This window comes from Haliotis rubra, unplaced genomic scaffold (genome assembly GCF_003918875.1).
Source record: "Haliotis rubra isolate DU_JTF1 unplaced genomic scaffold, ASM391887v1 Scf296, whole genome shotgun sequence".
Lineage (NCBI taxonomy): Eukaryota > Metazoa > Mollusca > Gastropoda > Lepetellida > Haliotidae > Haliotis > Haliotis rubra.
In genome coordinates this window covers 905906-1050084 of record NW_025766964.1, presented here as the reverse complement: position 1 = coordinate 1050084, position 144179 = coordinate 905906, and the positions used below count along the sequence as shown (strand labels likewise).

Genomic DNA, 144179 nt, shown 5'->3' with positions numbered 1-144179 from the left:
GTGACGTTGGGCCCACAGCAGACGTTGACGTTGATGAAACGGCGTCAATATTGGCCCACGATATGGACGTCGAGAATGGACATAGGTGACGTAGGACGATTTGACGGTCTTCTGCTCGGGAGGTCACACGTGGACGACCCGACCTTGGACGATCAGAAGTGGTGCCAGTTTGTTGTAGACGACCTCGCAAGTCATACACAGTACGACGGCTGCATCCCATTGCTCTTGCGAAGTCAATAACTGATCTTCCCGCTTGCAAAATGCCAACGGCACGTTCACGTTGCACATTTGACAATCGTGGCATTTCAAGTACCGTTAGAACTGTGGTTTAAAAGTGTTTTTTCAATTCTTGAGGCCAATGTAAACACGTGCATATGAAGAAAACTTCGATGCGAAGATCACGTGATCGACTGCACGTGCAAAACCTGATTTGGCACTAACGTCATTTGCACGACGAATGGATGGGTTTGAGTGGGTTTTGCTAACGTTTTTCTAGAGTCGAAAGATAGGGATCCCATTTCGGATACATAGATGTATCATCAGAGAAAAATTATTCATTATTTTTCAAATTACATTAACTCACTCACTCACTCTCTGAAATTTCAGGTTTGGATACGAGGTGATGCGAGTCGGTACGTTCTGAGACGATTTGATGCGCTCGGACGCGATATTGTCACGATTGGTTATTTAAGGTAACACGACCTGTCCCGATCTGGTCTCCCGTTCTGATACGATCACATACGTCGTGATAGGATTGTTCCGATCGAGTCCACGATTGGGTCGCGATCTGACACGATCATCACGATCGGGGTCACCGATTTGGGACGATCTGGTACGTGCAGATACCATCCGATACGTTCATCACAAACCGATGCCCTCTGTTGCGATAGGACACGATTGTGGTCGCGATGTCTTTCCCGATCGCGAACGAGGATGGTCACGATTTGAGCTACGGTTGGACCCCGACGGGGCGGGGGTTATATATATACTAAGCAGCTCCGAGACACTAAGTCGGCGTTACATGCGGGATATAACAATGATGCTCACGCAAAATTCACCACCGATATGTGCTTTCATATTTCGTGTCAGCTCGCCATGGCCAGTTCCATGATTTATGTGTACAATTTCATGACAATAGCGAGATGACACGAAATATCACACCCAATATGTTTCGTTTGATTTCATCTAGATACTTGGTTTTGGTGAAAAGGGCCATTTGTTATTTGCTTCCAAAATGTATGAGGAATTCAGTGATGTCTTTTTCGCAGGTGAGTGTGAAGTCTACGTGATGTAATAGGCGTGTCATGACTGACCTTTGCAAAAGGAGATTTTGTAAATACTATCCAATATGGCGGAAACCTCCCTTCGGCGTTCGTGTTCGTGTATTTTCCAAAACACCCCAACTAGGTTTATCGACGACGTTTCCGAATTGTCATCCGTGATTTGATGAAAAACAGATATCAGTGATCAATAATATGCCATTTTTTAAATTCGTTCCTTCGATTAGTTATCTGATTTTTACTTTTGAAAACAAAATACCAAATAACGCTGTGAATCGCGATTTCGTAAAGTGTACAAAATGGCGAGATGTAAGATGTACCTATTTTTCACAGGTCATTTTCAGCAGGTTTACGTTGTTTAAGATGATGGTGGATCAAGAAACAGGAAATTTCCCGCAGTATTCAAAACTGTGAAGTGTGTTTGTGTATGCGATATATTTCTATATTTTTTTCGACTTTAAAGTGCGGGTTGAAGGGGAAGGACATATATGTCCCTCTGGCATCCATGGGGTTAAGGGATACCGATGTTCCTTGGTTGTTGTTTTTTCCAACAAAGAACCAAGGATGTTAATCTCGATGTTCATGTTATTATATTGGTCCTGTACTGCTGGTACGGATATAGGTGTTTATCATACAATGGATAGTGTTCTCGGCAGGATAAAGCCAACGGATATTTTCGGTATCCGTTGGGGTCATATATGGATATTGATGCAAATTAGAGAGGTCATATGCAAATTTCAGGGACTACTTTCATAGTGTAAACAAACATGGCGTCAAGGGTAGGCGGTCGTGTCCGGATTAACGGCCGTGGTTACGGTATTGTCAGTGCTTTGATCCCAGAAAATTCATGCCTGGTTATGATAGATGGAGTAGATTACAAAGCGAAGATAGAAATTCATAGGCTTACGAAGATACCAACATCAGTTCCCCGACCGACTGTCAGTGTTAGCGAGAGAACGGTGCACAGTGTCACGCTAACGTTAAAGCGTATTTGGTTGTTCAAAAGGTTAATTGAAGGTTTCTGAAGTTCCACGTGAGTTTGTTGTTATTTTTCAAACGTAAGCTAAGATTTGTTGAAAACAATACGTGCTTTAGCATAAAAGCTTACTGGGAACTAGATGACCACTGAGTGATCAGGAGAAAATTATGTCACCGGGCTTGTGACGTAACGTATTACTCCGCACATATTTGTAACGTCATAAACATTCCACGAAGTTTAGTTTCATGATTTGTGGCATTTGAAATCGCATTTTTTAAAATTATAAAGCAAAAATGACATTTATGATAAATAGGTTATATATTACATTGTATGTGTTATATACTTGTCAGTCAGATAAATGATTATTCCTAATGCAGGATATTGACCATCACAAAACACACTCGCGTGATAACCTATATTTATCATACAGTGGATAGTGTTCTCGGCAGGATAAAGCCAACGGATATTTTCGGTATCCGTAGGGGTCATATACGGATATCGATGCATATTAGAGAGGTCATATGCAAATTTCAGGGACTACTTTCACAGTGTTAACAAACATGGCGTCAAGGGTAGGCGATCGTGTCCGGATTAACGGCCGTGGTTACGGTACTGTCAGTGCTTTGATCCCAGAAAATTCATGCCTGGTTATGATAGATGGAGTAGATTACAAAGCGAAGATAGAAATTCATAGGCTTACGAAGATACCAACATCAGTTCCCCGACCGAATGTCAGTGTTAGCGAGAGAACGGTGCACAGTGTCACGCTAACATTAAAGCGTATTTGGTTGTTCAAAAGGTTAATTGAAGGTTTCTGAAGTTCCACGTTAGTTTGTTGTTATTTTTCAAACGTAAGCTAAGATTTGTTGACAACAATACGTGCTTTAGCATAAAAGCTTACTGGGAACTAGATGACCACTGAGTGATCAGGAGAAAATTATGTCACCGGGCTTGTGACGTAACGTATTACTCCGCACATATTTGTAACGTCACAGACATTCCACGAAGTTTAGTTTCATGATTTGTAGCATTTGAAATCGCATTTTTTAAAATTATAGAGCAAAAATGACATTGTATGATAAATAGGTTATCACACTCGTGTGTTTTGGGATGGTTAATATCCTGCATTAGGAATAATCATTGTATGTAGCGAGCCTTGGCGAGCTAAATACAATGATTATTCCTAATGCAGGATATTAACCATCCCAAAACACACGAGTGTGATAACCTATATGTACAAAGCTTGTGACATGTCAAATCAGCACAGACCCATTTCTTCAAATTAATTCATTTACCCACACCCATGTCTGCGATGTGGAACATTGTTAAGAACTATCCTACACCTTAATCCTGAAAGAAGGTGACAGCTTATTAACTGTCAAAACGGACTTTGTAAACAGAAGAACCTCCAGCCAAAACCCTTCATCGTCAAATTAATGGCCCTGAACGTCAGACTGACTGACTGAGTTTGGTTTTACGCCGCTTTTAGCAATATTCCAGCAACATCACGGCGGGGGACATCAGAAATGGGTTTTACACATTGTACCCATGTGGGGATTCGAACCCGGGTCTATGGCGTGACGAGCCAACGCTTTAACCACTAGGCTACCCCACCGCCCCCTTGAACGTCAGAACTATCGGAAACAAGAGTCAAACAAAACACGTAACAACACTTAATAACCCAACTAAATACAAATAGAAATGACAAAACCCTTTCCACATTCATAAGAAATCTCTGCCAAAAGCGGAGTCGATTCTACAATTGTGACTCTGTCATGAGCAGGTATTTGTTTCAGCAGTATTACAGCCTATGATGTCGTTTGTAAACAATTCGCGTCTGAACCAGACCATTCAGTGAATATGACGATGACAGAGCATGTACTTATGAATCACTATGACATAGTGATGGTACCAGGTATTCGCGAACAATACATTATATATAATCTTTCCAGACTCTTTCATCTCTTTCAAAGGGAATATGTCATGTAAACACCCCGTTTTAATCGATTTAAAAAAAATTGTATAATGATTTTGCTGCAGTCCAACTTCACATATCCTTTTGTTGGTTACCCAGCCACGATGGAATCAATACAATGGCAATACAATGGTTCATGCTGAGCAAAGGCAAAACTCAACCAATCTGTAACATCCCTTCTGATCCCTAAGAGTGATTTTAACCTGTAATAAAGTTACTTCAGAGATCTGAAGAAAAAGAACTGGGACATGAAGGTATTAATAAATTACTTGAAATATAACAAACTTTAGGTTACACCTACTACGACCACAGCAGACACACTCATGAACAAATTTGGAACGTGGGGACCAGACCCTCAGTTATGCTTTCATCTTGTGCTGACAGAATTACATTCAAACATGTCTCACTTGGCTGTGTTCATTTTTCCATCACAAATGATAGACATTTCAGTGTGTAAACATTTAAGGACCTTTTTTTTTACCAAAGCACGTTTTTATTTAATTTTGCATTTTTTACAAGAAATAGAATTAAATCATTAATTGTGTTATATAATGTGATAAGACATGATTTTAACTGAATTGGGAGTATCTGTGGCTCAGACGGTTTTTGTTAATGGCAGTATATTTGATATTAATCAGAGCTCCAGATAAGATTTAGCTCATGTGGGTACTGTACCCACTGTATTTTTATGGAGTGGGTATTATGAATTTTGAGTGGGTATTTTGTTTTCTGTTACCCACCGCTTTCAAATATGTGCGTATTTCACATATTTCACGTATTTCAGTCATTTTACTCATCTAAGTATTATGTCATTGAGTAAGTTTACTAAGCAGGTATGTTCTGCCTTATGTCATACCTGATCAAAACCAACTTAAATATAATGGAAATGATTTCATAAATAATCACTCAACAACACTAGTCCTATACTAACAGTACAACTTGATAGCAATCGATGTCTTTTTCATTACGCAAGCGATTTTTATAAATATATTCCGTACGCATTTGTTTTAAACTTTTTGCGTATCTAACATTTTAAATGCGTAATTGGTACGCAACAATTATTTCTCAATGCGTAATTGGAAATTTTCTATGCGTATTTTACCCGGATACGCAGCTAATCTGGGCCTCTGATTGATATATTTTTATTGATGGCTGAAGCTGCATACCCTCGCCAGCAGCTGATTGGATGGTCAATTTCTGCTGGGGAGTCGTTCAAGGAAGCAGATGTACTGTAGTCCCGTACAATGGCTTAACCGCGGTTGCTTTCAATCTATGGCTCCTTTTCATGTTGTGTTGCTAACTGTCGTTTGTTCTGTTATATCTGTGAATATGTATTTTTTAAAATTGACTTCGGCTTCAGGACATTAACAGTGGAAATATGTTTGTCATTAATGTAAATTTTGTCACGTCACGACATGGCTGAAATACTACCGATATGTGTTACGTTTCAACTCACTCACTTATCATTCATTGACATCTATTTATGGTCAAATACTAGTTTGAAACAAAACATTGAGAGTCTTGTTTTGACAGGATTTTATCTGTCAAAGTTGTCAAACACAAAATAGAGCTGCTGGAATAGTACCCAGACAAATGGGGGAAATTGAAAGATGAAGTCATTAAATATAAACAGATGAATCAGTTTCACTGGTCACAAATATTTGACTGACTGACGCCGCTTTTAGCAATATTCCAGCAACATTACGGTGGGGGACACCAGAAATGGGCTTCACACATGTGGGGATTCGAACCCGGGCCTTCGGCGTGACGAGCCAACGCTTTAACCCCTAGGCTACCCCACCGCCCCACAAATATTTGAAGCTAAGGTGGGCAAGTCGGTGGAAGGGAATTGGCCATGTTAAAGTTTTGATTGATTGTTGTTTTACGCCGCACAAGCCAATATTCCAGCTATATGGCCGTACAAGTTTTAAACGATATCAGATGCGCGATGTACATGAAGCTTAATAACTGACACTTATTGGCCAAAGCAACAAGACAATACCAATATTTGTGATTTGTTTACAGGTTGACACTGTATGTTGAAATGCCTGTTTGTGCTTGCATGCATTAGGGTTCACATGTTCAGTGTAATATTTTTTAAATTAGTCATATTCCTGTCGGCGTTGAGGGGATAAAATAAATAGTGGTCGATGCGAAGCTTGTTGTTTGTTTATTTGTATTCCACTTATATGGCGGTGGTCTGTAAATAATCGAGTCTGGACCAGACAATTCAGTGATCAACATCATAACCACACAATTGGGATACGATGACACGTGTCAACCAAGTCAACGACCCTGACCACCCGATCGCGTTAGTCGCCTCTTACGACAATCATGGGTTACTGAAGACCGATTATAACCCGGATCTTCACGGGTTCGATCCGAAGTCAACACATTGAGAAGAGTATCCATGTTACATCGTATGTCAGTGCGCTGGCGTTACAATACAAAAGGCCTGACCGGTACAAGCACCCGTAAGTAGGCCACGGCCACTTCGCGAGACCTTACTACTTCCGGCAACAAACATCGTTTCATACCTTTTCGAGTGGTCTTATGGTTGTCAGTTGACAGTAAGGAACTGATAATCCTTCAGGAATAACAAATTTCCGATCTAACCATCCTAAAATTAGCCAACTGTTACGATTGTCAGCAGCTGTGACGGCCGAGCATGGCTGTACACTTGGTCCGGTCCGGTCTAGTAAAGTCATATTTGGCGGTCGCGCAATCTGGAACAAGAACATGTTCTTGAATACTAGTATACGCTTATCACCTGAAATCTGGTACCGGAACTAAGCTGGGCCCCTTCTCGCATATCGCAAGTTGGCGCGCGCAAAGGAAGCCGGGAACCAGCTTAGTACCGGAAGTACCGCCTCGCGAGAGTAACAGGCCCTGTATCATCAAAATGATCTTGGACTTGAAGTTAAAGCCTATTTTATCTCACCAGTACGCATATTACGACTTCGATGTGACTATAAATCTGACTTCACTCACTCACTCATATTATGACTTTGTTGTACCCAACATTCGTGCTTGCGTCAGCATGAGAAGGTTACCTGTATCTTAACGTACTGAACTTAACTGTGATTTTCTTTGGAAACCATTTGTATAAATACATAATGTGCTTACCATTATTCAGGATTTATTGACGTAGCTATCAACGCAAGGAATCTAGTCAATTTATTGGAGTAAAATAATATTCAGATTTTATGAGTCATTGAATATATAATCAGTGAAGATGCCAGCCTGCGAGACGTTCCAGATGCATGTTTTGTACTGATCGGATTTGATACAGATTCCCAGGATGTTATCATGGCTATCATGACTACAGTTTTTTTTCAGTTCGTTGTTTAACGCCGGACTCATAATAACTCAAATGGCGGTATCATAACTATGCTAGCCACATAAAGAAACTGTGCACACAGAAAATTCCTCCAGAATTGGAATACAACACAGAAAAGACGAAATGATTTAGACACCTTATAAGCTGAAGTATCGGACCACAACAAAATGTCAGAAGAATCTGAACAATATCCGTAACGATGACGTCAGAAGTTCAAAGTCGAGTAGGGGGTCACATGACGAAGTCACAAGGTCAATAACGGCTATGACCACCATGTGCGTGAAGCACAGGGATGCATCGACGACGCATAGGGGCTACCAAATGAGCATTGAAGGCCTGAGGAATGGTCTGGGACGTGGTCACTGCCGTCTGGAACCTGTGTCTGAGATGAGTCACCCGAATCCATCTGTCCTGTCTTGGCGTCGTTACTCGGGGACGCCCAGAACGTGGGTGGTCGGCGACGTCATTACTGTTTCGATAACGCCTGACCAATGCAGACATCGTGTTACGATGGCACTGGAAATGTGCTGCCACCTCCTGTTGGCTCATTCCTGCTCGAACCATTCCAATGGCTTCATGACGTTGAACAGATGTTAATCTTGGCATGATGTGCATGTGACTTTTCATGTGAATTTGTGACCGTTTGAATGACCAAAGATCAAGCTTTCGACAGTGAGAGCCATTTCAGAGTTTCACATGTTGTGTGCAACTGCACGGACTGCACGTACAGTAACACATTGCAAGTCCATAGGCCACCATCAATGACGTGACGTCGCCTGGCACGTGCATGAGCGTTTGATTGTCTCTATTACGTGCTATGTTCACACCCCTATTTATGTATAAAGACGCTGTCTGCCTATATTTATATTTTCTCTGTGCACAGTTTCTTTATGTGACCAGTATACAACGTAATGCTGAAATTGAAGCAATTTTTTACAGACTTTTACTACTTTTTACAGACCCTCAAAGCGCGGGATATAATTACCCCTTTGGCCTACACAATTTAAATAATTCTTTATGTGCGCACTGGTGCAGTTGGGGCGGTGGGGTAGCCTAGTGGTTAAAGTGTTTGCTCGTCAAGCCGAACACCCGGGTTCGATTCCCCACATGGGCACAATGTGTGACGCCCATTTCTGGTGTCCCCCGCCGTGATATTGCTGGAATATTGCTGAGTGCGGCGTAAAACTAAACTCACTCAGTCACTCACTCACTCACTGATGCAGCATACCGTTAAGCATACAACGTCCAACTAAACAACAGATTGTACATGCAAAAGCAAGATGAGTCCAATGGTTTGTTGAAGACAATGTGCTAAAAGGTAATGAAAACTTTATCGTTATCCAGCTACAATTTTGTACTGCATCGCTGACTACTTATGATGCGGCGATCCCGTACATGAACATTTTCACTCACTGAGCGTAATATACATACGTCCCACCTGACAATCACAATGGTCAAATACTTGTTTGAAACAAAACCTTGATAGTCTTGTTTTGACAGGATTTTATCTGTCAAAGTTGTCAAACACAAAATAGAGCTGCTGGAATAGTACCCAGAAAAAGGGGGAAATTGAAAGATGAAGTCATTAAATATAAACAGATGAATTAGTTTCACTGGTCACAAATATTTGAAGCTAAGGTGGGCAAGTCGGTGAAAGGAATTGGCCATGTTAAAGTTTTGATTGATTGTTGTTTTACGCCGCTCAAGCCAATATTCCAGCTATATGGCCGTACAAGTTTTAAACGATATCAGATGCGCGATGTACATGAAGCATAATAACTGACACTTATTGGCCAAAGCAACAAGACAATACCAATATTTGTGATTTGTTTGCAGGTTGACACTGTATGTTGAAATGCCTGTTTGTGCTTGCATGCTTTAGGGTTAAAATATTAACTAAATAAGGCTGATTGCAATTAAGTATTTGACCAATATTTTATGTTACACGCGGTGTTATTAATACATCCGGCGGTAGAAATACCCAGCATGTCAAAGTGAGATCAGCTACACTTGACACTTGTCAATCACAATGGCAAGTCCCGCCCCTAAGCTTAAAAGATTTGAAAGTACTGCCGCACTAAAGAGACATTTGGCGTAATAAAGAAAATGGTTAATCATTGCTGAACATTCTGCATCCTTAACTAGGGCAAGAAATGCAAAACATCAAAAACTAGAGGAGGCACTTTATATTTGGACTAATGAAATCACCTGTAAAAACGCCTCGGTCAGTGATGTCAAAGGGAAGTAACTCTACTTTAGTGGCGTAAATTCGACTAGAATCACCGGCTGAAGGAGTGATATAAATCCAGATTGGGTCCATGCAGATAGCAAAAGTACTGTAAGTTTTTTTAGAATGTTATTTATAAAAAATTTATGTTGTGTTGTCCATAACAGAGGTTTAATTTTACAGTTGCATGCTAGTTTTAATTATCTATCTGTGATTATCTAATCATTTTATTGTCCATTTTCGACAGATTTTATAATATAACTTTATCTATTATCAATAAATGAATTGTTTTAGTCACGATATTGCCGATGAGACTATAATTTTAACTCACTCACTCACTCACTCACTCACTCACTCACTCACTCACTCACTCACTCACTCACTCACTCACTCACTCACTCACTCACTCACTCACTCACTCACTCACTCACTCACTCACTCACTCAAGGGATGGTGTAAATCGAGCTAGGGTCCTTGCAGGTAGCAACAGTAATGTAAGTCCACATGGTGATCTACCTTCATTTGTTGGCGATCTATAGCCCGTGTTTTATACTGTATTGTCTTCTTTAATTACAATGTTTTAGCTTTGCTCGCTAGTTTTATATACGTATCTGTGATTCTCTAGTGATTTTACTGTCCATCGTCGACAGGTATTAATCTTCTAAATGTTTTCACTTTTTATTGTATAAATTGTTTTCGTCACGATATGGCTGAGATATTGCCGATGTGACGTTATATAGTCACTCACTCACTCACACTGAGTACCCGATACGCGGAAGTGCTAGTAAGGAGTAGATTATAGCACCGTGCAGCCTGTTATCTTTAGTAATTTCCTCTGAATCTTTACCATAAAAAGTCCGAAATGACTCAACCCTTTACAGAGCATAAAAACAGAGACACGTGCTGGTGCTGTTTGATAATCAGGAATTTTCTGTTATTCCGTGGCAGACATTCAAATAGACGGTTGGGGGTTGGTGCCCCATGACCAACCTTTCGGGATTGCTCTAAAGTAATGTAAAACTAATTAGTATACCTCTACAATATCAGAAGTGTGCCTACGTTTAAACGTCCGTTACCTAAAAGTCGAATAGAAACAACTCTCAGATGAATGTGGTGGCTGATTCGGGCTGTGTCGCCATATCGCAGTATCGTGTCGTACTATCGCTTTATCGCGATATCGTGTCGCCATATCGCAGTATCGTGTCGTACTATCGCTTTATCGCGATATCGTGTCGCCATATCGCAGTATCGTGTCGTACTATCGCTTTATCGCGATATCGTGTCACCATATCGCAGTATCGTGTCGTACTATCGCTTTGTCGCTATACCGTGTCACCATATCGCAGTATCGTCTCGTACTATCGCTTTATCGCGATAAATGTTTCACGGCGATGAAGCGATGGCCACTATCTATGAAAAAACTCAGTAAAGCTGAGATGGTACCAACTTGATAACGTCATAGCATTTACTATTGGTTGGTTGGTTTCTGATCAGCAACAAAAAAACTTAGAAATGCGCAAATGACGAGGTGTAACAAAGAGACTTTATTGCCAGTTGCATTTGCATAATTTAGTAAATGTGCAAAATGTTTTTGAAATAGTTATAAATGTTATCAGATGTTTCATATGAATATGATTTAGACTTTGTTTGAATCTGAATATGATCGCCCTGATCAGCGAAATGATTCATAAGTCATGATGGTAGTACTTTGTATTTTTACAAATCCAAATCTCAACAAACGTCTCAGAATGACGTTGGAACTTATCAGCGTTTGGAACTTTCGCGAAAAACTTTTCTGGCAATATTTCCAAAGTTTCAAAGCATCCACTGTGACAAAAAGTACTTATATCACATTTCAGCTTACTCGATAGCATCGTTGGCACTCCCTCCGTGGAGTATTGCAGTGCCGGATGACGTGGTAAGGTATGAAATTACTGAAATCCTGTTACTTATTAATCATCTCATGTTATATATAAGTAATGTATGTGGGAATTTTCACAGGTTTGATATGTTGATGGTTTCTAGCGAGATAATTCTTAAGCTTAAACTTTACATGCATTGTGTCCTCATTGTAAGTAAAACTCCGATATATCTGCTATTGTGATAAGAAATTTAGTGTTATTTGTAGATCATATTCTGATGGAATTCTGAATTCTGTAGATGAGATTTCTTGAACATCACCAGTAAGTGAGATAGTGAGTGAGTGAGTGAGTGAGTTAGAGTAGATAAAATTTCTTGAAAATCACGAGTAGGTGAGATGGTGAGTGAGTGAGATGGTGGGTGGGTTAGTGAGCGAGTTAAGTTTTATGCTGCTTTTGGTAATGTTCCACCAATATCAACTGGGTGTCCGGCGTGACGTGCGAACGCGTTCACCACTGGGGTCACCCACCGCCCCGGCTTGATGTGGGGGGGGAGAGCCTGAAGTAACGCAGTTTTCGGACATGTACTTTCGACAAACCATGGGTATGACGCTCACAAACCTAGAAACGTAATCATGGCAAACCGGAATTCAAACCAGTACGTCATCTGCACAGCGAACTGTCGCGCCGTAGACTTGGTTGACACATATCATTGTATCCCAATTGCGTAGATCGATGCTCATGTTTTTGATCACTGGATTGTCTGGTCCAGACTCGATCTTATCTCCTGTCATCAGGTAAACAGTGATTAATGAAAACACCACAAATCACGTTATTATCTTTTTGCATTAAAATAGGGCTTAACATAAAAAAATGCACAGTTACTTTATTCCGCTAGTATATAATATGGTGTCAACCGGCTACATTAGAATCTGACTAATACATTAGCTACTGGACTGAAAAACACAACCCCCTAAAAGACCCGTGGAGATCCGGGGTAGAATAGGTCTTCAGCAACCCATGCTTGCCACAAAAGGCGACTATGCTTGTCGTAAGAGGCGACTAACGGGATCGGGTGGTCAGGCTCGCTGACTTGATTGACCCATGTCATCTGTAACCAACTGCGCAGATTGATGCTCATGCTGTTGATCACTGGATTGTCTGGTCCAGACTCGATTATTTACAGACCGCCGCCATATAGCTGGAATATTGCTGAGTGCGGCGTAAAACTAAACTCACTCACTCACTCACTCACTCACTCCCAAGTCATGCTGCGTCTGCTGTAATGTTTGAGATTTGAGACGCGCCCCCAAGATCGTAACGATTTCTACTTAATGCTGGAATTATTGATCATTCTTTGAATTAGATAAAAGATAAGGATTCTTTTGTCACAAACGGGCTACATAATTTAGGAACCAATCAAAATATTCAAGTCGTTATGAGATGTGTTTTCTTTTAAATACGTTTATCTTTGGACCTGCCAGGTGAGGGTAAGGCTGAAGGGTGCAGAAACGCGCGAGGTTGTCGTGAAATACATGCCTTCCTAGCAGTTGCTACCTTTCGGTCTCATTTATACCAACTTTAGTGGAGATGTCGTGTTAGGATTGGTCCCGGCAGCCTATGCTTGTGGAAAGAGCAGGCTCCATGACGGGCGGGGCGGTGGGACAGCGGTAAAGCGTTCGCTCGTCACGCTGAAGACCCGGGTTCGGGTCACATGGGTACAATGTATGAAGTCCATCTCCTGTGTCCCCCTGCCGTCATACTGCTGGCAAAAAGTTTAAAGTAGCGCAAAACTAAACTCACTCACACAATGTGCAGATGGCCATTCACTCACCTCACTCACCTCACCTACCTCACCATACTCAATGTGTAGATGGTCATTCACTCTCAGTGTGCAGATGGCCACTCACTAACTCACTCACTCACTCACTCACCTCACCTCACCTCACCTCACCTCACCTCACCTCACCTCACCTCACCTCACCTTCCTCACCACATCTCGACTCACCTCGCCCAATGTGCAGATGGCCACTCACTCACTCACTTACTCACTCACTCAACTGAACTCAACTCACCTCACCTTCCTCAATTCAACTCACCTACCTCACCTCACACCTCACCTACCTCACCTCACACACCTCACCTAGCTCACATCACACCTCACCTTCCTCACCTACCTCACCTCACCTCACCTACCTCACCTCACCTAGCTCACATCACACCTCACCTACCTCACCTCACCTCACCTACCTCACCTCACACACCTCACCTAGCTCACATCACACTTCATCTTCCTCACCTACCTCACCTCACCTCACCTACTTCACCTCACCTACCTCACCTCACCTCACCTACTTCACCTCACAGCTCATTCAACTCACCTACCTCACCCACTCACCTCACCTACCTTACAAACCTCACCTACCTCACCTCACTCAATGTGCAGACACCACTCACTCACTCATAGGTCGGGTAGTCATTGTGCAGATGGCCTGTTAGGTCAGGAGGTACTAGAAACCCGTGGTTGTTGGCTCGGGTCATGTTCACCAAAGTTTCTGCATCTGTCAGCACCATACTCGTACGTGTTGGTTCCATCGAAATGGTAAATGTCTGAGACCTGCATCACTTCCGGCTTTCCTCCTGACACGCTGGAACACTTTCAGAACCACTGATCACTCGTTCAAACTGGAAACCTTTATAATAAGCCCACATTTAATTCCTAATAATAAACCCACAGAGGGCAGTTTTACAATACCGGTAGTGAATGAGTAAGTAAAGATTTAACGTCACCTCGGCAATATTTCAGCCATATAGTGAGTGAGTGAGTGAGTTTAGTTTAACGTCGCTTTTAGCAATATTCCAGCAATATGACGGCATGGGACACCAGAAATGGGCTTCGCATGTTGTATCCATGTGGGGAATCGAACCCGGTTCTTCGGCGTGATGAGCGAACGCTTTAACCACAAGACTACCCCACCTCCCATTATACCTAAGACCAGGGCCTAGATATTCGAAGCTCTCTTAGCGCTAAGAGTGAGTGAGCTCAGCAATATTCCAGCTATATGGCGGTATTCTGTACATACTCGAGTCTGGACCAGACACTCCAGTGATCAACAGCATGAACATCGATCTGCGCAATTGGGAACCGATGACATGTGTCAACCAAGTCAGCGAGCCTGACCACCCGATCCCGTTAGTCGCCTCTTACGACAAGCATGGGTTACTGAAGGTTCATTCTAACCCGGACCTTCACGGGTCTTAGCGCTAAGAGAGTCAGTCGTAAGTTAACGTTAATGTATGGCACTTTCGACTATCTTAGCGTTAAGAGAGCTTCGAAACTGTAGGCCCAGGGTTCGATTCCTCGCATGGTGTTGAATGTGAAAATTTCATTTTGGTGACTCCTCGGGGGTAATTGTGTCACGAGTTTGATTTTCGATTGAAAAGGCTTAAATTAGCAATATTATACGAGCAACAAATTAATTGGATTTATTCTTGTTCTGTATTCTGATTCAAAGAATAAGTCCACGTGTGTTTTTCATAAAACTTTCGAAACTTAAAATGCAAAAGGGCGCAGTTTTTACACATCTCCCAATGAGTATCATCTTAGCTTTGAAAATCAATAAATTTGATATTATTTTGTGACAAAATGCACACTGTTTCAAAAATAAACGGGTCAAGTGGTTGCGAATTGTGTATTTACCCACTTCCAAAATGAAACCAAATGTTTGCACACAAAAAAAGGGCGGTGGGGTAGCCTAGTGGTTAAAGTGTTCGCTCATCACGCCGAAGACCCGGGTTCGATTCTGCACACGGGTACAGCGTGTGAAGCCCATTTCCAGTGTCCCCCGCCATGATATTGCTGGAATATTGAAAAGCGGCGTAAAGCTAAATTACTCACTCACTCACAAAGTCCCAACCACGGATTACATTTCACAGACTGTTTCAGTTATGAGCGGTGGTAACATCGATGTAATCAAATTTAACAAGATTTTGTTTAATTTTCATACACATACAATCTCAGTGCACTCTCTTTTGTCCGTCAGGATATGTTGAGAACTGCCGCGCTGAGGATTCCCGAGCAAATTCAACCCACTGTAATTCAGTACGGATTCAGTTTATCAAACCTAATAGTGATAGCCATTTACCTATGCTCTATGATGGGACCGATAAGGGTTATATCTGCTGTAGTGTTCATATGTTTGTATGTCTATTTGTTGTTAACATGTCACGTAATATTATTACTCTCTGATGGCTACCTGTAAGTTTGTTTGTTGTTTAACGCCGTACTCAGCAATGTTCAAGCTTTATGGCGGCGGTCTGTAAATAATTGAGCCGGGACAAAATGATCCAGTGATCAACAGTGTGAGCATCAATCTATGATCTTGACAGTGGAGTCTTGACATAACATTACACAGAATGATATTATTGTTACCCGGCGGAGATGCGATGCCAGCTGACAGCGACGTCACCAAACCGGACCACATAGTCCACCTCGTCAACAAACCTGACCACCTGATCCACCTTGTCACCAAACCTGACTACCTCATCCACCTCGTCACCAAACCTGACCACCTCATCCACCTCGTCACCAAACCTGACTACATAGTCCACCTCGTCACAAACCTGACTACCTGATCCACCTCGTCACCAAACCTGACCACCTGAACCACCTCGTCACCAAACCTGACTACCTAATCCACCTTGTCACCTATTACAGCCAGAACAGTTTGAGTTCGAATCCCCACATGGGTGCAATGTGTGAAGCCCATTTATGGTGTCCCCCGCCGTGAAATTCCGGGAATATTGCTATAAAGCGGCATAAAATTTTAACCATACTCACTCACTACTAGTGAGTCAGTAGTGTAATAACAATCCCAGATTTGCACAGTATTTAAGTCCAGTTCGATGAGAATATCGATTTGTCAATACACGGGCAGTCAACAGAACCACAAAGATTCATTGCAACATAACGAAACGTATTCATACATACCAGGGCTGACATGATTACACTGACACACAGGCCATTGTTATTGCTTATGTGACCGTGGAAGGGCTGTTGCTAAGGACGCTATAATATGGATTACAAGTACCCGGAAGTATGGACGGCCCAATCTGTGACAGCCATACCAGAGCCAGGGATCACACACTGGACATAACTTTGTGATTTAGTGTCATTCCTGAATGCCATGGGTTGTGGCAGCAGCCAAAGCGGCCAAACACAGCCGGACCATGCCTTGCCACATCCGAGGCAGCCATTTTCAAGCAGGTATGCTATAATATCATATTAATGTAAGTTATCCATTGTTTCATGCACTTCAAAGAGCTTATAGCAGCCTTGATGCATACATATTGTACCGTATTGGTTAAGAATAATGGATGCCAGCAAATAAAACCATGTTGTTATTAATAATATTGCTTCGGAAATGGAGTGTGTTGTGTAACGAAGGGAGACAACTCACCATAATGTTAGTGTTGTTCCCACTACAAAGAAACGGCTGTAAAATGGCAACCTATCAGGATCGCGAAATGGCCGTATTATATATACTGCTTCACCTTTCGCTTCTGAGCTTTGTTTTGGGTTCAATTCCCAACTTCTTAACAATCAATGACTAATTTTAAATCCTTCGTGGTTATACCGAGGTAATATTTGAGTGGTGTGTTTTTCGCAGTATCTGACCCAAGATCACTGGTACCAGTACTGTTTAAGGGTGACAAAATATGTAAGACTTATTTTTGTTGAATAAGCTGCTAGGATTTTTATGTTGGTAAAACAAGTATCTGAAGATTTTAAATTCCATCTTGTAGTTTCCTTCCTAAATGTCGTGCATAAATTGTCACACAGAAATTATGATATTTGGGACGAGGTGTGAAGAGGGACATTTTGGTCCAAAGAAAATATGAAATGTTTGAGACACGGATTTTGTTATGATATCAGTATGAAAAATATCAAACTTATTTAAATTATATAAATATGTTATCTATGTTGTAGCGACATAATATCATCAATATAAAGTAACGAAAAAGACAACTCCAAAAATAGTTACGCAAAAAAACGTCCTTCGTTTTGGGATAAAGTTTCGCTTGTTATAAGCGCTCGATGGATAGATAAAAGATGTGAAGAAAGCTGGAGTCAGTGTGTGTGGTATCATGCCGCTATTCGACCAATATCATTGCGGGGACACCGGAAATGGGCTTCATACTATACACATATGGGGATTCGAACCCGGACTTTCAGCTTGACCAGCGATCGTACCCTATCACCCATTGGATGCATGAAGTGATGTAGATTTTAGGAGTTTTCCACTTTGTCGAAACCCACTTGCAGGAATGGTGTTCTGCAAATTAAGGATCGTAGTCGAAATGAATAATTTATTAACATATAATCCCAGTACCCAACAACTGCTTCTCGAATAATGAATACTGTCTCATGTGTCACTTGTTGTGTTTTTCAACAGCGAGGATAACCGTGATAAACTGTGTACACCCATACACATACAGGAAACACTTCATGTCTCACGTGGCAATACAACTGACGAGGCCACAGTGGGTCGAACGGCAGATCCGAAAGAGAGAAACCCGGAAATAAATTCATCGGCAGGTGAGGATTCGAAGCTCCGCGAGGAGATTCCGAATGAAGAAACGAATCACCGCGAAGAAATTCCGAATGAAGAAACGAAGCACTGCGAAGACATTCCGAATGAAGAAACGAAGCACCGCGAGGACATTCCGAATGAAGTTGAACCGACAACCGCGACAACACCTACTACAGACGCAGGTCCAACTGGCAGTAGTGGTAGTCTGGTAACTGAGTCAGATATGCCCAGACAGGAGGAGATTAGGGGGAACGATTCTTTGGATAAGAATCAAGAACCACGTGTCATACCGGAGCTACAATACGGAGACTCTTCCAAACAGGCAATGGTCGATGTCGCGGAACATTCGGAAAACCCTCGGTCTGAAATCCAAGAGCGAGGTCAAAATGATCAAGAGGTTCTGGGAAGTTCTGGGAATACAGCCACAATTGTAGCGAGTAGTCCAACCATTGGTGAACCAGGATCATCAAAAGAACATGACAACGACACCCCTGTTTCCATAGACACTAAAGACAACGACAACGACGACGGGGACTGGACTGATGAACGAGGTTCGGAACACCAGGAGATGTCTGTGTCTATTGACGATATCAAGCAGGGTCTACTCTATGGGGATGCAAGCGTCCAGTGCCCAAAGACAGCAAAGATAGTAAGGATCTTCATTAGCAGTACATTCACAGGTGAGTATCAAAAAGCTGAGTGCGAGTGCGTGTGCGTGCGTGCGTGCGTGTGTGTTTTGAAGTTAGTGGTTGTGGGTGAGTATGGTGGTCCAGTAGATAAAGCGTCCCGCTAAAGGGTGGCAGATCCCCGGATCGATGCCCGAGTGGCATCATACAGAGTTATCTTAACGGATGGTATTTGACGTAATCGTCAGATCTGGGTTATAAAGAACGTCCCAACCAAGGCCAAAACCCTAATGTGAGAATTATGGATGTATGAGTTTGGTTTAGAGTAACTTTGAACCGTATTTCAGTTATCTCAGAGCATGTCAATTTACAGTGGGGACAAGATGACAACATGCATGCCCTAGACATTTTAGCATTTTGACATCATGCTTGCCCTAGACATTTTAGCATTTGGACATCATGCTTGCCCTAGACATTTTAGCATTTGGACATCATGCTTGCCCTAGACATTTTAGCATTTGGACATCATGCTTGCCCTAGACATTTTAGCATTTCATGATACGCATGAGCGAGATGTTGATAAGCCCAAAAGCACACGTACTAAGCAGCATTCAAATCCATAGTTTTCTAGTTCTTTAAATGCATTTATAAGTTGGACGAACATGACACGTTTTAAGTTCTTTTATATTCTCTTAACGACGTTTCAGAGCTAATTCTTTCTCTTTCATTATTCACCTGATGAAGGAGTAAGAATGGATAACAAAGTTCTTTCGTATTCATTACACGACGTTTCAGAGCTAATTCTTGCTCCTTCATCTTTCACCTGATAAAGGAGCAAGAAGTTGTTATCCATAAAACGTGTCATGTATTCATAGTTTGCTCATAAACCTAAGGGACATATCTCTGTACGAATGTCGATGCCTTAAAGCATAAAACAGACAATAGACCAACCGAGAGGTGTTGTTGTACCAGACACGACGCAGGAGAGGAACTGCTTACTGGAGAGGAGCTACCCCCGACTCAAGGCCGTGTGTAAGAAGAAAGGGTACGAGTTTCAGCTGGTGGACATGAGGTGGGGGGTGGGGCAAGGAATAGCTAATGATCACATGACCAGTGACATGTGCTTCCGGGAAATCAAACTCTGTCAGCAGCTCTCAACAGGGCCCAACTTTGTGGTGAGTAGACCGTCTCACAGTAATAAAACCACAGTATATTCCGTTCCGCCCAGCCCTTACTGTTATGCAAAAGCCCTAAATGTAGCCACTTCAGTGTGGCTTCTTTTGCCATTTAAGTAGATTTCTTTGTTCTAAATCAAAAATATATTTTTTGGAGACTAAACATTACTCTATGTGATTGTGATCGGCTTCATTGCGGCTGTACAGCGCGAAAACATTCCTTCAGCCAAGCCAAAAACATCCTCGATAATCTCCAGGGTATAAGTTACGATCACTCTCCACTACACTCTGGATGCATCCACGGCTTGGCCCGATAATTATATTACCTCCCTTTGCTGGCCCCGCATTCTCACAGTATCCAATCAGCTTAGCCGCCGTTACTTGCCAGTATCAACAAAGATAGCGGTTGCAGTCGCGAAGGTTTGTTCGCAGTGCCACTCAGATTTTTGGGGAAATGATACTGACAAATTGACAGATCTGAAACAAAAAGTATATGAAAGAACTCCTTCTACCTCTTTCAGAGTACCTCTGCATCAGTTGAGTTGCTAAGTTCAAACGGTTAGATAATTTAAGGAGCGTAAGTGAGTTGTGATTGGTTCGCGCAACTTCCCAGCGTAGGCACCTGATTGGATAAAAAGCCAGCCAAGGGAGGTAATAAATTTAAAATCATCGGGCCAAGCCGTGGGTGCATCCAGGGTTTAGTGGAGAGTGATCGTAACGTATACCCTGGAGATTATCGAATATGAGCCAAAAAGGGACTTATAAGAACATTATTTTGGTCATACAAGAATGTTTAATTATATTTTTTGGAGTATTTTTCTTAGAAGCTGATTCTACGAAAGGAAGGAGTTTGCTTTAAAGGCTACATAAATCAACGTTTCACACATTTCGTCTTTTTCGTGGTTTCGCACATTAAATTTCGGGGTATGAATGTTATTATGTAATAAGAAGACTGAAGATCGTTTGATATTATGTTTTATGTCAAACATATAATTGGAGATTCCAAAGACATTGTCGTTTATATCTTTAAACTTGATACAAATATACATTATTGAGTTTTTCCTCTTTTCCTTCTATCGCTAGCTACTTTCGTGAAGTTGGGCAATGGGTGACCGCAGAATACCGATGTGGCACGGGGCGGCGGGGTAGCCTAGTGGTTTAAGCGTTCGCTCGTCACGCTTAACACCCGGGTTCGATTCCCCACATGGGTACAACTTGTGAAGCCCATTTCTGGTGTCCCCTGTCGTGATATTGCTTGAATATTGCTAAAAGCGGCGTAAACCCATACTCACTCACTCACTCAATCACTCACCGATGCGATATTGCAGACGCTGTTATCTCACAAGTATGGCTACTATGCATATCCACGTCAGATCGAGGCTCAACTCTACAGACAGCTCATAGCGACTGTGACGTCAGAGGAGAATAAGGCGCTCATGGAGAAGCAAGTATACTGAAAACCGTCATAATTCCATAATAAAGGTCCGTTAGAATTGGCCTTCAGCAACCCATGCTTGTCGTAAGATCCAATAAACGGGATCGGGGGGTCAGGCTCGCTGAGTTGGTCAACATCGTATCCAACCAGTCTAAGTAAACTTAGGCTCAGTAGTATTCGTTACACTGCTTATACTGAGTCTAATAAACCCTAGTAGAAAGTCGCGTCAGCAAACCTTTTCAATTGACCAATCAGAACACAGCTTACCAAATCGCGAAAGTTGACATTCGCACATACCTTTTGAACTTTTACCTCGGAAAAGTTTGTACCTGAACGATTCCGAATGCTTTTTTTCCGTACGATCGCTTCCAAGTGATGCAGATTGCCACAACAACGAGTAAACAGTCGTTAAAATGGCGTTTTTGTCAATATTTAAGGATCTCAGCTTGCGGAAATATAAGCTCATAGTAACCATGTCATCAGAAAGCCCTAAGCGTATATACTGCAGGTCAAATAAATGTGTTTTATGCGGATTTTCGTTTGTTGAGAGATAAGTGTCAACGACCGGGGAAGTGAAAATTCAAAAACCATTTTGTAAGTCCCGCCAAACCCTAAATAGTAGCCATTGTCTGATTGGTTAAATCCGTTCGGCCGTCTCGCATTTGATTGGACGGTCATAGGTCTCTCAAAGGTTAGCTGAAGCAACCTTCTACTAGGTTTTTTTTAGATTCAGTATAGCAGTGTATCGAATAATACTGAGCCTAAGTTTACTTAGACTGCGTATCCAAATTGCGTAGGTCGGTGCTCACTGATCACTGAATTGTCTTGTCCAGAATCGACTATTTACAGAGTGGAGCCATACAACTGGAATATTGCAGAGTGCAATGTTAAACAACAACCAAACAAAGCCAAACAAATTCGCTGCATAGAGTGGCGCCAGACGGTTATGATCATTGGCTCGGAATTCTAATTTGCAAATTTTTTATTATCACTCATTCACTGTTTCAGGTGGTTCATTGAAGACACCAACGCCGACCCACCCCAATACATACTACTCCCCGTCAGCACACACTACCCTCAGTTCATGTCCCCTGACTTTGACGTTTACAACAAGAACCGGAAACTGTGGAGCAATGATTGTAACGGCATCATAAACATTCTCATAGCGGCTGCCAAGGAGGTCTTTGATGAGGAAAAGGCTTCAAGCTTCATTCTCGGGGGTAAATGGTTTATTATGTGGGTTTGTCGGCATGCCGGGAACATAAACACTCTCATAGCGGCTGCCAAGGAGGTCCTTGATGAGGAAAAGGCTTCAAGCTTCATTGTCGGGGGTAAATGGTTTATTATGTGGGTTTGTCGGCATGCCGGGAACATAAACACTCTCATAGCGGCTGCCAAGGAGGTCCTTGATGAGGAAAAGGCTTCAAGCTTCATTGTCGGGGGTAAATGGTTTATTATGTGGGTTTGTCGGTATGGTGGGATCATAAACACTATCATAGTGGTTGCCAAGGGGGTCCTTGATGAGGAAAAGGCTTCAAGCTTCATTCTCGGGGGGTAAATGGTTTATTATGTGGGTTTGTCGGTATGGTGGGAACATAAACACTCTCACAGCTGCTGCCAAGGAGGTCCTTGATGAGGACAAGGCTTCAAGCTTCATTCTTGAGGTAAAAGGATACCGCAGTATATAAGCAATCCATGATGTTTGTTTCAGTTGGCGCGGTGGGGTAGCCAAGTAGTGAAAGCGTTCGCTCGTGACGCCGAAGACATGGGTACAATGTGTGAAGCTTTTATATCTTGTCCCCCGCCGATATATCGCTGGAATATTGCTAAACGTGGCGTAAAACCATATTTACTTGGTTTCAGTGACAGAAAGAGAGATTGAAGAGGGCATACTGAAGAACTTCAGGAGTGATGAATGTTTTTGGCTGAAACGGGAGATTCGGGATCTCGATCTAGGACATAAAAGTATATCCAGATATAAAGGTGATTCACACGGTTCTCCTTTGCCTCTAATACCTTGGGTAAATTGATGACAATAATATCATTCCAAGTGTTATTTATCAGCTACTTTAGCTGATTATTGGGTGGTCTACCTCAGTGACTTGATGGTGGGGGCGGTGGGGTAGCCTAGTGGTTAAAGTGTTCACTTGTCACGCTGAAGACCATGGTTCGATTCCCCACATGGGTACAATGTGTGAAGCCCATTTCTGGTGTCCCCTGACGTGATATTGCGGGAATGTTGCTTAAAGCGGCGTAAAACCATATTCATTCAGTGACTTGATCGGCATCAAGCACGGGATGGTCTGGACCAGGCGTCGTAGTAGAAAGTCGTAGAACTTTGCTGAATACGGCGTAAACATATTTCACAGTATTATATATTATGATGTCCGACAGTAGTATACCTTGAGGCCAATTTGTTTAATGGTAGCGAGGAAAGGGTGTTTACGTTAAAAGACGCTGCTGCTATTGTATTTTGATTCAGACACTGTGGGCGAGGACGACTGGGCTTTACGGAACGCTCGGCTCTTTGACAACCTTGAGATGCAGCTGAAGGCAACACTCCCTGCGTCCAGTATAGAGACGATTTCAGTGGACTGGTCAGATAATGGTAAGTGCTACTAGGGACACAACAACCTGCGTCCAGTATAGAGGGGATGCGGGTGGACAGGTCATATATAGGTGTAGGTGTCACAATTAGTGATGGTCCGACTAGCTGGAATAATCGAAGATTGGTTGCAGTGACTAAACGACCAAGCAATCGATCATGTTTTCTCACAATCAAACACAAACAATTTTCGGTCAGTTGTTTGCATTAACACTAGTTTTCACACGGTTAGCTTTGTCTGTTAAGCTCGTTCCAAGTCATGATTGAATTTATCTTAAAGACTCCAGGAAATTTATCTCCCTAACATACTAGTCTTCCTTTAAATATGTGAAATTTGCAAATGCATTTTGTGCAATTTGCACACAAAAAAACCCCGAAAGAATTACTTGTTTTTCCTTTATTTTTTGTGCATTAACAAACATAACCAGGAAAATTTGATAAACAACATTAACTGATTCTTTTCAATGATTGATCGGTCGTAATGAACCAATCATCAGTTATGAGAATTTAACCAATTCCTAACACTAGTTACAATACTTTTTCTTTCAGCAATGGTATATGTGTAGAATATATATGTTCACAATATGAATACGTAATTGACAGGTATCTTCACACATGTCCCTCACACGTTGGTAAAGTATATGAGTCACTACCAAAATTGGTAGGATTTTCAATTCTTTATTACAGTAAAATCAAACTCCTCAAATCTGATTTAATTTTTATTCAAATAAAATCTCAAACACTTTATTATTCAAAACTACAAACATGCAGACTCAAATCAGAATAAAGATTTTGAAATATAATTCATAAACATCTTTTAAAGATGGCAAACACAGCTTTTACACCAACTTAATCAAACTTGAAGGTAAAACCTGTTATCATGAATCTTGAAAGTGTTATTTTGTCTCTTTCGTTAATTTACCACAAAATAATAGCATTTTTCTAAACCATTATTATGTACATTGCTTTCAACTGGTGAAATTGACAAAAATAAACATGTGCTACTCAACTCAGAGCATCTTTTGATGACACCAACATAAAGAGGAGTGTTTCATGTATTATCATCAATTGACTAGAGCAGTCAATTAACACCAGTAACGGTTAGGACAATAGTGGTAACGGTTAAAGATTAAATTCTGAAAGGTACATCAACAACTATGATACTGTACACATGGTCATGCTACACAGGCAACTGCATGTATATATATAATTTTGCTGTTGGTATTTTGGTGCAATATAAATTTTCATGAAATATCTTTCTTTCGTTCAATTGGATAACCTTTAGTTTTTGTTAATATTGAGATGGTAATACATGTTTATCAAATTCAAAGATTTGGCCAACATATTAGCACCTAGCAATATCCTAAGTAAATGGTAGTCTTACATATCTCACAGTTAAACATTACACCAAAAAAATCTTTAAAGGTTGGAATACAATTAAGCCGATTACCGTTACTACATTTTGTCCAAACTGTTACCATAGATTTCCTAACTGTTACCTTTAATTCATAAAGACTATCGATCTTATAGAAAATAACAACTGAACATGATAAATTAGTTTTGGTATTTATCATTTAAAACAGAAAGATAAGAAAATAGAAAATATTCTTCAAAACTGAATGTCCAGACTGCTACTATTATTTGTCCAAACCGTTACTAGAGAATGTGTTTTCATCTCACCTCTCAGATGTTAATAGTTTTTGCTATTACCCTTACAACATACCGCCAACATGTTCTGTTGGCTGTCATATTACGCCTAGGCCTTAGGACCGTCACCTCCGGACGGAGTAAATCTGCCAATTTTTGACCCCAAAATGTGGTTAAGTACAAATTTCAAAATGACAATACTAATGATATACAACATTTACTGACTAGTAAACATCTAAATATGTTTTCTAGTGCAAAAAATCCTTTTAAACTAACAGAGTTTTTGTTTATTTGGAATGGACAGAAAATACTACCAATATTGAAAATGACCAATATAACTATCACATCCTCATGGCAAATGGTTTGAAGATTAAGTGTCTCAATGCCTCAACACTTGTCAATTTGCGATGTTTGTTTATTAAATTCATGCGATCTAAAATTGATTCCAGCCATTGACCCATATTCAAACCCTAAGCACAGAAAGTACACTGACGAACTGTGTGAGGCGTTTGAAACCCGAGTGGAGGACACGTTCAACAGGGCAGCAGAAGCCCTGAGTTCCGAGGGTCTGCATGACAGACTACTAGCGGAGCTGGCCCAGCATACAGCCTTAGCGCAGGCCAAGTGCAAGGACTTTTATGGAAGAGAAGACTTAATGAAGGTGGGTTTTCACAATCGTATACTCGATTTCATTGCCCATCTCCTCTTGCAGGAAAAGAAGTAGTCTTAAAACAGTAATTAACTGTCTGAATAAATCTAAAATAATTCACGGATGTTTGTGAGTATGGTTTTACGCCGCTTTTAGGGACCATTCAAAATGTATGGCTGGGGGTTGTGATGATGATTTGTATAGAGTAGCAATCACAATGAATCCCCCCCCCCCTAATATTTTATGTAGAAAGTAAGGGATCCCCCTTCATGTCATGTACAAAATCAGACACACACACACACACACACACACACACACACACACACACACACACACACACACACACACACACACACACACACCTTCCCATAATTTTTAAGCATGATTTTTTTGTATTTTATGTACAATATTGCTGCTCCCCACCCCAGTAAATGTGTACAAATTGATTGGTGACACACACACCCCTACCTTCCCAGAACAAAATGGGTGACCCCCTTAAAATCATATCTCACACACACACACACACACACACACACACACACACACACACACACACACACACACACACACACACACACACACCAACCTCCCAACCCACCCCACCCTCCAACCCCCAAGCCGGCCAACCAAAATTATACTACCCATCAAAAGTTTAGACTTACTTAAAGCACTCACTATATGTTATGTATATATACACGGTTACATCGAAGATGAATTTCTCCACTAACTTAGGGGAACCATCTGCAAACCTTATGCAGTTGAACTGCACGAGGATCATGCATCATTTTTCTGAAAAGCATGTGTATTTATTGTGCAAGTGAACAGCTGCGTTTTGGTGAAAAGTTTTGTTAAGAATTCGCCAATTTTCACTGAGTTTCATGATTTACTGAACTAATGAATTAAATATTTTTTCAACGTTACAAATTTGTTTATACGTCAGTTCATGTGTAAACAGTACCTTTAAACATTATGGAATATTTAGCAAAATCTGGTTTAAAACAGTTAACTGAAGTAAGTGGCTACATTTACACTAGTGAGTCTAAACTTTTGATGGGTAGTATATCAACGGTCCCTGAGCAATATTCAAGCAATATCACGGTGGTCTTCATACAACGACACCATAAATGAGCTTCATGCATCGTACCCATTTGGGGAATGGAACCCGGGTCTTCGGCGTGTCGAGCAAACACTTTACCCACCATTTCACAAGGGGGCTGATCTGGCGGACTGAAATGTTGTAGTGCTCCAAACGCTTTTCAGGAGCCCATCTTGGCTGCTTCCAAATAGAGCAGATTACCCAAGGTTTGATTAATGCTAAGTATATACAAGATTAAGCAAGGTCACCATGGTAATACAGAACTCTGAAGACGTATTATTGTAATATTGCAGAAAATCAAGTCGTATCTCCTTTCTGAGAAAGTACCGAAAAAGCCTTTGCTTATATCTGGAACTTCCGGAAGTGGCAAAACAACAGTCATTGCCAGGACAATGAAGGAGGCTTTAGAATGGAGAGATGGAAAGGTTGCTATAGTTACCAGGTAACTTTGAATAATTAATGGCCATATGTTTATGAATATAAACACAACTTTCTGTTATGTAAGCGCTCTAACGTACGTATGTATAAGTATGTTTGTCTAATATGTTTTTCATCATATAAACGCTATAAAAATCGATTTTTCAACCAGGGGAAGCGAATTGTGATGAAAATGTGAGATATTTCTCTATGAATTATATATCAACCATTAAGGATTCAGGTAGCAGACGTCTAATGCATATTTAGTTACGTGATTGTCATGATCCTGTCATGTGATTGTCAGGATCTGTTTCGCATGCGGGTCAGGGTCGAACAATTATTATCCAAGATCGTTCCACATCCATGTTCATCGGTTTTACCGAATTTCAGTCTGCTGTAAGCGTAGCCTTTCTCCAGTATTGATCAATCACGATGCTCTGCTGCTGCTGAAATACTGTTTAAAATTATATCGAAGGCCTTTAAATGGCATTGAGAATTGATACACATAAGAGAGAGAGAGTTTTTTATGTGTGTCAACTTCTTTATTTTGAGAAACACAACGTTTTCGGAATCATTCACCAGATGAAGGAGTAAGGATATACTCCGAAACGTTATGTTCCTCATAATAAAGAAGTTGACATCAATATTGAAGGCGACAATTCATGGATGTCAACATTTTTTTTAGGAACACGGCTTTTCGGAGTATATTCTTACTCCTTCATCAGGTGAATGGATAAACTAGGTAAACGGATACAACATAAGTACATTTAAAACAACAATGGTGATAAAATAACCACAACGGAAGTAAATAGTAAATTAACACTGAATATGGAGCGAATGGACAAATAGAAGGAATGGATTATTAATGACATCAATGATGAGACAATGGTGACATATATATTCTAATACGTCGTGTTCCTCAAAATAAAGAAGCTGAGATCCAAACATTCTCGCCTTTATGTATATCACTTCTCAATGCCGTTCAAAGACCGGAAAACTATATTTCCTTATTCACTTCCTCACCCATAGGGGACCGCCTCCGTGGTGTAGTGGTTAGAGCGTCCGCCCAGAGAGCGGAAGGTCGCGGGCTCGATCCCCGACCGCGTCATACCAAAAGACGTTAAAATATGGTACTTGTTGGTCCCTGTCTGGCGCTCGGCATTAATGGGTACAACAAGGACTGGTCGGCTCGGAGTCAGTATAATGTGTCTGAGTGGGGTATTCATGCTTCACTGCGGCATGGTATCTCAGTGGGCTAGCACTATAAAACCAGCTTCAGTCTGGGCTAGTACAAGCAGCCGCACATACACATACACACGCATGCAATTCGTCATATGAGCTAAATATTCTCAAGAACGACGTTAAACCCAATTTCACCTCACCTCACCTCACCTCACCTCACCCATAGGTTCATCGGTACGACTCGAGAGAGCTCACGCGTGGGTACAGTGCTGGCTAGTATGACACGTCAGATCCAGAAGATATATGGCCAGGAAGGTGCTACAGACGTGAGTAAAATATGCTTCCGTGTTTTCTTTGTCTGTTGATCGGCCAAGATGGAGTTCAGGAGGCCCAGTTTTTTAGGACGATGCATGCGCAAAGACATATCCCTTAGGCACACCTGTGACTGTTGGTTCCAATCTCAGACTCTAGTTATGCATCTTGCTTTGTCTGCATTATACCCGTGTTCGTGGCTGTCAACAAATTGGTTAAAGTTTAAGACCTACGTGACTGCAGACTTTCCCCAATCTTCAAGCTGGCGCGTCGCGATGTCAATGTGATACCGCAGGACGCGTTGATCTTCTTGAACACCAGAGTGAGTGGGTGAGTATGGTTTTACGCCACTTTTAACAACATTCAAGCAATATCACGGCGGAAGACACCAGAAATATTGTACCCAAGTGGGGAATCGAACCCAGGTCTTCAGCGCGAGGAGCAGACGCTTTTACCATTAGGCTACCCCACCACCCCACTGGACACCAGACCACGCTTTTCATCTGTTTCAATTTACGATATAAGTTCAGGTATATTTGTCCCTATGTTGTATAATCTTTACGGGATAAAGTTGTTTGGATACCCAGATATGGCAGATTACAGCAACGTGTACATCCATGAGTGAGTGAATGAGTGAGTGAGTGAGTTTAAAGGTGCTTTCAGTTGTATTATTGCGCGTCGGCATTAGGTAGATAGGAGGACTGAAGTGATACATCTCTGACAGGTCTACCGCGATCGTGGATAAGGCGCTTACAAGCCTAATCGGCACAAAACGGGATCCAAACCCACGATTATTGGTTTCTGGTACGAGTAATTAAGGGGCGCAACTCTTTACACGGCCACCTATATACCTACTACAGAGTAGTGTTGGGAATTGGTTGAAATGATGATTGGTTCATTACCAATGGGCAATCATCGAAAAAGAGTGGTTAGCGTAATTTTTCAGATTTTCCTATTCAGGTTGTTATTGCAGATACGTATAATGTGGTTCTCTGTTGTTTTTAGTTTTATTTAGAAACTGCCCATTCCGCATTGGCAAATTTCACATCCAATGTAAGCTGATGCTACTCGTTTTTTCAGAATGATGACTAATATTATCATGAACATAAACTTTCTGGAGTCTTCAAGATATATTCAGTCATGAGTGAGTGAGTTTAGTTTTACGCCGCACTCAGCAATATTCCAGCAATATGGCGGCGGTCTGTAAATAATCGAGTCTGGACCAGACAATCCAGTGATCAACAGCATGAGCATCGATCTACGCAATTGGGAAACGATGACATGTGTCAACCAAGTCAGCGATTCTGACCACCCGATGCCGTAGGTCGCCTCTTACGACAAGCACGGGCTACTGAAGATCAATATTCTAACCCGGACCTTGACATTTCAGTAAGCGGAGTGAGTTTTCTAAGAAGTTAACACGTTTCCAGGCCCTGACAGCTTCTAAGATATGTTTCATTGTCAAGTGTTTCAAACACTAAAACAGTAGTTCCAAAATCGTTTGTGTTCGATGATTAGAAAAGATGATCGATTGCGTGGTCGTTTGGTCACTGCGATTATTTCAATTAATTGGAACACCACTACTACAGAGTACAAAGGATATATATATAGATCGACTTGTTGGTGCCTGCCTGGCGCTCGGCATTAATGGGTACAACAAGGACTGGTCGGCTCGGAGTCAGTATAATGTGTCTGAGTGGGGTATTCATGCTTCCTGCGGCATGGTATCTCAGTGGGCTAGCACTATAAAACCAGCTTAAGTCTGAGCTAGTACAAGCAGCCGCACATACACATACACGCGCATTCACGTCGTCATATGAGCGAAATATTTTCAAGCACGACGTTAAACCCAATTTCACCTCACCTCACCTCACATATAGATCGAGACATTGCTACATCAGAAAAGGCAGGAGCAAATAAGACAGACAATGTACAAGTGTGAACATCTTAGTTTTGAATCCACTTCTAGGCCCTCGCGCGAAATATATGGTGGCGCAAGTACCACTCTGTTTTCTCAATGCTTCGTAGAAAAAAGAGAGGCGATAAGATGCAGCCTTGTCTTAAACCACCATACAGTCATTTCAGTTCTTACAGGACCTCATACATTAATATTCATGTTTTGTAAAAGGCGTTCACACTCCATTGCAATAGTACGCATGATAATTTGCACAACTCGACAGAAAAAATATTAGATGGATCTTTTACGCCACTGTTTGATTTGATGACATCTGTAAGACTCAAAGTTTGCTATTTATTAGATAATTCTTTTTGTTTCAAGAGTTACTGTTTAACAGTAAATGTGAAATATTCGCAATTTTACTTAGGCTTTTGATTCCTGTCTGTCGATTCGTGAACCGTAAAGTCGACATGGTCTTTACATACGTTTGAATTTATCTTTCAGGAGTTTCAAAGTTTCAATGAAACATGTATACGGTTCACGTCCAGCTTGAGCATGGCGACCGGAATCTGTCCACTTGTAGTGTTGCTGGACAGCTTCGAGCAGCTTGACCCCCTGGAGGAAGCCATGAACCTTGCTTGGATCCCAATACCTCTCCCACTTAACGTGAAGATTATCATCTCCTGCCTTGAAGAAGGGGACATCAAAAATAAGCTCACTGTAAATCTAGTTTTAATCTTTAGATACTATTTGAGATACCCTGAATAGTTGTATAAGGTTGAAAATGTAACTTAAAAGTATTTATTTATATTTTTAATGAGTGAGTGAGTAAGGCTTTACGCAGCTTTTAGCAGTATTCCGGCAATAAAGCGGCATTAAACCAAAACAACGTGTCAGTATGATAGACAATCGCTGTATTCCAGTTATATAACCGTAATATTATATAAACCTAATGTCAGAAGAAGCGAGTTTGTGAGTATGGTTTTACGCCGCTTTAAGCAATATTCCAGCAATATCACGGCGAGGGACACCAGAAATGGGCTTCACACATTGTACCCCATAGGCGGATCCAGAGGGGGTGTTTGCAGGGTGCAGGGTGCGCACCCCCCCTTTTGTCCTGAAAGTTTATTAAATGACCATTGAAACTCTGGTGAAAATGAAGTGTGCACCCTCCCTTTTCTCAATAGTGTGCATCCCCCCTTTCTCAAAAAGCTGTATCCGCCCCTGTACCCATGTGGGGAATCGAACCCGGGTCTTCGGCGTGACGAGCAAACGCTTTAACCACTTCGCTATCTGACCTCCCCTTGATAAGTGAGTAGGAGTTTAACGCCTCTTTAATGGTATTCCACTATATCACGGCAAGTCAGTAATATTCAGGACGAATATGAAATTCGATCCCACAAACATAACACCATTAAAAGGTAATTACCTTTATCATAAATAATATTCACCTCCATAACATAAAAGACCCATGCTTGCCACAAAAGGCGACTATGCTTGTCGTAAGAGGCGACTAACGGCATCGGGTGGTCAGGCTCGCTGACTTGGTTGACACATGTCATCGTTTCCCAATTGCGCAGATCGATACTCATGCAGTTGATCATTGGATTGTCTGGTTCAGACTCGATTATTTACAGACCTGCCGCCATATTGCTGGAATATTGCTGAGTGCGGCGTAAAACTAAACTTACTCACTCACTCCATAACATAAATATCGTTATGTTATTTAATTTTCATTCCAGGACGACGTTAAACCAATTGAGCACAAACTGGAAGGATTTTCCTCATCGGATGCAGTTAGCACCCTGAAGCAATTGCTGAAACAGGAAGGTCGATGTTTGACAAACTCTCAGCTGGAGGAGGTCGGGGCTGCCTTTGCTAGATGCAGTCTCCCTCTGTTTGTTCGTCTCACCCTTCAGGAGGCTCTCAGGTGGAAATCGTTCTCGCCTCCAGCAGACACGCGGTTGAAAGCAACAGTCCAGGAAGCTGTTCGTGCCTTCTTTCAACGCATTGAACAAAACCACGGGCGTATCTTCACAAGCCATGCTCTGGCATATATAACTCTTGGTAAGAATGATATTCTAGTTGTTTTACTGTCCTTCGTCGGACATAATATACATATATTTCATTTCAATATCATATGTTCTCGTCACGATATGGCTGAAATATTGCCGATGTGACGTTAAATATTAACTCACTCACTCACTCTTGGTAAGAAGAAAGTGGAATTCATACAGCAAAAGGGCTATAGTCGTGCATGGACAAATCCGTAAACCAAACTGTGATCATATGTGATTTTTAACAACTGAAAATGACTCATCATTTCGAATTCATTAAGTAAAATTATTTTTCCTCGTAACATGTTATATTTGGGATTACAAATATAACATGTTACTTTTGACTACTTTGTAAATGGCATTGTGTAGTCATATTGTTTCCACTTTGCTATTTGTAGGGGAGTTGGGAAGGGGGCGTGTCAACGGTCTCGATTATCCATAAACAAATTATTCGTGAAACGTTTGACCGACACCCAGGTGTTCGCGGGGTTAAGACACTGATATGTATGCCTCGGTCCTTTACGTCCTCTTGAAACTGGTGTCACGGTATTGCGGCATGACAGAGATTTCACCTCAGTGGTCTCGAACGGACAGGCTATTAAGGGACCGTTCATAATTTATGACTGGGGTGGTGGGGGGTGGGGTGGTGATGATGATTTTTAAGGAGAAATGTGTACAATGTGACTGCCCCCCTCCCTAAGATTTATGTACAAAGTAAGTGACCCCCTGCATGTCCTGTACAAAATCAATGACCCCCCCTCCCCTTCCCATATTGTGTAAGCCTACTTTTGAAAAAATGTTCAAAATTGATGAAACCCCACCCCCACCCCCACCCCCACATGTGTACAAAATTGATGACCCCCTACCTCCCCAGAACTGTACACCGACGCCGCTCAGAGAACGCCAGCCATACGACCACAGTCTGTGATCAAATTAGACAATCACCTAACCTTCCCAATCTCTACATCGGCGTCACTGTCCATCTGAAACTGGCCAGTTATAGTACAACCTTTTAACCATTGACATATCATGCTATTGATTTTGTATTTTATTTTATTTCTTAGCCCGTCGCGGTTTGAGTGAGAGCGAGTTGGAAGACATCCTGTCTTGTGATGATGAGGTTTTAAACGAAGTGTTCAGTTTCTGGGTCCCACCAATCCGGCGTTTACCTCCCTTGATCCTGGTTCGACTCAAGAATGACCTTGACCTGTACATAGGTAATGTCTGCAGTCTCTGCTCTGACCTCGGGTTTCAAAGGGAATTAATCCCCTTACGCCGACACCATCCATGGTCATGCATAATTTTTAATATATATGATACATTCTTGTAATAAATAAGATTGATTTCTCTTGATAATAGTGTACAAATTTTTACTTTCAACTCCCTGAATTTCTTCCTTGAATATTGTTGATTCTTGTCCCTATCCCTATGTTAAACCTCAAATTCTCTTCTGCATGGTGGGACGGTGGCCAAGTGGTTGAAGCGTTCGCTCGTCACATTCGATCCCCCACATGTGTATAATTTGTGAAGCCCATTTCTGGTGTTTCCGCCGAGAGTGTGTTTGAATATTGCTAAAAGCGGCGTAAAGCCAAACTCACTCACTCCTCTGCGTGGTAGAGACCTATGATGGCGGGTTCACATCATGTGTTTCTAGTTTTACCAACAGCTATATACACCCGTGTTCCTTTCTATCACCTAGCCTTCCTCCCGAATCGAGTTGACAGCAGTAACATATTGAAGTGAGTGAGTTTAGTTTTACCCCGCACTGAGAAATATTCCAGCTATACGACGGTGGTCTGTAAATAATCGAGTATGGACCAGACAGTCCAGTGATCAACAGCATGAGCATCGATCTACGCTATTGGGATACGATGACATGTGTCAACCAAGTCAGCGAGCCTGACCACCCGATCCCGTAGGTCGCCTCTTACGACAAGCATGGGTTACTGAAGATCAATTCTTACCCGGATCCTCACGGATCCACATAGCCCAAATATTGTTCAAAGTAGTGTTGCACTCAGTCACCCACTCACTTTATCACGTACAGCTCAGCGAGAGATTGACAACTCCCCTGTCTTATTATGGAATCACCAGCTGTTTAAAGACGTGGCACATGACATGTACTGCAGTGACGTCACGATCACGAAGACGCTACATGAGAATTTGGCGGACTTTTTCTCGGGAAAATGGTCAGGTAAAAATTTATGTTCTTATCTCAACAATTTGCATCTTTATTCAGTATCATTCACTCATATTTTTCTAAATGTCTACAAAGGTGCGACAGCAAACACATCAGTTCATCAGACAGCTGACAATGCCGGGTTGACCGCCGGCAGATAACTGGAATATTGATGATTGCGGCGTTATACAACAAACAATAATGGGTAGCCAGCTCCACCGGTGATCACACAGAAAGGACACTTTGAAAGACGCTTCGTCGTGAATGTCACAATCACATCTCGTTAAGCATACGAAATCTACATCCTCCAATCACAAGCTGGTTACGGGTGGCCCTATGCCTGTTGTAGAGTGGAGGCCATTTTGTTGGAGAGCATGCCCTATGTCACGTGATTAAAAATAGTTGGAATCATGGGAGATTCGCTCCCGGGAACACGAATAATTAAACAATTCTGAAAGTGTGGACGGTGTAAGGATCAAAATAACTCCCTTTATGTTCGGAGTACCAAACATCGAGATACATTGTATAGGTTCTATCCAAAAACAGAGAAGACTTTGAGTAGTCACTGAAAAGAAACATATTCACTACGTGTCTTCCTACAACGAAACTTTCTGCATTTAAACTCGTGTTTTCTTTGCAGATTGTGAAAAACCGTTCAAAGACAGAGATGGAAAGGACGGAAGTGCAGACAGGCGTGTTACCGCTCAACCAGTGATGCATGGGGAGGAGGCAAATTTGAGAAAGCTGAATTGTCTCCCTTGGCACTTTATGCAACTTCAGGATTTCTCAAGATTGAACGAAGAATGTTTATTCAACATCGATTTCCTCACAGTCAAGATGAAATTCACAAGTGTGAGGTATGTAATCAGGCAGTTGTACTACCTTCCTTTTCTCGAACGTGAGGCCAACATGTAGTTTCTCTTCAGTATGTTTATTTTCAAGGAACAGATCAAAATAAGCAAACCTCTCTTGTTGTGACAGGACAGTACCAAGAAGGACGTATTCCATATTCCACAATTTGTAATTTACAATCGAGTTTCATATTTATACGTACCCTATAGGTCTGTCATTGATGACTTCACCGATGCGATGACGTGTCTGGTGAATGAGAGCAAGTTGTACGGAACGATTAGGGACACCATTCAGATATCCCAGAAGGCACTTTTCAATGACGTCAATGAACTTCCGACACAGCTGCTCAACAGACTCGTGAAGAAAGATGATAGCTTTAGGCTTTTGTTGGACAACTGCCGCAAGGTGGCGTTCCCGATCTTGATATGTGACCAACAACTCCTCACGTCTCCTGGCGGCAACCTGCAACATTCCTTCCCGAGTCACCAAGGAAGAGTTGTCTCCCTTGATTTAACGCAGGATGGCTATACTGCTGTCACGTGTAAGTTTATTGCTCAAAAAATCATATATTTTTTTAGATTACGTTGTAATTCTTCATATATATAGACAATAGATCGTCTAGAATAAAGAGTCACGGGTTACTTCCCTTACATTCTTGAGATTTAAATATTGTTTCCGGTTAATCCAACATTATGACCTGATTCCGATGCTTGTCTTCCCAGGGCCATACCCGAGCGCGTTTTCTTTCATGACAGATCGAGTGAGTGAGTATGGGTTTACGCCGCTTTTAGCAATATTCCAGCAATATCACGGCAGGGGACTCCAGAGTTGGGCTTCAATCATTGTACACATGTGGGGAATCGAACCCGGATCTTCAGCGTGACGAGCGGACGCTTTAACCATTAGGCTACCTCACGGCCCCTTAATGAAAGAGTTAAACGTCCTCACCCTTACTTCGGATATCTACATCTTACTCATGCAAAGGTACAGCTCACAAACTGTTCCAACTTTCTTTACACTTCTCACACCTAACGTCAATCAGCATGTATGAGCAAAAACAAATTCAAGGTCTCTCAAAATGTTATTAAGCTTCGGGACAGGTTTTTTGTTTTAAAAATAAGAACTTGTTTCCGACAATATAGGAGAAAACATTTTCCCTCTGTTTATGTAATTTGATATGTTTGTTTGTCTAACATGCTGGCAGCCATGAGACAAATGTGTTATCACAGACAGAATTGTTCGCCTTCTTCTTTCAGAAGAAATAAAATATTTGTCTCAGAACCGTGATCGAAAAATTAGAATATATAGTAGTGGCATTCCAGAGCTGAATGTTGCCATTTTAATAAACATACACACTCTTTAAAACAAGGGTCTGTGGGTCTCTAAGCTGCGAACCGCTGTGCTTTGGTGTGTCCCTTGGTCATGCCAGAAACAAACAATGTGTGTTCTAATGCCCAACTCATTCACGCACGCACTCACGCACTCACGCACGCACTCCACTGGTAAAAGATGACAGCATTGCTATCCGGATCCATTGATCACATCTTCGAATTTCAATCCCAAATCATGACTCTTGATCATTCGGTACCCCTGGTGTACCATAGGCCCTACCCAATGCTACTTGCAACCTGAGTCCTTCTATTCTTTCCACCCATAAGTTGAATCTCTATTTCTTTCAGATGGAAAGGACAGGAAGGTGATGATATGGGACGTAAGGAATGGAAGCCTCGTGCAATCATTTGATACTGGAGACGAGGAGCCAATCAAAGCCCTTCTTGCATACGACGACCAGGATATCGTTGTCGTAACCAATCAGTCTTTTTCTACCTTCCACAGGACATCGGGAAAACGGTTTGGGAATGTTACTTTTCAAAGCCTTGGAATCAACGTCCCGGCTGTCTGTGTGGCTGGTAATGCAAGGGACAGCAAAACTAAGCTCCACGTGCATAATCCGTTCGTGTTGGCGGTGACAAACGACCAGATAATCAAGGCGGGTGCCAGGACGCTTGATGTCAAACACATGGAGAAACACAGGATTGATGAGCTGTCTGAAGGGAAGATTGGACAGGGTTCAATCTGTGTTGGTGAGATTGATATTTTTGTGATATAGGGCCTGTTAGTCTTGCGAGGTACTACTTCCGGTTCTAAGCTGGTCCCCGGCTCCCTTTGCGCGCGCTAACTTGCGATACGCAAGTCGGGACCCGGCCGGTACCAGATTTCCAGTTACAAGCATATATTCAAAAACGAGTTCTGGTTACAAATTGCGCGATCGCCAAATATGATTTTACTAGATCGTACCAAGTGTACAACCATGCTTGGCTGTCACAGCTGTTGACAATCGTAATAGTTGGCTAAATTGGTGAGTGTTAGATCGAAAATATTCCTGCAAGGAGTATCGGTTTCTTACTGTATTTGGTAACTGACTGATGAAGTTTTCACGTCGCTTTTAGCAATATTCCAGCATTGGCATGGCAAAGGATACCCAAACCACAGACCCTCGTGTCTTTGTTAAGATTCAAGATTAAAAAAAAAATTAAAATTGAGATGACCCCTGACTCGAAATGCTACACAGTATAATACACTATGATTATACTGTGAAGCATTTCGAGTCGGGGGTCATCTCAATTTTTATATATTTTTCTTAAAATCTTTAATTCTCACATAGACACGAGGGCCTGTGACCCAAACAGGTTCTCACACTGTTCCCACTCAATGTTGTAGATGTTATTTGCACAAATTGTTAAAAGAAATACATGGACGAGGAGGGTACTTCATGGTTTGCAACACTATAAGAAAATGTTTTGAAGATATTGTCAGATGTTTTCATATAAGATAAGATAAGACAATACTTTATTTTATTTACAGAGGTATATCACATGGTAAAACAGAAAGCACGATGCAAAGAGACATACAAACATAAACAATAATATTTAAGACATCCAAAGCAATACATGTAGAATCCCTAACAGTTAAAACATTAATTGTAAGCTTTGACAATGACTACGAGCCTAAAACAACAGATAACAGAATGTTTTACATTGGTTTAAAGGAGATATACTATCAGGAAAAAAAGATATAGGTAGCTTTGTCCATTTTAACTGCAGATGGTTTGGTCCTATCACAACAGGTGCGGTGGTGTAGCCTAGTGGTTAAAGCGTTCGCTCGTCACGCCGAAGACCCGGTTCGATTCCCCACATGTGTACAATATGTGAAGCCTATTTCTGGTGTCCCCCGCCGTGATATTGCTGGAATATTGCTACAAGCGACGTAAAACCATACTCACGCACTGTTTCATGTCAACAGAATGTCTGTTTTAATTGCTAACGGGATCGAGTGGTCAGGCGCACTGACACATGTCATCGTATCCCAATTGCGTAGTTCGATGATCACGCTGTTGATCACTGGATTGTCTGGTCCAGACTCGATTATTTACAGACCGCCGCCATATTGCTGGAATATTGCTGAGTGCGGCGTAAAACTAAACTCACTCACTCATGACTGAATATATCTTGAAGACTCCAGAAAGTTTATGTTCATGATAATATTAGTCATCATTCTGAAAAAACGAGTAGCATCAGCTTACATTGGATGTGAAATTTGCCAATGCGGAATGGGCAGTTTCTAAATAAAACTAAAAACAACAGAGAACCACATTATACGTATCTGCAATAACAACCTGAATAGGAAAATCTGAAAAATTACGCTAACCACTCTTTTTCGATGATTGCCCATTGGTAATGAACCAATCATCATTTCAACCAATTCCCAACACTACTCTGTAGTAGGTATATAGGTGGCCGTGTAAAGAGTTGCGCCCCTTAATTACTCGTACCAGAAACCAATAATCGTGGGTTTGGATCCCGTTTTGTGCCGATTAGGCTTGTAAGCGCCTTATCCACGATCGCGGTAGACCTGTCAGAGATGTATCACTTCAGTCCTCCTATCTACCTAATGCCGACGCGCAATAATACAACTGAAAGCACCTTTAAACTCACTCACTCACTCATTCACTCACTCATGGATGTACACGTTGCTGTAATCTGCCATATCTGGGTATCCAAACAACTTTATCCCGTGTCACATGTCATCGTATCCCAATTGCGTAGTTCGATGATCACGCTGTTGATCACTGGATTGTCTGGTCCAGACTCGATTATTTACAGACCGCCGCCATATTGCTGGAATATTGCTGAGTGAGGCATACAACTAAACTCACTCACTCACTATAAAACATGTGTTTTGTCTGTCAAGGATTTGTCGGCTACATTGCTGTGACGGATGAAGACCGATATCAACTGCAAGTCTTCTCACTGAAGGACTTCAAGCGTCTGGCTTTAACACGGGTCTATCCAGCATTTGAGCTTGGGGGTAACGTGGGACTGTCAATAGAAGCCATGTGTTTCTCTAAAGAGGGTGACTGTCTGTTCGTCTCCAACTGGAGGGATGGAAATATCCTGTGTCTGGACGTGAAGGATTTGAAGGAAACAAGCAGACTCTCAGGTGAGTGAGTTTGTTTTACGCCGTTGTTGGCAGTAATTCATGGTGAATTAGCATTGTGGAGACTAAAGAGTAAATGCCAACTATCAGTGAGTAGCTAGGTTACAAACGGCAACTGTCATTTCATGAGCCGATTAATAAATATCCGCTTATGCATAAACAGGGGATATGCGAGCTGGATATATTCCTTTACAATACATGTCATCCTGGATAATCTCCAGGGTATACGTTCAGATAAATCTCCACTAGTACGCTTAAACAATTGTGACCCATAATAACTAAAAGTTCATTAATGTGACTTTATAATAACACAATCATAACAATATTTACTCTTAAACGAGACGTAAGACCCCTTTTTATTATTTTTGACTCCGTCCGTCAGTGCAAATTCATCTTTTCCGGAACAGAACATAAAAACCGATTAATGTTTCTTCACCAAACGTAGATAGATAGATCTGCTGGTGAACTGATGCCTTTTGGTAGTTTTGGATTTCTGAAAAAAAAATTATTATTTATTTTGCGTTTCCATGGCAACAACTTTGACTTCAACTGAAATTGGTGTTAGTGCTCTTTTCCGGAACAGAACTGTAAAACCGTTCAATGTTTCTTCACCAAACTTGGAACATAAAAAGGCCTGGTGGTGAAGTGGTGACTTTTGTAGTTTTGGATTTCTGAATATAACATTTTTTTGTGTTTGCATGGCAACGACTTTGACTTAGACTGAAATTGGTGTTGGTGCTCTTTTCCGGAGCAGAACTTTAAAACCTTTCAATACACTCCTTCCACTTTGTGGGTATTCAAGAGCCAAATGACATATATTAACAGTGCCACTCTATTTCCACATCAAAACGTGGGAGCACTCTGTTGTCAGGGTTCGAAATACCCCATATATTATTGTGCCATGGCACGGTAAATATTGAAATGACACGGCTAAAAAATGTTCTCGGTGCCCTTTGACAATCCTGATTTTTCAGAGACATAACTCACATTTAGTCATTTAATCCCCAAAACAATTATTTTTTTCCAAATTGAATATTACCATACATATTTGAATGCTCATAAACCCATTTCTTTACTTAACGATAAATTTCAAATGATCATAATCATTGTCATTTATTCTAAAAACATGTGGGCATACTCAATTTCTGAAAGGCACACCTAAAATATTTGTCTGCAGGTGCCCTAAGGCACACTTAGAAAAAAAAGTATTTCTATCCCTTTATGTTAAGAGGTTGCATATACATGTTTTCGTTGGATCAGTGTGAAGAACAATGTAACATTTGACATAGTCATAAGTAGTTGACATATTCATGAAGAGTATTTTACCATTGCGGGAGATATTAATGACCTTGTCTTCTTGATTATTTGTGTTTGAAAACAACTCAAAATGCTGTAAGCATATTTATAAACAGAAAATTATGTTATGTTATTTTCAGTGTGTCATTAATAATAAATACCACCTTCCTGCCATGTGGGGAGGTGGGGTAGCCTAGTGGTTAAAGCGTTCGCTCGTCACGCAGAAGACCCGCGTTCGATTCCTCACATGGGTAAATGTGTGAAGCCAATTTCGGGTGTTCCCAGACTCGATATAATTGCTTGAATATTACTAAAGCTGCGTAAAACTACACTCACTCTCTTCCTGCCATGTGTTTGTACAGGGGATGTCGAACCCTACAACTTCCGGGTTACAAAGGACGAGGGCATCCTGTATTTCCCTTCAGGCAATAAGGTTGTACTACGAGATAAGAGAAACCACAACCACACAAGCTTAGCCGACCACCCGTGCCGTGTTCTGTTCTGCGCAACTAAGGACTTCAACCCACTGGTGACGGTTGGACAGGACAGCGTTATCCGACTATTTAACGCTGGTACCAAACTGGCGTGGCCTGCGACAAGATCTCTCTTTGAAGAACCCGAAAATATGATACAGTACGTCAAGCTTTCGTTCTATTCTCCGTCTCATGAGACGTCGGGATTTCCAGTCAGCGGCAGAGGATGTTGCACTAATAGCTTTTCTTCAAAAGCTCTGGCAACAAATCCGCTTGATCAACTTGGAAAGTCACGGCGAATGTCGAGTCAAAATGCAACGCCTTAACTGACTGACTGACTGACTGAGTTTGGTTTTACGCCGCTTTTAGCAATATTCCAGCAACATCACGGCGGGGGACACCAGAAATGGGCTTCACACATTGTACCCATGTGGGGATTCGAACCAGGGTCTTCGGCGTGACGAGCCAACGCTTCAACCACTAGGCTACCCCACCGCCCGCAACGCCTTAAAGGCTCTATATCACACCACACTTCTCTAAATATAAAGAATGCATCTCTCTCAATAACACTAACAATCAGCGCTCAAGGAAGCTACCATATAATTTATTCCCCAAAATATTACGTATTTAGATCACAATATTAAATTAAAAAGTTCGAATGAATTCATAAAACAATGCATTAAATCGACTCTCGCGCCCTCTACCGGCCGAACATTATTTCAAGCGAAGCCCATAGAGTTATTTCCCTTGGAGCGCTCTTTACGAATATCCTATAACGCAACTTGTGATTGAAACCAGCAAACATCGACAACACCGCGCGCTCGCGACAGTTTTGATGTGCGGAGCAATTGTTTACATTCCATATATGGCATGTGTTCCCTGTTTGAAAGCTCTTCACCTCGAAGTTTCAATTGTCGATTTCAGGCAAGTCGTAAGGAATAATAAGTCTTTTATTGCGTCAATAGAAAGCTAAAGTGAGTGCTTATGGCCCAATGTATACATTGGGTATACGCCAAAATATGTTCGAAAATGTGTGACATTGTGCCTTTAAATCTCTCACCGGGTAGCTAGAGCGATGATCGGGGAAAGCTTTTAGTTAAAGCGACCGCCCGTCACGCCGAAGACCCGGGTTCGATTCCCAACGTGAGTACAATGAGTGAAGCCCATTTCGTATGTCCCCCGCAGCGATTTTGCTGGAATTGCTAAAAGCGGCGTAAAACTAAACCCATTCACTCATTCATTACTTCGGTTGCTATTAATTTTATTGTTTGATCAGTTATTCGATAGGAGGAAGGGGGTGGGACCAACTACACAAAACATCCCCATTGGAGAGTGTGGCATGTCAAAATACCGTAACTAAGTCTTGGGTAAACGTATGAAATTATGTCTCACACCTAATCCGGTTTCCGGACTAGCCAGGAGTTATATATAATTATATATATGTATATATATGTCTAAAACACTCAGTGTACATGTGTGTATATTAATATACATTACAATAATTTTAAGAAGCCTGTGTCTGTTCCGGAATCCTCGCTATGCCCTGGCCCTGAAGGTAGCAACGGACAGGTCAAGACAGGTGCTTGTTCAGGATCTGCTGGAGGACAAACTCGTTAGATGCGCCACATGTGTAAGTTACAAACTTAAATCCATGGTAGGTGTTTCAGCTTTAAATAATCTTTACCCGGAACTGCTGAACAAAAGTAGTTTGTCAAAGACATCGTTTACGGACGATGATCCGGAAAATATTATGCTGTAAGTGAATGAGTGAGTGAAGATGTACAGTCATATCGGCAATATATCAGCCATATCGTGACTAAAACAAGTTTAAATTAAATGCCATAAATATATAATTTATACAAAGCATGTCATCGAAGGACAGTAAAAACACTTAGAATATCACAGATATGAATATAAAACCAGTATGTAAAAATATATACAGTTTCACTATAGAAGACGTTACAATATAAAAACAAGGTTATAGATTGCCAACAGCTGCAGGTAGATCACCATACTTGGGACCATGGGGACTTACAGTACATTTGCTTCTAGCATAGACCCTAGCTGGATTTCCAAAATGTATTTTTCAGGTTCGAGGGCGGACTTGATTGCTCCATAGTCTTTTAGAAAAGATGATGATGTTATCCTAGAATGCCAATTTTGAATTTCATTACCTTGACATCTTTGTCTAAATTCACTTATAAACGTTTCTTTATTCCCACATTCCTGTGTAATCCACACATAAGAAAATCCAGTTCGGAATAAAAGTAGACGCACATGCATAACCCAGTTGCAGCTGCTACTATCGTCTTGCAGCTTTAACATTTCATAACATGGTTTAGGATGTCGATTATTGTCCGTATGTAATATTCTACACCAACATTTGATACATCTGCCGTAATATGTAACGCATAATTGGGTCAGTACAGCATTGGAAGAAACATTTTTATTAACACACAGAAAACGTTTGAAAACGAAACATTGGATTTTCTCAATGTGAGGACGATATGAATGCCGCCAGATTTCACTACCGTACAATAATATTGGGGATTTCTTACTATCAAATATTGCTGAAGCATCTTTCAAAGATATATGTGGAAAATCTTTAAACATTTTAAATATATGGAACGAGGCTTTTTTGGCTTGAAGACTTAGTGTTTCACATGTCCTCGACCATATCAATCTTGTGGTAAAAACAACACCTAGATATTTATAGTGTGATACAACATTCATTTGGTGTCCATTATAGAACCATTTTTCTGATTTCTGAAGATATCCACCATGTCTAAATACTACTATACAAGATTTGTCAAGATTGACTTCTAAACCCCATTTTGAGCAAAAACTATACAGTGTATCAAGTTTTCTTTGTAAACCAATAACAGTGTCATCAAGTAAGGTAACATCATCTGCAAAAAGCAGTAATATAATATCATTTAAACCATCTTTGACAAATATTCCTCTTAATCCACAGTTATTCATTTCATCCACAAGCTCGTTGATAAAAAGTATAAACAGAGCTGGGCTAAGCATGCAACCTTGCTTTACCCCAGATGATGTGTTAAAGATTTCAGATCTCTTATTTCCAACTTTAACAGAAATTTGCATTTTTAGAAAACTCAGGTGGTATTCCGTCAGTGCCCGGGGATTTTCCGGTCTTAAGGGTTTTGATAGCCTGTTCTATTTCACTGCTAGTTATTGGGTCTGATAAGAAGTCTTCATTGTCACAGTCTGAACAGTCATGACTTGATATATATTCACGGGCGGTTTCATCAAAACCTTCGTCATTTACATTGGTTGCAGGATTAAGTAATTCCTTGAAATATGTAACCCATTTACCAATGGGAATACAGTTGTTCCCTCCCGAACCAGTTGTAAGCGATTTTACCTTAGACCAAAACTTCTTACAATCACCATCTACGGCTGCTACACATAGTTCATCAGCAATCATGTTATTAAATTGTCGAGATTTATCCCGGCATACACTTTTGATATTCCTCTTTGCATCAATATAGCAATTGAGACTTTATCTGGACCGGCACATCCGAAACGTGTTTAAGCGAAAGAAGTTTTTTATCTTAGCACGCTCACAGTGTTGATCCAACCGCTTATGTTGTACATGCTTTTGTTTAGCTACTTTATGCACGTCAATTAAACGTAAATGGCTTCCTACATGCTGCATTAGTTCTACCAGCTTGTCCGCTGCAGCATTGATATTTACGTTTACCAATTGTTGAAAGTCATCAACAATATTAGATGCTGCATCAGACGTTATGTTGACATCAAATTGATAGATTATATATTGTATATTTTAGGCTGTGGGTGCTCCAAGCTTGTGTAGTCTCGAACAAACATCCCAGCTGCCATTCCCTCAGTGAGTGAGAGAGTTGGATTTTACGCAGCTTTTAGCCATATTCCTGCAATATCACGGCGGGAGGCATCAAAACTTAGCTTAAAACATTCTTACCATGTGGGGTATCGAACCCGAACCTTTAGCGTGACGAGTAAACGTTTTAACCAACATTCCAAACCTCCGTTCCTTCATTGGGTGACTGAGTTGGGTTTTACGGCGCTTTGAGCAAAATTCCAGCAATATCACGGCTGGGGACACGACTTCGGCGTGACGAACAAATGCTTTAATCACAAGGCTACTCCACCCTCGATTCCCCCAAACCAGATAAACGGCACAGGTGATGTTGTGTGTAGAAGGCGTGTGTTTCATACCGCGGTGAAGACGAGATACCAGTACCTATGATGAGGGTTATGTTTTACTGTTATGTGTGCTGCAGAAGGGTAACTTGGAGATGGAGGTATACGAGGAGGAGCCTGGAAATGTCACAGCTATTGTACGAGGGCCGTCGGGTAAACTGTCCATCCTTGACCTTGAACATATGACCGCGACCCGCCTTGGCCTGTCGACCAAAGACCTTTCGCCCAGGTCATTCCGGATTCTCAAGAAACATGATGGTACTGTGTTAGTTTTGAGCAGTAAGTTAGTGAGTGAGTGAGTGAGTTTAGTTTTACGCCGCACTCAGGAATATCCCAGCTATATGGCGGCGGTCTGTAAATAATCGAGTCTGGACCAGACAATCCAGTGATCAACAGCATGAGCATCGATCTGCACAATTGGGAACCGATGACATGTGTCAACCAAGTCAACGAAACTGACCACCCGATCCCGTTAGTCGCCTCTTACGACAAGCATAGTCGCCTTTTATGGCAAGCACATTGGTTGCTGAAGACCTGTTCTACCCCGGATCTTCACGGGTCCGTTTTGAGCAGAAAAGTCTTGATGAATTCCAGTGTAAGAATTATGTATACCAATTTCAAACTTGAGATTTACTAATATCATTGTACCAAACCTTATCAGAACTGTATGTAATCTTGCTTCAGTTGCAACCGCACTATGGAAACTCACTTCCACTTAAATTACGTACAGCTCCATCCCTTCAAGTGTTCAAGCGTAACCTCAAAACACACCTTTTCAGTCGATATAAACAGTAACTCTCTCCAAGCTCATATTTACTACAATACTGATTCATATGACTTTTTGATGTGTTTGTTTTTAAACATTTGTGCGCGCTTTGAGCATGCCCCTTTGTGGTATGGAGTATTGCGCAATATAAGTACCCTTATTATTTTTATTATCAATATAATTATATCTAACTACGATAAGTTATAACCTGGTCGATTTGTGCATTTGTCGCTTTGAGTAGTATTATCCTGGAGCGCCATGTAATAACTCATTGCAAGATATCACGTTACAATTGTACCAACACGTCGCTTTAGCAACAACAACGACTATATAAATTTTGTTTACTTCATAACAGTAGAATCTTCAGCGAAACTGTATAACATGAGTGAGTGAGTCTGTTTTACGCCACATTTAGCAATATTCCAGCAATATCAAGGCGGGGGACACCAGAAATGGGCTTCACACATTGTACACATGTGGGTAATCTAACCCGGATCCTCGGCGCGACGAGCAAACGTTTTAACCACTCGGCTACCTCACCGCCCCTGTAGAACATGAGAAATGTCAATCCTACTATACCTAAAGATCCGGGTCTTCGGCAACTGATGCGTGTCGTAAAGGGCAACTAATGGAATCGGATGGTCAAATGGAATCGGATACGAAAATGTGTGTGTGTGTGTGTGTTGAATCGGATACGAAAATGTGTATGTGTGTGTGTGTTTGGGGAATTTTCCGTGGGTATGAAAATTCGAGGCGAAAGCACAGACCTGAGTATGAACAGCCATAGAGTGATAATTAACACATGACGGCTGCTGGTTTAGACGAGTGAGTGAGTGAAGTTAGTTTTACGCCGCTTTTAGCAATATACCAGCAATATCACGGCGGGGGACACCAGAAATGGGTTTCACAAATTTCCCATGTGGGGAATCGAACCCGGGTCTTCGGCGTGACGAGCGAACACTTTAACCACTAGGCTACCCCGCCACCCCTGGTTTAGATGAACCAGTTTCAGCGTTAGCAAAAGCTTTCTTACATTGCCTAAACCATAATTCTAAACAATGACTGTGGTTGTAAAGTATATAATGTTTCATTGGAGATTAAATCTAGTAACAGTACCCTGCAGAATTGTTGTAATGGAAGATAAGAAGAATATGTTACGTTGATGGATGCTGTCTCTCGTGCAGGTATTGTGGCCGTCAGCAGTGGCGGTGACAGCATCAACATCTACGATCTTAAGCACAACAAGAAGGAGAAACTTCCGTGTGAAAAAGAAAACATAGCAAACTTCCAGGTACGATGCATCTTAATGTGATTCCTCATGGTCTTACAGACTTACAACCTCATCGTTCGGTATGAGCAGGATACGCTCAACGTTTCACGAAAATCTAATTTTTTTCTCTATAATGATTATTGGGTACAACAAGGACTGGTTGGCTCGGACTCAGTATGATGTGTCTGAGTGGGGTGTTCATGCTTAACTGCGGTATGGTATCTCAGTGAGCTAGCACTATAAAAGTCGGGGCTAGTACAAGCAACCATACCCGCGCATGCACGTCGTTATATGAGCGAAATAATCTTAAGTGCGACGTTAAACCCAATTTCACCTCACCTTCACTATAGTGAATTATGTAGATGTTTAGGGTCATTTAGCGGTATTACACTAGTGTAATATTGTCGTAAAAAATTACACTGCAGTATTTTACACGGGCGAGTAATGCTATGTTTTACTGTTGTGTGTGGTGGAGAAGGCGTGAATTTCAAAGCACGCTGATGACACGATACCAGTATCTATGAGGATTATGATTTACTGTTGTGTGTGCTGCGGAAGGGTAATTTGGAGATGGAGGTATACTATAACACAGGGGCTTGTAACGCTAAAAACTGCCATCAAGGTATGTACTGTCACTGACGAGGTCTTGTCACTATATAAAAGGAATGGATGTAACGAGGTCAGGGTCGGGGCAGGTTAAGGCCAAGGTCGTCAATGGCGAACTAGCACGACACAATTCTGTTTGCGATGAATAACGGTACGTAAACTCATTATGACAGTGAGATGTAAGTGTCTCCGAAAGAATTGCAAGTAGCACATTGACAGGTGCCATCAGTTCAACATGTTTTGGTGCATGTCGTTTGTGTACACTGTGAAATAAACCAGAAAATGGGTGAGTTACCACTACATATTCTGAGCAGGGATTTTGGCTCGGAATACTCCCAAAATACTGATTCGATTTTTGTGCTGTATGTCTTATTGTCTAGGTAAATCTATTGGCTTGCAATGTGTACAACTTTAAATGGGATAAATACAGTGAGCTTTGTTGAATTCGCCTTGAAACGAACTTGGTGTGTTGACCTCGTTATATCCCTTTCCTTTTATATAGTGCTAAGACCCCGTCAGTGCCAGTACATACCTTGATGGCAGTTTTAGCGTTACAAGCCCCCGTGTACTATAATGATTTATATAGATATTTTGGTTCATATTTAAATAACAAATGTGTGCTTGTCTGTAGTAGTAATGAAAACATCTAATACCATGGACTACATTTTCTTACGGTAATGGAACGGATTGCTTTTGTGGGGGATTTTAAGTTCTGATAGTTTTTATGTAATGAACATCCAGCAGGATCCACTCACTTCAGCTTCCCAATGGTGCAATAAAAATACTTATTATCCCTTACGACTTGCCTGAAATCGATAATTGAAACTTCGAGGTGAAGAGCTTCCAAACAGGGAACACTTGCCATATATGGGATGTAAACCATTGCTCCGCACATCGGAAACTGCCGCACGCGGTGTTGTCGGTGTTTGCCGAACTGGTTTCAATTACCATTCGTAACTACTCGTCCTTTTCCGTAACCTGAAAGTAGACTCGTACCCCTCTCCTAGCCAGGTCCGCGAGAAATATTCCCCAAACGGCATTCCATGGGTCTGAAAACTTATTGCAACATCTACAAATCATTTCCTCGACAGTAAGCAGGAATTTTCTCCAAAACCATCGGCAATCATACTCACTTGTCGGCCATAGATGGCCTTGACATTCAAGTGACCTGTGCAGATCCGCAGAAACTGAATTGGGCCATCCGCTTGGTGGAAAATATAATATACTGTAAGATTTTGGCTGTTTGCTAATGGGCGCGAAATATGAACTTTGCAATATTCCTTCTATTTTGGATGATGTACGGAACAGTAAATTGTTAAGAATAATTTTAGAGGTTGTGAAAATGCATTCGATATTGATTCATTTTTAGGAAATTATATTTTATAAATATTTAACCTCTAAAATTATTCCTACCAATTTACTGCTCTGGTCACTTAAATGTCAATGGCGGAGGTAGCTGTTTTCGGTGAGTCGTGGCGTATAACTTTTGAAATAATGATCCGATTGTGACCATTTATAGCTCATTTTGTAGGGAAATCCTCTCGCTTTCGATCCGTAGGCCTCGACGGGGCCTTAAAATAGTTTACATCGTGAAATCTTACTTTGATTGAGGAGAGGGTGGTTAAGTCGTTACATCCCTTTCCTTTTATATAGTACTAGGGTAGGGTCTATATACCTATGTGTCTTTCTACCGCTGTTTCTAATCGTGACACGCCCCTGTGGCTTCCCTATTGCCCCAGTCGGTGCACACCGCACACATGTTCACAACGTTCGGTTCCAGGTTAATGAGACTGAGACAGTGTTGGCCGTGGCTACAGAGGATGGGTCGTGCATCGTCTACAATCTGGAGAAACAAGTCCGTCTGTTTTGTCTCAAGCCAGAGGATATCTGTCCCGAGAGTCCAGACATCTGCGATTTTCTGAGAGTGTCAGGCGTCACGAATGACGGGAAGTTGCTGGTTCTGGAAACTGCGGAATTGCCAAAAATATGGAATATTAAAAACGGTATCGTTGATTGAAGACGCATTTGTATCCTTCTCAACAAGGTTTTTGCATCCACAGTAGAGGTATACAATGCACATTTTCAGGCCTTGAGCTTTAGAGAATGAACTGTAGATCTAATAATAGGCAAATTGTTTAGACGTTGGTTGCATTGTAGGTTTATAAATACACATCTTGAGGTCGTATTGAGCTTTAAAATGCACTCTAGAGTTCATACATCTCGCTGAGCATTTATAATCATATTGGGTTTTCTGGTGTCACTGTTGTTTAACCCCACCCTAGGCAACATTCAAGCTAAATGGCTGATTTTAAGACTATGAGCAAGATAACATTCAAGGTGTTTGCCATGAAAATGCATGTCATCAGCTTTTTGTCTATTGTGTGGCTTTCTTAGTCTCATACAGGGTACCAACTGTGGGATCTCTCCTTATTTATAGTACCTGCATTGTTGCGCCCATGTATAGACCTCCGCGATATTTGGTTAAATATTGCTGATTACATTATCATTATTTCATAGACGTTGTAATACTTCATTCAGACTCCATTCACTGGCTAACTGACCGGTTTCCTTCCTCAGATCAAGCCTCCAGTGACCTAGAGATTTACTGGGATGCGGGAGAGGACATAGAGCTCTCACACACTACAGTACTTCCGGGGAACAAGCTCCTTGCAGCGACAAATGCCGGAGCTACATATGTGTTCGACATTCAGACAGGTACTCAGTAGGACATTTTCGGTAAAGAGCCACACGTTTTGAAAAACCGGTCCACACTGTAAGGGTTTGTGTATAAAGTGACGAATGAGTTTCATAATAGCTGCCCGGTTCCATTCCAGTGTGGGGTTCACTACGACTGTCCATACCATGGTAACCAAAATACTAAAATGTGTGTAATTGAATATTGGCGACCTTGCAATGTTAAATATTGCCCATCGAGCTGAGACCAAACACTTGTTCGCATCGAAAGAAAACTTTCATACGATATTGTTATCATCGCGAACGCTTTTGGACTCTGTCCGTCCGTCCGTCCGTACGTACAAATTCGTCTTTTCTGGAGCAGAACTCTAAAACTGTTCAGTGTTTCTTCACCGAACTTGGCACATAGATAGGTCTGGTGGTGAACTGGTGTCTTTTGGTAGTTTTGGATTTCTGAATAAGAAATGCCTGCTTCCAGAGCAGAACTTTAAAACCTTTCAATACTCTAATTCCACTTTGTGGGTTTTCAAGCACCTAATGACATACATGTTAATCAACAGTACCACTCTATTTCCAGTATGAACAATACTGAGGTACATTAAACCGTGGAACCACTCAAGTTTACATACAATGCCGTCCAGTAATTCCGCGCACCTAAGCACATCGACCACAACACGGCAACTAACGTCTCTTATTTTGTGTGGTTTACGTGACTAAACATGCTGGTATGCATCATATTACGACTATAAAATTCTAACGTTGCATTATGCCATACGGTTGACCTTATCGGCGTTCTGACGACATCGCTTGCTGTCCGGTAATTCTGCGCATTCATTAAGAGTATTTTACCATTGCGGGGGATATTGATGACTGTCTTCATGTTTGCTTTTCTGATGTAAACTTATTTTCAAAAGGCCAATACGTCATTTTTACATTCACTAGGGCATACTTTGGCTGAAAACTCCTTTCATCGTGGAGAGGTTCGTTTGTCGTCTAGTCAGGGCGACACCTACTTGACCTACGGTGAGGACTCCCAGGATCAGGTCATCGCTGTGTGGAGTAAAACAAAGATGGCGCCCATGGCTACATTTACTTCAGATCAGCAGGTACAGTCTCATTTGAACATTTCCATCATCTTGATAGTAGTGTATTGTGGCAAGATGCCCAATTTAACGTCCTTTGTCAATGTGAGGTGACGTGGAGTCCTACTGGCTCTGTGCGGCTGGTATCGCAGCTATAGGCTGCTTTAGTTCGTGTACAAACCATAACTCACACATATTTCTATATTCCTCATTTTCTTCACAACAAATACAGTTGACATATAAAGTCTCATGTGTATTCAACTACCCAGTAGCTGTAGGGGTGTGCTTTCTTAATATTCTAAATGCTAAGGCTGAATTAATATTTCTTCTTTCTATGCGTCGATTATGATTCATACCACAGATTTTTTATATTATATTATATTATATTATATTATATTATATCCATATATATTTGTATAGCGCCAATATCCAGATCATCTGCTCAAAGGCGCTTTGTTTTTCCCTCGATCATTGGATGTCAACCTCAAATGGCACATTGTATTATCAATCTCATCTCCTAGGCGCACCGAGTTAATGTGGCTTTTCCCATCCTTACGAGGTACCCATTCACAGCTGGGTGGGCTGGGACACATAGTCACAGTACTTTGTCCAAGTTTTATTGCACGTTGCTGTACCCGCAAGTAGGTGTTTGCACGTATTCATGTAGCCATCATCTGGTCATATACCAACCAACGGATTCGTGGGTTCTCTTAAGAACAGGGTGATGTTCTGTTAACTAGGGATTGTGACAACACTGAAGGATTCTGCACGCAAAGTTGACTCCGAGGTTTTTTACACCCGGTCACAGGTGGGCTCGATCCCGGCACCTCAAGCTCACTGGATCACTAGCCTGGCGCCTTAGCCAGCTCGCCCACCATGCCCCCATTTTTCCGAGAATTTCTGGAACTTATTGTGCCAAATAAGCAGGAATTAAGCAGCATGTAAAGCCCTGTATTCAGAAAATAAAACTCTTAAGTTACAAGTCCCGGTTACCCTTCCGATGGTGAAGTGACATTTGACATTGTTACTCAAAATGACACCTCAATACTGAGGGCACACCTAATCGTTAGGTTTGAACGTTCACAGTTTGTACGTCTAAAGGATATTACTCTTTTATATAAACAGCTGGATGAAGTGACGCTAAGTGAAGATGGGAAGTTCGTCGTAGGCTGTCTGAGCAACCCTGCCAAAATTGTCACCTGGCACGTTCAAGACCTTAGTAAAGCGCGGGAAAAGTGCATGGATGGCAGAGCCCTTTTCAGAAATGAAGGTAGGTCAGTCTTTCTTCTGTGTCAGGGCGGGTCCGACTGCTAAGGCAGGACATGCTAAAGCTTCTCACGGACAGTCGGACACCTGATGTCATCGTTGTTTTCAGTAATGCATTCACAAATTATGTCACCATTACAGATTTCATAAAATGAGCATGGTACATGGCATTTAAAATTGGTTAGCGTCATTTCTCAGATTTTCCTATTCAGGTTGTTATTGCAGATAAGTATAACATGATGCAGCTTGCTACTTTAAAGTGATGACTAATATATCATGAGCATAAACTTCCCAGAGTCTTCAACAAATATTCAGTCATGACTTTTCAGTTAGTGAAGTGAGTTTTCTAAGAATTTAACACATTTGTTAATTTGAATTTAACAGATATGTTCCATAGATAGTGTTTCAAAGACTAAAACAGTAGTTCCAAAATCGTTTGTGGTCACTGCGACCGATCTCCGATTATTTCAATTAATCGGAACACCACTAATGTCGTCTCATTGTTCTCTGGCATTCCCTGTAACGTTTATGTGACGGTATAACCTTGAGGTGTCATATAGTCCCTTTGGCTCAAAGGCGGACCGATGAATTGCAATCTAACTTGAAACCTGATAAACATATAACACTCAATGAAACGCTGATCATAATTAAAAAACAGACCAACACTGTGAGTTTTGGGCAGAATTTATGTCCTGAAAATAAAAAAAGTTGTTTAACAAACAATTAGTAGCCATCAATATGAGCATGCTATGCCTTGGTCCTGTGAACACCTTCTGCTCGTATGAAGGAGACCCTCAGTCAGCTATAGATCATATTCTGATGCCGGAATATATGGCAGAACTTGTGATCAGCTGTGAAGTAAAAGATGACAATCCTCTAAATGTATCGGATCATCACCCAGTCATGTGCTCAATTGAAATAGATCTTGCCTATGCAACAGATAATACAATACGTGCAAAACCATCGTGGGACAAAGCGAAGCTGAACGGTCTGATAACTGACTATACATACTGTGTTTCAACTATTCTGTGGCCTGTTAAGCCCCCAGATGATCGATGTAGTACAGAAGACATTGAATCCTTTTACCTGTGTATTATCAATTGCTTACAGTCATCAGCAGAACGGTTTACACCAAACACGTTTTTCGAAACATCTTAAACCTTTCTGGAAAGATGTAGTAAAACAACTACATGACAGAATGTCACATCTCCGACGTGAATGGATAGCACATGGGCGACCTAGAGGTATGGAATATGAATCTTTCAAGAAGTACAAACACGTTAAAGACAAATTCAGGAAAGAAATGAGACGAGCAGCAGCAGAATACGAATCAGACCAATACAACAAACTTGTGTGATATAGATCAAAAACTATTTTGGACTCTTATTCGTCGAGGGAGTAAGAGAAGACAAATATCAAGCCTCAAAACTGAAAACGGATTGATTCGCGACGCTAAAGAATAACAATGGCAGATCACCTGAGACATGTCTATAGTAATGTTACAGAAGACCACTATGACGAAAACTTTAAAGCCGAGATCGACAAACAAGTGGCCGACATTAGGGTCGAGTTGTCCAGACAACAACCTACAGCTGACGGTCTGCTTACAATGCCCCAAGAAGTATATGATTTGTGTCAAACTCTTAAAAACAACAAAGCTGCTGGTGAAGATGGTATCACATATGAACATCTGAAGTATGGAGGTAAAGTTTATCACGCTGTCTCTCTGTTCTGTTTAATCTCGTACTGAAATCGGGCTACATACCTCACTCCTGGAAGAGAGGCATTGTAATACCTATATTCAAAGGTGGAACAAGTCGAGATCTGCAGTCGACTCATACAGAGGTATAACACTTCAGCCAGTGGTGTTTAAACTATTTGGACTTGTTATAGGCAAACGAATGCCTCAGATAATGTGTGAAAGTTCATTTCCAAGTCCTGAACAGTTTGGTTTCCAGAAAGGCATGTCATCAATCCATACATCATGGTACAGGAGACTACAGTCCACTACACTGAGAGATCTGATGCTGTCCATGTAGCATTCCTCGACAGCTCTAAAGCGTTCGATACAGTCTACCATCCTGGCCTCCTTTTGAAGTTGAAAAAGCTGAAAATCAAGGACTCCCTGTGGAGACTAATAGATAACGCCCACATCGATATGACAAGTAGTGTCTTGATTAATCATGTGCAATCACAGTGGTTTCCTTTATATAGAGGGGTTCGTCAGGGCAGTATTTTATCTGCCAAGTTCTACTTAGTGTACATTGATGAACTGTTGAGAAATCTATCTGCAAGCAAGAAGGGAGCTGTCGCCTTCGATGTCAATGTAACTGCCCCAACACAGGCTGATGACATCACTTTAATCAGCCCTCTTATTGGTGGCCTCCAGGATCTCCTGTCCAATTGTGAGAGATACAGCTCTCAGTGGAGATTTACGTTTTCTCCTACTAAGAGTAAAATACTTACCTTCACCAAAACAAAGGCCCACGATTCTGAAGTGACGCTTTATGGAAATTCCCTGCCACGCTGTGCTGAAATTACACACGTGGGGATACAACTCGATGCTGGTTTCAACTCGTGGAACAGAACTCTCAAAGCATGTAGTAAATTAAGAGGTACGACAATGGCTCTTATAAAGTCTGGTGTACATCAAAACGGACTCAACAAACTGACAAGCCTCAAAGTAATAAGAACAATCTGCTTACCCAAAGCTTTGTATGGGGGTGAACTGTGGACGGAGCTTTCCAAAGCAGAAGTCTCTGCCCTCGAGCGTGCTCAAAGATTCTGTCTGAAAATTGTTCAGGGCTTCCCAAGAAACACACGGACTGATATCTGTAACGCACTTGCTGGTTGGAACTCCACTGAGGCATCAATTGATACTAGAAAGCTGTTCTTCTTAGTACAGTTATGTAATTCAAAAGCAGATTTCCTCCCAAGGAAGTTGTTCATAACCCGCCTATCGCTACTCAGACATACCCACACCAAGTTGAAGTTGGGGTATGTGCCCGACATATGCACTATCCTGGACAAATATAAATTAGCCAATTATCTGAACTCTTTCCTGAAAGCAAGGACATTCCCAAGTCAATCGAAGTGGAAAAATATCGTCAAAACTGCAGTGAAGAAGAAAGAAGAGAGCAGCTGGCGAGATCGAATCTCCTCTTACCCTGACCTTCATCATTTTATGTGGATAAAATCTGAGATCTCCACCCACATGGCATGACATGTGCCGAAGTCCGACCCATGGCTGAAGCTTGATGCAAACTTTGTTGTCAACATGTGTGCGATTTGGCGTCCAGGAGCTGTGTATGGTGATTGCCCAAACTGTGGACAGCATTATAATGATTTCCTGACTCATGTAATCTGTCACTATCCCAGCTACCTGTGCCAGAGAGTTAGTCTGTGGTGCTCCCTCATTGACGTCATCCCGTCAGAAGTAAGCTTAAGTGTAGCACTACACGTCAAACCAGACATAGAGATGGCGGCATGTCTGTTGTCCTGCAGACCTCCTGTCACCCCAGTAACATGCGATCTACACCTCTACGCTCAGACTGTCATTACAAACCTGTATTCATTCCTGAAAGATTACCATTAAACTTGCATTCTCATCTTAACTTGTAAATAACAGTTACTGTAAACACATTTTCCTTGTAACTCTCCTTTGGAGGAGTAAAGAATATATATCGGAGTAGTGACGCGGTTTATATTTCGACCAATCAGCTACGGCTATAGTGAAAAGTGCACATGTGCTCATATTGAAAATATTAACTCGGTTATTTTCAACCATGTGGATAAAAAACGCTTTTATGGGCGTTTGCCGCAGTGTTGATAATTCACTCTGTGACTCCATTCGTCACCACTCGCCCCTTTCCGTAACCTCCAAGAAGACTCGTCCCCCACTTGATACTTGTTATGTGCGAAAATACGACAAACCAATCAGAACGCGCGTACATGAGCGCGGTGCTCTGATAAAAATAATCCCGAGTACTTAAATCGTTTATGGCATTATGGCATTGTTTAAAGAATCATTTAAAGAATCATGAAAAATATATATCGTCAAATTTAAAGTGCAAAGAAGGTAGCTTAAAGGATTTTGATGCCTATTATGACGTTTTAATAAGAATCATGCGATTGATGGTGAGAGATTCAAATACTCGCACGTGCGTTTGTTGACATAACTGCTCTCATGGGTCCAACTGAGTGTATTTCTGACGATCTTGCGGGCTTGTTATGGAGATTGTACGTGCGCTTCGACCAATTTTAGGAAATGTAATTTATAATCGCTACGAGTTTCAAAACAATAATATCGTATTTGTATGTAACTAATCAACCTTAATCTTTGAAATTGGGCTTACATTTCATAGCATTCGGGATATTTTAGTCTGAGGTTTTTTTTTGTCATTTATATTTTTTTTCAGCGAATTCATTTGAAATCCCACCAGAGGTGTGACAGCAAGGTTGCACGAATGTTCAGTTTGAGAAATATTTTAAAGTCATTTTTGAGTATCTGCTTTGGGATTTAATGTAGCTGAAATTTTTTTGGTATATTCAATAAAACAATTCCCATTATTGATGACTAAACCCTAATAAAAAATATAACAAAATTGAAAAATATAAGGTGAACAGCTGGTAATAATTACATTAGAATATGTCTTTAACAAATGTATTTTTCTCCTTCTTTTATATTAGTTGTATCAAAGAGTTTTAATTCTTTAAAATAAATAAGTAAAAAAAATACCAAAACAACAACCTAGCAATATAATGTACATGTGCTTCGGTGATTTTTAGGAACATTGGAATGAAACAGGGATAGAGTTATCGTTCTTGTTTAAAGTAGTTCTTATGTTCATGCGCCAATATGAAATCCTTCCAGAGGGGCACGACATTCGTCACCACTCGCCCCTTTCCGTAACCTGCAAGAATTCGGCTTGTTCCGGAAGAACACGAGTTGGTCACGAATGTCTGTGACTCGTTAAAATATCTCAGCTGTGAGTGAAATGATCTTGACAACCATATGTTGTCATCGTGATTGTACCAATTTGTTCTGGAAACTGTATGAACCCTTCGAATTCTTGAAGTGTTTCCATTTCACTCTCTTCAATATGTAATTCTAAACAGACTTCCTCTTAGTCGTCGTTGTTTTTTCCTGCTGTTGTTTTGTCATCGTCGTCGACCTAATCCTCATCACTTCAATCATCATCATCATCGTCATCAGCATTATCATCATCATTTCGGGGGTGGATTAGGACTGACTGACTGACTGAGTTTTGGTTTTACGCCGCTTTTAGCAATATTCCAGCAACATCACGGCGGGGGACACCAGAAATGGGCTTCACACATTGTACCCATGTGGGGATTCGAACCCGGGTCCTTGGCGTGACGAGCCAACGCTTTAACCAGGGTGGATTAGGAATTCCACATTTGCAGATGTATGGTAGGTCAAGATCCCATGTTCCTCTGGACCTAGATTTTCGAAGCTCTCTTAGTGTTAAAATGGCCGTAAGTGCCATACATTAACATTAACATACAACTATCTTAGCTCTAAGAGAGCTTCGAAAATCTACGCCCAGTTTTGGAAACTGGCCAACTGCCCAGTAGCGTCATGTCTTGTTGTGCAAGATGCAATCGAGACATACATCCCTATATTTCTTCTTTTTCAGTATTGGACATGAATCTGAAACTAGACGAAGAGGAACCTACCGAGGACAGATACTCGACAGATGACAATCTCGAGTCGGAAGAAGAAGAGGGGGGAAACCTCGATGATTTTTTTTAATAATGAATGAAGTTTGACCCCGCACACCAGAGTCGCACAGTGAACAGCTCCCTGCACTGTCACCGATGTCTTGATACTGACACGACCTGGTCCACCTATACAGCATTAAATCACACTGTTTGGCAGTACCATTAACTCAACATTCGAGAAATTGTGATCAAATATAATTGTTTATCATCCAAAACTGTGTTCCACAGGAGATATCGCTTGTGTAACATGATATGATATCTCCTAGGAGATATCGTTTTGACAGTAGATTTTGTACAATGCCCTGACAATGTTATGACGTCATCAACTTGATGACGTCACAATGCTATGACATCGCTGCACTGCAAGTCTAATGGTAGTACAGTGTTGACAGATGTACATTTTTCATTGAAAACTAATGAAGAATGATTTTTGATGATAAATAGAATCTCACCCTCGTGTCTTCTGATATCAAATATATCAACACTCGTTGATAAAGGTAAAAATATCCTCGGCAAGTCTCGGATATTTGTAACTTTATCAACTCGTGTTGATATAATTGATATCAGTAGACACTTGGGTGAGATTCTCTATTTACAGTTAAGTGAGTTTAAAATATATTTACATTTATTTTTCGTGGATGCCTACACAGAATTCAGGACAGTTATGTTTACAATGACACTATGCTTGAATAATTGTACCAAAGAGATAGTGGGATTTCCTTCCGTACACTTCTTCTTAAAAATCCTGGAGGAAATAATGAATACCGTTAAGTGTTAAAGTTCCCTATAAACTGATGTGCAAAAGAAAGTACACAGGTTGTGTTTCTTCCAATAAGATAAAAATAACAAAACCTTTTGATGAAATGGAAAATTTATGTTGAAGCACACTGCAATACACGTGTTTTATCAGCAAAATGACATTGTAACAATAAACAGCGATGTAGTGATGACCACTGCAGACGGTTCCTACGATGCTGGAAGGTCAAGGCCATTCCACGCATCGGTCGGTAGGCCCATACATGCCAGCAGGACGAAGTCGTCTTGTCACTGTGAATCGGCTTACGCGATGACCCAAGGATGTGGCTGCTGATGACGTCACCGTCAACATCCAGTTGCGTAGGTGAATAACCCGCAGATAGCGATCCTCTTGGGGTGTTGTGACTCAGGAACGTCCACTTTTGAGTCGATCACATGTCTGGCCTGTCGTACTGAAACAGTTAAACAGACGAATTATGGTTTGTCTTGTGCAACCCAATGTCCTGCAATATCGCTGTTGAAAGCACCCATTTGTGTCATTCCTTTGGCCCGTTGCGCCGACGTCAATCTTGGCATTTCCTAGTGAGATTTCTGTCAAGTGATTGTTCAGTCTTCACGACCAACAGGTTTTATACTCTCTGTCAGAAAAGTGCTGGTGCATGGGACAATAACAATTTTGCAAAAATTCGTGCAAAACATGTACAAATGTTTTTGGTTGCATTTTGGTAAATGAAACATGATGGTTGCGTTCTATACAATCAATGTTTTTCAATAATTTTATTAGTTAGAACGCATATTTGGGATTGCAACAACAATTACACCTTTGTACTTTCTTTTGCTCGTCAGTTTATATATCTTTTAATGTTGTATTAATGGTGAGTACTATACATGAGTCCTTCTCCATCTTCATCAATATATATGTGTTGTCATCATCATCAATGATATTAGTAAACAGTATATTTAGGTTTTATATATGTGACATTGGTGTCAACAGTGGATGTGTATATATTATGAGAAGTTTTAGACCGATGACAGCAATGAAATAATCACTGTAAAATTTGCGTGTGTTTTCATATTGCTTTACGTTTTTATTTGAATACACTCGTTGACAACGTTTTTATTTGAATACACTCGCTGACGACGTTTTTATTTGAATACACTCGTTGACGACAGGTTTTTTTAATACACTCGTTTACAACGTTTTTATTTGAATACACTCGTTGACGACTTTTTTATTTGAAAACACTCGTTGACGACGTTTTTATTTGAATACACTCGTTTACGACGTTTATATTTGAATACACTCGTTGACGACGTTTTTATTTGAATACACTCGTTGACAACGTTTTTATTTTAATACACTTGACGTTTGAATACACTCGTTGACAACGTTTTTATTTGAATATTATCGTTAACCTTTCTATTTGAATACACTCGTTAACGATGTTTTTATTTGAATACACTCGTTGACGACGTTTTGGTTTGAATACACTCGTTGACGACGTTTTTATTTGAATACACTCGTTGACAACGTTTTTATTTGAATACACACGTTGACGACGTTTTTATTTGAATACACTCGTTGACGACGTTTTGGTTTGAATACGCTCGTTGACGACGGTTTTATTTAAATACACTCAATGACAACGTTTTTGTTTGAATACACTCGTTCACGACGGTTTTATTTGAATACACTCGTTAACAACGGTTTTATTTCAAATTGAATACACTCGTTAACGGCGTTTCTATTTGAATACACTCGTTGACGACGTTTTTATTTGAATACACTCGTTGACGACGTTTTTATTTGAATACACTCGTTAACGACGGTTTTATTTGAATACTCTCGTTAACGGCGTTTTGATTTGAATACACTCGTTCACGACGTCTTTATTTGAATACACTCGTTGGCATTTTTATTTAAATACTCTCGTTGACGACGTTTTTATTTGAATACACACGTTGACGACGTTTTTATTTGAATACACTCGTTACCGAAGATGTTTACCCCTCTTTAGCGTACACCCAGGATTTCAGTTAGAATCCTAACTTTGGGACGAAGACAAACATAAACTTACTCTTGCAAGCCCATAAAAAGCATAGGACAGTTTCTACTTTCTTCAGCTATATTTATAAAATAATGTCTCCGAACCAAAGCAACTCCATCTACATTAGAAATAAATTTTAAGACCATTACCAAATTTCATAAAATAAGTTACACAATTATTGCAAAAAACAGTTGATAACGTCCATACACCACATTCAGACACTTGCTGTGTCGTTCATTAATGTTCCAGTTAGCAGCTAATTAGGTATCTTCCTTAATTAACAGTCTTTCGGTCAAGCCATCAAAAGATATCGTGGAAGGTTATTTTAAATAAATGATATTTTCAACCAAAAAAAAGCTGGCTTTTCTGAAAAAAATGGACTATGGCTCCAACAGAAACTGCCTATTTCTTTCACTGATGTTCTTCCAACTGAAACGTATCATTTCTCAAACATAAAAGGCGAAAGACTGACTAAGTTTTCGTTTCTACGCCGCTTTTAGCAATATTCCAGCAACATCACGGCGGGGGACACCAGAAATGGGCTTCAAACAGTGTGCCCATGTGGGGAATCGAACCCGGGTCTTCGGCGTGACGAGCCAACGCTTTAACCACTAGGCTACCCCACCGCCCAAAAGGCGAAAGAAAGGTAATTATACCGCTTACCCTTGAAAAGTGGAATTAGCCTCAAATAACAATATGAAAACGTTACTAGGCTGAAGGGAGGCACGACTGGTCCATTCGTCTAAGCAGAGTTGTATCCCTTGGGTGCGCCAGGAATCACTAAATCCCGTTCAGTCGCGGGTTTCTTGGCTTGTCAGCGTCCTACCTGTATACATGTGTTTCAACGAAGTTGTTAATGTCTGAGACGTTAAACTCTTTGAGGTTCCTTCTGACAGGGCGGCGGGGTGGCCCAGTGGGTAAAGCGTTTGCCCGTCACGCCGAAGACCCGGGTCGATTCCTACATGGGTACAATGCGTGAAGCCCATTTCTGGTGAGCCCCGTCGTGATATTGCTGGAATATTGCTAAAAGTGGCGTAAAAGTAAACTCACTCACTTACTCTAACAGATTAAATGGAACACAAGTGATGATATGATGTAGACTAGCAGTATTTCATTGCCAAAGCTCAACAGCTTAAAAAACACCCCTGATTCATTCTGTTTTAACACCCACGTTAGATTTTACAATTTCTTAAAAAACATACTTCTCCATCAGTTTGAAATACATATATATGTATGACGCCTATACCATGTGATAACCGATTTCACTTATTACATAACATGCTAAGGGTTATATTGGTATTGAGTGAGTGAGTGAGTTTAGTTTTACGCAATATTCCAGCTATATGGCGGCGGTCTGTAAATAATCGAGTCTGAACCAGACAATCCAGTGATCAACAGCATGAGCATCGATCTGCGCAATTGGGAACTGATGACATGTGTCAACCAAGTCAGCGAGCCTGACCATCCGATCCCGTTAGTCGCCTTTCACGACAAGCATAGTCGCCTTTTGTGGCAAGCATGGGTTTATATTGGTGTTGTCAGTGTGGTAAACATTAGCGTCAAGAAGTGCTATCATGGCTGATATAACCTTAATGTCAGAAGAAATGAGTGAGTGAGTGTATAACTGGAATACAGCGATTGCCTATTATACTCACATGTTGTTTTGGTTGAATAATTTCAACTGACTTACATATCGTTTAGTGATTTTTGACAAACGTTACACAATGCCAAAGTGGAACCCCTTTATCTAAAATCGTGGAACCGCCCCTTTGTTCCATTTTTTCAACCGCTCATATCGGACTGGAACGTCCAGATCAGTCTGGTTGTTGGTAACAGTCGCGCTATCAGCTGATGACATAGATCACATGTTAGAGACACCTGTCAGTCACTCTTATCAACACATGTCTGAAATGAGCTAATATATGTAAACAACCTCCTCAACCAAGGCTACGATATGATCCCAGCTATGACGTTCGTAAATCTTCGTTGATGTACTGAATACGTTGTGATCGCCTGAGATCCGTGAAGATCACGGTTAGAATTGATCTTCAGTAACCCATGCTTGTCGACTAACGGGATCGGGTGGACAGGCTCGCTGACTTGGTTGACACATGTCATCGGTTCCCAATTGCTTAGATCGATGCTCATGCTGTTGATCACTGTATTGTCTGGTCCAGACTCGATTATTTACAGACCGCCGCCATATAGCTGGAATATTGCTGAGTGAGGCGTAAAACTAAAATCACTCACTCACTGTGACCGGCTGGCAGACGTTTATGTGATCACTGTCCGTCCAATTTGGATAAATAACTAATCATGAAACATACACTATGTGTTTCAAGTGAGTGGGTGAATTGGGTTTTACGCCGCTTTTAACACTATTCCAGCAATATCACGGCGGGGAACACTAGAAATGGGCTTCACACCCTTGTGGGGAATCGAACCCGGGTCTTCGGCGTGACGAGCGGACGCTTTAACCACGAGGGTACATATATGGCATCTGGAGATTTACCCCGCGGTAAAGATAATTGTTCTTACGTAGCGTGTGCGTGCGTGCGTGTGTGCGTATGTGCCGTGGTTATACTGCTAGCTTACTGAGACACCATGCTGTTTCGCAGTGCTCAACTATGAGATAAGTCATAGGTCTAAAAACCTATGGCCGACAAGTGAGTATGATTGCCGATGGTTTTGGAGAAAATGCCTGCTTACTGTCGAGGAAATGATTTACAGATGTTGCAATAAGTTTTTAGACCCGTGGAATGCCGCTGCCGATCGAATCTAGTCCTACATAGGTGCTGTCAACGTGGCTGGAATTAATAAACGAATTTAAAAGGTGAGTTTTCGCTGTCTTGGGTGATCCATGAGTTTGGCTTGGAATGGCGGAGGTAGCTGTTTTCGGTGAGTCGCGGCGTATAACTTTTGAAATAAAGATCCGATTGTGACCATTTATAGCTCATTTTGTAGGGAAATCATCTCGCTTTCGATCCGTAGGCTTCGACGGGGTCTTAAAATAGTTTACGTGGTGAAATCTAACTTTGATTGAGGAGGGGGTGGTTAAGTCGTTACATCCCTTTCCTTTTATATAGTACTAGGGTAGGGTCTATATACCTATATGTCTTTCTAACGCTGTTTCTAATCGTGACACGCCCCTGTGAGATAAGTTACAGTCACTTATATCTCCAGATCCTGAGTGTGGTTTGATATCAATTATACCATAACTATATCATCCCAGCCACGCCGAGACACGGGAGTGGGGATCTTATTCATCTTCCAACGTAATGACTCAGTTCTTTATCATGTAAGGTCTCATAAACCTACTGAATGTACAAGAGGTCACTGTCCAATAAATGACAGACGCAAAGCTACATGCATATATGGGCGTCTACTTACTCAATAAGATGTTGTCTAAGGTTACCAGTTTATTTCTTTTTATACAAATAAAACGACTGAAAAACAGTTGGCACTATATGATCAACGGGCGGTTTACTCTGTCGTTGTATTTACGCGTAGGTTCTAAGGTTACTTTAGTGAGTGAGTTTAGTTTTACGCCGCACTCAGCAATATTCCAGCTATATGGCGGCGGTCTGTAAATAATCGAGTCTGGACCAGACAATCCAGTGATCAACAGCATGAGCATCGATCTGCGCAATTGGGAACTGATGAAATGTGTCAACCAAGTCAGCGAGCCAGATCACCCGATCCCGTTAGTCGCCTCTTAGCATAGTCGCCTTTTGTTGCAAGCATGGGTTGCTGAAGACCTATTCTACCCCGGATCTTCACGGGTCTCTTCAGTGAGTGGTATTGATTCCAAAAAGTGGTAAGTTTAAGGTACATTGTTTATTCTCCTTCTATATTATATTGTATGCTCACCAACTATCGTATTATAAGAAAACAATGCTTCAGTATGATACTCACTATGTGTAAATCTGAGAGGTCAATGATCTCTGATTATATGTCCAGAATATATCCTGCTGCAAGTATGTCGATCTCCATATCTATATACATCGAATCTCCAATAATAACCTGCTGTGAAGTTAATAATCTCTGTTTATATCTGCTACAAGTGGGGCGGTGGGGTAGCCTAGTGGTTCAAGCGTTGGCTCGTCACGCCAAAGACCCGGGTTCGATTCCCCACATGGGTACAATGTGTGAAGCCCGTTTGTCGTGTCCCCCCGCCGAGATATTGCTGGAATATTGCTAAAAGCGGCGTAAAACTAAACTCAGTCAGTCAGTCAGTTTGCTACAAGTGTAATAATCACTATATGTATATATCCAGTTTATTTCCAAGGAATATCCTGCTCCGGGTTCGATTCTCCACATGGGCACAATGTGTGAAGCCTGTTTGTGGTGTCCCCCGCCGTGATATTGCTGGAATATTGCTAAAAGCGGCGTAAAACCCCACTCACTCACTCACTCTAACATGTCTATAAATAAATTATCTTTGTTATGTGGCAACAAATACTGGGTGATAATTTACAAAACTCATATCTCGGATATATTTTAATTATTGAAACTTAGTCTACGCCATAGATTAGATCTGGCTATAGTATATCAAATCTCATGGATAATTTTCGCCAAGAAAAAAAATATGTCAACACTTAATGTTCACAGTACTTCACAATATCGAAGCAAAAAATCATTTTAAAATTTTATTATATATCATGTAGACTGTCGTGACCAGTATTCTGGTATTTCGATGTATCAGTTCAGACCATCGGTTCGTTGTCTTCATATTCACTCAGTGGCACCGTGGGTCTGCTTCTTTGTCGCTAGAGCCGCGTGAAGCACCGTATACACACCACTTCGCGCGCGTAAATAGTCTGAAAGTAAAAACAAGAATCAAAAATAGTTTCTTAAAGGTAAATTCTAACAGTCCACCCACTCATCCTCTTGTTTTGACGCTAAACCAAACAATATTCAAGGAGTATGTCGAATCCAGTGGCTGATATCATGAGCATTGGTGTACGCAACTTCGATACGATGCCATCAAATAATCGGCGAGCCGGACCACCCGATCCCCTTTGTCGCTTCATTCGACAAACATGTCTTGCAGAAGGCCGATTTCAATCGGGAATTTCACGGGTGGTATTTTTGGTCGAACCGACTTTTGACATTCTCGAGGGTAGAACGGTGGGTTGGGAATACTGCAATAATTAACATCCTTCCTCATAATCAGCCCAAATAGATATATCGAGAAAAGTGAGAATAATTTACGTCAATTTTAACACCTCACCCCGACGAACACGAGAAAACGGCTTCACGCACTGCACCCATTTGGGAATCGAACCTGCTGCTATAATACGACGAGCCACCCGTTTAACGACTAGACTACTCTACACTGTCGAGTTTGGCCTTACGCCGCTTTCAGCAATATTAAGCCATAACGGAAAGGACTGACAATAGATACGGGGTGTGGTCAAATGGGAATCCAACCCGCTGATGAACCAGCGCTTTACCCGATCTTCCCCTGAGAAAAGACGAGTGAGTATGAATTTACGCCGCATGTAGCTGTATTACTACAGAGGTGATGCCAGACTGACTGACTGACTGAGTTTAGTTTTACGCCGCTTTTAGCAATATTCCAGCAATATCACGGCGGGGGACACCAGAAATGGGTTTCACACATTGTACCCATGTGGGGAGTCTAACCCGGGTCTTCGGCGTGACGAGCCAACGCTTTAACCACTAGGCTACCCCACCGCCCCCAGGTGATGCCAGAAATGGACTTAATGTACAGGTAGGGAATCGAACTCGGACATGTGCATGACGAGCTGAACGCTTTAACCACTAGGCTACCAGGAGCGGGATACCTACCATGACCATTTCTCCATCAACGACATCGCGGACAGTCCTCTGTGACGGCAGTTCAGAGTCGATCGGCGTCGCTATCGTCTCCAGCTTCCCGTCGCTATAGGAAGCAATAACCTGTAAATACAGAGTGATTTTAGCCAGCGCAGCATACCGAGGAAACCAAACTGTCATCTTAACAATTCTTACAAATAAGGCCCGTGAAGATCCGGGTTAGAATTGGTCTTTAGTAACCCATGCTTGTCGTAAGAGGCGACTAACGGGATCGGGTGGTCAGGCTCGCTGACTTGCTTGACACGTGTCATCGTATCCCAACTAAGTAGATCGATGCTCATGCTGTTGATGTTAATAATATAAAGACAGATTTTGAAAGAAGAATGCAACAAAGAGGGTTCACGGGATCATGCCACAATACTTAGTGAGTGAGTATATAAACTTTACACCTGTTTGACGATCGCCAGGTAGAACATATGAGCAAAGGATGCATTGACTAAGGTATAATTTAATTCTGAGCACCGTGATGATGAAGTTCCCTAGATATCAGGTCTATAGTGTGACCACTCCGACCAGAACAGTCATTTAAAAGTCAAAGAGTGAAAATGGTAATTCACAACCTGGATATTGTTCCCAAAGCAGGATGTCAACAACGCGTATGCCCCCCACGTGCGTTCACAACTGCAATGCATCGTCTCCTCATGGAATGACTGATGCGTGTTCGATCCATATTCCACGGGTCTAAAAACTTATTGCAACATCTACAAATCATTTCCTCGGCAGTAAGCACGAATTTTCTCCAAAACCATCGGCAATCATACTCACTTGTCGGCCATAGATGGCCTTGACATTCAAGTGATCTGAGCAGATCCGCAGAAACTGAATTGGGCCATCCGATTGGTGGAAAATATAATATACTGTAAGATTTTGCCTGTTTGCTAAGGGCCGCGAAATATGAACTTTGCAATATTCCTTCTATTTTGGATCATATACGGAACAGTAAATTGTTAAGAATAATTTTAGGGGTTGTAAAAATGCATTCGATATTGTTTCATTTTCATGAAATTATATTTATAAATATTTAACCTCTAACATTATTCTTACCAATTTACTGCTAAGGTCACTTAAATGTCAAGGCCATCTATGGTGCCTTTGCTTCGTGACTTTGCACAGGTTCTAGTGATGTGAACGAGGCCCAGGCTGTTGCCTGGTTACGACAAGCATTTTAGGGATCATCTAACCCAGAATCACCACAGATACAAATAAAAGTAAGTGAAGGATAAACCAAAGGATTTATACGGATCTTCTGTCTAATGGTTCAGCAGCAGCATGGTTACCTTGTGTTTGACACCGCTCGTCTCGTTCTCGAACTCATTGTCCAGTATGAAGTTGTCCTCTCTGTCCCAGAACCCAGTCTTGTACAAGATGCGGATTTTACCGTCTTTCACTTCAACTTCCTGTTCCGGTTTTCCGGTAGCTGCCAGTTTCCTAGCAACTACATTCACCCCTGCAATAACAAGGGACAAGTTAGTCGCAATACGATAACCCTATCAATGTAAGACCGCCTCCGTGGTGTAGTGGTTAAAGCGTTTGTCGGACAGCGGAAGGTCGCGGGTTCGATTCCCGACCTCGTCATACCAGACGTTCAAATATGGTACTTGTTGGACCCTGCCTGGCGTTCGGCATTAATGGGTACAACAAGGACTGGTCGGCTCGGAGTCAGTATAATGTGTCTGAGGGGTATTCATGCTTAACTGCAGCATTGTATCTCAGTGAGCTAGCACTATAAAACCAGCTTAAGTCTGGGCTAGTACAAGCAGCCGCACATACACACGCATGCACGTCGTCATATGAGCGAAATATTCCATAGTACGACGTTAAACCTCATTTCACGTCACCAATGTAAACAGGTGCAAAAGCATGAACAAATATTGATAATTCTGTTGGGCACAATTCTACACATTATATTCGTTCTGGATAAGAACACATGGTTATTGGAAAACGTTTCTGTGACCTACCCCGCCCCGTATTCTTCACGGGACTCAGTCTGATATACTGGTGACATATCCCGCCCCCTATTCCTCACGGGACACGACCTGGTATACTGGTGACATATCCCGCCCCTTATTCCTCACGGGACTCAGTCTGGTATACATACTGGTGACATATCCCGCCCCCTATTCCTCACGGGACTAAACCTATTATACTGGTGACATATCCCGCCCCCAATTCCTCACGGGGCACAACCCGGTATACTGGTGACATACCCCGACCCTATTCCTCACAGGACACAACCTGGTATACTGGTGACATATCCCGCCCCCTATTCCTCATGATCACGGGACACAACCTGGTATACTGGTGACATATCCCGACCCTATTCCTCACAGGACACAACCTGGTATACTGGTGACATATCCCGCCCCCTATTCCTCATGATCACGGGACACAACCCGGTATACTGGTGACATACCCCGACTCTATTCCTCACAGGACACAACCTGGTATACTGGTGACATATCCCGCCCCCTATTCCTCATGATCACGGGACACAACCTGGTATACTGGTGACATATCCCGCCCCCAATTTCTCACAGGGCACAACCTGGTATACTGGTGACATATCCTGCCCCCTATTCCTCACGGAACTCAGTCTGGTATACTGGTGACATATCCCGCCCCCTATTCCTCACGGGACACAACCTGGTATACTGGTGACCTCCCGCCCCCTATTCCTCACTGGGCACAACCTGGTATACTGGTGACATATCCCCCCCTTATTCCTCACGGGACACAACCTCGTATGCTGGTGACATCCCGCCCCCTATTCCTCACGGGGCACAACCTGGTATACTGGTGACATATCCCCCCCTTATTCCTCACGGGACACAACCTGGTATACTGTTGACATATCCCGCCCCCAATTCCTCACGGGACTCAGTCTGGTATACTGGTGACATACCCCGCCCCCTATTCCTCACGGGTCACAACCTGGTATACTGGTGACATATCCCGCCCCCTATTCCTCACGGGACACAACCTGGTATACTGGTGACATATCCCGCCCCCTATTCCTCACAGGACACAACCTGGTATACTGGTGATATATCCCGCCACCCTATTCCTCACGGGACACAACCTGGTATACTGGTGACATATCCCGCCCCCTATTCCTCACAGGACACAACCTGGTATACTGGTGACATATCCCGCCCCCAATTTCTCACGGAACTCAGTCTGGTATGCTGGTGATATATCCTGCCCCCTATTCCTCACGGGACACAACCTGGTATACTGGTGACCTCCCGCCCCCTATTCCTCACTGGGCACAACCTGGTATACTGCTGACATATCCCCCCCTTATTCCTCACGGGACACAACCTGGTATGCTGGTGACATCCCGCCCCCTATTCCTCACGGGGCACAACCTGGTATACTGGTGACATATCCCCCCCTTATTCCTCACGGGACACAACCTGGTATACTGGTGACATATCCCGCACCCTATTCCTCACGGGACTCAGTCTGGTATACTGGTGACATACCCCGCCCCCTATTCCTCAAGGGACACAACCTGGTATACTGGTGACATATCCCGCCCCCTATTCCTCACGGGTCACAACCTGGTATACTGGTGACATATCCCGCCCCCTATTCCTCACGGGACACAACCTGGTATACTGGTGGCATATCCCGCCCCTATTCCTCACAGGACACAACCAGGTATACTGGTGACATATCCCGCCCCCTATTCCTCACGGGACACAACCTGGTATACTGGTGACATATCCGCCCCCTATTCCTCACAGGGCACAACCTGGTATACTGGTGACATATCCTGCCCCCTATTCCTCACGGGTCACAACCTGGTATACTGGTGACATATCCTCACCCCCTATTCCTCACGGGACTCACACACCTGGTATACTGGTGACATATCCTGCCCCTATTCCTCACAGGACACAACTTGGTATACTGCTGACATATCCCGCCCCCCTATTCCCTCAAGGGACACAACCTGGTATACTGGTGACATATCCCGCCCCTATTCCTTACGGGACACAACCTGGTATACTGGTGACATATCCCGCCCCCTATTCCTCAAGGGACACAACCTGGTATACTGGTGACATATCCCGCCCCCTATTCCTCACGGGTCACAACCTGGTATACTGGTGACATATCCCGCCCCCTATTCCTCACGGGACACAACCTGGTATACTGGTGACATATCCTGCCCCTATTCCTCACAGGGGACACAACCTGGTATACTGGTATCTCGCCCCTATTCCTCACATATTCCTTTACGGGACACAACCTGGTATACTGGTGACATATCCCGCCCCCAATTTCTCACAGGGCACAACCTGGTATACTGGTGACATATCCCGCCCCCTATTCCTCACGGGACAAAACCTGGTATACTGGTGACCTCCCGCCCCCTATTCCTCACTGGGCACAACCTGGTATACTGGTGACATATCCCCCCCTTATTCCTCACGGGACACAACCTGGTATGCTGGTGACATATCCCGCCCCCTATTCCTCACGGTACACAACCTGGTATACTGGTGACATATCCCGCCCCCTATTCCACACGGGACACAACCTGGTATACTGGTGACATATCCCGACCCCTATTCCACACGGGACACAACCTTGTATATTGGTGACATATCCCGCCCCTATTCCTCACGGGACACAACCAGGAATACTGGTGACATATCCCGCCCCCTATTCCACACGGGACACAACCATGTATACTGGTGACATATCCCGCCCCCTATTCCACACGGGACACAACCAGTTATACTGGTGACATATCCCGCCCCCTATTCTACACGGGACACAACCTGGTATACTGGTGACATATCCCGCCCCCTATTCCACACGGGACACAACCTGGTATACTGGTGACATATCCCGGCCCCTATTCCACACGGGACACAACCTGGTATACTGGTGACATATCCCGCCCCCTATTCCACACGGGACACAACCTGGTATATTGGTGACATATCCCGCCCCCTATTCCACACTGGACACAACCTGGTATACTGGTGACATATCCCGCCCCCTATTCCTCACGGGACACAACCTGGTATACTGGTGACATATCCCGCCCCTATTCCACACGGGACACAACCAGGTATACTGGTGACATATCCTGCCCCCTATCCCTCACGGGACACAACCAGGTATACTGGTGACATATCCCGCCCCCTATTCCTCACGGGACACAACCTGGTATACTGGTGACATATCCCGCCCCTATTCCTTACGGGACACAACCAGGTATACTGGTGACATATCCCGCCCCTATTCCTCACGGGACACAACCAGGTATACTGGTGACATATCCCGCCCTATTCCACACGGGACATAACCAGGTATACTGGTGACATATCCTGCCCTATTCCTCACGGGACACAACCAGGTATACTGGTGACATATCCCGCCCCTATTCCTCACGGGACACAACCAGGTATACTGGTGACATATCCCGCCCTATTCCTCACGGGACACAACCAGGTATACTGGTGACATATCCCGCCCCTATTCTACACGGGACACAACCAGGTATACTGGTGACATATCCCTCCCCTATTCCACACGGACACAACCTTGTATACTGGTGACATGTCCTGCCCCTATTCCACACGGGACACAACCAGGTATACTGGTGACATATCCCGCCCCTATTCCACACGGGACACAACCAGGTATACTGGTGACATATCCCGCCCCCTATTCCACACGGGACACAACCAGGTATACTGGTGACATATCCCGGCCCCTATTCCACACGGGACACAACCTGGTATACTGGTGACATATCCCGCCCCCTATTCCACACGGGACACAACCTGGTATATTGGTGACATATCCCGCCCCTATTCCACACTGGACACAACCTGGTATACTGGTGACATATCCCGCCCCTATTCCTCACGGGACACAACCTGGTATACTGGTGACATATCCCGCCCTATTCCACACGGGACACAACCAGGTATACTGGTGACATATCCTGCCCCTATCCCTCACGGGACACAACCAGGTGTACTGGTGACATATCCCGCCCCCTATTCCTCACGGGACACAACCTGGTATACTGGTGACATATCCCGCCCCTATTCCTTACGGGACACAACCAGGTATACTGGTGACATATCCCGCCCCTATTCCTCACGGGACACAACCAGGTATACTGGTGACATATCCCGCCCCCTATTCCACACGGGACACAACCAGGTATACTGGTGACATATCCCGCCCCCTATTCCTCACGGGACACAACCAGGTATACTGGTGACATATCCCGCCCCTATTCCTCACGGGACACAACCAGGTATACTGGTGACATATCCCGCCCCTATTCCTCACGGGACACAACCAGGTATACTGGTGACATATCCCGCCCCCTATTCCACACGGGACACAACCAGGTATACTGGTGACATATCCCTCCCCCTATTCCACACGGGACACAACCTTGTATACTGGTGACATGTCCCGCCCCCTATTCCACACGGGACACAACCAGGTATACTGGTGACATATCCCGCCCCCTATTCCACACGGGACACAACCAGGTATACTGGTGACATATCCCGCCCCCTATTCCACACGGGACACAACCAGGTATACTGGTGACATATCCCGCCCCCTATTCCTCACGGGACACAACCAGGTATACTGGTGACATATCCCGCCCCCTATTCCACACGGGACACAACCTGGTATATTGGTGACATATCCCGCCCCCTATTCCACACTCCCGTGACACAACCTGGTATACTGGTGACATATCCCGCCCCCTATTCCACGCTCTCGTGAAGATACGGACTAGAATTAATCTTCAGTAACCCATCTTTGTCTTACGACACATGTATCCAAACTGCGTAGAGCGATGCTCATGATGTTTCTCATTGGATTGCCTGGTACCAGACTCGATTATTTACAGACCTGTCTTATAGCCCTAAAACTGGTTGTGGAGGTAAATAACAAACAGACACAGAGAGACTCTATTCCTCACGGTACATAATAAGGTACGCTGGGAACATATTCTATCTAGGCTCACAGCCTTCCAGCTATATATCACTTGACACAAACATATGTATGGTATGAACCTTTACTTCTGCAATGAACCGACTCACCCATTTCTTTCAGTAAATCATCGAAATTTTCGCTCCGACACAGTTTCCATTTCCCACCAAATTTCTGCTGAATTTCGTCCAGGGCCATGTCTTGTGTGGAGTTGTTTGTGCGGTAGGAGGAGAGGCGAGAGGGCTTCTGTAACAGTGTTACATCTGCAGGTCGGTCAAGGTCTGGTTACTCATCACGAGATAACACGATCAGCTGCTGTATCAGACAGACCATATCACCGCTGTCACTCTATCAGTACACATATTCACATACACTGACGAACAAAAGGCGATGGAAAAAAATGAGGCAAGCATGAACAATTCTTTTTCGATTTTCATGAATTTGATACGAAATTTTAATTTACAAAATTATTTTCCCGTATCTCGTACGTTACGCTCAAATAGTTGTATTTTTTAATTAATTTTTCTATAACATCATTCTGAGGTCGCCGCACTGGATCTCTGTTTTATTGTTTGTGATCACCCTATGTACAAAATGAACAAACATGATGTTATGATTTAAATTAGATGTGAATTGTACAAAATAGAATAAAAAATAGTGAATATGTTCTCCTTCATAATTATCATCCTCGACCTTATATCCCTCACATTTTATCAAACACGTATTTTTTCCAAAAATGTATGGCTGAATTAATCAATTATGTTTTTCAAATTACTAAATCGATCTATGATTAATTTCGTACTATTATGAAGAAAATCCAGAGGCCAAATATCGGAAATAATGGCCGGTCCTTCCACTGAACATCATCATCTTGGACCAAAGTGTAATTTCTACTTAATAACCCAGGCGTTGCAATTCCTGCATCAATGGGAGAAAAATGATCATAATTGTCGAAGTTTGCGTCATCCAAATTTGTTTAACTAAAGATGTGACCAATATATTATGTTCTAAGATGCTTTGCTAAAAGATGCTAAAAGATCAAAGGCGCCGACAATACTTATCAGGCGATAAATAGAGAATCTCACCCGAGTGTCTTTTGATATCAAATATATCACCACGAGTTGATAAAATAACAAATACCCGAGGCTTGCCGAGGATATTTTTAATTTTATCAACTAGTGTTGATATATTTGATTTCAGAAGACATGAGGGTGAGATTCTATTTATCATCAAAAATCACTCTTAATTAGTTTTCAATGAAAAATGTACATCTCTGAACACAGTACTGCCATTAGATTTGCAGTACAGCGATGTCATAACATTGTGACGTCAACAAGTTCATGACGTCATAGCATTGTCAGGGCATTGTACAAAATCTACTGTCAAAACGATATCTCCTAGGAGATATCGTCTGATCTCAAACAAGCGATATCTACTGTGGAACACAGTTTTGGATGATAAATAGAGAATACTACACGAGGTCTCGTTACATACGAATTATACGAAACGAGTGTTCTTCCTATGGTATCTGACCGAGCGAAAGCGAGGTCAGAAACCATAGGAAGGTCACGAGTTTCGTATAATTCGTATGTAATGAGACCGAGTGTGGTATTTTATTTATTACCCACGTCCTTCATGCATTAAATTGACAAAATAGCGTATTTTTGTTATTGTTATGGTTTCAAACCGAAACCGGTTTCATAAAGAGGTTGCGGAAGAGTTTTGTACTGTCGTACAATGTTTGCATGACGTCACACTGTAATGACGTCACTGCCTTGGTAACCGACGTCACGATGCATGTCAGTTGTCATCGCCTCGTACAGCCTCCTACATCAAACTACTCTATAGCACCCCGTCCCTTAGTTTGCAGTTGCTTCATTCGGCTAACATCACTGGTGGAAACATTGCGTTTATGTTTTTCGACGAATATTATGCCTCAGTTCGACTCACAATTAAACAGCGACACGGCAAACGTTCGCAATGTTTACATGAATGAATTCACGTGTTTGTTATGAATGAAAAAATAGTTACGTCACAACGTGACCTAATTGAGAGGTCATCGGTTATCCAATCAAATCGTTAGAATCTCAGGTCAAGTCGTTACGACACAGGTCAACACGACACGACACTTGTGTGACGTACGGGATTAGTATGCACCTACCCATACGTTGACCACGTGGGTAATAAATAGAGAATACTACACTTGGTCTCATTACATACGAATTATACGAAACGAGTGTCCTTCCTATGGTATTTGACCATAGGAAGGTCACGAGTTTCGTATAATTCGTATGTCATGAGACCGATTGTGGTATTTTATTTATTACCCACGTCTTACATGCATTAAATTGACAAAATAGCGTATTTGTGTTAGTTATCGTTTCAAACCGAAACCGGTTTCATAAAGGGGTTGCGGAAGAATGTTGTTCAGGGGCCCGATCCACAAAGCGTTCGTAGCGCTAAGAACATCGTAAAACCTATCGTAACTTTAAGACACAAATCTTAAGCGATCCACAAAGCTATCTTAGTGAAAACATCTCGTAAAATTAAGAGAAAAGTTAAGAACGACCAGCGCCTATCGTAAATCAAACATTTCTGTCGTAACTTGATAATTAAGATAGCTGCATATTTTCTGCTCACAGCATAGTCCGGCGATATCGTCTACCACGTCATGCCATTTTTGAGCTTGTAAACTGACTATCACCATATCTTGCTTACCAAACCGAGCGTTCTCATGCATTGTCGCCGGAAACACAGGTTTTAATTGCCCTCAGATATTATGGTAAGGGGTCATTTTTCTCTGAGCTAGCGGACTTGCATGGGGTATCCCAGTCCACTGTGTCACGGGTATTTACCCGCACAAACGATGCTATTGTCAAACATATGAAAACAATATCATTTCCAAAGGCAGCATCCGACCAACGAGCCACCAAGGAATCTTTCTATAACCTTGCTAGATTTCCAAAGGTGCTTGGGTGTATCGATGGAACTCTTAGCCCTATTATGCGACCCAGCGATGACGAAGAAGCTGTTTACGTGTGCAGAAAGGGTTTCCATGCCGTAAACGTTCAAGCTGTCTGTGACGCAGAAATAAGGTACGTGACACTACTTAGAAACTAACTACTATAGACCAAAACGTCCACATTTAATGCGTTATGCTTTCAGCATATGTATACTACCCGTATTCAAACATGATGGGAAATCATAATGTAACACTTCGAAGGATACACACCTTGTTTACTCCATTAATGACCTTGACAGTGACCAGAGGTGCCACCTATTCGTTTTCATAACCAATCATTACGCAAGGCCCAATATGGGTTATGCCATGAGGTCCAAAAAAGGTTGCTATTGCCGTTTTGGAAAGTAATTACATAACTTTTGTCAATAATGAATGCATGGTTGATGGAATAATTATAATTTTAATCCATAGGTTCACAAGTGTGGTGTCAAAGTGGCCTGGGTCAGTTCATGACTCGTTTATGCTTCAAAACAGCAGCATTGGGCAGTACATGGAGACAGCTGGGATTGACGGATGGCTGCTAGGTGATTCAGGGTAAATAAATAAATTAAATAAATTAAAATAAATAAATAAAAAAATTAAAAAATAAAATTAAAATAATAATAAATAAATAAATAAATACATAAATAACATTAAAAGTAGATTAAAAATTTAAAGTTAAATTGAAGACAGCAATGTTTAAATCAATCAAGAAATGAATTTTTTTTTCACCCTTTAGTTGATATGTATTATTGTAGTATTCATGTTGACTTTATGTTATTAATGGTATGGCTTATTTATACTTTTTTATTACTTTTCCATCAGATATGCCTGTCGCCCATGGCTGCTTACACCAAAAGTCAATCCAACCACACCTTCTGAGGAGCTGTACAACACTGCTCACTGCAGAACACGCAATACTGTGGAGAGGGCTTTTGGACTCCTCAAATCCAGGTTTAGGCATGTGCAAGTTCATACATTATTCTTCTAAAACTATTATAACACTATTTGAGATCATATATTGGAAAGCTTACTTTTTGGCTAGTGACAGATTGAGATGTAATAATATAATACAAGCATAATGTGATAATCTTGATACTCAAACTTCTTAGTAAATGAAAGACATGATCCGTCAAGAATACTTCAATTTATAGGAATAATTTGACTAGTAAAATTTGTCTTTATGCTGAACAAATAACAATGTTTTGTTTATAGGTGCCTACATAAATCCGGTGGCTGCCTCCCATTCAACCCAAAGAAATGCCATCAAGTTGTGTATGCAACCTGTCAGTTACACAATTTCTGCATCAACCTCAGATTGCCAGCTCCTCCAACACTGGAAGACCTTACCCATGAAGATGGGATATCTTACCAGGGACCTCTAAATGATGGTTCCAAAGTTCGACAAGCTGTCATTAACAACTGCTTTTCTTAATCATGGTGTCATTGGGCACAATTATAATAAATAATAACAATAGGTACAAGAACAGTCTGATTTTTTAATAGCTGTGCAAATGCATATTTGTCAAAGAAACTGAATGATTGGGGACACATTGAGTTCAGATTGGCCAGTTTGGTGCAGAGAGGTGATATAGGCAAACTTCTGCTCCTCAATGTGTAGTCTCTTCTTTTGAACTTCAAGCAGGTCCTTAAGGACGTTCAGTTTCTCCCTCTCTATCATAACAATAGTATCCTTATCTGAAATATAGTTTCATATTATATAGCACAAGTTTTACACCAGTAGATATTTCCCATCCATTAGTATAGCAAATACACACAAACAAGTTCTTTAGCAAAATACAATTTCCATCTATGTATGTTTTGAAACTTCATGAATAACAGTACATACCACTGAGAGTCTTTGAGGCCATCAAGTGTGCAACTGCATCAACTGTATCAACTGCATGAACTGTATCAACTGCATCAACTGCAATAAAGATACACATCATTGATTTTGAAATGTGGACATAGACATGAAAACATAATCACACATGAATCTGAAATTCTGAGTTAAGACATTTTACTATTAAATGTATACCACCCATCTTCTCTCTCAATGTGAAACATGAACACATAGAGAGAGTGGACTATCAAGTCATTGAGCCATTCCAGTAAAACCTGTGATACTATGATATTGTAGATATGATGTCATATTATGTTGTGATAGATTACTTGCTTAAAACTGTCATAATTCTCTCTCCACACAGAACCCTATAAATGTCTTGTCCTAAACTTAATGAGCATTATATCCATGATGTACATGTTAACAACCTTGGGGAACATCATCTGCTGACAACAAACTCTCTGAGTAGGTAGGCAGACTGTAGGCCCCATCACGTGGTAAATCCGGCAGTACACGGAGAGTCTCAGGGGTGGCCAGAGTAGTGTCTGTAAGTAAAACATGAATTGTAATAACAATTGAAAAATTTCATACAATCAAAAAGGAAAAATCTACCAAAAGTATGGTAACTCAACTGCATTATTATTCAAATTTTTAAATTAATTTTAATTACATCGGTTTCCTTACATTTTCAAATTCACCTTTATTTGTGATACAATCTACACTATGTGTCAAATATATTAATTAACATTTCATTTGAGATTGTTTCAGCTGTAAGCAATTCCACATATAACATTTCATGAACTTACATTCAAATTCCTCACTTTCAAGGCCACCATCACAACCTTGAATAGTGCATGAAGGCAGGAATGATACAACCTGAAATGAAATTGTTAAATTACAATTCAACAGCAACTGTATACACTGTAAACAATATGCCCAGATGTATTTCATATATCTTAATAAAGACACACGTGAAATTCATGATTCAGAAACGACTGTAGGCTCACCCGCTGTTCCATTTCTGTCAGGCTTGATGGTGGAGGCCCCCCACCAGTTTTGGTTGCCTCCCTCCTCCTTTCTGCCTCCTTTTTCCTTGTTTGACTCCTAATGAAACAAAAAAGTATAAATGTATATATACTGTCAGGACAAACGTGATATATCCCATGCAGGTAGAATTTATTTAATACAGAATATTATGTTAAAAATATTGATGTATTTTAGCACTTACTTGTAGTCCATCCACTTCTTTTTGACATCTTTGGTAAGTCTCTTGACCCCACTGTTTGCACTAATTCTGTAACAAATGTCAATGAACATTTATTAACAAATTAGAACGACAAGCATTAATCTTGGTGTTTTGATATATCCACAGTAAGAGAGAGGGTGGGGTTGAACTCCGAATCAGAAATAATACATCCAGGAATTACATCGTCTAAAAGACGGATAGAGTGCTGTCCCTTTCTGCGAGTCAAAAATGGCTTCCAGTGTGACTGCAGCGTTAGCTCCTGACTATAATATCCTTTCCATGAACCTAATTCCTACAGACTAGTTTCTGAATTACCACCGTGCGGTGACAGGTTGGTGAGACAGGCCATAGATACATACATATAGTCACCGCCTCTAATGCTTTCAACCTAGTTCGGTACTCAAAGCAAAACATCGATGTTTTACGTGATCAGTATTTACTTACTTCAACTCAAGTTGATACACCAGATATGACTCACGCAAATTCATAGATTCACTCACCTCTGTGAAATGTCTTCCCATGCCTTTTTCTTCATGATGTTTGTTACATTGTTCCTGAATGACGAAAATAGTAAGGTAGGTCCAGTTTTTGTTTCTCTGGCGCTTGATGGTGGCTGACGATTGACTGGAATTCATGTCGGTGTGTTGGCGACACGGAATGTGTCGTCTGCTAACCGAGTGCAGGGATTCCCTTGAAGTAATGACGTCATTGGGAAACCCCCCTATATTCGTCGCCTCCTCAGCAGGAGAGCGACGATCTTTATTTACGACAATGCTCGTAAGATAATGAATTTACGAATGGATTAAGAACGCTTTGTGGATCGGTCGTAAAAATTAGTAAAACTTTCTTATTTTCGATCGTAAACTCTTACGAATAACGTAGGCTACGAACGCTTTGTGGATCGGGCCCCTGTAGTAGACTCTTTGCATCACGTCACACTGTAATGACGTCACTACGCCTAGCTCGTCTGCCCCCTTGGTAACCGACGTCACGATGCATGTCAGTTGACATCGCCTCGTACACCCTCGTACATTAACTACTCCGTAGCACCCCGTTTCTTAGTTTGCAGTTGCTTCACTCGGCTAACCTCACTGGTGGATACTTTGCGTTTATGTTTTTCGACGCAGATAATGTCTCAGTTCGAGTCACAATTAAACAGCGATACGGCAATGCATATAACTTGTAGAATGAATGAATTCACGTGTTCGTTATGAATGAAAAAGTAGTTCCGTCACAACGTGACCTAAATGAGAGGTCACCGGTTATCCAATCAAATCGCTAGAATCTCAGGTCATAGAGAATACTACACTCGGTCTCATTACATACGAATTATACGAAACTCGTGACCTTCCTGTGGTATCTGACCTCGCTTTCGCGAGTGTGGTATTTTATTTAGTACCCACGTCTTACATGCATTATATTGACAAAATAGCGTATTTTTGTTATTTTTATGGTTTCAAACCGAAACCGGTTTCATAAAGAGGTTGCGGAAGAGTTTTGTACTGTAGTACAATATTTGCATGACGTCACACTGTAATGACGTCACTGCCTTGGTAACCGACGTCACGATGCATACCAGTTGTCATCGCCTCGTACAGCCTCCTACAGTAAACTACTCCGTAGCACCCCGTTTCTTGGTTTGCAGTTGCTTCATTCGGCTAACATCACTGGTGGAAACATTGCGTTTATGTGTTTCGACGGATATAATGTCTAAGTTCGACTCACAATTAAACAGCGACACGGCAACGATCGCAATATTTACATTCCCACAATGCATTTAAGTTGTAGAATGAATGAATTCACGTGTTTATTATGAATGAAAAAATAGTTACGTTAGAATGTGACCTTATTGAGAGGTCATCGGTTTTCCAATTAAATCGTTAGAATCTCAGGTCAAGTCTTTACGACACAGGTCAACGCGATACGACCCTCGTGTGACGTACGAGATTAGTATGCACCTACCCATACGTTGACCACGTGGGTAATAAAAGTCGTTACGACACAGGTCAACGCGATACGACACTCGTGTGACGTACGAGATTAGTATGCAGCTACCCCCATACGTTGACCACATGGGTAATAAAGACTTTTTTGCATTACGTCACACTGTATTGGCGTCACTATGCCATTCTCGCCTACCCCCTCGTTACGTACCCTTGGTAACCGACGTCACGGTGCATGTCAGTTGCCATCGCCTCGTACAGCCTCCTACAGTAAACTACTCCGTAGCACCCCGTTGTTGTTGTTTTTTTGGTCTGCTTTTTGGGGGGGGTGGGGGGTGCAATAGCTTCAACTCGGCTAACATCACTGGTGGAAACATTACGTTTATATTTTTCGACGGATAAAATATCTGAGGTCGACTCTGTGATGTGGAGTACTCGACTTTCTTTGGGTTTGCCATGGTTAGCAAAGAAGACTTTGGTTACAAGCATTTTAAAGCAATACATTTCCTTCTGAATAAGAATAATCAATAGATGAAACATGTCCTTCTCACTTTGTTTTATCCCTCAATATGTTTTTTTATCCTTTAATCTTATCGTGTGAGATGGGGCATAGCCTCTGCTAATTGCCCTCTACTCCCCTAATCCCATTGTAGGCATTAGTGCAACAGTGGAACAGTCCACTTGTGCGCAGGTAATCGTATCGCTGTCTCAACAACTTTGTAGCTATTTTTCCCTGTCGGCATTAGAAGATCTAACCAATTAAACAGCGACACGACAACGTTCGCAATGTTTACATTACCACACGGCACCGTATCCCCGTAACGATCATAGGCGGATCCAGAGGGGGGGTGCAGGGGTGCGCACCCCCCTTTTTGTCCTGAAAGTTTATTAAATGACCATTGAAACTCGGGTGAATATGAAATGTGCACCCTCCCTTTTCTCAATAGTGTGCACCCCCCTTTTTTCAAAAAGCTGTATCCGCCCCTGACGATGCTCATGATCACTTGACTGCCTAATCCAACACAAATACTCAACTCAGCTGACTGTAAATTCATATAGACTCAGCTGTGTTAAAGTCAAGGAAGCTCTCTCTATAATCTTCAGCTGAAATGGGAAACCAAACTTAATATTACTCTAGCAGATGACTATCTTCGTGACTGTTTTGCATTGATAAATTAAACTACCATAGAAAATATAGCCAGAATTTTCAGTATAAATTTGATTCATGGAATGGTTACAACTAACTCATTTCTGTTTAAGATAGGTACCCATGATAATAATGCCTGTACCCTCTGCGGAGACTTTAGAACATTTATTCTATTTCTGTGAAAAAACAAAACACCTTCTCTCTACATTTGTTGAGTGGTATCGATACAAAACCAGCTGTAATCTAAGTATAAATGTTGAAAGTTTCCTGCTGGGAGGACCAGAGGCACCTGTCCTGATTAACCATCTTTTTATCATTATCAAGAAATATACAAGATATGACTTTACGGAATTAAATATCAACCAACTAATATATTTCATAAAATACAATTTCAAACTAGAAAAACATATTTTCGGCGAAAATGGTGAAACATTTCGTTTAAAATGGACTTCTCTATTCCCCTGTGTGTAAAACGTGTCCTGATTAACCATCTTTTTATCATTATCAAGAAATATATTAACAAAACAAGATATTTCTTTACGGAATTAAATATCAACCAACTTATATATTTCATAAAATACAATTTCAAACTAGGAAAACATATTTTCGGCGAAAATGATGAAACATTTCATATAAAATGGACTTCTCTATTCCCCTGTGTGTAAAACCCTTCTGCTCCCTGTGTCTATACCGCTATCTTCTCTTTTCAAACTCCTTTCGTCTGCACGTTCAGTTCTAAGTGAATCAAACCTTATCTGTATCTCTTCTTCTAATCTAAGGGGCGCCAGGCAGGAAATAACAAGTACCATATTTTAACGTATTTTGGTATGACACGCCCGGGGATCGAACAAGTGACCTTCCGCTCTCCGGGCGGACGCTCTAACCACTACACCACGGAGGCGGTCATTTCAACAATTGAGTTTATGAGGATAAATGCATGTATTGATGTTGTATTTTTACATCCCATGTTTTCGTTAATAGAATAAATATGTCAGTATACTTCCCACCTTCCAAAATATCACTTAAAAAAGATTTTTGTGAAGACTTGAGTTATGCCCCTTTGGTCCACTAGGATCCGTTTCTGGTATGTTCGATTTCCAGATCGGTCCTTCCTATGATTCTTGTTTTATCAGCATTATATCCATCCTAGTAGGTTTAACCAAGGTGGTAGACGTCTAATGTAAGAAGGAGCAATTGGGTAGCCTAGTGGTTAAGGCGTTCGCTCGTCACGTCGAAAACCCGGGTTCGATTCTCCACATGGGTACAATGTGTTAAGCCCATTTCTGGTGTCCCCCGCCGTGATATTGCTGGAATATTGTTAAAAGCGGCGTAAAACTAAACTCACTCACTCACTCTAATGTAAGAGGTGCTTCACCTAGCTCATGCTTTCCTTCGACATTCTGTTCAAAAAGGCTTAAACCCTTTCCGCTCTCATATCTTATGTCTGTACCTTGTTACAATCTTATTTCGTCACTCTACGCTGCCGGGCAAATGACGTGTGCACTAGAAAAATTGGTTTTGAACATACAATTACAAACGCTATGAAAATGCTACAAGGCCACAATCGACAAAATACTACAGTGAAATGTCAAGGTCACCGTAGATAAACTGTTTCTTGGCTGTTTTTGTTGTTGGTGGGGGTGGTTGTTTTGGGGGGTTTTACGGGGGCGGAGGGTTGTTTTGTGCTTGTTTTTTGTTTTGATTTATGATTTTTTTTTGGTGTGTTTTTGTTTTTGTTTTGTTTGGGGCTTTTGGGGAGGTGTTTTATTTGTTTTTGTTTTTGGGGGTTGTTTTTTTATTAGCGTTTATTTTTAAATTTTAAGCCACAGACATACATGTTGTTGGTGGTGTGTGTTTGTTTGTTTGTTTGTTTTGTTTTTGTTTTGTTTTGTTGTTTGTTTGTTGTTGTTGTTTTTTTTGGGGGGGGTCGGTGTTTGTTTTTTTTGTTTTTGTTTGGGTTTTTTGGGGGGGGATTTGTGTGTGTGTGTGTGTGTTGTTGTTTTTTATTCATCTTTATTTAGGTACAAAACTATGACATCAAATAGCAGTCAAATATAACCATGCGTCTGTATACAGAGTTTGGTAAGCATATTATAGCAAATGACATTGTAGGAAAAAATGGGTCGGTTGTACGTTAGCATCAATCAAACAATTGATGAAAATCTGACCAAAATCCAACAAATTTGGTGAAATTGCAAGAAGAGATGGCATGTGTTTTCTCGATATTGTAAACTTTACATATTTCATTTCTGATCATATCGAAACTTATTGTACAAGTATATGTTCTTATTTTAAAGAGAGTAAATTTGACAACTGTTATCAGGAGATTAAGGACATCGTTCCTTTTTTCAGAGAATCCAAATATGATTTTCTTCTTATCGATATTCAATGTGATATCCGTTTTTATTTTTATCCAATTAGAAACTTGATTCCATATGTTTTTAGACTTTGGACAGTCGTAAAAGAGATGAATTCCGCTTTCTGGTGCATTTTACAAAATGAGCATAACTTACTCTCTACATACCCCATCTTAAACAAAAGTAGGTTTATTGAACCATCTAAAGTCTGAGTTTGTGTAAGCTCGAAATATAATCTTTTGATATGATTTCCGTTCTTTTTCACTTATATCTGTTTCAAGTTCATGTTCCCATTTCTTTTTATAGCTATACATAGAAGAGTCTGAAAATGTACTTATCTATACAGTGTCAGTGATGTCAAAACAGCGCAGCGCTATGAAGTAATCAACTTCCGGTTTCCCGCCTATAACCGATAGTACACGCACGCCACCTGATGCGAAAAAATCGCCGGCGAACCCCATTGGAATAAGTACATCATAATATGTCCTACAGCCTTTTTTAGTTTTAAAGATGTCTTGTATGTAATAAGGAATAAATGGTAGTTCAAGTTTTTCTCCAATGTTGTATGTTTTTAGTTTAGCTTTTGCCTTTTTCTTTCATTTTAAGCAACTGTCATACATGGATATATAGATTCTTTTGCCCCGCAGAGCATGATACGAAAATGAAATGACAAATCTTTCCCAATCCTAATACATAACGTTTATTCAATTACAGTTTGTTCCAATGAAATACGACCAACAGATAGGCGTCCTATCTACTTGAACAGTTTTTTTCAAAATGAAACAATCAGCGACATCTCTAGTACTCTTTTTTCATGTGCTGTCTCAAAACCTTCAAGAACCTCTTGTAGTGTAATGACATTGCTATGACGTCATAGCATTCATAATTCAGGCCATGTCGGTCTCAGCTGTTTCAATATAGATAAAAGAGTTGTGCGGAAACTTCCCGATTGGTCTTGTATTACCGATAAGTCGATAAACATGCGTAGCCGTTGGTGAGAGGCCATGTTAACATTTATATCACCATCACATGGCAAACGACGGCTGTTCCAACTGACATGGGTAACTGAATTCTGAACACCAATTGAAATGATCCGTAAGAATATTTAACCGCAATTCTTCCAAGTGGTCACTGTTCAGTTGCTGTTCTAAGAAATACACACTGCTAAATGGTCAAATGACACCGGAACATGTCAAGTGATCACGTGTTCAAATGGTCACCTGCACTCTTCGACTCCTGGTGACCAGACACTGTGACCCTACGGCAACTGATGATGTCTAGAGAGTATATCCATCAATACTACACCAGTCAGACTGTATCTGACGCTTAATCCCTCACAATTGAGGGTCTCCAGAATGCCTTGGTAAAGACCCGCAGGCTATACACGCCGGAATATCCTCTTGCAGATGATGTCGCCGACGTGTACTGTCTGAAACAACGACACCATAAGAGAGTGAGTGAGTGAGTTTAGTTTTACGCCGCACTCAGCAATATTCCAGCCATAATGCGGCGGTCTGTAAATAATCGAGTCTGGACCAGACATCAACAACATGAGCATCGATCTATGCAATTGGGAACCGACAACATGTGTCAACCAAGTCAGCGATCCTGGCCACCCGATCCCGTTAGTCTCCTCTTACGACAAGCATGGGTTACTGAAGATCAATTCTAACCCGCATCTTCACGGGTCACACCATACGAGAAACAGCTCACCATTTTGCTAAAGCGAATACAAAGAATTCTATTTTGAAGCCAACTAATTTGTTTATTTAATCGTGTGACCTGACATTGGTATTTTCCCAAATGAGTGACTCAGAAGAAATGTCCACTTTGAGATGACGATGCACGTTGATAAGTGAGTGAGTGAGTTTAGTTTTACGCCGCTTTTAGCAAAATATTCTTTTATGCTTTCGAAATATTGATTTTTATCATTTCAAATAACTCCAATTTTTCATTCCTGGTTTTATTGGAAATATTTGGCAAATACAAGCATTTACATTAATTAATCAACAGCTGCTTGGTTGACAGACATGAGCTGGAGTTGGACATCAATAGAGTCCCGCCATGGGTTTCACCAGGGAAACGACCTCGTTCTCTACCATATCGGCGATCCTTCACGTAAATGGCCATCGCGTAAATGGCATACTGACAAAGAACCCCTTGAGATTTGAACTCACCACTCACCATGATCATTTCATTATCGATGAGCTCCCGACAGATCCGCTGTGGCTTCAGGTCGGACGCCATGGGCCGAGAATTGACCACCATCCGTCCGTCGCTGTACGCGACCTTCACCTTAACGGGATAGACAAGCACATCATACCGTTTAAAGTTGGCCGAAGTATATATTATGCTATACTGTACGGGGCATTCTCGCGATCTCGACCTTTGGAAAAGAGCTGAATATGCCACAGGTGAGAAAGTGCGAGAACGCGAGATTTGACCAATATTTCACGATGTCGTGATTCGCTCTGGCATATTTAGCTGTTTTCTAAAGTTCGCGATCGAGAACGCGATATCGCGAGAATGTCCCTTACAGTATTCCATAATATATATGCAGTTGTGCTCCCAGTCTTGACAATGTAGAAATTCAAATATTCAAGATCCACCCTTTTCGTTCAGTATAGTCAAATATTTTCAACGAGCCTTAGAGGATTGCATTACGCTTCATCTACCTCATATTCAACAACGTTTATCGTTTCGGAGCTGATTGCCTATGGTCGTTTTCTGAATACATTGTCGACTTGTACTCAACCCAGAGGAGAGGCTGAGACTCCAAAATCTACTGATATTTTGCTCGTCGATTTGTTTGTGAGACAGAAAAACAGCATACACATTTCTATGGGGTTTTTTTAGCACACGTTGCTATTGTTATTTTCTAGGTTTGATCATTCATTGTGTTACATGCGCATGGGCACAGGGGTCATGTGACCGGTGAATGTATCCGTCTTTATTTTTTGTATCTTCGGTTTTCATTACCTTATGTTTAACTTTGTTCGTCTCTATTTCACATTCCTTTCCCAGTTCAAACACATCGTCCTGCGTCGAGAGTCCGGTTTTTGTCGATATCCTGATCTGACCGTCCTTGACCTCGATTACTTGTTCCGGTCTGCTGGACTCCGCCATTTTGCGGAGCAACACGTTAACCCCTGAAAGGTTCAAACAAGAATTATGTTTGTAGAAAGAACATGTGCGAAAAATGGCAGCATATCACACACAAAAGAGGTCCGACATGGTATATATTAAAGAGGGGCTATCCTTCACAGTTTCGTACCATTTTGTACCTTGGCCTATACAATATAATATTCCCGTAAAAATGAGATTGTGTGAACCAGTAAGTCAGTATATATTTCCGCCATATCCCAGCATCACGGTGGAGGTCGAACCCAGACTTCCTCGTGGGCCGAAGACCCGGGTCCGATTCCCCACATGGGTACAATGTGTGAAGCCCATGTCTGGTGTTCCCCGCCGTGATATTGCTGGAATATTGCTGAAAGCCGCATAAAACCATACTCACTCACTCACCCTCCTCGAGACGAACGAAAGCTTTCACAACTGGGCTACCTCTTAACCAATTTTAGTGTACAAAAAGGCGGTTTGGTAGTCTATTGGTTTAAGCGTTCACGCGTCACACCAACGACGCGGGTTTGATTCCCCATGTGGGTATAATGTGTGGTGCAATTTCTGGTGTCCTCCGCCGTGATATTGCTGGAACATTGCTAAAATTGGCGTAAAACCTAACTCACTCACTCACTAACACAGTGTACAAAGGGAAGACATCATCAGACAGATCGATATGCATTATAAAAGTTAGCAGACAAATAAAGAGTGGTTTAGGGCGGAATCAATCAAACTCTCTGGGCCTGTCAAGTAGTCAGAGCTAGTTCCCTTTAAACACTCGCGGCTACGAGAGAGCCAAGACTGTAACTATATAGTTCAGCGGAATAGAAGTTATATGGCTGCTTCAATCACGATGAATGCTCCCTACCATGGCGTGACTGCAAGACGTAAACGCTTGGCCCTACAGACTCTGTCACTGCATCTTATTAGTTCCACAAGAGATAATCAAACTTAACCTTAAATCGAGATTCAGTGCCTGGAGATTTCCGTGTGGACATGAATGGTGCCAATAGAGGTTAGTTCTCTTGTAACTGTTTTCTGTCTTCTACTGTTTGCGCCATTTCTGGTCGCCATCTTTGTTTTGTCTCGAGCTGGTTGGTTTGTTGTTTAACGCCGCACTCAACAATATTCCACCGATATGGCGGCGGTCTGTAAATAATTTAGTCTGGACTAGACAATACGGTGATCAACAGCACGAGCATCGATCTACACAACTGGAATACGATGATATGTGTCAACCAAGTCAGAGAGCCTGACCAACCGAACCCGTTAATCGTCTTTTACGGCAATCATGGCTTGCAGAAGACCAATTCTAACCCGGGTCTTCACGGGTTGTCGCGTGTTGGAATTACAAGTGTGTTTACATTTTAACAATAAACAGGTTGATACCGGTTTGTGTCCCGCCATGGCGTGGTGGTGTTCATCTCACTCGTTTGTGCATGAGGATTAACTTCTGGACAATTTACTATTTTCAGTTTTGAAGTGATTGGTTGAGTGAGTGAGTAAAAGTATTTCAGTTTGATCTGTATATTACCTCGTGTCAGCTTGATGGGAGACGAAGGTCGGAAGCGCAGGTTTTAGTGAATGCGTGAGTTAGGTTGACTCCGCTTTTAGCAATATTCAAGCAATATCACGGCAGTGGACACCAGAAATGGGCTTCACACATTGTACCCATGTGGGGAATCGAACCCGGGTCTTCGGCGTGACGAGCGAACGCTTTAACCACAAGGCTACCCAACTGCCATCGATGCAGGTTTTTAGAAGTTTGCGACTAAGTAAAAAACCCGACCACATAACCATCGCTAATACTGAATTCGGACCCACACTTATAGGTTTCTAATTCACCAAAGGCACCGCACACAGAGTATGGCACCGTCTTAGTAACGTTTGTCAGACACAGGCTCTGTATAACGAGGGGAGTCATTAGCCGCTGAATTGCTATACAATCAAATTCAGTTTTCAAAACAGCTAAAACATTTCATGTTGATCCCTTGAATCAACTATCGGGTGCTATTCCCAGGTTCGATCGGTTTATGTCTAACAGTTGAAAATGTGGGTCATTAACAAGTCGTTAAATGTGTTATCACTGTCAGGTTTAACGCGGAAGGGATGTGTAAATTGTAGTGATTTGGTCTGTCTGAATATGGAATCAGGTAAATGCGCTATACTTATACACATCTGTCACCATGGAGACCAGCATATATTCTGAAACGTATCAGAGACACAACATTTTGTGTTGAATCATGTTTTAAAGAATAACGATAACCCGTCAACAATTTAAATGTTGTCAGCATTCGGGAAACCCCACGTGTTTTAATAATTGGACATTTTAATATAGTTTCGTTATAAGTTCCATTCAGACGCTATTTCGCCGAAAACTGTCTATTAGTGGGTATGGTCTGAAATATCAAAGTAATAATATTATGAGAAGTGCACATGGAAACATGGGGTATTAATGTGCATAGTCATGAAAAAAATGACAACAAGGACTGAGTACATCTGCACCTAACTGACTTATGTTTACCGCCAAAACGCAGGATATTATTCGTCCCGTTGAGAGGGACAAATGATATAAATATATCTTTAGAAACAAGACGTTTACAGACCCAGATATTTACAACATTTCACAACGGTTTAAGGTTGCCGAGATTACTGTTATGCCAGCGATTAACTGAGAATATTTGTTCGGATGAGTTGATCATTACTTGACGCTTTAATACAGAGAATACTATGATCGCGATTAAAATTTTGTACTTACCCATTTCTTTCAGGAATACGTCAAAGTTTTCGCTTCTATCAAGCTTCCATTTCCCAGCAAACATCGTCTTAATCTCCTCCAGTGCCATGTCACACTGTGGTCAGCGACGTGCAGCAGACGACAGACTCGGCAGACGACAGTACAGCAGACGATACTGATACTGATATTGGATAGAATGGGGACCTGGTTCCCTGAACATATGATTAGTCACGTGACCGATAGATCGATATGTCTTCTTCAGTATAATTTTAGATTCGCAGGTTAACTTTCTTGTCAGAATAGAATATTGCGTTTTGTGTGTGTTTTGTTTTACGTCGTTTGGTGAGGTGAGACGGGTTTATTGGAACTTACATAGCAACGCGCAGATTGGTGTTGCTGTTTGTATTGGTCCAGATACCATACCTGGCTATTCGTAACTACTCGTGTCATTCCGGCAATCCGGATGGCGTCTCGTACCCCTCTCGTGGCCATGTTTACGACTGGGCCCTGTCTAAGCGCAACGGGCATGGAGATGAAAATAGTCTTGTACTATTGCCAAGGAAAGATAACTCTGAATTTCCAAATATGGCTCCTAGAATATCCTATGTCCCGTGGGCAAAACAGCAATACAGTCATACCCTTTGTGAATATGTTTAAGTGTTTACAGTTTCTGATCCTTTAGCTCAAAGTTTATGTTTAAATTGTGCTTTGCATAGTTTAGCGAAGTTTCAAACTTCAACGGTGCCGCCATTTTCATGCTTCGAAATGCGTTTTACTACGCGTGATTTGATTGGTTTGCCACGATTCTTGGCAATAATGGCGTACGACAGCGGTACGAGTCTTCTTGTAGGTCACGGGAAGAGACGAGTAGTTACGAATGCATACCTGGCATCATTCTACGCAATTGGGATGCGATAACATGTGTCAACCAAGTCAGCGAGCGTGATCACCCGATCCTGTTAGTCGCCTCTTACGACAAGCATGGGTTGTTGAAGACCAGTTATTACCCGGATATTCACGGGTATCGTCAGATGGGAGGTGATGGGGATTGGAATATTAAATGGAGGCATGGTATTTTATCTACTGTAGATATAACTGGAAAAAAAAACATGTATATTTTTTCAAAAAGGACACTTTGGATTCTCTGTTGTTTTTGTGGCAATTCCATTCTTTCACAACAGTTTGTCAATATTGTTTCACGGGTTTTTTTCTGGGACAATTTATACTTTTCGATGAAATACAGCCCTCAGCCCCAAGCCCTAACTATATAGGTGGATGGTCTTATTGCTTGCTCTCGTCTCCCGTCAGCGTTTGATGGTTGTTTATGCTTCTTTAAGAGGCAATCAGTAGTTTGAGTACTAAGGAAGGATAAATATACTCATGCCAATAATGGTTGTCAACCCCCTACACCCTACCCCTACGCACACACACACACCACACACACCCTCTCCAATTAAAAAAATTGAAGAGGTGACAACCATTATTGGCATGAGTATATGTGGATGAACAACATGATGACCTCACAAGTTCACAACATCTGTTCCACCAAGCAACACCTCACCACCGAACTCCATCACCTCAAGTCTCCAAATAGTACAACCACTACCCTCAACAGTGAGTGAGTGAGTGAGTTTAGTTTTACGCCGCACTCGGCAATATTCTAGCTATATGGCGGCGGTCTGTAAATAATAGAGTCTGGACCAGACAATCCAGTGATCAACGGCATGAACATCGATCTGCGCAATGGGGAACCGATGGCATGTGTAAACCAAGCCAGCGAACCTGACGACCCGATCCCGTTAGTCGCCTCTTACGACAAGCATGGGTTACTGAAGGTTCATTCTAACCCGGATCTTCACGGGTACCCTCAACAGATTGTGCAACAAACAATATGGAGCATCTCAATAAACCAAGAAACCCACCCGTCAAAAAACTGCACCCTCTGACCAGCCGTCCCTACTATTGAACCGTCAGCCACAAACCCCAGAAACACTTAAAACAGGTCAATGTAGATGTAATGTTAAAAAGGAATAACAGCATATTAAACACTATTAAAGCTACAGGGAAACCACCAGCCAGCCAGAAACAACGACGGGGAACAGTATATCACGTTCGTGTAATAGTGTACATTTTGGTGAAATATCCAGGCTTATCAGAACCCGAAACAAAGGATATCACAGCCAAGGATCAAACATGATTCCAAGTCAGCCTTCTTAGACAACCCCGACAACAGTATTCGGTAGTGTTGGGAATTGGTTGAAATCTCACAATTGATGATTGCTTCATTACCAACGAACAATCATCGACAAAAATTGGTTAGCGTCATTTTTCAGATTTTCCTATCCAGGTTGTTATTGCAGATATGTATAACATGATGCAATTTGCTACTTTAAAGTGATGACTAATATATCATGAACATAAACTTCCCGGAGTCTTCAAGAAATATTCAGTCATGGTTTTTTAGTTAGTGAAGTGAGTTTTCTAAGAATTAAACACGTTTTCAGGCCCTGACAACTTCAACGATATGTTCCATTGTCAAGTATTTCAAAGACTAAAACAGTAGTACCAAAATCGTTTATGTTCGATTATGAGAAATGTGATCGATTGCTTGGTCGTTTGGTCACTGCGACCAATCTTCGATTATTTAAATTAATCGGAACACCTCTAGTACTCAGTAGGACAAAGTCAAAGCCCTGACGGCTAACATTAAAGACTTCAAAATCTGAAAACTCTAGGAGTGAGTTAATATTTAACGTCACATCGGCAATATCTCAGCCATATCGTGACGAAAACTCTAGGAAGCTATCTAAATCAAATCAATAGGCTCCACCCATCAACAAAGGCTATTACACACCCCCAGCTTACCATTGAACACTCTGATCTCACCACCGTGTAGTTAACTGGTTTCTCCTCTTATTGGAGGGGCGGTGGGGTAGCCTAGTGGTTAAAGCATTATTATCTGATAGTTAAAGTGAAACAGACCTTCAAATAAGCAAACAAATCTTTTTCAAGCTGCATGTTTTAATTATTAATTATGGGTGGTGGGGTAGCCTTGTGGTTAAAGCGTTTGCTCGTCACGCCGAAGACCCGTGTTCGATTCCCCACGTTTGCACAATGTGTGAAGCCCATTGCTGGTGTCCCCCACTTGAATATTGCTAAAAGCGGCGTAAAATTAAACTTACTCACTCACTCTCCATTGAAGCCCTACTCGAATCAACAGTAAAAACACCTCCTATTTATATACATGCCTCTCAGTTCATACTCTCGTGTTTGATAATGATGTTAGAACCTACACCGAAACGTCACTCCTGATGTAATAAAGAAGTTGTTAATCCATATATTCTTTACCCATCCTTGGTTATTTATGGGGACGTTGGGGTAGCCTAGTGGTTAAAGCGTTCGCTCGTCACGCCGTGATATTGCTGGAATATTGTTAAAAGCGGCGTAAAACCACTCACTGACTCACTCACTTGTCAATGCTTTCATTGAATGATTGTCTGGTCCAGACAGGCTCCTGTACATGCTTACTGCTGTGTTAAACAACAGTTACGGACGAGTTCGTGTCAGTGATTTAATTCAGACCAGAACAATCGAATTCCTGATATGGTGCCTCAAGTTTGAACGTGATGATTTATGTCGATATTGTTATTTTGATTACTATATTGTGTACTGCTATAGTCAGAACTTGGCTGTATCTGGCAGTGGAAGTTTAAATTTTAGAATACAGATGATAATTACATTACCTTCCTTTGTTATTTGTTGGTGTCACCTCTGATTCATATAGGGTGGTGGGGTAACCTAGTGGTTAAAGCGTTGGCTCGTCACGCCGAAGACCCTGGTTCGAATCCCCTACTATGTGTGAAGCCCATTTCTGGTGTCCCCCGCCGTGATGTTGCTGGAATATTGCTAAAAGCTGCGTAAAACCAAACTCAGTCAGTCAGTCAGTCTGATTCATATACGGGCTAACATTTTGTTTCAACTTGGGAAAAAAACTAGTGACAATATTGATTAACAGACATACTACAAATATAGAATTTATGACACTTGGTTTCTTTAGCAGTGGACATTCTCGATGAACAACCAAAATGGCTCATCTGACACAAGACATTGTAGTTATTTTCCTTCTGAAATCAATTTGCTTGCCAATTGTCATTGTCGGCGTTTGAGCTTGTCTTGACATATAACCTCATTACGACCAGAGACAAATATTGATTTCCCAAGTCAGTTCAAGAACTCGCACCGTGTAGACTCTGGCTAACATTTCTGGTTCTCTTAAAAAAGAACCTTGAATCTTGACTGACAAAACATACTTTGTCTTTTACCGTAGGCGAATTCTGTCCAAGGGAAAAATATCATTTAAGGAGAAACCATTGTAAACGGATTCTTTCTTGAAATGTATATTTTTGTCGATGTTTTTCGGGGCCCTGTGCAATGGCTGTCGCAGTTATAGCAAAATATGGAATCTGAACTAACACACTACTTCCTCTTGTGATCTTCGAATAATTTAGATATAATATGCTCAGAGGTAATCTATTGTGACATTGAAATTTTTCAAAGGCATTGAGAAGTTGGTGTAGTTATTATTGTGACATTTTCCGTGGTATTCTTGTGATACTCCTCCGAGGGATATAATATGAATAATATACGCCAGGTACGTCCTCATTAGATAGACGTGACTGCAAATATATTGGTCTTTTTTTTTTAAAATAACAATTTCCGCAGAGTGTACAGCGTGATGGTACACTGCTCTAAGCCCTTTACATGTGCAGATCAGGGTCAGCGCCTGATGCTTCTTGGCGACTAACGGGATCGGGTAGTGGATTTTCTGACGCATGTCAGCGTGTCTGAATAGCGTAGAAAGCACAAGGGCGTGTCACGCTTTGAAACAGCGGCAGAAAGACATATACGTATATAGACCCAACCCTAGTACTATATAAAGGGAAAGGGATGTAACGACGGAACCACCCCCTCCTCAATCCAAGTTAGATTTCACTTCGTAAACTATTTTTATGACCCCGTCGATGACTACGGATTGAAAGCGAGATGATTTTCCTACAAAATGAGCTATAAATGGTCACAATCGGATCATTATTTCAAAAGTTATACGTCACGACTCACCAAAAACATCTACCTCCGCCATTCCAAGCCAAAATCATGGATCACCCAAGACAGCGAAAACTCACCTTTTAAATTCGTTTATTAATTCCAGCCACGTTGACAGCACATATGTAGAGCTAGATTCGATCGGCAGCGGCATTCCACGGGTCTAACAACTTATTGCAACATCTGTAAATCATTTCCTCGACAGTAAGCAGGCATTTTCTCCAAAACGATCGGCAATCATACTCACTTGTCGGCCATAGGTGGCCTTGACATTTAAGTGAAATGAGCAGCAAATTAGTAAGAATAATTTTTTAGGTTAAATATTTATAAATATAATTTCCAAAAAATGAATCAATATCGAATGCATTTTTACAACCTCTAAAATTATTCTTATCAATTTACTGTTCCGCACATCATCCAAAATAGAAGGAATATTGCAAAGTTCATATTTCGCGCCCATTAGCAAACAGGCAAAATCTTACAGTATATTATATTTTCCACCAATCGGATGGCCCAATTCAGTTTCTGCGGATCAGCTCAGATCACTTGAATGTCAAGGCCGTCTATGGCCGACAAGTGAGTATGGTTGCCGATGGTTTTGGAGAAAATGCCTGCATCCCTTTCCTTTTATATAGTACTAGGGTTGGGTCTATATACGTATATGTCTTTCTACCGCTGTTTCTAAGCTTGACACGCCCCTGTGGTAGAAAGATTATCATCATGTTTTCCGAAACTAGCCAAGTCCAGTTTATATGCTACACATTCGCTGCATGGTGGTTGGTGAATTGTCGTACCATCGCACAAGTTTGACACATTTGGCTTGGGATGAAAACGCGTCAGTGTTCTTCCTAGAATTACTCATACTTGTATAATATGTGAAACACATTTCTGGTTTCCTAGAAACAGAATAAATCACTGGCTGGAGATTTATAACACAGAAGAATTGAGTCAGTTTAAGGTATTTTAGGGGTCTTAGCTGTCAAAGCAAGAACGAATCTTGATTAGATCCCTCCAGGACGCTTGTCTGACCTACAGATTGTACTTGCAAGGTTGGATGTATAATCGGCCAGCCCCAGCTATTCGGCGGTGGGGTAGCCTGGTGGTTTAAGCGTTCGCTCGTCACGCCGAAGACCCGGGTTCGATTCTCCACAAGCCCATTTCTGGTGACCCCCGCCGTCATATTGCTGGAATATTGCTAAAAGCGGCGTAATACTAAACTCACTCACTCACTCGTTCAGTGCTCCGAACAGAAGAAATGGGCCATTATGCTAGAGCAGATGTGTGTGTGTGTGTGTGTGTGTGTGTGTGTGTGTGTGTGTGTGTGTGTGTGTGTGTGTGTGTGTGTGTGTGTTTTTGGCACACATGAGTACAATGTGTCAAGCCCATTTCAGGTGTCCGACGCCGCGATATTGCTGTAATGTTGCTATAAACGGCGTAAAACTAAACTCACTGACCGACTCAGGAAGATTTTGTTTACATTCGGAACTGATCGTTAGGTTTAGAATTAGAAATTCTGGTCTGAATGCTTCCCTAACTTGTACCGACAAGAACGGAGACCCAACTCTAATTGGATCATTAAACTTACTCCAGATTCCTAGCGGAGGGCGCTCAGATCACCTTGAATGGATATATTTATAAGAACAGATGCTTATGTTTATATTTAGATTAATTTATTAGTTTTGTAATATCATGCAGCAATGCATGAGGTGATACTTTCGTAAGTTCAGTCGTTTAACATATCTCTGAAGCCATCCATCAGCACTTCATAACGAAAAGCTTTGTACATAGTGACGTTGGAGTTTTTGGAACCCCATTCCAGTTTCAAAAGAGACCGTGATTTGCCAGAGAGCTCTATTACAGCGCGTGCCTCGCTCGTTGTGACAGCTTCCGGATGCGCAATAGCAACCATGAGAGCAAAGTCGCATATTCGTACCCCGGAGAAGTGCGGGCTTGCAATCCTGTCTTGGAGGATTCGCTTCGTGAAGTGAGCCTTCTTCGTGTTGACGTTAAGTTGCTCTGTCACCCATTCCTGCAACATGAAAACACCTTTGATGCCAGGGATCGGTCTTTTGGCATTCGTGAGGGGAAGGGATCCTCAGGTGAGGTGAAATTGGGTTTATCGTCCTACTTAAGAATATTTCGCTCATATGACGACGTCATGCGTGTGTATGTGTGGCTGCTTGTACTAGCCCAGACTTAAGCTGCTTTTATAATGCTAGCCCACTGAGATACCATGCCGCAGTTAAGCATAAATACCCCACTCAGACTCATTATACTGACTCCGAGCCGACCAGTCCTTGTTGTACCCATTAATACCGAGCGCCAGGCTGGGCCAACCAGTAGCATATTTTAACGTCTTTTGGTATGACGCGGCCGGAGATCGAACCAGGGGCCTTCCGCTCTCCGGGCGGACGCTCTAACCACTGCACCAGAAGGCGGTCCTCGGGGATAAGATTGGTTTGTTGTTTCTTTTAAAAATGATTATGTTCCAAAATAAAATGGGGAAAATATTGGAATGTTTCTGCAAGGACTGACTGACTGACTGAGTTTGGTTTTACGCCGCTTTTAGCAATATTCCAGCAACATCACGGCGGGGGACACCAGAAATGGGCTTCACACATTGTGCCCATGTGGGGATTCGAACCCGGGTCTTCGGCGTGACGAGCCAACGCTTTAACCATTAGGCTACCCCACCGCCCCTTCTGCAAGGACAAGGAGAAATAAGGAAAAGCTCTTTTTGTGAAATGCTGTCGCCGTGGGGTGTTTGCGACCCTTTGTGCCACCATTAATCCACCAGCAACACCATAGTAGTGAGTTAGTGAGTGATTAAAAATATTTCAGTATTAAAGTACTTCAACAATATCGTGACTATGAAAACTTTATATTAATTAAAACAAGCTTAAACTGTATATACCTGTCAACAAAAGACAGTAAAATAGCTTGAATATCACGGAATTAACCATAAAAAGATATTTCTAAACACGGCACATTATACAGCCTGGCTATAGATCGCCAGCAACTGACCATGGTAGTAGTAGTAGTAGTAGTAGTAGTAGTAGTAGTAGTAGTAGTAGTAGTAGTAGTAGTAATGGTAGTAGCAGTAGTAGCAGTAGTAGGAGTAGTATAAGAAGTAGTAGTAGCAGTAGTAGTAGTAGTAGTAGCAGCAGTAGTAGTAGTAGTAGTAGTAGTAGTAGTAGTAGTAGTAGTAGTAGTAGTAGTAGTAGCAGTAGTAGTAGGAGTAGTGATGCCAGCAGGAGAGGTAGTAGAAGTAATAGAATAAGGTGCATATAAGAATAAAGAGTTGCTGTGTACCTTTGGAAATTCCGTCAAATCGGCCGTGTCACGTGACAGAATGTGGATGTTCTTCATGTTGCTGAGGCAAATGTCAACTGCTTCCGGGTCGAGACTGAAGTTGAACTCTTTCAAAACATAATCGCCAAGTCCTTGAATTGGAAAAAGGAAAATTCAAATTGCACCAATTAATTTTAACTTTCTAAACTACCACTACCATAAATATAACGATGATAATGGAGATACTACAATGAACTTAACAAGACTGCCCAAAACCTTGTCAATGGATCTCCAGCGATGGCCATACCTAAACATGAGTCTCATTAACTAATTCAGACAATGACCTACTTTTTAGCCGATCCGAATTTTCTCGTGTGAAAGTGAAAAGAGACACTACAAACAACAATGGTTACACTAAATTCCAATTCCTTGTTCCATAAGAAAATGAGAATTTAATTTCAATCGTATTTCTATATTTTGTGGCGAGGTTTCGGCAGCATGACTTTAACTAAGACGTCACGGACTGCCCGTTTGGTGAGGTCGTAAAATGATTCACAATTCATCTGGCTCACTGGTTACACCTGTTATGTGTTCTGTGAGCTTATACAATGCATATGTGTAACGTACAATGTGATTTATATAATATCAAATCCGTACCAGACCGCCAAACTTTTCTAGCGGCCGAGCCTCGTTTTGAGATTTCCACGATTTCCGTTTGTCAGAACACGCTGTACGACAGAGGACGCTGCACGGCGTGTTTTCAAGGATTAGAAGGAGGGTAGTGTTGCAATATAAAAGTGATTAGATGTATCAAATAATACGGATTAATATTTGGATATCCAGTTGAATGAGTTAGTGTCAAAATTCTGGACTGGTTATTGTACTAAGTTGCACAATAGGACGGAACCCAGTCGGCTGGACACGAGACTTTTGTGTAATCAATGTTTTGACTTGCTGACAACAGTATTATGATGGCGTTGCTCGGTCCTTACCCGCAGAGGTACAGATAAGCTGCGTATCTGCGTAAATTACGCAATATATGTATGTGAAAACTCAATTCCTATTAAGTCTGTTGCGTACATGTACGCTTGAATTTTTGTAAATACTCAATATGTTTGATCTTACATGCTTACACACAAAAATGTTAAGGTATATTGAAAGGTTCTATTACAGCACATGAACTTGGCAACTTGCAGTCTTTCTTATCGTTTCTCACATTACTAATCAAATATAAACAACAAACACCTAAACCCAAATGAGATGAACACAAGCGAGTACATAACTCAATGACCCAAAAAGTTATCTGTAGCTCCGTGTTCTCCATGCTTGTAGTTTTGACTCCAAGTCCATCCATGATACGACCCAGAATATGTCCATGGCACCACGGAAAATGATAATTAAAAATTCTTTCGATTAGGCCCGTATACAGCCACAGGGGTAAACAAACCAACAAACCCGAATTTTATAAAACTAATGAAATTGTATCATTACATCACTGAATTTTCTGTCCCTTTTGACACGGATGTGATTGACATGATTCAGGGAAAACATGGCAAATTTGCGAGCATCCTAAAGATGTTGCTCTTGCATCCCAAGTACCCAACCCGTGAAGATCCTGGTTAGAATTGGTCTTCAGCAACGAATGCTTGTCGAAGGAAGCGACTAACGGGATCGGGTGGTCAGGCTTGGTTGACACATGTCATCGGTTCCAAATTGCGTAAATCGATGCTCATGATGTTGATCACTGGATTGCCTTGTCCAGACTCGATTATATACAGACCGCCGCCATATATCTGGAATATTGCTGGGTGCGGCGTAAAACTAAACTCACTCACTCGTTTTATATGGGTCATTCCATTTACCTATGTGTTTCTTTAACACCTGTGAATAATGGGTCGTATGACTAATGGGGTGACACCGAGTAGGTTAGAGTTACCTCCCCTTTGTTTGTTTCTGGTGTTTTCGGTAGGATGCCGTAAGCTATGAAGGGTTTTCCGCAATGTCTAAGTGATTGTGGTGTGGCATGGCTGTTGCGAGAATTCTCTAGAACTGTATACAGCAAACCAACCAACCAACCCAAATTCCAAACTATGCCGCATTGTATTTCGAGCTGTAAAAGATAATAATTATAAAATGTGTTCTTGTGTCAGTTCTTTCGAAGAAAATGGTGGATGTTTTTTGTACCGTAATCTTCATGGACCTTTATCATTAAAAAGTTATGTTTACTGTCTGTGTGTGGAACGTTGAAGATGTGCAACTCTGCGTGTAGTCCCTGATGCCCAACCTAATCTCAAATCTGCCTTTCTCCAACAAACACTTAACCCTCAGCTCTTTGTCCCAGCCACACACAATTACATGGCGTCACTTTCAATGATGGTTCATCTCATTCGTCACCACTCGCCTCTTTCCGTAACCTCCAAGAAGCTATTCGGTTTGTCCCGGAATAACACGAGTTGGTCACGAATGGGTCCACCAGTGAGGATCCGGGTTAGAACTGATCTTCAGTAACCCATGTTTGTTGTAAGAGGCGACTAACGGGATTGGGTGGTCAGACTCGCTGACTTGGTTGACACATGTCATCGTATCCCATTTAAGTAGATCGATGCTCATGCTGCTGATCACTGGATTGTCTGGTCCAGACTCGATTATTTACAGACCGCCTCCATATAGCTGGAATATTGCAGAGTAAAACTATTCACTGTAGAATGATGGTTCACTGGTTTACATATTTACATTTTGAACATACCCAAATAGAACTTTGGGAGTTTTTTTAAAAAAGACAACAAGAGCGCTATTGTGTCTTATTATACTCATTTTTAAGAAATGAAAATCAAAATAGTGGTCGTTTTTATAGCACGGTTGCACAACACCGGATTGGACTGAAAAAAAACAATGTCGACGTCTGACCCTAGTCCACCTTTCGCTGTAAACCCATATTCAGATGATATTGTTCTCGAAAGAAACGCATACTAAGATGATTGCATACTTACCGTCTATATTCCCACCCATCATATACACGTCCTTTATATTGGTAGCAAATTCGTGGTCTGAGTTGATCGCCAGCGCAACATTTGTCAGGGAGCCCAACGTCACCAGTGATATTTCACCTGCAAATGGATGAAGACATTGGATACCAAGGAGGGACTCCGAACACTCAAACAGAAGCAGGGGGTGGGAGATCAAATAACGGCATGGCCAAAGAAATGGTAGCGCCTCGGTTGGAGATTTTCTGTAAATGTGAAGTTACCGTGAACAATAGGGAACCTCTGTGTACAAATGTGGGAGAGTGAGTATGGTTTTAGGCCGCTTTTCACAATATTCCAGCAATATCACGGCGGAGGACACCAGAAATTGGCTTCACACATTGTACCCATGTGGGGAATCGAACCTGGGTCTTCGGTGTGACGAGCGAACGCTTTAACCACTAGGCTACCCAACCGCCCCGACGATCCAGCACTCGGGGAAACGATAGTCGAGGATTCGAAAAAGGGACCATCAAGCCCCAAATATAAGCCACAATGAACTTTGAAAAGAGTATTCGATACAATAGTTTAGTGTTGGAACGAGATTGTTATTTCAGCTAGTTCGGTGAGTGATTTCACACTTGATACACACACTGCATGTTTTTAAACATATCTTAAATGTTTCACTTGTAGGTCTGAATAAAGATATGGTACGAATTCAAACGTGTGTTTGAAACCGCTATTTCTTTCCCCATATTTGTGCAAAATTCCCCCAAAGAATGATGATGATGATGATGATGAAAGGGCCCATCTGGGAGTGTGAGGAATATTGTATAAAGTGGGGCGGGTTGGGGGTGGGGGTGGCGCGTGTGTTAGGTGGGGTTGAGGAGGGGTAGGGGATTCCAGGTTAAAAGACATGTGGTGCCACGTTTGATTTAAAATTCTTTAATCTTTACTGACATCTACGCATGATCAGACGCAGAGTGTCATTCGGTCCAAGAAATGCAGTATGGATGTACCATACTACATCTGTTTACCAGTTAATCTTCACACACTGTTCAAAGACTCTCACACCAACCTCACTCACCCACTCACTCAACTCACTCACTCACTCACTTAACTCACTCACTCACTCACTTAACTCACTCACTCACTTAACTTAACTCACTCACTTAACTCACTCGCTCACTCACCTAACTCACTCACTCACTTAACTCACTCACTCACTGAACTCACTTAACTCACTCACTCACTCACTCACTTAGCTCACTCACTTAACTCACTTACTCACTTAACTCACTCACTCACTCAACTCACTCACTTAACTCACTCACTCACTCACTTAACTCACTCACTTAACTCACTCACTCACTCACTCAACTTACCAGGATGTTGTCTGGCCATATTTGTCAACGCTGTAACGGCGTTTTCACGTTGAATAACGCTAGTGTCGACGGTATTCTTCCAATCAACGTCGCCCATACCATCGGCGCCATGGATGGTGTAACGATCAGGTCCCAAATCTGGAGCCAGTCCCATAAGGGCTTTGCTGCTTCCGCTGTAGATAGGTACCTCGATGAATAAACAGCACTTGTTCACTATAACGTTTTTTCCATATTACTTTGTTTACGGATACTTGTTTTTGAAACTGGAATCCCTCAGATTGAAATACATGTACTACAAATACTGATGGACAGTATGTCTAACATCATCCGTGACATACAAGGCACAGAACCTTACCACTATTCTGCCACCATCCAGCGATCAACATCATGAGCATCGATCTGTGATCCTTGGTTTTCGAGATCTCAATTTCCACACGTCATTAGCCGACCCGTGAAGATTTGGGATAGACTTAAGCAACCCATGACATCAGACATGGGTGACGTCATCGTATCCCAATTGCGTAGATCGATGCTCATGTTGTTGATCACCGCACTCATCAATATTCCAGCAACATGACATTAGTCAGACAATCCAGTGATCAACAGCATGAACATCCATTTACGCTATTGGGATACGATGACAATTATGTGTCAACCAAGTCAGCGAGCCTAACCACCCGATCTCGTTCTTCCGACAAGCGGGGCGGTGGGGTAGCCTAGTGGTTAAAGCGTTGGCTCGTCACGCCGAAGACCCGGGTTCGAATCCCCACATGGGTACAATGTGTGAAGCCCATTTCTGGTGTCCCCCGCCGTGATGTTGCTGGAATATTGCTAAAAGCGGCGTAAAACCAAACTCAGTCAGTCAGTCTTACGACAAGCATGGGTTACTGAAAACCAATTCTATCCCGGATCTTCACGGGTATATTTTAACAATGACATACAGGAGCTCCCGTAAAAAGCAATTGTTATCCATTCAGTCCCACATCTCCACGTGATACTCACAAGGGATCCACTGCAACGCACCTGTTTTTCACAAAGGTCGACAACTCGCACGGCGTTCCGACAACTGTTTTCCAGACTCGTGTTCCCCCACGTACATGTTATAGCGAGGACCTCAATATATGGAGACGACAAGGAATACATGATGGCCAAAGCATCATCCACTCCAGTGTCGGCGTCTATGATGACCTTGGGCATGATCACGTTACTACGTCACTGAAACAAGAGAAGAATATGTTATTGATTCAGCACGATTAAGTCCCGCGTGATGAATATATGTGATGCTTTTAATCGTTAAAAATACAAATGGCATGCAGTTAAAAATGGAAACATGGAAATTGAATTTCTGCAAACGTTTCCGTGAATTAGCATTATTGCCCTTCTGAATAAATGCAACTCCACAAATTAATAAAAGTATACAAGTACATGTATACGAGTGAGGATCCGGGTTAGAATTGGTCTTCAGTAACCCATGCTTGTCGTAAGAACGGGATCGGGTGGTCAGGCTCGCTGACTTGGTTGACACATGATTGTTATCGTATCCTAATAGCGTAGATCATGCTTGTTGATAAAGGCGACTAACGGGATCAGGTGATCAGACGTGGTTAACAGCAACTTTACACATGTCATTATCCCGACTCGATTATTTACAGACGGCCGCCATTTAGCTGTAATATTGCTGAATATGGCGTTAAACAGCTGACAAACAATACTGGTAATGTTTGATGGTTCTGGGATGCATTGACGTAACTTGAATATTCCTGTTCACATCCAGTCACATGAAAATCATCGTCGACGATGTTGCTGATAACCTGTGTGGCTGACCATGCCAACTTGCTAAACGAAATGCAGACCCGTAAAGATCCCGCTTAGTATTGGTTTCCAGCAAACCGTTCTTGATGTAAGAGGCGACTTACGGGGTCGGGTGGTCAGACTCGCTGACTTGAAGGATGTTAGTCGTTGTATCCTATTTACGAATATTTAATGACATTTCTGCCAGCTTCAGTGTGACTAGGTATCCACGGTTGATACAAATTAACAAAATTGGGCACTGCGGAGTCATCGTCTTTCATCAGCTGTAAAGGCTCACTTAAGGCAGTATGGCTTTCTTGTCCCGCCCTATCGCTTTCTTGTCCCGCCCTATCACTTTTTCGTCCCGATCTATCGTTTTCTCGTCCCGACCTATCGCTTTTTGTCTCGTGTTCTCGCTTCCACAACTGAAGGTGAGAACCCGACCACCACACTCACCCCAGCTACCATGCATGCGGACATGACACCAACACCGCGGAATGAAACACCTTCCGTTGCCACTGACGACATGCACGACGAGAAATTGGAACCTTAAGGATGACCCAAGACAAGGAAGACTTTCAACCGCAACTACTTAGTCAAAATATTCATAACATACATTAAATTATGGACGCTCAACGACTCCCCGCACGTCACATCGTCTATACAATAGCCATATCTCAAGCGAGATCTGAGAACGCTCTGAAGAATGAACTTGGTAGGACAATGCTTTCAGCACGCAACCAAGATCCACCACTCCAGGTATATCATCCCTTGAGAATGTACGTCGTTTCGAGGACACCTAGAAGCGTGTGGACGTCTAAAGGGGGAAGTTTATAAATGATTAGCAACGAACTCCATCAGCGTAGTCCATCATGGGTTGAGACCTGTTCAGTCATCCCTCGTTGAGCAACCTCAACGTTACTTATGCCGTTGGTCTACAGATCAAGTCCAACTATAAGACATGTCCATCTCATTATTTTTGTAAAGTATGCAGTGTATGGAAATATTTTTAAGATATTTTTCCTAATATGCTATACTTTACGAAGGCCCAATGCTGCCAATTTTGTTGCATAAAATACTTGAAATTTAAAACTTTTGAAGAAGTTTGAAGCAACGAGAAAATAATGGAAATAACAAGGAAATAATCCCAACAAATAATCGAAACGACAAAATTAATTTCGCTGAAGAACATATTTTATGCTATAAAAGTGCCAGCGTTAGTCTTTCGTAATAACTGCACTTCGTGAAAATGAACTAATATAAAAACAAAATAAAATATCACGATAATTAATTTTTTTTTTTTAAACCAAGGACCATGGTACAATCCCGCGGACGCGTAATCCTATACGACGTTCAAATGGGATTGGGGCGGTGGGGTAGTCTAGTGGTCAAAGCGTTAGCTCGTCACGGTGAAGGCCCAGGTTCCATTCCCCACATGGATACATTGTGTGACGCCCATTTCTGATGTCCCCCGCCGTGATATTGCTGAAATTTTGCTAAAAGCGGCGTAAAACCTAACTCACTCGGTCAGTCACTCACTCAAATGTGATGCTTCATTCCCTGCCTACAGCACGGGATTAGTGGAACTAGACAAGGACTGTCCAGTTCGGATAGGGGAATGTCGGATGGGGGTATCCCCAGGGTAGTATATAGTATCTCTGTGAGCTGGCACTATTAAAGGGGGCGGGTCCTTTATCAGTGGACATGTGGGATTGGTAGGGCTGACCACTTCCTTCGCTTTGTCATTTTTGTCACGGATGATATTCATTTTTGCAACAAAACCCTTTGTTTTCGCGGCCGGTATGTCTATGGTCCTTTTGTTTTACAATGTAGAATGTATTTATATATTATAATGACACATGATGTAGAGCAGGGGACTAGCGAGTCTTGTCACGAGTGCGTCGCTTATTTCAATCTGCCACAAACGTCAGACACGTGAAACATTAGCAGGACTACAGACAGTTTATAATGTGATGACGTCAGTCGTGAGTCATGTACATGTAGTTGAGTCGTGTTTAACGCCATATTTACCTATATTCCCGCTTTATCGCGATACGAAAATGAAAGAAGAAACATAGTGATGCATTTGAGTGAGTGAGTGAGTTGGGTTTTTACTCCGCTTTTAGCAATATTTCAGCAATATCACGGCGGGGTGGGTGGTGTTTATAGTCCCAAAGTTTGGATATCCTTTAGCCTGTAAATAGTAATATTTGGTCCATTTCTTAGGGTCGTCCAGATAGGGTCTCCAGCATCTACTGTTCATTTTCTTGTTCAGAATGAATACTGACTCTCACACAGAGGTTTCAGATGAAGTGTCACTATCACTGGTCCACGGCTAAATGAAGCTAAATCACCGTTTCTGTCCTTTATATAGATATCCACAGTCTGTACATTTTTCAGTTTGATGGGTACATAGACATCTCTTAAGGAGGAGGACCACGTTAACTATAAGTAACACATAATGAAGACACATATCTATACACTAGCATATCGTTTAACCTTGGGTTGAAAGTAAAACGATCAATAATATCATTCAGTGAATGTCCAATGGCTTTCATCATCAATAAAACAAAGCATACAGTCCACAAGTTTTACTGTTTTTACTTTGAAGTATCCGTGTATTGTGTTGGAAAGAAGCACCATTCCTTTGTAGAAATATGTGGAATGTCCTTTGATAATACTCAGGCTTTCTTCCCAAACTGTCAAAAAATTCTGTGCGTTTTGAATCTTGCATCCAAATAGCTATCCAGTGTTGTCCAGGTTGATGAGAGGCTTGGTTATTCAGAATGTATCCTTTGGGATATGTGGATATGGTCCGTGGTAACTGATCGGCAGCAAGCACTTTGATTTTCATCACTTTAGTAACACTGTCTTTGTTCAAGAGGCATTGTAGTTCTCGTGTATTCATGGTGTTGCTAATGTTACGTGCTTCGTCCACTTAAACATCAACTGATCCTCGCTGTAAATGAGACAGTTGATACCTTCCGGAAGCGCTGACTTAAATGTAACTCCAAATGAAGGTTGCCTTGTTTTAAGGTATCCAAACAGTTCCCTTCTATGCGTTTGGGTTCCAGCATAAATTGATAAATAGCATATCCCTTATTGAAATCTTTTCTGTTACTGGGGAAGTTCCGTTAACATTAATAACATTATTTTTTCCCACGGTCAGCTCAGTACAAGGTCATTGATCCCTGTGAAATGAGGTCAGCCAGGTGTTCAATTAGGTCACCAAACTTTGGGACTATAAACCCTGATTATAAAACTGATTTGCTGTTGTTGTTGGTAACGCCGCACTCAGCAATATTCCAACTATAGGGCGGCGGTCTGTAAATAATCGAATCTGGACCAGACAATCCAGTGATCCAATATAAGCTTTGATCTGCGCAAGACGTGTCAACCAAACCAGCGAGCCTGACAACCCGATCCAGTTAGTCGCCTCTTACGATAATCATGAGTTACTGAAAAACAATTCTAACCCGGATCTTCAAATCACAGAAAAGTAATGTATAACAGTTAAACTGAAAATAAACGAAGGGAGGAAATATTGTCAAAGGCAACGCTGCCTACCTACCTCCACCAGTTGAACACAACCTCGCCTGATGATGCACACAGTCCAACTTTGCGAACTGACTACAACACCGCGTTGGAATACCAATGGCTTGTACGGACGTGCTTGTAATACTATGTATTCTATTAATCAGGGACCTAAATCGAATATAGTATAATCCATTACAAAATACAGTGTACCGCAGGTATAGACAATTATCTTTATATAATTGTATTAAATTTCTTGTCATTGCTGACCTGGTTATTTTGGATAATACCAAACTGCTAGACATGTTCGCACGTTTCAGATCATTTTAATTCACCTTTTGTTGTGTGTGACCTGATGAAGTAATAACAGTGTTGTACACACGTAAAACCTGTCGTACAGGTGCCTAGGTATCCCCCCAAAACTTCCACATCCCAAAACATCCACAGCTTACAGCAACATCATTTCTGGTTGACTGCACACACTTTAGCATACTGATTACCTCAGTCTGTAATGGTTTAACCCATTAATCAGTAATGTTGAGTTGAGTTGAGTTGGGCTTTACGTCACATTGGCATTATTCCAGCCACATAGTGACGAGAACAAGTCTGCATTAATAAACATTGTAAGTACATACTCGGAATGAGTTTTATTTCAAAAACATATAATCAGTAATGAATACAAACAATCACTTAGTAATAAATTATATATTTTATTAAGGCAGGGTTATTAACAAAAATACATAGATTTTTTAGTTACATAACAGTCTATGTAGAACATTTATATAGAACTTATGTCCTATAGTGTCCAAGATTTCAAGCGCAACCGCCAACCGTCACAGTGTCACAGCCGTAACATGTTATATTTTATATCAAGTGTCTTAAGGTATCTATGTTTGTGTCATATATAACATGTGACACACAAATAATAACTCTTTCTTCTCCGTAACCATACGCAAACGCACTTTGTAGTCATGTAATTAAATAAATATACCACACTCCATTGTTGCTTACAAAGCTGTGATATCTTATTTACTACTATCGGTTTTAGATATAATATAGTGCCTTGTGTCTCATAGGCCATATGGCCGGATGTTACATTTTATTGAATGTTTTAAAGTCTAAGTATGTTTTATATATAACATGTGACACACAAATAAAAATATTTTCTTCTTCTTCTTCTTCTTCTTCGTAACATGCAGTCTTTACCTGTTTTTTACATGGCAGGGACATCCATAAGTAAATCTTTTGCCTATTGCATATCATCATCATCATCATCATATGATCATCTAATTACATCATATATTCCTGTCAACTATTATGCATATCCTTCATTATGCAATTTTAAGAGAGTGGTGCGTACATTTAACAAATTCACTGGTAATCAATTAGTAATCAATTAGTCAGAATTCGCTGAAAACTTACCATTGTGAGACATTCTAGAACTTGTAAGTAGTATGAATGAAAAGTGTTTGTTATGGAATCCTGGAAGGGACATTGTCGCATTGTCGCGCTCTCAAATACAAGCAAAATGAGGCAAAATTAACCAAAGCGCGACAATGCGACAACGCGACATTTCGCCCATTTGTCGCATTGTCGCGATGTCGCGTTTTGAATAATATTTTTCTATTCCTCCAAAGGGCGACAATGCGACATAGCGACAATTTTCAAGGTAAAAATATGTCGCGTTGTCGCATTGTCGCCCTATCTAAGATGAGTAAAAAAAAGCCTAAAAGTGACTAAAACGCGACAATGCGACAACGCGACATTTCATCAAAGCGTGTCGCGCATTGTTAAAATATTGAGTATAGTTTGTTTTATAACACATAGACTAAAACGCAACACGCGACAATGCGACAACGCGACATATTGAATATGTCGCATTGTCACGTTGTCGCCCTTTTCGATTTCCTGTGCGCATGTGTAGAAAGTCAATTACACTACGCATGCGCAGAAAATGTTATACTCTATTTCAGACTTCAGTGGTCTTTTGTTACCTCCAATGGTTTTTAAAATGAAGTAGTACTCGTAATGGGGGCTGCTTTTCTTAACCTAATGCAAATCTTTCATTGTTGTTTTGAAAATTATTTTATATATTGTAAATGCATCTAGCCAATCAAGTGTTTTAGCAGCAAGACAAATTATTAGCGCTACCATTCATTGTAATCAAGGCACAGCGTGGCCCGGTCATTCAAGGCGGGGCAATTTGCTGTGCAGAGTTGTGTCTCTTAGTCACACCAGATAACTATGATCATAGGTTCGAATCCCAGCACCATACACATTCATCACTTTAAACATTTCACCGATATCAAGCTGACAGGTTGTGAAAAAACTGAAATATTGTTAAAATTCAGGCCACGTCGGCTTAAACATCAGGTGAAGTCCTCGAATGGGTCACTATGTTCGACAGTTTGGCTCCTGACAAGTTCTTGGTACAGTCCTCTCCGACGCTGATGAATTTGTCCGACATCTGCCTCTGTTCAGCCAGCAGTGGATGGATACCAGGTAGAATGAGATGGTAATATCACTTAACCATCCAGCACCTCACAGACAGTTTAGGTCGGCTTTGAGATTGATATTCTTCTTGGGACAACGCCATACAAATGGACTGTTGTCATTACGATATTAAAAACGATGAAATCGCTTGGCAGAGTTGCGTACCCTTGGAGTGCCAGAAACCAACCCTCCCTCACTGACTCCTCTCACTCTACTCCACTCCACTCCGCTCCGCTCCAATGTGCTCTGCTCCGCTCTACTCCACTCCACTCTACTCCCGGTTTAGGGAGCTTGGTAAATTAGCAAGGTATTTCATTACAATAATGTGTTGTGATATCTGTTTTTCAGTTCTATTTGAATCCTATATAATTAATCCTGGACATGCCATGATTCACAATATATCGATAATTTTCTCAGACGATACTATACCAAGCGATACACATGTACTTGTATCGTTTCAAACATACACCAACTCAATCATAATAATTTTCAGCAAAATGGCCAGTTTGAATACATCCATTCCATTAACCAAGGACTCTTAACCCAGACTTCAAGGCCACATGTACGTTAATTTATTGATGTTTTGAGTTCGATCCCTGGTATCTCAGCCCTTTAAAAACATCGAAAAATAATCATGCTTGTGATAGTTTTTAAATTTCGCAGTAACTAATAAAACGCGACAATGCGACATTTCATCGCGCTGTGTTAAAATATTGAGTATAGTATGTGTTATAACGTATTGACTAAAACGCGACATTTTGCTTGTATTTGAGAGGGCGACAATGTCCCTTCTCGGATTCCATAGTTTATAGTTGATCAACTTCTTCCTAGTACAAATACCGATTTCAAATTCAAGTTAACATGCTTAACGTAACTGGTCGCTTTTACAGTAAAAGGGTGGCCGCGAGGGGAGGTGTTGACTCAATGACTGGAGTTGGTTATGAATAAACAAAGATACAATATCCAACACCATAGACATGATAGAGAACGAGTCCGCTGCCTGCTTCACACTGCATAGCATTAATGAATACAATTAGAAATGGTGGAAATTTATGAAATTGACAAATTGCAGGTAACACTTGGTTGGGCGGTTGATAAAGGATTACATCAGTCCAAGGCTCGCATATGTCTATTGGACATGTCCAGATTTGGCCCAGTGCCAAAGTTAGTCTCGAGCAGAACTTCGGTTATCACCATGTCAGCTTGTTCTGGTAGGTAAGCACAAAGTTACAATCTTAAGACCTTTGCCACTTCAGTGAAACCCAGAATATGCTATCACTCTGAAGAGTATATCAGGCATGTCATAACATGTCACTGTGTGTGTGCGTATTTTTCACCACTTCCACGAAACCCACGAACACAGGTACTGGGCTGACAAATCCAGCAACAGGTGTAAATTACTAAGGTTCAAACTCACAATCACAGGCTGGCATGCCTCCAAATGACTTACTGACTGAGTTTTGGTTTTACGCCGCTTTTAGCAATATTCCAGCAACATCACGGCGGGGGACACCAGAAATGGGCTTCACGAATGTACCCATGTGGGGATTCGAACCCGGGTCTTCGGCGTGACGAGCCAACGCTTTAACCACTAGGCTACCCCACCGCCCACCTCCAAATGAAATTGCAGTGCCCCAAGATGACTTTCCTCTAGCCATAAACCCAAGATACTATCTTGTTCAAGTAATCACAAAGAAAATATTTGGTTTCAAGGATTTTATTGGTATTTTGAGACCACAACTACTTAAAGCTTTAGGTCTGATGTCAAGTGATCCATACAACTATCATGCTTTATATAACTTGCTCAAAAAGTGCACAGGGCAATTTCCATAACCGTTTGTACAGCTAAACCTTATCAAAATGTCAAAATAAACAAACATTAACACTGTCTTTCACCTTTTGTGTACTTATTATCAGATTCTTTGATTCTCTTTATATCCTTTTTATAACTTCGAACTGCAATGCCAGATCAAAATAGCATTCGTTAGTGACTATCTTATACTACTGTTTAGAATGTAAAGAGCATGACATATCCATATTCAGGTCTTAATACATGCATATAACAGCTCTTCCCATAAACAAAAGAATGTAAACAAAGTAAGTGTCTATCAAACATTTGCCAAGATTTTTAGATCATATTTTGGAATCCAGTTTTGATTTCTACAGTGTAACGGATCATAATACAGTAAATAAGTCAGCCATCACATATAAAAACTAAATAAATATAAGGTTCATACAAAATGTCATCTTGACTTAATTTACAACTCAAATTTACAAATATAGTGAGTAAATCATTGAAAACTGAAGCAATTTTCCCTTTTGCCTCTTTGACATACACTTTTAAGAAAACAAAATAAACACTTTCAAATCCATCTGCATTCCAACAAGCTTATGTACTGACACAAAGTCCATCTCAATTCATATCACCAATTAAACATGTATCAGCGTGAAACATTAGACTGCAATAGGCTTAACATGTTCTAGATATATTAAATACACTAACTATTGCTGCACTGAATAGACTCGGAATGAAATGATTTCCATTTTAACCATTATCCCATTCATTTACATCCATATTGTGGAATTCAAACTGAAAAATGATAACTATACAAATAAATCAGTCATAATTTTAATTCAATTCATTTATTGAAGATTATTTCATTTTCAAAAATCCCTGGTTAGCCAGAGAGGCGTTTATATATGAGAAGTTATTTAGATTGCACCACAGAATGATCACAGAAAGGGCTGGTAGGCGCTACAAGGTAAGGTTACACTGTGGGTGGACAGGAGCAGATAACTACTGGGGACTATTTCCCCCTTGTCATGGACGTGGTGAACAGCTTTGTAAACTTGGGCTTCTTCTGTTTCTTCCTTCCTGCATTCCCAGGACGAGCTTCTGTGAAAAGTGGAAATGTAATCATATACTTTTTCCCCTTTGAAACCATGACTACATACCATGACAACCATGATCTTGTATACAGCATAAGGCTTCACTCTACTGTGCAATCGAGTTATATTTTACTCCACTTTCAACAGCATTTCAGCTAGGCTGTGGTCAGTCAGCGTAAGTGATGCAGGCTTGTGATGTTTACCACTTCCGCCAAATACACAAGCACGGGTACGGTGCTGACAAATCAAGAGACATTTAAAGGGCTCAATGGGATTCAAACCCAGAACTATTTGTTCCTAGAATGATATAGTAAAGAACAGACTCAGCAAGTTAGACAAGTGTACCTCTTGAGTCACCCACGACATCAAAGAAGAATAAAAAAACTGATTTATGTACTGTTAGTACCACACTTTTATGATCCCCAAGGAGTTGAACAAAGACAGAATTCTCAAACAGCTTTTGAACATCAGTACATATATATTGTATTTTGCTATCTCCTGATCATACTTGTCTACTGCCAGCCTATTGACATTTATCCATCACAAGACCATGGCTATATCCAACAGCAGACTACTAACTCCACCAACCTTTAGGCTTGTCTATAGTGTCCAGAGCAGCTTGTATGGCACATGAGAAGGAGTCCTGGTACATGGGTACAGGGACTCGGTCTTCGTTATCACTGTCATCTGTGTCAGCAGATCGGGGGACTACTGGCACTGTCTGTGCTAGTGGTTGTGATTCCACAGGGCGTGGCCACACCGTCTTGGCCTTAGCTTTACCAGCCTTCAACATCTGAAATTCCAACATGTGTATATCTCCAGTTCCTTCCACTTAAATGTACAAGATACACACATTTCAAGCATGGTGCTTTTTTCATGTGATTATTAGTGAAGTACAACTACAACAGTCAAGTACAACTTATACCATCCTTTATAACAAAATGTATTCTGTGCTGTCTCCATTCTTTTGTTTTAAAAATCATAAACCCATGCCACCACAAATTTCTCTCATTATGATGAGCTTTTTCCAATATCATTATAGCTGCAAATGGATGCAGGATATTTATCCTGATAGAATGGAGATATGACACACTGGATTATCAAGGGTGGAACAGTAACACGGAACATGTTCAAGAATCTAAAACCTATCATGCAACAACTAAAAGTCAACTTCCTTCAAACAATATTCCTTCCATCAGCACCTGTAGTTAACTTACAAATAACAATAAGAAGTTGAAGAATTACTTCATGTAAGAGTATTATGTATAGAGTACAAGGGTCTACCTGAGCAAATGACATGGATGTCTGCTCGCCGTCACTGACGTCTTCAATACTTGGACTTGCTCCCGGCACAAACTCTGCTGCACTCGCATTTAAACCTGCACAATGGAACACAGGTGTCGCAAGTGTTACAGTTTTCTTTGTTCAATACATTTCACACATTCGTAAACACTTATCATCAAACAGGATTTGAAATCACATGGAAGGAAATTATTACGAAGACATTAACATTCACTGCCAAGTGACTGAGTGAGTAGGGTATGCTTTTACGCATCAGTTAGTAATATTCCAGCAAAATAACGGCGGGCGACACCTGAAATGGGCTTGACACATTGTACCCATGTGGGGAATCGAACCCAGCTCATTGGCGTGATGACTGAACGCTTCAACCATTAGGCTACCCAACCACCCCTTCGCTGCCAAACGGTGAAGGGGCAAGGCTTGGATTCTCCAGAACATTTCATTATGTATTAGTAGCATGGATAGGACATGTACTCCTGCGAGGGAATTTAACCCAGGCCTTTGACACACCAATGTTTCAGTCACTAATGCTATCCCACCAAGTGAAGATGAAGCAAGCTGTTTACCTGATGGTGATACAGGTGGTGAGCTGGCAAGGCTGGAGACTGAGGGTGACTCAGACCTGATTTCAGGTGACACAGACATATGGACATGTTCGTCGCCTGCAGCTGGAAACTGGGCAATGCTGCTTAATGATAGCCTCATGCCAGGAACTGAAAGTAAATCTAGATTAACTCTATCGAAAACAGGAACATTTCAAATACTGGCGTAATGATTGCATCCATAAATCAAAAGATTTCAAAACATTCAATCAGATGCTGCGATAACAAACAATAACTTAGGTCTTCTTAAGTGGTAAATCAATGGCATATCATAAACTCACTAATCCCATTAACCCCTTACCATACATGCAAACAAGAAGTTGATTGCATGTAAACAAGATAGCTTTCAGGTGCGTAGCAAGCCAATTTCTTCGTATAAGCCCAATAGGTTGCAAGCTTTATATTAGATAGTATTGAGGGTTTGGCCAACCATTTTTGCAACAATCATGTGTAAGCCCTGGCTTTTTTTTTTGTAATGGTAGCTTCGCCCCTGGCTTTAGGAGAAAACTTATTCAAAGTTCTCTGGATTTGTTTCTTTCTCAACACGCCACTAAGCAGTATTCCAGCTATTCTAGGCAGCAGATAATTCTGTGATACATTTTGTGAGCAATGTTCCAAGTCATCTAGGATATAATGAGATGCAATAAACAAGTCAATGAGCTCAAACACCATATCCATTCTAAACCAGAATTCCTTCAGGGGCCTAAATATATTTGGAGTACAATGACTCCCTGCTGATATTTGATAAATGTATAGTAGTTCTTACATTTTCCCATCTTTTCATTCTCTTCCATCTCAATTTTCCTTGACCTCCTCTTGTCATCACGCATCTTTTTTTGACGCATACGTCTACGCTTCTCAATGTCACCTAAAATATAAACAAAAAGAAAAGTCTAAAAACAACTAAAAAACAATGTTGATCCATACAGAGAGGTAACTTACAGACCTGTAAAGAAAGTGGCAGAAAAAAGCCCATCTGAGAGCATTTTAACTTTCTATCTTCTTCCAAACTCACATACACAAAAGCATGAACAGTATATAACCGTAAACAAACTAAATTAGTCTACAAAAAGAAATGCCTGGGATGGTAACCTACCAGCAAAGTGCCGCAGTGTGTCTTTCGACAGTAGGGGTGGTTTTAGTGCAAGCTCTGCCACCTGGAATTCACATGTCAGTGGCAGGTGGTTCAGATACCGGAGTCGCTTCCGCAGTTCCTGAATCAAAGACAACGCAACAAATGAAAGAATGTTAAGTGCAAAAATAGTCTGCAGAAATGGCCTTTCCTTCAAAGAGCTTAAACAGGTCATTACGAAACCTTCAATGCTGATCTGAAAGTTTTTTACACTTTGACTGTTTGAAAGATAGTGGTCGCAGCCGCAAAGGTTTGTTCGCAGTGCGACTCAGATTTTTGGGGAAATCATACAAATTGACAGGTCTCAAACCTTAAAAAAATATATGCAAGAACCCTTCTATAGTAGCTCTGCAACAATTGTGTTGCCAAGTTTAATCGGTTAGGTAAAAGAAGTGAAAGTGAGTTGTGATTGGTACGGTCAACTTCCCAGCGTAGACACCTGATTGGATAAAAAGCCAGCCAAGGTAGGTAATAAAATCATGGGTCCGAGCTGTAGATACGTCCAGGGTACAGTGGAGATTTATCGCAACGTATACCCTGCAGATTATCGAGGATACTTTCATCAACATTTCTGACAAATATAGGGCACAATAACCCATCTTACACTGGATCGACTCAGGAAAATGAAAGACTAAGTTTACTGTAGCTTCTATTTACATTTTTAGCAAATGATATACCTCAGTCATAAAGATGATCTCTGTGTCAACGATGTTAGCAGTGATGGTGTCAGGGCAGTCCTCAAGCTTGCCATATTCCTTCACTAGACACCGAGCATTCAAGGCATGCAGGTAGATGTGCTGGCCGTCACTCGCTGCAGACAAACATGTGAGGAGCTGACATGAGGAGCTGACGTGATGATGTGACAAAGACTTATACAGGTAATAGTGAGTGTACATGTAAGCCGCTTTTAGCAATATTCCAGCAATATCACGGCGGGGGACACCAGAAATGGGTTTCACACATTTACCCATGTGGAGAATCGAACCCGGGTTGTCGGCATGACGAGTGAACACTTAACCGCTTTGCTAACCCACCGCCCCTATGCATATAAAAAATTATAACCACAGAACAAGGTGCTTCAGAAACACAGGTTAAAACTCACTAGCTTCTAAAAAGCTAACTGGACAGTGACATGAATTATTTTCACATACTGCATGCTACAGTGTTCCAAATTAAGCATGAAAGTCAAGGTGTCACAACTCTATGCTGAAAGTCATGTGAGTCCCCAGATATACAAATACACACACAGAAACATACAATTCCGAAACAGCATACCTTGATAGTAGAAGAATGCACTTTTTGTCTGGTTGCCTCTTTGGCTACTGTTCCCATGTTCACTCTCCGTGGGTAGTTCCAGGTGTTCCGCCGCCTCCTCCACAGGCATAGCAACCTCCTGTTGTTCCTGGATCTCAGGGAGGCTAAGATCCTCAGGTGATCCAACAGAGCTTTCAGACAAGGATGACCGCCCCCGGGCTCCATCAGCAGTGGTGTCCAACTCAGACAGACTAGTGTCCATGTCGGAGTGTGTAGTGGCTTCCGAGAGGGACAAGGTGGGGGATTCAGGGTGGATTACGGAATCAGGGATTGGGGACTTTGGAAGACTCGCATCTCCAGATGCTTCTGCAGATTCAGCAGTCAGATTTTTGCTATCCTCATCTGAATCTTCTTTATCAGAAAAGGCAGATGCATAATGTTTGATTGGCTGTAACAGAAAACATTTTTAATGATTGGCAGAGTTCTTAATGCATGATGCATTCATCGAACAATATATGTTTAACATCTCTCCCAAACACTAATTTCTAGAATTCCTAAAAGCAAAAAGGCAACTATTTTTGGTAACATTCCTCTAATACTGCCAAAGTATTTGTGTAAATACTTACTGAATTATCACTGTTTGCCAGCACAGACTTTGGAGATTTCACTTTGTCAACTTCAGCTTTATGGGCATGTCTTGCTCTACGGTGCTTCTTGTGTGCCGTACTGATGCGCAGGCTTTCCTCCCTCTCCTACAAAACATACACATACATATACCATACTGCATTAAAAAGTCTTTTACAACAGTACAAATCTTAGCTTTGTCAACACATAAATATCACTAAGGCAGACTTAACCCCTGATTATCTTCAAAGTATACAATTTTATAGCAGACTTGACCATCATACAAACTGTGCACAAGAGAAAACATGTAAAACTGAAATCCTAGGCAGAGAAACACAAGTTATCGGTTGAGAGGCTGCAAGTATCTTGTACACTTCTAAGTTACACAGTTTTAATATACATAATTATTGACACAGTTTTCACTGAGCTGAGTGAGTGAACAGACAATTCTTACCTTCAGGTGGACCAGTGCTGACTCAATGAAGCACACTTCTGAACTCTGAAAGTCACAAAGCAAAGGCAAAAATGAGACTTTTGTTTTACCTGTTCTACAATAACACAAACACAACACCACTTAATGCAATAAGAAGCATCTCCATTCTGAACTTCACACACAGTACCAAAATTTGTGAGGATTCATTTACAGTCAAATCATTACTCCAACACTACATCATGGAGTCTGCAAATAGGTTACGGTAACAGACAAACCAGTGGCTAATATAATGAGCATTGTGCAATGACAAACACTCATCCAGCTCACACATCCAACCTCATACAAAGACTTGGGAACCAGCATGCTGTTAATTACCTCAGCATTCAGCATATGCTTGTTCAGTGCTGCCTTCTCTGGTTCAATAATAGTTTCCTGAATTTGACTGGGGGATGCCACCAGCAGCTTGACATGCTCTGTGTTCACAGTATCTACAACACCATTCATATAATCTCACTGACAACTGACATTTGTGACTACAGGACAAAATCACATTTACACTGACTACAACAATAGCTATAAAGCATCAAATAAATACTGCATAAAAAGGCAATTACCTGCCCAGGTTATGTTGAGTGTGTTCAAACCATTAAGCTGCTAATGATGGCTGACGATTAATAGTTTTAATCCCCAACAACAATACAAGTTAATCACCTGTAATTCTGTGTGGCTTCCCCTCTCGATTCTCCCATTGAGACTGGGGAACAGAGTAGGTGCTACCACGCTCTCTCTTCATCAGGCTCAAAGTGATTGTCTCCCCTGGTTTATAAGCATGGACAACCCGGATCTGTACACTGCAACCATAAGGATTTTTTTAAATGTCACTGACAACAGTTGGACCAGTCTTCAGAAAAGCATAAAAAGATCATCAGAAATAACATTTACTTCTTTTTCTAGCAATTTCTCACAAATCAAAGCTAAAATACAAGCTATGAAACACTGAATAACAACTTCAAACATGTTGGAGCAAGCAAGCAAGCAGGCAGGTAGTTATGTTTGTCTGAGCAAAAACAGGTATACAGGTATTTCCATGGCTCTGTACACAAAAAAATGCTTCAGAATTATTCAGAGAGGTTCTGAAGATTAAATTTTCAGGATAACCTCTCCTTTATATAACATCATAAACTATCCAGCTAATATTACTTCACTGGTTTGTACATACCTCTTTAAATCTTTCTTGAGAACATACTCGTAGCAAATGGGACACTTTCTCCATTTTTTCTCCCCGAGATCCAAGTAGTGTAGGATACAAGCCCAGCAGTAGACGTGGCCACAGCGGGTTATCTTACCTAAAGCAAATAAACAGGACATCTTCGCAATCTTTCATCAGTTTCATATTGAGCAACCTTATGTGAACGATTCACAAAGTATACATTACTAATACAAGTGTAATCCGCAGGACAGTGTGATTGTGTTTACTCTTATTCAACCGACCTTCACCTTAAAGAAATTGCCACATATGTCCAACAATGTTGATGTATGACATCACTACCGATGACCGATTTCTCATGAAATGGCGGCTTCGTGGATATGGGTGCCCACGATTAAAAAAATTGCAAGGGAACCTTTGTCAATAAATGTATGATGTAAGTAATCGGAAACATTCTGACTATCTACTTATGGTTGTTTGTTTTTATTGTGTTCATTGAAAAAGTCAGAAATGCCAATAATTGCCTATGTCGTTCTCCATGATTTTGCTCTCGCATGGCGTCCACGCTGCACAGAACTTCTCGTGATGAATATCAAATTTCAGTATTGTATCTGTTTTAAGTTTTCTAGTTCTTGCTACGATACTCTTTCCGTGTATATTCTAAAAATATTGAGCTCATGCATGCTACGAATAGACGAACTGATGTCTAAAAAATTGAGAAAATGCTGCACAGTATAAAATCTGATTTTTGCTTTGTTTATATTTCTAGCAAGCGCTGTGTAATGAGCGCAGTGCCGTTTTCACACCCAGTATGTTTCGTTTTTTCTTAGACACTTGGTTTTAGCGACAAAGACCATTTGGAATTTGATTCTAAAATGTATGAGGAATTCAGCGATGCATTTGTCACAACTGAATATGAAATATACATGATGTAATTTGCGTCCTATGACTGGCCTTAGCGAAACTTGATTTTGTAAACACTATCCAATATGACGGAATGCTCACTTCGGCCTTCGTGTTCGTGTATTTTCCAAAACATCCCAACCGATTCTAGGTTTATCGGCAATGTTTCAGAATTATATAGACGTGTTTCTTCACAGCAGTCGATCGAAATGTTTGTTTTTGGCCCGAGGTTTAGCCCTAATGATGCATTTTGACAGACGACCGAGAGTAACAATTACATGTTTACAGCGTGGAATTGTGGGAAAAAATTAGGGGAATCCCCAGATTAAATGAAAATATTTACATTAGGACATCATTAGATAATGATACGCTAATAAGTGTTTGATACAACCGTTTTTAATGATGCTATTAACTAATGATGCATTAAGGATTTAATGTATCATTAGCAGGGTTTTACATAGCTCTTTGAAAATGGGAGTCCTGAGGACTCAGGGCATTTTTTTTTGAGAGTCCATTTCCAAAATTGGGGGTCCATCAATTTGCATTAAATCAATGATAATGAATGCTTCCCGTGTGATAATGATTATGTTAAGATATGTGTTACTTTCAATGTCATTAGAATAATGATTGTAAATAGAATGTTTATATTTTAATATGGGATATCATTACAAACTCAGAAAGTTCTTTCCCAGAAAAAAATTATATTGCGTCCACAAGGACGCATAGGATTTTAGTTTGGGGGTACTTCACCAAATTTCTGCGTCCAATACGCAGGAATCTTGCATCCCGTAAAACCCTGCATTAGGGTTTAATGTTGACATTAGTTAATGAAGAAATGATACAACCGGATCCAGAACATAACTTCTTAATACTGGATCAGTCAACCACTCTCACAGCTGCAGAGCAAAACTTCAACACTCTCAAAAGAAAAAGTCCCCGTAGAGCGGTTATTATTTTTCTTAAAATAAATCTTGGGGTCACCTTACATAACAGTATGGTGGATTCAACGAAGACACAAGGTAACACAGAGAAGACAAATATGTATCTTACCAGCCTGAGGTTCCTGTAAACAGATTGGACAGGATGGTGGCTCCTGGCTCAGTGTTCTCTGATGAAAAAACAATAATTTCAATTTCAAAGATAATAAAATGCCATGGATGTTAGTGACAGTGTTGAAAACTCCCAAAAATTTCAGCCAGACAACTGGTCTGGTAACTCAAAAGTTACCAGACTGGTTGGAAGGTTGCCAGTCCAGAATTTTCTGGATTACGAAAAATATAAAGAAGGTATTTTTTAAATAAGAGGAGGGAACTGTTTAATTTTCAGGTTATTGGCACAAAAACACGTTTTGAAATCTGTTTCAGTCAAGGCTTTAGTCATTATATTCAAAGTCAGATTCATCTAAATCTGAAAAAACAGAATCATAGTCTGAATCAGATTCAGAACTTCCACCTGCACTAGGCACTTCAGCTTGATGCACTTCAACTTCACTCAAATGATGCTCTAGAATATCAGTATTCAATGAAACTGAATTCCTGCCCCGTTTTAGGCAAAAACTCTGACCTTCTGAGATGAGATTTGTTCCACTTATGTATAGAGTGTTGGGTCCGTCAACAACTGACTTGAAGTGAAGTGATAGTCATCAAAAGTGTCATTGATGAGCTGCTGAGTTTGTTCCTGTATTGAGACTTAGTCAGCTTCATTTGTGAAAATCCTCTTTCGCATTCAGCATTGAAAGATGGTAGAGACAGAATCAAATGATTTAACAGCCAGATCATCGGGCAGCAACTTTTTAAAACAGACCGCCCGGTCGCAAAACAGACCGTCCCGGACGGAGTTTGCAACGCTGTTAGTGATTATCCTGAACATATTCGTCATTATTGGAATGATGGTGCAGTGACAATGAACAGTTCAAAGTCCCCTGTGAAAAGCAATCCTCATACCCTGTCCTATGCCAAAGGGGCCCTAAATATGTTTCTGATAAATGGTGAATCATTCAGGGAGTGATCCGAATCTATTTATTAGTAAGTCAGATCAATCAGAAGCTAATTATGTCAATGCTGACATTTTCTCCATCAGATATAAAACTACACACACTGGTAACTATGGCAACCGTATCATGGTAAAACTAAATAACAAGTAAATAAATGCCAAGACGTCCTCACCACTTGCTCCACCAGATCCCAGTCAACAAGAGTGTCTGCATCGATGGAGTGAGCTGTGTAGTCACCACTGTCTCCAACAACAAACTGACAGCTGAAAGATGAACGTCACCATGTACAATACTACTCCATGCTACAGAAGTGGGAGAAGAAATAATTACAGTTTTAATATCTGGACCAAGTCGGGAGCATGTGGTTAAGATATGTACTGTCAGATTATATTTTCGTACAAACATGTTTTACAATACATTCATGAGCAAGATCACTATGACAAAAATCAACGATCCAATGAAAGTAATTAACCATATACAATCCTTCAAAACATAGGTTATTATTGCTACAAACCATGAAAACAGTTAATATACAAAACTCTTTTCTGATCCACATGACTTACTTTGCCTGAAGAAATCTTTCTTTATTGTAAACTCTTCCTCCCGTTCGTGGTCTTCTCACTCCTCTATAAGTACCGGAACTTCCGAAGTGATTTTCTCGACCCGCAAACGTAAAGTTGAACAGGTGATTCAAACTGGCTTTCTTGGAGCCACCAGAGAACACGAGGGACTCATACTCTGAGTCCACAGGTTCTGCTACCTGAACAGAAGGCAATGAAGTTTATTATCAAAAGAGTGTCAAGAGAAAATTACCTGGTAATAATAGTGGCAATATAAACACGTTCTTCTTACCTATTTACCAATGCAGAATGATGCTAAGCAGGCTAAGTATCAGTATCGTCTGTTATACTCAACATGTCAAAAATTATGATGTAGAATGGCAGCAGATACTTTGAGTAAAAACACCTAAGCATTGACAATGTCTTGAGAAAAACAGATATTGTACAGACAACAATCAATTACATTATGTGTATATTGTGTAGAGTGAAGTCTATCAGAGAGATGAATAACATCTTCAGCATGTTTAGAAAATAAACCATTAATAATACACACCACAAATATTATTTTCTTGAGCAGTACATGATAGATGACATACCTGCATGTAATTTTGCATCTTGTCATGCTTATTAAAAGGTTTGTCGAAGATCAGAATGAACATGTCAAAATTATGAATTGATACAATACACTGAATAGAAAATGTCTAGAGAACTGATCTGATTTGGCTGGCCTAGCCTCATAATCTGGTCTTGCACTCTCCATGCTTGCTGGTAATTGTGCAATATATGAACCACAGAGTTACCCCCCTTGTGCATATTGCACTTTATAAACATATCTCATACCTGACATACACAAGACAAGCAGTTGGAGTTTCCATACAGCTTACATACATGGTGTTTGTACATATTATGCTTCGTGTTTACTCAATTTGAAAATTTTCAATAACTGTTTTGGCCTTCCAAGTAAACATGGTAAATATGGAACTGGTATATGTATGCCATTATATCTCGGAAACAGATCAACTTCTTGACGCTAAATTACAACAATTACCTCTTCTCTTTGACGGTCATTGTAATTTCCTCTAGATCGTGGTCGCTTGTCCCCGGTAGATCTGGATTTTTGAGGAGTTGGGCGACGAGCATGGTCCGGTGTACTTCCTCGACCCCCTCCTGACTCTCTTTTCTTCCCATATTTAGAAAACCTATTAGGACTGTTATTATCTGAAAACACAGAAGAACAAAGCAAAAGTGATAAAGCATACTCACAGATTGGACATATAGCTGATATACAAGCTAACTTACATGGTAACCATTTCACCAGATGTCAAAAATCAATTGAATGCCACATTGAAGCCAGCACAAGCTCAATAGTTTAAACAGGAACAGCTGGCCAGCATTACGTGTCGTTTGGTTTGTCTGCTTTACTTGTAATTCGGGTATTTGGACTTAAGTCTGGACATATAACAAATAGTTGTGCTAAATCTTTTGGTCATGTGACATCTGCTGTCAGGGTATCGGGAAGTCTCGTGAAGTGACGTCACAACTCACCATTTTTCTTACTGTCGGACGTTGCACCGTTTTTCGGCGGAACAGACGGCTGACGAGATGATTTTTTGTCCATATTTACTATCCCTTCTTCGTACATCAACAGCAGTAGACAAATGAGAAGTAGAACCTCCCGTTCTCTTCTGCTTAGCAGAGATAACGAATGCTGAACGACCTTGGGCAACCATTTTCATAACTCCATGTTGAACACTCTTAAACAAGTAAAAAAATCCAATTGTATCGTAAACAGACTAATAACAGTTTTGCAGTCTACTAGAAAAATCTGTCAAAAACAAAATGCGGGGGTACAATACGTTCCCCCGGCGCTCAATAACGCTCTTTCAGCGTCTTAAATGGGCGACTATCACGCCCAAACACTTCTTGATGGAGACAGGCCTCCAATGCCCGGATGTTGTTGAACGAAACTAAAACTAGGATCGGAAATGATGAGGATGGCAATCATATTCATTAAACGATAGTACATTCATGAAGCAGATGTCTGTGATTATTTAATTGTTAATCACCAGTTGAAGTAAGCCAGTCATTCAACGTGTGTACATTTTGTAAATACGTTGCAAACCAAGAGCAAAAGAATAATGATATTTTGTCATACATTTTAACTGTGTTCATCTTTTATGTACGTGAATATTTGATGAAGGTATTGCTCCTGATGTTTTAAATAAACAACACTGAGACACTCTGAGATGTTTAATTTGGCCATTTTGACTTTAGTCTATGGCCCTTTTGACTTTCCCTTGGCCCTTTCGACGTTTTCTATTTGGGCCCTTTTGTCCTTTGGCCCTTTGGACCTGTTCCCCTCCTGGTATCGGTATGGGAATAATATGCAAATTAGCAAGATCATATTTTAAGATAATGAAGATACGTCGCACATAAGTTTTGATCACAAGATATTATTTACTATTCCCGTATAAAAAATGTTGATGAAATATATAAGCATTGTTTGAAATGATTATGAAAAAAGGTACTGCATGACAAAATAAAATAAGAAATTGAACGAAGTTCTCGAGATAATAACAGATAGATAGGCAGACAATGATAATGACACCTTGGTCTGGTGCCCAGTTCTTGGGTCAAAGTTACAGCGGTTCACAGCACTAAGAATAAACGCAAACCACGATGTTTATTACAGGTTACATACAATTAACTGACCTTCTATTCCGGTAAGAAATGAATTCACAGCTAAGAGTTGAAATTTCTCCAATATAACGCTAAAACAGCCTGGTCCTAGGGTATGAAGCGCAAGCGGACATTAAAATCCTCAACTAATAATCGAATGAACCCAAGTTTACAATGATTAGGCAAGTGAAGAAAACCTCAGATGATGGTCAGTAAAAATGGTTCTAGATTCATTCATTCCGTGTGTGTACAAATAACTGCTTTTCAGGGAACATGTCACTTCACATCTGATCATGCGTACATACTAGATACCAGTCAAAAATATTTTAATCAAGCGTGCCATCCCATATTTCTAACCTGGGATGCTCTACTCCACCTAAACCCGAGTTAACACACCACCCCTGCCCCGCCCAACTTTATACTAGCAGGTAGGCGATGATGATGATATGGAGATTTAACGTGCGGTCTCCGACATAATGCATATTCAGCACTCGGATATGCCCATGTATATTCCAATTTATACATTGTACGTGTGTGTCACTGAACGTTTTATGGGTGTATTTAGGTTCAGTGGTGGCTGTTAGATTCATCACCATTATCATAATCATCATTATCATCATCCAATTTGAATGAATCCAATTTACTTACCAGGACAGGTAAACTCACCACCAATGTGCAATAAACACACTTACAATTGCATGTAGGTAAAATGTTCAGTTTGGGAATGTGTAAAACGGCTTCTTACTACTAATAAACTACGCACACGAAGATAGTTTTTCCCAAATCAAAATATCCATTACTCAAATTTAATCCTCTTCATTTATCGTTTCCACAATCGCTACTACATTTAGACCAACCCGGAAATACCACGCATGCGTGAATCGGACTGCGCGAAAATTTGAATACAAAATTGAGTAGGTCAAGTCACCTAAGTATTGACAAGTACTTTCATTGCAGCTTTCTGCACTATTGGATCTAGCCACATCATTACGGTAACTTTTGAAGATATACGACAGAAACGGGACCCCTTAAGTATATAAGGGTTAAACTTTTTGTGTGACTATTTTGACGTGTGTATCAACATGAACTTTGTAAAGTCTGAGAAGTTATCCTTGATTTGAATGTTGTTTACAAAACCCGATAAGTGACATTGACAGCTGTTGAAAAACCTTCAGCAACCATGTAAAAGGCGTCCGATCACGGGTCAGAAGGTCGTTATTCGAATCAATTAAATCAGAGACCATATAATAGATTTATATGGTCTCTGGTTTAATGGAATGACACAAAAAATATTGTCAACGTCACATGGTGAATTGTTCCAAGATCTACATATCTTTCCAAATAACAACATTTGTGGGAGTCAAGTAGAAATGACGGAAAGACTTCCGCCGGTATCCCCCTTAAGTTTATTTCTAGTCAAATCCTATCACCTAAATATATACAGTATATATTCTTCATCTGATGAGGACTACTTTAGCATGTTTCTTTGTTGTATCTGAACATACTGAAAGACATATCCAACTTCCATAAATGCCACTCAAAGAATTTTTCCCTTATCGTTAAATTTAGGGGGATACAGGCGGAAGTCTTACCGAAATGACAGCTGAAAACCTATAGCTCATCCATGTTCCCGCACAATTTAGCTGATGCCTTTACAAAATGTCAGAGGCATCTGTAGCTGATATTCAGTAATCCAGTCAATAATGTTTTCAGTCAGCCATGATAATAGAGAATACTAAACGATGTTCCGGGTAATACCATATTTATGAAACGAGTGAATGATTTGGTATCTAACGAGCGAAAGCGAGGTAGATACCAATACCATTCACGAGTTCATAAATATGGTATTGCACGGGAAATAGTTTAGTATTTTATTTATTACTCACCCAACATTAGCAAATTAATATCGAGCAAAGTACCTTTTTCCTAAGAATTCAACGAGTGTGATGACTCTCATCTTTCTGTGAGTCAAGCAAGGTCTAATACTATTGTGACAGAGGTATTAGCATTGTGACGTCATAACTGTAAACCACTTTGGTGTCACACGTACGACATCACGTGATGTTATTACAAAATGTGTAATAACGTTGTAAAATTATTAAACAGTGATATCTTCAACGGGTGGGTAATAAGAACCATTAACCAACGTTCAGTTGTCTTTTGGAATAGTAGAAACCCAAGACAAATCCATTATAGGTGTTGTCTTACATGCGTGTAGAAAACTTTCATGCAGTTTGGCAGCTGTAAATCATCAACAATATATATACTACTGTGTATCATGGAAAGATTACTCGTCATATTCTTATGATAGGATACAGTGACACCTGAGTATATAAAGAAGCCCAGGTGTTAACTCTGTGTTGTTTATTTGCCACACTCAGCAATATTCCAGCTACATGGTGGTGGTCTGTAAATGATTGAGTCTGGACCAGACAATCCAGTGATCAACCGTATGAGCATTGATCTACACAATAGCGATACGATGACATGTGTCAACGAAGTCAGCGAGCCTTACCACCTGATCCCATTAGTAGTATTTCATGACAAGCATGGGTTGCTGAAGACCAATTCTCACAGTAAGATCGTCACAGGTCAATTAACTGCCTGATGGTTCCCATGTCATTGTAAGAGTTGGCAAACATCTTCCATCCAGTGATCAATATCACCCTCTCTGAAACTGAAGGCTGATTATCCTCTTGTTACAGCAGCTGTAGATGATGAAGAGTGAATGGGATACTGATCATTATCAGGTGGAAACCTTGGATGAGTTTGATGAAGCTCATCGTCTGAAGAAGACCTACTGCTCCACTATGACTGAGGAGGAGTATGAGGATCAGACAGCTGAAGAGACAGACAAAGCACTTCAGGTATACCGAGGAAGCAGAATGTGATGTATGACTTGTCCTTTAACATTGGTTAAACCACAAACTATCTGATGACATCATTCTGAACATTCATTGAATTATTTGACCGCCTCCGTGGTGTAGTGGTTAGAGCGTCTGCCCGGAGAGCGGAAGGTCGCGGGTTCGATCCCCGACTGCGTCATACCAAAAGACGTTAAAATATGGTACTTGTTGGTCCCTGCCTGGCGCTCGGCATTAATAGGTACAAGGACTGGTCTGCTCGGAGTCAGTATAATGTGTCTGAGTGGGGTATTTATGTTTCACTGCGGCATGGTATCTCAGTGGGCTAGCACTATAAAACCAGCTTCAGTCTGGGCTAGTACAAGCAGCCGCACCTACACATACACACGCATGCACGTCGTCATATGAGCGAAATATTCTCCAGCGCGACGTTAAACCCAATTTCACCTCACCTCATTGAATTATTTACCAACATCAATCAAATTTGCAAATACTGTTGTTTGTAATTGTAACTTGACAGCACTCGTCCAACACCAGTAATCGACAATACAGGTGGTCCCACACAGCCAAAGGACCTTGCAATTTGCTGCTCTGATATAATCTGAGGATTATGATCAATTTAATGTTTTTATGTTAGACATAACACCTTGACTTCCACACCCAATTTGAATGATGCTCGTCCACCTAAGATCTTGGTGTTAGGAATGGTCAAGTTGTTTTCACAACAGTTTCCACTGTTCCAGGATTTGGTGAAGTATCTGGAATGCAATCCCGAGACTTATGCTCGTATCCTGAGAAAAAAGAAGGTTGAGGAGATGGAACATGGAGGAATGTATTCCTACCTGAAGGTACTGTACACTCTTCACGACCATCACACACTAGTAGCCTTCAGTATTGTGTACCTACTAGGGGTGTCTATTGAGGGGGAAACAACTATTGTGATAATGATAGTCTATTGCTACCAACTATTGCAATACTATTGCAATAGTTCTTTTTTTCTCAGGCTCCATGAATTGTCTCATTTTAAGTCATTTCCCAAATGAATGAATAGTTTAAATGAAATAAAAACTAGCTAAAGTAGTTTCAGTATCTTCTAATAACTGACAAGAAACTTGAAACCCAGATCAAGTAAACAGTCGACACAAACTCAACAAAGCTGCAATTCTGCACTGAAACATCCTGTATTTTGCGCTGAGCATTTATCAACGGAAGTCACTTACTAAACTATCGATAGTCACTGTAAAAAAGTGTTTGCAGCCCCTAAATGCTCCCTATTGTTTTAACATTTAATGTGGATCCGATTCCGCAGTCCCACTTTTATACCCTTTAGGCCTAAAAAAAATAGCTTGTTGTTCCGATTTCCCGACCGACCCTAAATATTCCCGCTGAGCCTAACAATTTTACTCACCACATAATCAATTAAATTTATTTTCTGACACATGAGTAACGTAAAAATATTTTGGAAAAAAAACCAAAACCCTACCTACCTACCCTAGTTCTGAAATGTAGGAAATCGGAGCCACAACATTTATTCTTTTGGGCCTTAATTAGCCTCATTCCGCTTTCCAATCCTGTTTTGTAGTTCTTTGTCTCTGATTAAATGGCTGCCCAAATGGCAGGTCAAATGACCATGTGCTCTGAAGTTTTCTCTCTGACTGATTCCATAGCCTAACCGCTATCCGGTCCATATGCTGATATAGCCACCAGTACCCACTCCTACTACCCATCTATACCTCATTTACAGTCACACATACTATCTATGCATCGGTAGTTTTTCGATTCTATCGGACACTCAACAATTGCAATCCATCGATAGTTTCATGCATTGTTTAAGCTCTAGTACCTACTACTCTACATCACATACTACATGAAGAGATGATGATGTGTCATGAAAGCCATGATTATCATTTTGAATACCAGATTTGTCCTGTTTGTTTCTATACTCCTCACAAAAAATTAAGCAATGAGTATTTTCAGTGTTATATCTTTATCAATCTCGATAGCAATTTTTGCCGACATGTTACTGAAAGGTAAATATTCAAATAAAACATAGCCTTTTGTGACTGTCAAATTGATTTATCTGATAACATTGACAACATCACCCGAACACAAACACCCTCAGAAATAACATGCAAAATGTGCGGCATGAATGCGCTCCACTCTTCACACATGCACCCTGATCAGTGTAAACCTACTCGTAATCATTCCTCTGGTACAACAAGCAGGTCCTAACTTCATATTTATGGATGATAATGCCCGTCCATGGATGATAATGCCTGAGAAAGAGTTGTTAACGATGTTGCTTAGATCAACATCACACATATGGACTGACCTGCTAGGTCAGTTGATCTGAATCTCATTTAAATGCTTGGGACGTTATTGGAAGTTGTGTTTATGGTCTCCATGTTCACCCCCTGACACCATATCTCACTGAGCAGGCGTTACAGAGAGAATGGCAGAACATTCCACAACAGCAACTTTAAAGGTTCATTTGGTCACTGCTAAGACGTGTAGAAGCTTGCATTTGTGCTCATGGTGGTCATACACGTTACTGAACACTGCTTCACTGTCGAAAACTGACTTGAACCTTTTGCTAACATTTTGCTCCATCAACGCAGCACATTATGCACGACTGTTTCACCGGTACATGCTTTTGATGATTTGTAAGTTTATAATTGCTCAATACCATTTCATATAATTTTGTTACTCGTGGGTATATATGTTTCACCTTTCTATTGCATCATTCCATGATTTGCAATTTCAATAAATGAAAATGTAATGAGACTAACAATTTGTGTTGCTTAACTTTTTGTGAGGAGTATAGTTTAGTGAGCACCATATCTCATTGGTTTCACCAGGTGGAAAGATCATCACCTTAGTTTTTTTATATGACACACTGATGTATTTAATAATCTCTTCAAAGTGAAAATAAGTAAGAGTTCCGCCCGTAACCCCCGCTTGAAATGTATTCTATTTATTAGGATTATTTCGAGGGTTTTAGGGTTATGTTTAGGGTAAGGGTTAGTGTTAAGGGTTTTTTTTATAAAAACCATCTGTTCTTAGGCATAGAATGCTAAAAAAAAAGAATAGGGGTTACGGGTGGAAATTTTTCAGAAAATAAACCAAGTCCTTTCCAAAGAAAAAGAAAATTTACTCTTATATTACTGTATAATGATTGCTTAAAAAACTCATAGTCGACTTATTTGTTGTTTAGTTTCATTATGTTATGCCTAAGAATATAGCAAGTACTAAAACTTAGTCCTTCATATATATACTGTAAAGAGAAATACCTTTGTTTCCAATGGTTCCAGGTAAAGATGATGAGTCTGTTGCATGGAGAACACTACCCAGCATGTCTAGTTGCACCTGAGGAGGCTCAGAATCATCTCAACCAGCTCAAGCGAGGGATGAAAAGGGCTTTTGAGTATTCACAGGGTAAGTAATCAGTCCGCCTCTTGTACCTATCCAGATTTGACTAAAAGAACAACTCTGGACTCATGAAGAGACTCCAAAGGTTTCATGGCAGACCAGGTATTGCAGAGCATCAATTCACACTCCTCCTCCCAAACAGGATTATCCACTGTATCAACATGCATTCCAACTACAAAGGGGGATTATCTTTGTGAGAAGGACCTCAATTACTGTCAGTCACTTAATCTGTACTCCCTGAACTAATTACATTTTCTGTTTATTGATTAAAATCACACTACTGGATTAGGGAAGTTAGCAGTCTCTTAGATGTGTATTCAATCTTTTCTTTGACATCAACATCATTAAGGCAGGGTACAAAATTACCATATCTGCTGGTCCAGGGCCCTGTTGCACAAAGCTATTTTATCCCTAAGGTGATCGAAAGTCCCATAATTAAACATAGGCTGATGAGTGCCAGAGATGCTTTCAACAACCGGGCGCAGGACTAGTAAACTAAAGGCTTATATAGCATTTCCTTATGGACTACAATGTGTGTATTAGCTCTGAAGCAGGTAGATTTGCAGAAATTGTGACATTAGCAATCCTTCTGTCTGTGTGCACCTGATGTAGAATGGGTATCAGCACTGGTGGTTGACCTGCCGGAACATATAAGACACGGTGTGTGACATAGTTTCCAAATTTTGCTAACCAGTCGGGCTAGCCATGCGGATGATGCCTGAAAGTTACTTGCCCACAAAATATTTCACTAGCTTAAAATTTGAATGAAGAAACTAAGCAAATGGTTACCAAACTAGATGAGAATAATATATTGTCGGCATGGCATGGGTTTGATCATTAAGCTGCTAATATGATGGACATTTTTCTTCAGGCCATAATCTTGCATGATTTAAAAGTGTATTATAACTTAACAAGTTGGAGAGAGTGATATATTTGCAAAACGACCCCATGAGATTAACTAGCCAGTCGGGGCAGCGACTGTGGAGATTTTCTGGCCCAACTGGATTTTTGCTAGCCATAGGCTAGCGGGCCAGTGGCAGTTTTGCACACTGAGACACAAGTATTCAATGTATAGAAAGGGTTTTACACAGACTGTTAAACAAGAGAGTCATGGTGACCCACAGTATTTATTTTTGGGAGTCATTTTCAATATTTGGGAGTCATTAAAATTTTAGCGTAATATTTATGTGTGTATATCAAAAGGCAAGAGTTTTGCAAAGATTTTATTGTTTTGTGTTGTATTGTCATTTATATGTAAATCCCTGTATATACTGACTCTTCTGACTCGTTGTCCTATCAATGGAAGTTCTCATGTTGAAAGTGCCACAATTAGTACAGTCACAGATTATGCTATTTGCTGTACAGAGTTGTATCCCTTGGCAGTTCCTGGGTAGCACTGAGTATGAGTTTTATCTGTTCACACAAATAATAATATTCATCTACTAGTGTTGGTCCGATTAATTGAAATAATCGAAGATTGGTCGCAGTGACTAAACGACGAAACAATCGATCATGTTTTCTCATAATCGAACACAAACAATTCTGGAACACTTTTTGCATTAACAATATTTTTCACACGGTTGGTTTTGTCTGTTACATTTCATGAGCACTACAAGTTCGTTCCAAGTGACAACTGAATTTATCTTTAAAACCCCACGAAATTTATGTTCCTAAGATACTAGTCATCCTTTAAAGATGTGCAATTTGCAAAAATCAATGAATCAATCATCAATTATGAGAATTTAACCAATTCCCAACACTATCATCTACATCGTCTTGGGTTTCCTCCCTCATTAAAGTAAAAGTGGTGTTATCCCAAATGATTCAAAGGTTTTTATTATCACTTATGCTATACAAGATACATTTTAGTGAGCCTCATCAGTACTTTGATTACAGAGGGCAAGGCAACAAGACGCTCATCTAGACTTGCTGCCAGGAGGCCCCTGTCTGATGCCTCCCCTCGTCTCAACACACCCAACAAGGAAAGGTCACTCCAGTCGTCCAAGAGAGCAAAGAGAGGCTTGGCCGAGCCCCACTCAGCAGTACCAGTTGCCAAGATCACCCCCAGCCACCCCTCTTCTGTGCCACCACCACCCCCTCCTCCTCCACCACCACCGCCACTTCCGACTAATCTCGTCATTAAGCCAAGATCAAAGAAAGTGTCATCCAAGACACGCTCCTCCAAGACAGACTTACCCAAAACAGACTCACCTGAATCTCGCTCACCGCAAATAGCATCGCCATTAGCAGCTAATTCACCCAGTGGAGTTGACAGCTCTGATCATGAGGTAACCAAAATTATCCAGTGGTGCTTAATTTTGTCCATACGTCAGGCATGTCAGTGACGGCTGCTCACATAAAATCACAAAGGCTGCAGTGCTGCACATAGTTCAGTCAACACTAGATTTAGAAACTGGTACTACTCTGTTGTAGGGCTGCGCACTATAACCGGTATTTACCGGTTCAGACATGAAAACGATACGTATTGCAATACCCTGATCGAAACCGGTATTTTGACATGCATTCGGAAAACTTCGTAACACTCGAAAATCTTCGGATATTTCCCGGTTTTTTTAATTGTTCTTTTCCCTGTTTCATTAATGCCAAATGTTACTTACATTTTTATTTTGTCATGATTAAAAGTTTTTATAAAATATTGCAATACATATCGCAATATATGCTTCCACATCGCAATATATCACAATATGAAAATTCTCTGCAATACCCACCCCTACTCTGTTGGTCACAACCAAACTTCCCACTGGTTACAGAAATATACAAGAATGTATTGGAAATGTTTCTAAAATGAAACAGCAGTGAAATCTTCTATATTGAAAATGTCCTATTGCCTTTTCTGTCCAGCAAATCAGTGAACTTTCAAGATTAAAGTTTGATTGTTTCCTCTTTGTGACTTACTCAACGGGATGAATCGATGCTGGCTGGTGTGTTTTATGTTTGTGCAAGGTTGAAGCTACTGTATTCTCCTTTCAGTTTATCACCCCTCCTACAGACACAAGGCCACGGAGGAAACACAGGAGGACAGTGTAAGTATGCTGGGTAGCCTGAAGGAGTCCGCTACTACCACTTCAACTTTCACGTGTGAAGATCTGGGTTAGAATTGATCTTCAGCAACCCATGCCTGTCATAAGAGGCAGCTAACAGGATCAGGTGGTCAGGCTTGCTGACTTGGTTAAGACATGTCATCATATCCCTTTTGCATAGATCAATGTTCATGTTGTTGATCACTGGATTATCTGGTCCAGATTTGATTATTTACAGGTCTGCCATATACTTGGAATATTGCTGAGTGCGGCATTAAACAACAGCCAACCATCATTCTATTTTGATGTTATTGTTTGAGGTTTCAAAGATGGAATTCAGTGGTATCAAATCAACAATAACGTACTTGATTAATAGGCCCTACTCTCATGCATGAGAGACTGAAAAATGTCATGTAAGGCATAGGGGTGAAACGGTATACCGCGGTATTAGTAGAACCACAGGTATACTGTAATGCAATCCAAACATTTGGCGTTTTCGAACTGTCATTTTATTAAACTTTTTAAACCTTTTCTAAATGTCCAAAAATCGAATCATTTTGTGAAAATCTTTGCATTTGTTTGCTTGACAGTTGCTATTTTCCTGGAAGTAAGTTCTCATATACCAAACCGAAACAGACAGAACCGAAGGCCTTGTACCACAATACATACCGCACCGTGGTAAGAGTGTACCGTTTCGCACATAGTAATACATCTGTATGTAGGTTCTGATAGCACAGACAGCAATCTCATTTCGCAACCTCACTAATCTCATTACTCTGATAGGTGAGGTCTGGTGATGATCTGATGACAAGGACAGTTATAATGAATGACTGGAATGTCCTGTTGTGTATGTGTAGGTCCAACAGCTCAACGTCCTCTGTGTCCTCGGTGTCCTCTTTGTCCAGCATGCACTCCGAGCTCATGTCCTCCAACCCTCTCCGCCGACTGCGATCAACACAAGTCATCAGGTACAGTTAAACTTCCAATCAGTCAGTCAAAGTTTATTTCTCAAAAAAACACCCACAGTGATACAAGAGAATAAAAACATACATATATGATACATTACATAAACAGACAAGAATGGTGATATCAGTAACATAAGTCATTTTAACAATATGTAAATATACTGATGGGCAAAAGGAACTTTCTGTTGCAAAATCTGTTATAATATTAACATAAGAAAATATAATCAAATGCAAATTGCCCCATAGTTATTTCCAACAACAAGAGTTCGATTCTGACGAACAGTAGTGCTCGAACGCACCTCTTTTCACAGATTCTTCAATCCTGACAGGTTTTTTTTGCAGATTAAACTTTGTATGTATAAAATATAGCCCATCCCACCGTCCTTGATGGTCAATTTTTGTGAAGGACGGTCTATTAAATAAGTAAGGCCATACTTTGGTCGAGGGAAATATTTGAAAAAATAAACTTGGTTTGTATTTCGTTTTAGCAATGATGTTCTTTCTCATTGTGAACCATTATCATTGATGCGACAGAGTTACTTCCCTTTGCCTGTTTACCAAACCAAGTTTTCAAGTTTTTTATTGATTTTGTTTTTGAGACTGGCTGTGTTTGTTTAGGGCTGGTCACTTTTTTGACAGTTAGTCCTTGGACAGGCCACATTTCAAAACTACTCTTCATTGCATAGACTTAAGATAGTCATTGTGCTAAGATAGCTTTAGGCGAGTAGGCTACAAGTGTTACATCACAACTCTTCTGTCTTTTAAATCAGATCATTTTAGGACATTACAACACCTCTCTGTGTGAAGGTTTGACCAGGGCTCCAGATAATTTTTCATGATCAGGAGTAGGTTATCCTTGTTTTATCCAATATAGGAATGCTGGAAAACAAAAAAGAGTACATTTAGAGTACTGAATGGAATTTAATGGAGTATCAGTAATCTTTTGTTTCGTTTCATATATGCACCACAACATTGCTAGTCTTGTGTAAACAGGTCAATAAACAATATAACAATACTTTCTCAGATAAATATGTCTGTAAAGATTCTAAGACTGTACACCCTTGCTGTGGTGCGTATCTGCTACGTTTTCTAAATTGTTTCCTACCGTATCATGCTTATTTTATATCCGTACATACGCCGATACTGCCCTTATCTGAAGCCCTGATGAAGAATGTGTTGTTTCTTGACCAATCAAATGTCAGTTTTCTGAAACAGTTTGGTGTCATTCCTTTGTCACCTCAAACTCTGATTGGCAGGTTAAAACTCATCTGTGATGATGTATGCAGTAAAAGATCTGTTTTTACACGTTTCTTCCCATCTGTGATATCAATCAGAACACCAATAGTCCCTACCAACCAATCACAATCCATAAAATTTATTAATACTATTTGGCATTAACTTGGAATGCACAAGATTACTTTGTCATAGGCATCTTTTGAATATATGTTTTACTAGTGCAGTACCTTATTAAGTTTCACGGGACAGTGGGGTAGCCCAGTGATTAAAACGTTTGCTCGTCACGCTGAAGACCCGGGTTCCATTCCTCACATGGGTACAATGTGTGAAGCCCATTTCTGGTGTCCCCCGCCGTGATATTGCTGGAATATTGCTAAAAGCGGCATAAAACCATACTCACTCACTATTTAGTGTTAAAACATACTGAGGTAAGCATTCAAATGTCAAAATATAGCTTACATAACAGATGTTCAGATCTTTCCTGATGTTACATCTGATGTCTGTGCATGCTGGTTCTGTAGTAGGATTGTTGCACTGTATTTGAAGCATATTGTAGATGCATGTGTTTGATGTGTATAACTGGTAACAATTCATCTCTGTTGGTGCTCAGGTCACCTGGCGGCACACCTGTCCGAGCACCGGCAGACAAGGAACACCTTGCTCACTCTGAACCTCTCCATAAAGCATTAATCTCGGTGATGAAGAGGAAGTTTCGAAACATCCGCACTCCAAGCCCTCAGTCTGCTGGACACAGCCGACTAAGCAGCCCCAACAGCACGTCAGCCTTCAGTCCGTCCCTGGTGTTTACACCCTGAAGTATTCATACTGTGTTAACAGTGCTACTTAAAGACAAGCTCAACAAACACAGGCTATTTATGCTTAGAACACCAAACAGGTTATGAAAAAGTTGATTATTACAGTAATTGTTGGTGTTGGTGTTTATAATTGTTTATATGTCATAGACAATGAAACTTAGGCTTAGGTAGGAAATGTTGTGGTTTCATGCAGTGTTCGAAATAGACATGGTCCTATAAGTATAAGCCCAAGGTTGACAGATTTGTTCAGTATCTGTTTTGTTCAGATAGTTTTAAATTTCAGCAGCCCCTTACGGCTAGCAGTATATTTTAAGCTGTGAACTTGGTAAATTAATCATAACCCTGAGGTTGCTTTGTAAAACAGGGTTCAGCTTCAAATTCATCCACTTTTTAATCAGTACTCTGCTCGTTAACCAGTCATACTAAGCAGGACGCGAAGGGGAGAAGTGTTACGCACTCTACAAAGTGCAGTTGGTGTCGTACTACTTACTGTTGATACCATTACTCAGGGGTGGAAATAACCCATTGCCCGACGCCCGAGCCCAGTGGTTTTTTCTGTCGGGCAAGCAAATTTGTAGATCACACTGTACCAGTGTCCAGTTGACTTTCCAATATTAATTATCTTGTTTATGTAAAAAATCAACAAGAAAACGGCCAGTATAGTGGAAAAATTATCAGGGCAAGTGATTTTACATATGCCACTGTACCGGAGTACACTAGCAATTTTAAAGTTATTTCCACCCCTGTTACTGTAAGACTGAACTATATGGTTTCAAGAAATCCTTAAAGATCAGCTTCCATGTAATGTCTTTTTGAAACATGATAAATATGTCAATGATGGTATCTAGATATCTTTTAACTTTAATAGTGTGATGTTTTGCAACATTGTGATAAGAATGAGAGTGTGCAAAATATTTAGAAGGAAAGCTTCATAATCATCACATTCATAGGACTGTGAGGTAACATCATCAATGCTTAACAGATTTGTATACCTTATATTTTCAGTGTAGTGTATTAGCCCTTGAAGTATTGATGATGATCTGGTAAAGGTGTCAGTATCTCCTGTGATACCTGCTTTGAAATTTGTACATAAGTGGAACATATTTGAAGAGTTCAAACAAATATGTTCCCATACAACATTTATTGAGATCAACTTGATGATATCCTAGTGACATAATGGCTGAAATACTGCCGGTGTGACTTCAAACCCTAACTATATGATATGTCTGAGTGAAAACTGACTGTGGAAAGTATTACACTATCATCCTAATCCTTGCTCATCACTTGTTTGTCCTGTTCCACATAAATCTTTATTTTTTTGTCTTTATGTCACTTTTGCAAGTGCGAATGTATAATTTTAAACTTATCCTATCTCTCGGTATGCACTTCTCTCTCTTGATTCGACACTGAGTGGAACGATGTAAACTTTTTTCCCTAGGCCTCTCTTGTCCATCCCCCCAAGCACTCCATGCTACCCTCATTATAAGACAGCTTCCTAGCTCTCATGCAAAGCATGCTGCATGCACCACTAGCTGCCCCCGTGACTATCACCGAATCGTCATTCTCTTTCTTGCCGCACACGAGTGTGGAAATATTTTGCTTTGTTCAACGTTTTCAACTTAGTCTACAACATGGGGAAAGTTGACCAGGTTTGCTATCCAGGAATTTTTCCGATGCTTCACTGAGTCCTGTTACTACAAACTACTCGTAACAGCGTTATGGTGTCATCATGGCCTGCTTTGTCATCTTCATCACCCTTCCCTTTACATCAGCAACCTTCTGGACAGATGGGTCAAGTGTCTGCGCATGGTACCAGTACTGATGTCTTGTCAAGTAGCTATCATCCTTTTGTCAGGATGTTACGGAGTTGTGCCTCGCACGGTTCACCGAAGACCCTGTTGTCCGGATTTTTGTCACTGTTGCATTGTGGGTACCATTTGCAAATGGCGGACTACCCCTTGTTTACCGGAGAATTATGATATTTGGAGAGAAGTACAATGACAGATCTGTCTAGGTCCTGCAAGCGGATAACAATCCCAGCCTTTTATTGCAAGTGACGATGAATAGTGCCATTCCCGGTAAGAGTGATTATGTCGGGATTCGTCAACCAGCCGAGAGAGACAGTTCACCGAGAGTTACTCGGCTTTCAACTTAAGCCCAAGCCCTCAGTTCAGAGGTCACTGCAGTTCTGCTCGCATGGTCCCCAGGCACCTATTTTACTGCCTTCATCTCCCAGACGAACCTTCCCTGACGTCGCCGGGCTTATTTACCTTCGTCATTACAGCAACTTTACGATTGTTTCGGTAGATCGATGATCTCCATGCGTTGAATCTACTAACTTTATCACTCCATCTG

The 144179-nt window shown here is 41.1% G+C and overlaps 8 protein-coding genes and 1 long non-coding RNA gene across 9 annotated transcripts; 3 read left to right on the top strand and 6 right to left on the bottom strand.

The window, feature by feature from the left end:
- The first annotated feature begins 16755 nt into the window (after positions 1 to 16755).
- LOC124282208 lies at positions 16756 to 22509 on the top strand. The gene is made up of 5 exons (XM_046718167.1): positions 16756 to 16926; positions 18116 to 18933; positions 19852 to 20054; positions 21383 to 21502; positions 22498 to 22509. The coding sequence occupies exons 1-5, from the start codon at positions 16847 to 16849 to the stop codon at positions 22507 to 22509; spliced, it is 1233 nt and encodes a 410-aa protein (XP_046574123.1). The 5' UTR covers positions 16756 to 16846.
- On the top strand, positions 22504 to 60494 carry LOC124282238 (NACHT domain- and WD repeat-containing protein 1-like). Its single transcript, XM_046718193.1, has 23 exons — positions 22504 to 22709; positions 23353 to 23472; positions 23972 to 24097; positions 26191 to 26402; positions 27780 to 27928; positions 29312 to 29411; positions 31799 to 32014; positions 33037 to 33361; positions 34416 to 34568; positions 35399 to 35545; positions 36171 to 36387; positions 36592 to 36923; positions 38062 to 38466; positions 40634 to 40882; positions 42538 to 42808; positions 44158 to 44278; positions 46938 to 47115; positions 48808 to 48914; positions 51280 to 51502; positions 52077 to 52214; positions 53136 to 53299; positions 54401 to 54545; positions 60202 to 60494. The coding sequence occupies exons 1-23, from the start codon at positions 22574 to 22576 to the stop codon at positions 60315 to 60317; spliced, it is 4350 nt and encodes a 1449-aa protein (XP_046574149.1). The 5' UTR covers positions 22504 to 22573; the 3' UTR covers positions 60318 to 60494.
- Positions 60495 to 67694: 7200 nt separating this feature from the next.
- Positions 67695 to 76231, bottom strand: LOC124282234 (cellular retinoic acid-binding protein 2-like). Its single transcript, XM_046718189.1, has 4 exons — positions 76053 to 76231; positions 70230 to 70399; positions 68905 to 69015; positions 67695 to 67910 (listed from the first exon to the last, which is right to left on the bottom strand). The coding sequence occupies exons 1-4, from the start codon at positions 76138 to 76140 to the stop codon at positions 67860 to 67862; spliced, it is 420 nt and encodes a 139-aa protein (XP_046574145.1). The 5' UTR covers positions 76141 to 76231; the 3' UTR covers positions 67695 to 67859.
- Positions 76232 to 80431: 4200 nt separating this feature from the next.
- Positions 80432 to 82103, bottom strand: LOC124282236. Its single transcript, XM_046718192.1, has 5 exons — positions 82015 to 82103; positions 81794 to 81890; positions 81593 to 81662; positions 80793 to 80852; positions 80432 to 80641 (listed from the first exon to the last, which is right to left on the bottom strand). The coding sequence occupies exons 1-5, from the start codon at positions 82101 to 82103 to the stop codon at positions 80469 to 80471; spliced, it is 489 nt and encodes a 162-aa protein (XP_046574148.1). The 3' UTR covers positions 80432 to 80468.
- Positions 82104 to 85275: 3172 nt separating this feature from the next.
- Positions 85276 to 85765, bottom strand: LOC124282237. Its single transcript, XR_006900105.1, has 2 exons — positions 85597 to 85765; positions 85276 to 85411 (listed from the first exon to the last, which is right to left on the bottom strand). It is a non-coding gene; the product is annotated as an uncharacterized LOC124282237 (long non-coding RNA).
- A 2397-nt stretch (positions 85766 to 88162) lies between these two features.
- LOC124282235 (sodium/calcium exchanger regulatory protein 1-like) lies at positions 88163 to 93445 on the bottom strand. The gene is made up of 4 exons (XM_046718190.1): positions 93358 to 93445; positions 90459 to 90628; positions 89664 to 89774; positions 88163 to 88908 (listed from the first exon to the last, which is right to left on the bottom strand). Exons 1-4 carry the CDS (start codon positions 93443 to 93445, stop codon positions 88858 to 88860), a joined length of 420 nt encoding a protein of 139 aa, XP_046574146.1. The 3' UTR covers positions 88163 to 88857.
- A 6717-nt stretch (positions 93446 to 100162) lies between these two features.
- LOC124282207 (probable uridine nucleosidase 1) lies at positions 100163 to 107275 on the bottom strand. Its single transcript, XM_046718165.1, has 5 exons — positions 107102 to 107275; positions 106079 to 106265; positions 104721 to 104837; positions 101752 to 101882; positions 100163 to 100468 (listed from the first exon to the last, which is right to left on the bottom strand). The coding sequence occupies exons 1-5, from the start codon at positions 107273 to 107275 to the stop codon at positions 100163 to 100165; spliced, it is 915 nt and encodes a 304-aa protein (XP_046574121.1).
- An 8322-nt stretch (positions 107276 to 115597) lies between these two features.
- On the bottom strand, positions 115598 to 128747 carry LOC124282232 (RING finger protein 10-like). The gene is made up of 18 exons (XM_046718187.1): positions 128341 to 128747; positions 127844 to 128013; positions 126799 to 126995; positions 126408 to 126498; positions 125293 to 125350; positions 123352 to 123478; positions 122844 to 122983; positions 122508 to 122620; positions 122154 to 122198; positions 121702 to 121827; positions 121097 to 121523; positions 120499 to 120632; positions 119786 to 119903; positions 119456 to 119557; positions 118654 to 118800; positions 118070 to 118164; positions 117374 to 117578; positions 115598 to 116792 (listed from the first exon to the last, which is right to left on the bottom strand). Exons 1-18 carry the CDS (start codon positions 128435 to 128437, stop codon positions 116704 to 116706), a joined length of 2481 nt encoding a protein of 826 aa, XP_046574143.1. The 5' UTR covers positions 128438 to 128747; the 3' UTR covers positions 115598 to 116703.
- A 1622-nt stretch (positions 128748 to 130369) lies between these two features.
- Positions 130370 to 142324, top strand: LOC124282233 (shootin-1-like). The gene is made up of 8 exons (XM_046718188.1): positions 130370 to 130502; positions 132180 to 132341; positions 133082 to 133186; positions 135650 to 135773; positions 137664 to 138055; positions 138759 to 138811; positions 139666 to 139776; positions 141620 to 142324. Exons 2-8 carry the CDS (start codon positions 132189 to 132191, stop codon positions 141822 to 141824), a joined length of 1143 nt encoding a protein of 380 aa, XP_046574144.1. The 5' UTR covers positions 130370 to 130502; positions 132180 to 132188; the 3' UTR covers positions 141825 to 142324.
- Positions 142325 to 144179: the final 1855 nt, after the last annotated feature.

Bases quoted from the DNA above. Each gene is read 5' to 3' on its own strand.
- LOC124282208 (XM_046718167.1), top strand. From the start codon at position 16,847: ATGGGTTGTGGCAGCAGCCAAAGCGGCCAAACACAGCCGGACCATGCC. The intron at 16,927-18,115 runs GTATGCTATAAT...GTTTTTCAACAG, and splicing joins AGGCAGCCATTTTCAAGCAG to CGAGGATAACCGTGATAAAC. The intron at 20,055-21,382 runs GTGAGTAGACCG...GCGATATTGCAG, and splicing joins CAACAGGGCCCAACTTTGTG to ACGCTGTTATCTCACAAGTA.
- LOC124282232 (XM_046718187.1), bottom strand. From the start codon at position 128,437: ATGTACGAAGAAGGGATAGTAAATATGGACAAAAAATCATCTCGTCAG. The intron at 122,984-123,351 runs GTATGTACAAAC...TTATGGTTGCAG, and splicing joins CTCAAGAAAGATTTAAAGAG to TGTACAGATCCGGGTTGTCC. The intron at 116,793-117,373 runs GTTGGTGGAGTT...CACTTTTCACAG, and splicing joins CACTATAGACAAGCCTAAAG to AAGCTCGTCCTGGGAATGCA.
- LOC124282236 (XM_046718192.1), bottom strand. From the start codon at position 82,103: ATGTTCATTGACATTTGTTACAGAATTAGTGCAAACAGTGGGGTCAAG. The intron at 81,891-82,014 runs GTAAGTGCTAAA...TTGTTTCATTAG, and splicing joins AAGAAGTGGATGGACTACAA to GAGTCAAACAAGGAAAAAGG. The intron at 81,663-81,793 runs GTGAGCCTACAG...ATTTCATTTCAG, and splicing joins TGACAGAAATGGAACAGCGG to GTTGTATCATTCCTGCCTTC.
- LOC124282235 (XM_046718190.1), bottom strand. From the start codon at position 93,445: ATGGCACTGGAGGAGATTAAGACGATGTTTGCTGGGAAATGGAAGCTT. The intron at 90,629-93,357 runs GTAAGTACAAAA...TGAACCTTTCAG, and splicing joins CGTATTCCTGAAAGAAATGG to GGGTTAACGTGTTGCTCCGC. The intron at 88,909-89,663 runs GTGAGTGGTGAG...TCGTTGTTTCAG, and splicing joins TCGATAATGAAATGATCATG to ACAGTACACGTCGGCGACAT.
- LOC124282234 (XM_046718189.1), bottom strand. From the start codon at position 76,140: ATGGCCCTGGACGAAATTCAGCAGAAATTTGGTGGGAAATGGAAACTG. The intron at 69,016-70,229 runs GTAACCATGCTG...CTGTATTTACAG, and splicing joins CGAGCGGTGTCAAACACAAG to GTTATTGCTTCCTATAGCGA. The intron at 67,911-68,904 runs GTAGGTATCCCG...TTTTACTTTCAG, and splicing joins TTGATGGAGAAATGGTCATG to ACTATTTACGCGCGCGAAGT.
- LOC124282233 (XM_046718188.1), top strand. From the start codon at position 132,189: ATGATGAAGAGTGAATGGGATACTGATCATTATCAGGTGGAAACCTTG. The intron at 133,187-135,649 runs GTACTGTACACT...CAATGGTTCCAG, and splicing joins GAATGTATTCCTACCTGAAG to GTAAAGATGATGAGTCTGTT. The intron at 138,812-139,665 runs GTAAGTATGCTG...GTGTATGTGTAG, and splicing joins AGGAAACACAGGAGGACAGT to GTCCAACAGCTCAACGTCCT.
- LOC124282238 (XM_046718193.1), top strand. From the start codon at position 22,574: ATGTCCCCTGACTTTGACGTTTACAACAAGAACCGGAAACTGTGGAGC. The intron at 40,883-42,537 runs GTGAGTGAGTTT...GTGTTTGTACAG, and splicing joins GGAAACAAGCAGACTCTCAG to GGGATGTCGAACCCTACAAC. The intron at 48,915-51,279 runs GTACGATGCATC...GTTCGGTTCCAG, and splicing joins AAAACATAGCAAACTTCCAG to GTTAATGAGACTGAGACAGT.
- LOC124282207 (XM_046718165.1), bottom strand. From the start codon at position 107,275: ATGCCCAAGGTCATCATAGACGCCGACACTGGAGTGGATGATGCTTTG. The intron at 104,838-106,078 runs GTAAGTTGAGTG...ATCCATTTGCAG, and splicing joins TATGGCCAGACAACATCCTG to GTGAAATATCACTGGTGACG. The intron at 101,883-104,720 runs GTAAGTATGCAA...TTCCAATTCAAG, and splicing joins GATGGGTGGGAATATAGACG to GACTTGGCGATTATGTTTTG.